The sequence below is a fragment of the Protomyctophum bolini genome (assembly GCF_963924005.1).
Source record: "Protomyctophum bolini genome assembly, chromosome: 18".
In the NCBI taxonomy this organism is placed as follows: domain Eukaryota; kingdom Metazoa; phylum Chordata; class Actinopteri; order Myctophiformes; family Myctophidae; genus Protomyctophum; species Protomyctophum bolini.
Window position 1 is genome coordinate 17,524,792 of NC_137879.1, and position 144,179 is coordinate 17,668,970.

A 144,179-nucleotide genomic window follows, 5' to 3' on the forward strand; every position below is an offset into this window, starting at 1 on the left:
ATGCAGCAGACATGGAGGTGAATATCACGTCTGCATGCAGCAGACATGGAGGTGAATATCACGTCTGCATGCAGCAGACATGGAGGTGATTATCACGTCTGCATGCAGCAGACATGGAGGTGATTATCACGTCTGCATGCAGCAGACATGGAGGTGAATATCACGTCTGCATGCAGCAGACATGGAGGTGAATACCACGTCTGCATGCAGCAGACATGGAGGTGAATACCACGTCTGCATGCAGCAGACATGGAGGTGAATATCCATGTCTGCATGCAGCAGACATGGAGGTGAATATCCACGTCTGCATGCAGCAGACATGGAGGTGAATATCACGTCTGCATGCAGCAGACATGGAGGTGAATATCACGTCTGCAGGCAGCAGACATGGAGGTGAATATCCACGTCTGCATGCAGCAGACATGGAGGTGAATATCACGTCTGCATGCAGCAGACATGGAGGTGAATACCACGTCTGCATGCAGCAGACATGGAGGTGAATATCCACGTCTGCATGCAGCAGACATGGAGGTGAATATCACGTCTGCATGCAGCAGACATGGAGGTGAATATCAATGGGTTTTTAAAGAGCTTTGATCATTCCCTGCACAGCCTTTATGTGAAGTCAATTAAAAATGTATGGCTTTGTTTAATGCCGCAGCATTTAAAGAGTTACAGGATGAGGTCAAATTAAATGTGAATGTGTATAAGTAACTAAGTACATGCACTCAAGTATGGTACTTGAATTAGTATTTGCAATTACAATACTGCCTGCCTACTCGACTACATCCCAGGGACAAATATTGCACTTTTTTACTCAGTTATTTGAATGCTTTTAGTTACTTTGTAGATTGATATCATTATTACAAAACATGCATAACCATGTCAGCCTGTACTTTGGCTATTTTCAAAATATTTTTACACATCCAAAACCTATGTATAATTATGATGCCATCACGTTTGTTCTTTTAGTCAATTTGGAATACCAGATATTACTTGTAACAGAATATTTCTACATTGAGTACATTGATACTTTTACTTAAGTAAAAGAATTGTGAGTATACTTTGCCCACATGAACATGGCCTGCACGCTTTAAAAGGCATAACAAAAGTATCTGATGGTGACGCAAACATGCCGTTAATCTGCATTTGGTAATGACTTTGGTCTGATGATTAGAGACCGTGGACTAATTAACATTGTAAAAGATTAGACTCTAATCTTTTAAGACGTTAATTAATTGTCAATTAAGCAACATATGAGCCAATCAAAGTTTCCCCAAGGTAACATTTTGCGCTCAGTTTATGATTCAAATAGTCGATGAACAAGCTCAAAAGATGTTGCATTGCAACGCTGTCTGAGATCGTAGATCTGCTATTGTTGTATTTCTACAATAAAATCTTTCTTTCGGGTTTGTTTTGCAATGCGTGTCAGCTTTGCAATGCGTGTCAGTTTTGCAATGAGTGTCAGTTTTGCAATGCGTGTCAGCTTTGCAATGCGTGTCAGTTTTGCAATGAGTGTCAGTTTTGCAATGCGTGTCAGCTTTGCAATGCGTGTCAGTTTTGCAATGAGTGTCAGTTTTGTCCGCGAACACATCCTATTAAAATTGGCTACTGGGAGGGCCGGACGGACCACGGTCACATCACTCTGACTCAGACATATAAGCATAAACAAACCTGATACGCCCATGCATAGGCAGGACCAAAACATGTCCAACACTTTAAAGATGTTCAAGAAAAACGCGTAAATAGTTAACCTATAAAAGCTGTAAATGGTGCTGTAAATGGCTATTGACGAATTAAAATCATGAATAACTGGTGTGACCCTCACATTCTCATGTCAAAAACCTTCCTATCAAATACATATGAGTAATTGTAACAAATTTCACAGTAAAGTATGAATGACGTCTGCTTTTTTATTATTATTCTCCAGTCAGCACACCATATGACAATAACCATATGACTCAAATGAGACACGGAGAGAGAGACAGAGAGAGACAGAGAGAGAGCTATAGGCACAACAGTGCACATAACAGTCAGGTATAAGGGACATGGGGGTTGGGCCCCTCATACGTAGCTTCACATCAGTACCACGCGTGCCCGTATTTTTGTTTCCTTTGTAAAAAGCGCTCAATAAATACATTATGTCTATTTACATAAACATGTTTAATATAAACAAATTCACCTTCGTACAATTTGCACTTGGTCATGTGGCTACGACACTATAGCCCAGCATTAGACACATTGTAGACAGTAACGCCGACAGAATACCTTTCCAATGTTCAAAACAAATGTGTTTGTAAGTGATACAATGAACACTATTATGGAAAATAATAAACGCCTTAATGGAGAACTTCAACCTTGTCTCCATTTTCAACCATGTCTCCATAAAATTGGTCCTATAAGATGCCACCATTTCTGTCTAGTCTACTCAGTCTGTCTCAGAGGAAGTTAAAAAACCGCTGAGGAAGGCCATACAGGCCGAAACGTTTTTCACTCCCGTCAGAGGTAAATAAAATCATGCAAAAGGACATACAATGAGTGCTGGCATTTTCTTCACCTCAACTTATATCTTCGAACCTTGCATCTAGAAGGACTTTGTTTTAACCTGGAGTGCTGCGGGTTGTCTGCTACGGCAGTACTTTTTTCTGAGGTTAAAAAACCCACCTACCAGTGATCATTGGTATCATTGGTAGGCGCATTTGGACATTTTAAACTTTATTATTGTTATTTTAGGGTTGCGTGCACGCATCAGCCTGGGTGACAGCAGACTGCTGGGCGAGTGCTGGCGCTTTGGCATGGGTGGTCAGATCAACTTATAGAATGAATTATGTACTGGCCATATGGAGTGTGTCTTGAGTGTACAGGGTTTAATGAGGTCAGATCAACATATGGAATGTCAGAACAGGTCAGCTCCATATATGGAGATCTAAGGATGGCAGCGTCTTGAGTGTACAGGGTTTGATGAGGGCCCAGCTAGGGCAGGGCCTTAATTTTTGGGCCTGTTGAGAACTCTAGTTTTCTAGTGATGGCACCCTGGGGGTGACTGACTGACTGACTGACTGACTAACTGACTGGAAATTTCACGATTTCATAGTAAATGCGACCTGTGGTCGCAATTATTATTATTATTATTTTAACAATGGAAGTTCTTGGCTTCTATTTCAGCAAGCTAACTTTCCAGGGAGAGAAAGGCTGTAGTTTCTATTAGCTTGGATGCATTCCCCATCGATGATGTCACTGGTAGGCAGGTTTCTGAACTGTCCACCAGTGAGACCCAGAGTGAGCAGACGGAAATGGTGCCATATTATAATGAGCATTAGGTGAGGACCAATTATGTGAAGATACGGTTGAGAATGGGTCACAGGCTCTTTAAAGCAGAGAGACTGTGTTGCCCACTGTGTAAATCTTAGGCTCTATGCACAGCATCCATATTGGAAAGCCATATTGGGGTTCCTGGACCACACTTTGAGACCCACTGGTGTAGCAGAGTGTTTCCCACAATTCCCAGTGAGCCAATGGCACATTGGCTTCATTAGTATCATTGGTAACACCTAGAAAGTGGAGGAAGGAAGAGGCCCACTTTCTTTCCAATAATGCCTGTGGTGCAAGCAGGCTATTTAAACACCTACAGTAATTGTACAATACTGAATCTGTGCTACTTTGCACTGCCTTAATTAGCAACTGCATCAATATTTTTAAACAAAAAACGCCGGAAAGAGTAAGGAGTGAAACGGAGTAACTTAACGTATTCAAAGTACGTGTTAAACCACGTAAAAGTGTCATATGTGAGTCTGGACCACGGCCGGGACTCCAAACCAAGCCATGGTTCATTTGCAATAATCTCAGGACCCGTTTACACATCAACGCTCCTGTATAAACTTTTTTCCAAGCGTTTTTTGGGGGGTTGAAAATGCCAAAAAGGTTAATCTCCCACGAAAGTGGAAATCTTTGAAAACGTTCTGCCTTGCGTCTCCTTGTAAATAAGCAAAACTGGGCAAAACGTAAAATGTGTGGCAACGCAGCTCACATTGTGTTCGCTATTACACATTTCCAATGACAGGCTCTTCAATCAATGGCAAACAGAGGGCTTTTTTTTCTCAACATACAGTCGTGCTATTGAGTATTGACGCCTGGTGCAACCTATAAGTTGTTCTACCGTTGATGCCGGCGCGCTCTCTGTGTCTCATCAGCTATTGCTATACATGTAGCAACTAGCAACATGACTATTTAAAAAAAAGAATTAATCCGAATTTGAAGGTTTTCAGAAACCTATAGGTCAGGCCCCTGAAGACGTTCCCAGATTCAGGCTCAGGCATCAATGGGTTAGGAAGTATGCAGGTGCGTTGTCTATCTGTGTTGTTGCATGGCAGCGTCACACTGTCACCTAGCTACCTGGCATGCACACGAAGGCGTTTTCAATCACTTTTTCACTCAGAAGTTTCAGGGTTGGTCCTTAAACGTTTAAGAGTGGGGCTTGAGCCAATTCATCTCAAAGTGGCAATCCAGCATCCTTCGGGGTTCCTCGAGGGGGTTCCAAATGGACCCCTAAGTCTGTAACTCTGAGAGTGTACAAATGGAACCAAATGGACCCTTTGCACACGCTCAGTTACACGAGGTCCTTGAAATAAAAAAGAGCCACTGCAACAATACAATAAGTCTTAAGCCCATACCACAACGGCAGGGACTCCTTGGGACAAAACCGTTTGAAGGTCAACCACACCAATGCAACTCATTGCAGCTCAATGAATTGCATTGGTGTGGTTGACCTTAAAAACCATCTTGTCCCGTCTCGACCCTTTGGTGTGGTTTGGGCGTTTACAGGTGTGACTCGGACGGTGACAGCTTTCTGTTCAGGCTGCAGTCGCTGCTGTGGTGCAGCCCTTCGCAGTCCGACCACGTCCCCCCGCCTCCTCCTCCGGGCTCCTCCAGGCCCAGGGAGGTGCAGGTGTCGGTCCGGGCGAAAGCCCTGCCGCCACTTCCCCTGCCGGCACCAGGGCAGCGCGTCAGGTCGCAGGTGCTGACCACCACGTGCAGCCGGTAGTCTGCCTGCCCGGACCCGCAGCACAGCAGCCGCTGGAAGGCCCTGCGGAAGTCCGGGCTGCGGCAGTAGATGATGGGGTTGAAGGCCGAGTTGACGTAGCCCAGCCAGTTGAGGGCCACGAACAGGTTCTTGTCCACCTGCTCTGCGCGGAAGACGCGCACCACGTTGACGATGAAGAAGGGCAGCCAGCAGAGCGTGAAAGTGCCCATGATGATACCCAGCGTCTTCAGCGCCTTCTGCTCCTTCATGAAGAGGATCTTGGAGGGCCGCTTCTTGCATTTGGAGGCCACGCCGTTCGGGCTGGGGTGGTGGAACCTGCACGGCAACATGAAAGGTGTTGTGTTTAAATCATGTGTTCTGGACTTCACTTCACTTCATTTTTTGGACTTTCCACTTCGTTTCAAAGTCAAATATTGTTCAGAATCTTTGACTCCACTATATTGCTAGGAGGGGAACAAGTACATTATATATTGCCCACTTAAGCCCTATTTCAGATCTGCTAATGCCATTATTATTGATGAAAGAATTTAATTGTTAATCACAATTATTTCAGTGACAGTTAACCACTCAAATCCCATATGGTTGACGGGACTCAGGGCTCTACAGAGCGTCGCAGTCCCGCGCGGCGCCCCTGACGAGAGGCCCGGAAAATAATTCCCTGTTCATTTTCGCCATAGGGGTCCCCAGGGGTCCCTCTACTGTACTGTACTGTACCACCCCAAATCATTATATATGCAGTTAGTGTGCGTGTGCGTGTGTGTGTGTGTGCGTGTGTGTGTGTGTGTGTGTGTGTGTGTGTGTGTGTGCAACAGTGACACTTGGTTGTGAAAACCAACCAACGCTATTTTCGTGCTCGGACAGACAGACCCATGCAGGGACCCACTGACCCAGGGACACACATAGTCTATAGACGAATTCAGAAACGGGTCTCATGGTCGCAGCTTACGTATTTCCTGTAGGTGGAGCCGACATAACTGCTGGGTAAACCTGCCTCTTAAAAAACCTCTTCTACTAAGGTGACTGGTAGAGTGACTGATGTACAGTCTGCCTCAAACGTTACTCTTTTACCTGCTTTTTACTAACACTAACACTGCTGTACTTTATACCTCATACTAAGCATTTAAAGTATGAGGTATAAAGTACAGTAGTATTGTGTTCATAACTTCATAAAACAGAAAGATTGGGTATTGGGTAAGACTGACGTTATGTATCTTTCAGGACCTTACACTGCTTCGTCTCAACCATTACTCTATGGCTCTGCTCTCAGCCACCACGGTGAATATTTTGACATTCCGTTTTTTTTTTTTTTTTTTTTATGTTGCCACTACTGTTGGAGCAGCCATAAACTACACAGGTTCATCCCGATGTTCTGGGCATCTTTGTAATGTTAGTGTTAGTAAAAAGCAGGTAAAAGAGTAACGTTTGAGGCAGACTGTACATCAGTCACTCTACCATTCACTTTAGTAGAAGAGGTTTTTGAAGAGGCAGGTTAACCCCGCAGTTATGTTGGCCCCCGCCTACAGGAAATATGTAAGCTGTGACCATGAGAACCGTTTCTGAATTCGTCTATAGGAGTGGTTGCACCACTCAAAAAGGCAGGGTACTTTTTGTTTTGTTTTTCTTCTTACTATTTATTTGATCAGCCCAAAACATTGTGTTTATTGTCATGATTTGTCACGAGCCAAATTGGCTTTGTCCGCGTCTTTAAATAAATACTTTTTGAAAAGTCTATGGGGAAAATAAACAGGGAATTCTCTTCCGGGGCTCTCGTCGTCATGAAAGGGGGCGGGACTGTGACGCTCTATACTAGTGACTTTTCTGTTCTGTTATTGTGGGGAATAGCTGGGAGGGTATTCATAAAGATTGTGCACTAGTTTTCGATTTTTGGCATGGTTTTAGTTAGTAGTTTAGTAATAGGTATGGCATAAGCAGTTTTCAAAAACCATCACAAACGAGTTGGTCAGTTTACAATGAATCCAATAGTAGATAGGTCAGACTCAGTACATGGTTAATCTCAGTTCCCAGACGTTTTCACCCCCGTCGCCCCTCCTGTCGGACATGGTTGGCACCCCAAATAATTGAAGAATTTTTTTCGATGGATTCTGTTATGATTGGGTATGCCTATCTATAAATAACGTACTAAAAATGTAATAAAAAACTTCTGGAAAGGCATGATTTTCCAAGATGGCGTCCATGATCGTCAATTAAAGTTCCATAACTGTTATGCAACACTGACCTGCCCTCGCACTTGTCGATCTTCATCATCTGCTTCTTGGCCTCGCAGTAGACGCGCGCGTACACGAATATCATGATGACAAGCGGGATGTAGAAGGAGATGACGGAGGAGGAGATGGCGTACGCGCGGTTGGCAACGAAGTCGCAGCAGTGCGGGTCCCTGTAGCAGGCGGTGTCCTCGGGGTCCCGGGACCAGTGCATGAGGATGGGGAGGAAGGACACCAGGGCGCTGATGGCCCACACGCCACACACCACCGCACGGGCCCGAAGCTTGGTCAGCAGGCTCTGGTAACTGCAAACAATGGGGTGTGTGGAAGAAAGAAGAACTTTGATTGTTTTTATACGTAGCCCATTAAGACCTGATGAGGCCGATTCTAACCCTCAAAATGAGAGCCTGCTGTCTATGTATTTACTAATAGAGCCTGCCTGCTTGCTCAGTGGATGAATTGAATCTTGACCATCTTGATATTAGTGTCAGATCCTGTTTCTAGGTGAGACATGACCTGTCGGGCACCATATGGTGAAGGTATGATGTGTGTCGGCCTGTCGGGCACCATATGGTGAAGGTACGATGTGTGTCAGCCTGTCGGGCACCATATGGTGAAGGTACGATGTGTGTCGGCCTGTCGGGCACCATATGGTGAAGGTACGATGTGTGTCGGCCTGTCGGGCACCATATGGTGAAGGTATGATGTGTGTCGGCCTGTCAGGCACCATATGGTGAAGGTATGATGTGTGTCGGCCTGTCAGGCACCATATGGTGAAGGTATGATGTGTGTCGGCCTGTCAGGCACCATATGGTGAAGGTACGATGTGTGTCGGCCTGTCGGGCACCATATGGTGAAGGTACGATGTGTGTCGGCCTGTCAGGCACCATATGGTGAAGGTATGATGTGTGTCGGCCTGTCGGGCACCATATGGTGAAGGTACGATGTGTGTCGGCCTGTCGGGCACCATATGGTGAAGGTATGATGTGTGTCGGCCTGTCGGGCACCATATGGCATCATGTGACATCATCAGGCCCAGAGATTGAGATGTGGATACCCTGATGTCAAAGTAAAGCGACCTGCTGTCGCAGTTAAGCCCCTGATGCCATCAATATTGGCCAGCAACGCTACATCTGACCTCAAACCTCAAACCCATAGATCTCCATGGATATGTGTCAGAACCTTCATGACATTCCATATGTTGATCCTTCCCCATCCATCCTTCCTCTTCCATGTCTGCCGTTAACGAGGCGCATGAGTGCACGCGACCTCACCCTTTAGGTCGCTTCTCGCCCTCAGGCGTCTTACTGGTACAGTATAAGTATACTTTGATGCCAATACTTTTGTACTCAAGTATCCTACATTTTATAGCCTACAGGACTTCTACTTGTAACAGAGTAGGCCTATATCTACATAATTGAAATATTGATGCCAAAACGGATGTATACAGGTCAAGTGGACAATTGGCTATTTTGTAGCAATTGTAGAAATATTCGACCTTGGTTATCGAATGTTTATGTAATGATCATGTGCAGCCTACTTTATTTTACTTGAGACCATATTTCTAATATTTTACTTCTAACATTTTGGACAAAATAGCCAATTTTACATCTGCCCACTTGACCCGTTAGCCCTACTGCTAAAACATGTGAGTAGCCTACTTCTTCCATATAAGTTCCATCAATGTTAATTGCTTCTAGCATAGGCTAATTAGGTCTAATGATGTAGGCCAGTGGCAGTGACTCCCAAACGTTTTAGCTCAAGACCCAAAAGGGATGTTATTAGACGTTTGCATTGCGCAGGACCAAACAGTGAAAACACAGATCTAGGCCTACAAGCTCACAACTGTATAGGTCCACACGCTTCGTGAGCTTGTATAGATCGGATATTTTCACTACTACTTTGGTTCGTGATCGTGACCCCATGTGATGTGTACCTGGACTGCTGACCGAGTGTTTGGGAAGCAATATAGGGCAGGCTATCTTTAAATGTCTCGATGAATTGGGTTTTTTATGATATCCTCTTCAGACCTCTTAGGTATGGTACCGTTATAGGAGGAATTTAATCAACCAACCAACCAACCAATCAATCAATCAATCAATCAATCAATCAATCAATCAATCAATCAATCACCTCACCACGCACTATGACTGCTGACCTGAAGGGCGAAGTGATGGCCACGTAGCGGTCTATGGCGATCACGCACAGCGTCTCGATGCTGGCGGTCACGCACAGCACGTCCACGGAGATCCAGAACTCACAGAAGAAGTCTCCGTAGAGCCAGGCGCCGCGCACCTCCAGCGCGGCGCCAAACGGCACCACCAGCACGCCCATGATCAGGTCGGCGCACGCCAGCGACATGATGAACACGTTGGTGAGCGTCTGGAGCCGCTGGGTGCGCGCGATCGCCGCGATCACCAGGATGTTCCCGAGGACGATGGTGGCGACGATCAGCGCCATCACCACGCTCATCCCCGCCGCCCACTGGTGCCCGAGCGCCGGCGCGGAGCCCGCCGTATCCCCGCCGCTGTCCGTGTCGTTCACCCCCGGCAGGCTGGATGCTGACGCGCCGCTGCTGTCGCCGATCATGTCCCCATCCATGCTTCTATTATGAGGAACAGCAGCAGCAGCAGCCGGCGACGTCCCGGTTTGTCCCCCGGGAGTGTCCCCGTTCCAAGCTGTCTGTCCTCCCGCCGCCGAGTCCTCCCGACGAATGTCTGTGAAACATTTAAAAAAATAAATGTCCCGATTTTCAACCGACCACTGCCAAAAGACTGTCCCGCTGTTCTTCTCACCACAGTTAAAATATAGCCAAATTCATGTCACCATATGTGACTGTCTATAGGCCTATAAAGCACTTCATGTCGGCAGGAGTCCCTCATCCTGTTCAATGCTCCGGAACAGTCCGGAATCCGGATGGAAAGCCACACAAAAAAAAGTCGAACATAGCAGATCTAGGTCAACTATTTTCGAATGTCCAAAGTAGGAAATATCCTATTGTCTAAAATGGTAAAAAGAGAGAGGAGGAAAATGTGGTTTAATAAGTCCAGTTATTGCTGGTCCACAGAACTCCTATAATATATGGACCAGTGCTATGCAAGCAGAGTGCTGCTATAACCTACTTCCATCTGCTCTCTGCTTCTTGGCACGCTGGCAGCGCACTGTGTGTGCCCAACAACACTGATGAAGCGTGCGTAATGCTCGGGCTGAGGGGGGCACGTTGACATCACTGCCCTGCCTCAGCCAATGGTTGGAAGATGTATAGGACTCTTTTTTTTAATTGTATTTATGTATTTGTTTTGCTTTTACTTAGCTTTACTTGCTTTAAGTTTATCATATATATTTTTGAATAGGCTACTACAGCCTATACTTACTTACAGTAGACTATAGTATAGGTCTACTACTCAAGTAGGTCTACTACTCAATAGGCCTACTGCGGTTGAGTTCTTTGTCCCACTGACCAGAGCCAAAATGTCTCCCATTGCTCAAAACAAGGCAACATTCATTCAGCTCATTCGTGGTACACGTGACTATACTCAAGTAAGAAATCTGAGTTTTTACAACATGAAAAAGTTTAATCTGCAACACAATTTGCATTTCATGCGTTATGTACCAGTGTATTACAAAAATCACACCCTTGTGAAGTGAGTGGTCCGTGTGGGGGTCCCCGGAAGTTCCAGACCCGCTCGAACGCGGCCAGGGTGCCGGCCCGGTTCCGGCGAGCCGCCCAGCATCTGAAAGGGTGGAGAAATGACAGTTACCGTGTGGGGGTCTCCGGTTGTGAAAACCAACCAAACGCTATTTTCGTGCTCGGACAGACCCAGCCAGACAGGGACCCATGCAGGCAGAGACCCAGGCACCAGGGACACATAGCTGTCTATAGGTTGCACCACTCAAAAATAGCAGTACCTATAAGGCCTGTCACAATTATTACATAATTGCCAATCGTTTTAGTTTTAAAAAGTGGTTAAATGTCTGAGAGTATATACATTAAGATGAATCCAAAATATTAAAAGAGAATTTCAGAGTAGAAGGCTTTCTTATACCTTTATTTGTAGTAAACCAAAGAGGTCCAGGTGTTATTTTGTGCAAAAGCGCATTATTGGCTATTTCCCCTACCATAAGCCCTCAATTAATTGAATTGGGTTGTTGTGCTAATTTGCTTATTTCCATCGCTCAAAAATCATTTTTTTTGTATCCTCTCTTCATAATGTAAATAGTATCCCAAGCGGCACACTTTACTACTTATTTCCATGGAAATAAGCGAATTTGCACAAAAACCCAACCTCCATTGAGGGCTTATATTAGGGGAAATAGCCAATAATGCACTTTTGCACAAAATAACACCTGGACCACTTGGGGGGACGTAACAACTCAGCTTGGTGGGGGTCCCTGCTTCACCTCTTTCTCAGCTTGGTGGGGGTCCCTGCTTCACCTCTTTCTCAGCTTGGTGGGGGTCCCTGCTTCACCTCTTTCTCAGCTTGGTGGGGGTCCCTGCTTCACCTCTTTCTCAGCTAGGGGCCTGAAAAGCATTTAAGACCACTAGGAACTAAACTAAAGTTAAAAAAAGGAGAATTACATATGCTGTCCACTTTGCACACCCACAGACCTCATCCTCAGAGTTTGTTTTTAGAACATCTTGTTGCCTGGACATGTTCTTCTGAACATACAAACAAACAAACAAAAACACATTATCAGTGGAGGGAGGGGCGTGGCACCGTGTGAAACCGGCAACCCAGACATGGTGTCCCGTGGCCGTGGGGGCCTTTTGAGAGCTGTGAGCAGTGGTGTAAAGTGAAGAGAGGAGAGTCCGCACACAGGTTTGCTCCAAGGTGTTTGCTTTTTATTCAATACACCATAAATATGACACAACGTTTCGGCCGTGAACGGCCTTCATCAGGTGATCACCTGATGAAGTTGTGTCATTTATGGTGTATTGAATAAAAAGCAAACACCTTGGAGCAAACCTGTGTGCGGACTCTCCTCTCTTCACTGTATGTACCTTAGGAACATGAACAGGAACTGGATGTGCGCTAGCCACCTACCTTTTTATACCAGTGGTGTAAAGTAACATGTAAGTAAAGTAGGAACTTTGACATAGGCCTATTTCAACTTTACCAAAAAGTACCAAAAATTTCCAATTTTTGGTACTTTTACTTCAACTACTCCGCTACAATTATTTGAGCACTTTAGTTACTATAGTTACTTTGTAGATTTTGATTATGATCATACAAAATATACATTTGCACTTCAGCCCTACTGTATATACATTTCGGCCATTTGAAAATAGCCGATCTACAAGCAATGTGTCGCAAAATAACCTACCGGTAGATAATAATCTACAAGCTCATAACACGTTGCGTTGCAACACATTGTGAGCTTAGATCTGTTTTATATTGAATATTTTCAAAATATTTGTATGCATTTGAAAACGTGTGCTAATGGGACAATCTGAATAAGTACTTTCTACTTAAAGTACATTTGACGCCAACACATTTGTACATTCTGGAGTTTTACTCGTAACAGAGTATAAGTAAAAAAAAATGGGAGTACTTTTGTCACCACTGGCTGCGAGTTGAGCTCATAGGAGCGCTACAGTGTTTCCATTGACCTGGCAGGGAGGCTAAATAAAGAATACGTGTTCTTTATGTAAGAACACGGGCCTGCTCAGCAAGAATGAGACATAGACACAGACAGACACAGACAGACAGACACACACACACACACACACACACACACACACACACACACACACACACACACACACACACACACACACACAACTTGTGAGCACGTCAACATCAACAACAAGAACGATGATTTTATGGGTCCAACCCTCTTTAACATAATACATCAATGAATTGGCAAAAACACTATAGGACAAGTCAACAAGACCAGGCACCCCGCTGGCAGACACAGACTGTCAAATGCCTAGTGTTTGCAGATGATCTGTCTCCTACTTGATTGATTGATTATTAAATATTAACAGTTTGCAGAATAATTACAGAAAAGAGGATTTAAAAACCCAAGAAACCACTAAGGATTGTTTCCATTGGGGTCATCCATTTTCAATTCATCAGAACATCTAATGGAAAACAATTATACAGTACTATGCAAAACATTCAAATCATATAAACGGTTAGAAATCAAAAGTACAAATATTATGTACAGTAAGTGTACAGTAAGGGGCTTTGACTTTATTCTTATACTGTAAGTTGCTGTACTCTGTCGTCTACCCTAAGCCATCCCAACCTATCAAATTAGTAGGGGTAAGGTGCATGAGTTGTAGGAGTCAGGCCAAGTAGCCTGACCAGTTTGTTTCATGGGGCCTTGTTTTTAGGGCCTTTGAGGTGCTGTGGTACCATGAGGTGCATGCACAGTCGAAGAAACCTTGAATGAGGCCTACTGTTAGAGTATTCTTACTGACCAGTGAGGAGATTCTGTACAAAAATCCTGTTCTTTGATTGACGTTTTTGATACATTAGTTATTTAGTTGCCATTTTATCACTAGAAAGATTTGTCTCTTAAGATGGAACCCACGTAGGTAATTTCATATTTTCTTGTGACCCACTTTAAAGCAGTCAGATTTTTATTTGACCTTCAGTTTTACCCAGGTGTAATGATAGTGTGTTATCAGTGAGCCAGTTCACTGAGTTCTACTACTGAGTTCAGAGCTTTGGGATTTTTTCAACCTGCACTGTCCGAGAACAGCAGAGCCAAGTCATTCGCAAACAAGAACAAATTGCAGTCACAAGTTGATGTCATGTCGTTATATATATTATGAACAGTAAAGTCCCTAGTATGCTTATTTGCGGAACGTCACTAAAACACCAAGCTGATACTCTGCACGCAGAACTCTGCAAATCCATCCTTCGCACCCAACGGAAAACAACAAACAATGCTTGCAGGGCAGAATTAGGATGATACCCACTCATAATCAAAGTAAAGAAGACCACCTAAAAGAAAGTAACCCAAAGACACGCTCCATAACATGTAGGCCTCATAGAGAAAACCTATAAGGATGTCCTTAGCTGGTCCAGGGACACTGCATGTGCATAAACGCAAGCACAACTACCAGACGGAAAACCCATTGGATATAACCAGATTATAAGTAAACAAAAAGAAAGCTACGTGACAACTGGAAAGAGACAACCAAAAACCAAAGCAAAATGGAATGCTATCTATCACTAATTAATATGAGAATATACATTGGCTGAATAGATGAGCATGTTAAACGATCCAAAATGGAATGCCGTTGTTAAGGGCCAAGGCCAAAAGAGAAATAAAAAGATTGCCGATCTACAGTGCATGACACCAGCATGCAAGTAATTTTAAATCATGGTATAACTCTAATCCGAACTCCTAAAACGTACCGCAACCAGGAACTAGTCCTAATTGTAAGCGTAAGTCTTCAGATCTGGTTTAACAATTACAAACAAGCATTTCTCTTAGGAAAGTAGGAAAACATTCCTCATAAATTGTCTATTTTTCAAAACATACTACATAGGCCATACTGTCTGTATCTCTCTCACACACTCTCTCTCTCTCTCTCTCTCTCACACACACACACACACACACACACACACACACACACACACACACACACACACACACACACACACACACACACACACACACACACACGCACACAAATTGTATTACAGAGAACACATCACACCACTGTTGTTCAGTAATGTAATGTACAGCTGGGTATGACCCTGATTTTGACGACTTTAGTTTTAGTCATATTTTAGTATGTATCAAAAGTTTTAGTCTAGTTTAAGCCGACTAAATATCGTAAGATTATAGTCAACTAAATCCAGTTGATTTTGTCGACAAAAATGTATTTCGGTGGGCCTTGATGGCGTCGTAATGCCAGATTATACACTTGGTTGCATGCTGAAAATAGCCGATCTATTTGTATAGTCACTTTGTGACTGTGATTTTCTGTGAAAGCTACAAATAAACTTTCACAGAAATCTCTAATTAAATGTGTAACAGAAATATGTTGGGAGCTCAAATCGAATGGCCCCATCAGAGTTATTTAGAGTGTCCGGGACAGTCCTGTAAATATTGTGCTGAATTCCTCACCCTCCAATTTATATATTGGAAGATGTCAAATCAGTGAAAATGCAGGACCACAATGGAAACAAGCCTCAGTGCTTTCTTGGGGTTTTTCATAATCCTCTTAGCAGACCTTGTATTGAACTGTGCTTTCCTGTGCTTATTCTACAAACTGTTAATACAGTTTTCAATCAATCAAACAAACAAATTGACCCAGGAGTGCAGTATTGTATTAAATACATTCCACAGTCACAGCATTCCTCTGTGGTATAGTTTATTGTGCTTTTGATCGATTGATGGAATGCTTAACCCCTTTTGGCACGTTATGCTTTAGTTTAGCTATTGAAAAATAGCAGATCTATAAGCTCATAGCGCTACGAGCTTGTAGGTCTGCTATTTTGGAAAAATAGCAAGCAAAAAAACGACTGACATACAAACATAGCTTTTTCAGAAAACTGTCAGGATGTAGAAGACATTTTTAGAATCTGATCTCAGGTCAAAATGGGTTAACACATGCCAATACAATACATGGTAAGGCGGGTCTAACCTAGAACATTGGTGGGATTCATAATCACACGTCAGGCCATTCCAGTAGAATGTGAGGTTTCCCATGTTTGTTCTAGATTTGGGGAGAACAACCAGGTCATGGCCACTCCCTCTGGTGTTGTGGCTTTGGGACGGTGACAATCACTTTTTTGAAGTAATAGTAGACAGATATGAGGGCGCTGTCTCTTAAGTTTGAGCATCTGGGAAAAAAACAGACCCATTGATACAGCCCACTGGTCTATGCTGTGCACACGCTGCAAAGCCAATCCATTCACAACGCCATTTTAAAGGAGCGATTACTTCAAAGGACTCAGGGTCATTTGCGTGCCCTTTTGTCCACGCTGCTGCTAAACGGATGACACACTTCTGGCTCGATGTCCTGCGTGCGTATTGCGTAATGGCCATGGGCAGTGGCTGACCCTAAAGGTCACAGCTGAGTCTGAACTCTCAACCAGGCTGAAAAGAGACAGGTGCATGTTTTTCTCTGATGATCTCTTTTGGAGAAATGTGAATCCTTAGGCTATGTTACAATTTAGGCATTTAGTAGACAATCTTATCGAGTGCGACTTACAATAAGCAAGGTAAAAACGTACATCGAATGCAGAGAGACGGTGTAGTGCCTCAAGAAACTATGATCGTTGTAGCCTACTGTAAACCAAGAATCAATCAATTTCCCTTCAAGGATAATTAATAAAGTATGTCTCATCTCATCAAACCTTTGATCAGACTAAACCAGTGGTTCCCAAACATTTCAGGGCGAGAGATTAGATGTTTAACCCAAACCAGGGAAAATAGCAGATCAAGAACACATTGCGTTGTGTTGCGAGATTGTAGATCAGCAATTTTCATTCCAATTCAAAAATTGGTTTAAAATTATGGAAAATATATTTCCTAGTGGGAATGTTTTTTGAAAATGTTTTGAAATAATAATTAAAAACTAAATGTAGGAAACAAAACATAAAGGGACCCATGGAAATGTGTCTGTGACCTACAAATGGGTCCCGAGTCCAGACCCACTGTTTGGGAACCACTGAACTGTAAAAGATATACGGTACTAACCTAGCCTACATTCTACAATTTACAATTACAATTCAATGAAAGTACCGTCTGTCATTTAAACAAGTGGCCCAAATCAGAATTGTGGCATATCTAGAAATAGTTTTTTCATCAACAGCAAATAAAAATTGATTTGTTTTTACATCCAGATACCCCGTCCAGGACAGGCTTCAGACGCGCCTCCTCAGGAGACTTGGCTCAGATCTGAACCTCCTCAGGAGACTTGGCTCAGATCTGAACCTACTCAGGAGACTTGGCTCAGATCTGATCCCATTTGAATTGGCGTTAGGAACCCGTAGCGAGCGCATTGCCCTTGCTGACATCGACCCCAGGCAGAGTTCAAACCCACAACATTCCGCATGAAAGGCATATGCTCTAACCACTAACTACACTATAGCCCCCAACAGCAAATAATAAAATACATATATGTAAACTGATTGATACAAATCAGACTTGTAATGTACCACATTCCTAGGCTGAAATGTGATCCAATAATTTGTCATAATCAGACAAATGTTTCTCCAGGAGTGTGCAAATGGAACCAAATGGACCCTATACAGTATATGTCATATTAGGGGTCCTTGGCTTGAAATAAAAAATAAAGTCTGAAAACCTAGCCTGGGTTATGTCCCGCAGTACCCTGCAAAGGAACCGAACCGTGGACTGTCACTATCTAGTATCTACAGGCACACAGTACACACTGGACTTATTTGCATTTGTTTTATGGGCTTTGGCAAGCAGACGAAAATACATTGTGATTTATTGTTTATGTTGACCGGCTGAGGGGGGCGATACAGTAAATCGCCTTTCATTTCAAGTCGAGCTGACGTTCATGCCGCCATTGTTGTGACACATGTCATTATTATAAGTAAATTAGAAGTATTTCATTGGATATATCTATTAGACACAGAGCACATAGGGTAATGAGAGCATGACATGTACTTGGGTCATGAGCGCGCGTGTGTGTGTGTGTGTGGGGGGAGGGGGGAATGAGAGAGATATAGTACAGTGTGTGCTTTCTTTGTTAGGTTTTGTGTATTGGAGCTGTGTGTGTGCATGGGGCTGGGAGCTGATGGGTGTAGATTTACTGTGTGTGTGTGTGTGTGTGTGTCAACTTGCCTTGCGATGCAGTCTCTGAATAACGGCCCTCATTCATCATTCTGTCCTTATTGCCTTGCCTCAAGCACGCACACACTCGTTTGCCATACTTGAGCTTTTGAACCGTAAAGCTGAAAAATAGATGAGGGGTACCATCTCTGGCGGTAAAAAACTATATGTGACTCTTTTTGATACAGAGACAGTCATGGCGGCAAGACATAAGGTCCCTGCACACAGAGCGCGTTTTTCAGAAAACAGAATGAAAAACTCAGTTGGTTTTCCGAAAAACGCGCCCAGTGTGCCTTAACTTTTCAGAAAAAAACGTTTTTTTAATCCAAAATGAGTCAATAGCACAAGCAGTCTCTTCACATAGTAGAGCATGTCTGAAATAAATGTCAGAGGTGAAATTGACAAATATGAAATAAATGCTTAAACATGTAGGTGTAATGTTACTGTTAGAGTCCACAGAAGTGAACATTTCAAGCCTGTTTTCTCAACTCACTGTTTTCTGCAAGACATTACTCTATAAGCCATATCTCCATAACTGGTGGGTCAAACTGAACAACCAATGTCAATTTGAAGATTTGTCTGAGAGGCTAAATCTCATCAAATGGTGGTCGATCCGTGCATGGCTCAAATGCCAAATAAACAATGGGCCTTGATATGGAAAAGGTTGAAAACTGCTGGCGTAGATCGCCAATTTGTGGAACAGTTTAACAATGTCCTTGACATCAAAATATTTGAGAACCACTGGTACGGAGCTTAAACAGTTCAGCTCTACTAGTCTGGCATCATGGACAGAGTAAGACACAAACCTGAATTATTTCGCTCTGGCTTCCTGAATTCCTGTGGTGAGTGGTTTCAAGGTCCATTATTTATTTGGCATTTAGCCTCTCAGACCCAAAACGAAAGAATATTTTGTTGTCGTTGGATAAACTTTTGTCCACAATTCCATGCTGTATTGATGTGGTACTCTAGGAGAGATAGCAGGTGTAGTGATGTGCAGGAGTGGGGATTGAACCCCAGTCTCCTACTCGCCAGACCGACACAAAACCTATCGTGCCAATAGGGCTGAGCCCGATTGGCAGGGCTGTTGTGGGCTTGGCTGGGTGCTACAAAGGCAAATGTTAATCGACATAATTGTTTTACATTCTCTAATTTCGTAGACTTCTTGTAAATTAAGTAATGCAGATGTTTAATAATTGAACTCCAAATAATTTAACCAAATGGACTTGCTTTCATTGTACGCTCTCAAGAGTTAAATATCTACTGTATAAGGGTTTGATTACAAACGCCATCATTTAGCTGGGGACCACCTGGAACGCCCTCAAGGACCCCTGGTGGTCCCCGGACCACTGGTTGAGAACCACTGCTATACCCTGTTGTGATGAATAGCCAATATACAAGCAGATTTACAAGCTCACAATGCCTCGCATAGTTATGCTTTGTGAGCTTGTAGACTTGCTATTTTCGGCACGGATTGGAGCAACGGTGCACCCAGGGGGTCGACCAACCCTCTAGACCATTTTAATATAGGATAATGACATTCTCAAAATAGGAGTGCTATAAATGTGGCTTATAGAACCCGGAGTTTGGGGTTGTTAAAAAGTCATTGCCTGCCGAGGACGAAGTAAACAAGTTTTTAGTTTATATTGAATGAAGTTTGTTCGCTCTCCTCATCAGCGTCCGAATAGGTCTCTGTTGCTATAGGCAATCGAAACAAAGGAATTGAAACTGGAATTGAAAATGTCAGGCTCCGCCTGCTTCAATAACTGGATTTTGAAAACACTTTATCTCTGATTCTTTTCCCAGGTTGCGTTTTTGATCAAAACGAGGATAAGTAAAGGCTCGCTGGTCACGGTTACATAATTCATGCCTTCATAGCAGATCCACAAGCTCAGAATGCATCGCACTGTGAGCTTGTAGATCTGCTATTTTCAAGAATTGTTGAGTGGTGCAACCACTCCAAGAACAGCTTTGTCCCTATGTGACTATGTTACTATTATTTTTTACAGCAACTGCTTAGAATTGGATGGAATGATTTAGATCAAGAGTTATTGATGTTTTAAGATTTTCGGTCTCATCCGCTAAAATGGGGGGGGGGACATTTTCAATGACGTCCCAACTGGAAATGACATTGAATGTTGCGCAACAGACGCTCCAAGCCTGTGAAGCGATGCAATCGCTTTTGATATCAATAAATCTCCGTCCTTTTATTAAGCTCCGTCCTGAGCGCTGGGAGTTACTATTTGATAGGACGGAGAACTCCGTTTATGCCGCTCGGGGTGTTAATGTATAGGTTTTGGTTTTGTAATAATGAAAATCAGCAAATTTACTAGTAACTAAAGTTGTCAAATAATTGTAGTGGAGTAAAAACATGTGCCTCTGAGATGTAGTGGAATAGAAGTATTGAAAATTGGTACTTTGTACTGGTAAATTGTACTTGAGTAAATGTAATTAGTTACTTTCCACCACTGCTTCTACTGTAAGTCACTCTGGATAAGAGCATCTGCTAAATGCCTAAATTGTAAACTGCAATGCGTTGCATTGTGAGCTTTTAGCTCTGCTATTTGGTGCTGCGTGGTATACAAGCACCCCTACTGTCGTCCAACATGCAGAAGCATGTGAAGAAAACGCTGACATGATCAATCAATGAGATTGGCCATTCAATCACCATTTATCAGAAACACACCACTACGAGGTCAAATGAAACTCACCATTCCAGGGAAATAAATGAGGAAATATTGATACATTTTCCATCGTACAGTACACAACATTGTTTATTGCTCAGGAGGATACTATTAACGCGTCACCGTTTTCCACCATCAAACAGAAGCTTACGAAAAGATTATAATGTGAATATTAGGCATTTATTTCTCTCCCCAGAACACCTCAGCCATTTACCAAGTAAACAAAAAAAACACAACAGGGTCTCAATCCAATTTGAGAGCTATATTAATGCAATATCCATTATCCAACAAAATACACAGCTCATTACAGGACCCCTGCATCTAGTATAAGTCTTTCCCTTTGGGACGTAAAAATGCCTGATACATAAACATACAATAAAGCAGTTTAAGCTTTCATTTAACAGTTTGGTTACACCTCGAAAATAAATCTATTGTCTCAAGCTTATGGCAACAACTGCATTTTGTAAAGCGTCTTTTGTGAAAGGCGCTATAAGAATTCAAGCTATTATCATAATTATTATTATACAGTTTGTTTTTAAAGCTCTGGTTTTCCCAGGCAGTTTTAGCACATTGGTTGAATGTGGATATCAACAGATCATCAGGCTATGTGAGACTATGGCAGAGGTGACACTGCAGTGATGTGCATATCATTCACACCTCACACGGTGCAGACTGCATGCTACGGTGCACACAACGGATGCTGGGGGACAGCTTCCGTCATCAATTGTTTTCTCCATCTGTTCGTGTAAATGGCTTTTGCACATAGACAAAAAGAAGCCGTAGTTCTAATGGATCCAATGCAGTTATTATTTAGTCACAAGCTCTTATTAATACCATTCTCTGACACATAATTTTGTGCACAATCCTTTGTGAAAGCCGATGCTTGTGCTGTTCTGACTTAATGTAAACATTATCATGAACCCACACGAGGGCTGGGCAAAGATATTTAATGGAAACCAACTTAATGAACACGGAGGTTAATCTTATAACATTTCTTACCAACAAATCGACGTTGATTTGTTGGTAATGCAACAGAAATTTGTATAATCCACTAAATCTATTTAAATATTTATTATACTTTGCTGTGCAATGGTGGCGTAAAAACATAGCCGATTTCATTTTTTATAATCGAGGCAAAACGTTAACATAATGACATAAAGACAATACGATTAATATTAGAAAATATAAATAGTCTCTATTGGGTGGAAACCTCATATGTGCAAAACTGTTACTTTTCAAAAATTGCATAAATAGCAGATCGACAAGCTCAAAACGAACTTGGGGACCTGCTACTTTTGACGCTTTTGTGTGACGCTGTAGTATCAAGTAGGGTGATAATACAGTATATAAAAAAATAGTTCAAATATAGAGATAAGAGGTTTCTGCCTGACAGCAATGTGTGTGCATAGATAAAACACCACTATCCAGTATAGTAGGGATACTCAAATAGATTCACCTAAATAGATAGCTATAAGTGAAGAGCAATTTCCGCAATTTCCATTTCCGCAATTTCCATTTCAACAATTTCCTCAATTTCCATTTCCGCAATTTCCACTATTTTCGCAATTACCATTTCCGCAATTTCCATTTCCGCATTTCCGCAATTTCCGCAATTTCCATTTCCACCATTTCCGCAATTTCCGCAATTACAATTTCCGCAATTTTAATTGCAGCTGGGTTTCATCATTCAAATAAAATAGAATTCTGTCCGTTTAGCTATAAAATTATGTCAGGGAATAGGGATACACAGTATATGTCTTTCATTTGCATTGCATCTCCCCCCCCCCCCCCAAGCTTTTATTTTCGTTCGAGTAATAGTACAACTCTAATAGTATTACTTATAATAATGTAATTAAAGATAACTTCATTCAGATTTATTTATTTTTATTTCATTTTCCAGATTTTTTTTTTTACCAAAAATTTGCAGAACTACAAGCTCACGAAGAGTCGCAACACGACACCTTGTGAGCTTTTAGATCTGCTATTTAGAGCGAGAAAATGTACAGTTGTTGTAACTCTGTTTTGCAAGGAATAGTAAGGGAAGCATCTGTGTCATTTTTAGATTTTTGCATTGGCTAGTCAAAAATAGCAGATGTACAAGTTCACACAGCGTGACACTTTGCGCTGCAAGCTTGTACATCTGCTACAAGTTACAAAATAGTTTCAGTACTACTGATTTATAAGGCATTTGTAGAATAGGTCTTAAATGGTTAAATGTTAGGCCACTCCAATCCACATGATTACGATTTACATTTTGGACCGGCTTCGCTTGGGACACCAATTGGTAACAGGTACCCCTTTTCCATCTCACCCCACTACTCAGCTGTAAATAACAAACATAATTTATGTTTGTGATTATATAAAAAGGTATTATCATATTCATTTGTCATTGTTAAGTTCACTCTGTATATCCATGGGCATAATAGCATGATGATGCCATTACAAAACATGGGCTACATGGAGGAAATGTGTTTAATACAACGAAATGAACTGCTAGAAGGTCCTAAATTAACTAAAATTAAGCAGTCACCGTCTCAAATAAATCTGTATAAAAGATTATTTCCGATTTCAGAGAGGGCGGGAAATACAAAATTAACTGCATTAACACTTTTCATGGGGGCGGGTTGGTAAATGGTCGAGTCGTTTGGTATTCCACCAATTCAGCCTCGAGTAGGGATGGGAATCATTGACCGTTATCGATGATCACCTTATCAATCCTGCTTATCAATACCATTATTATACTCTGTCACTTTCATTTCATTTCTGCAGACTATTAAAAGCAAAGTTCTTCCACTGATACGCAACATTGAAGCAATATGCGCATGCAAGCCATTCAATTCATGTTCCATAACTTCCTTAATTAGAATGAAATGTTCTACGTGACGTCATATCAGGTCCAGCTAGAATTGTTACGTTGATTTATTATTCTCAAAAACTTCGTAATCGATTCTGTGATCAATTCTCGATCCCCATCCCTAACCTTGAGAGATTCTTTTTTTTTTAGTTGGCGACTCTTTGAGAAATGGCAAGGACGTCTTTTTCAGGTGATTCGCCCGGGGTTGGTGTGTGGTTTTGAGGTCAGGTTTAGGCATAGTTTCTGTGAAGCTTAGGTTAGGCTTAGCGACAGGCATATACAACCACGCCCACATGGGCAAAAACACCAAAGAAAGAGTGAGAAATGTCTGGTGATGTACTTTCAGGGGTCGCGACATGGCAGGCTTCAGAAGGCGTGGGCCATCTCCACGGTAACCTCGGCTTCCTGCGCGGCCCCAGGGTTGCCGAAGCGGAGCGGCTGGGAGAAGGAGGCGGCTTTCATCATGCAGGTCCCGCCCCCGGCCAGGCAGCAGTACACCCACACGCTGAGCGTCAGCGACGGGGCGGGGTCTGAGGAGGCAGCCTCGAGGACCAACGGTAGTTTGGTCGAGACGGAGAGGGGCTCCGATAGGCTTGCGATGTCCCCGGTGACCACACCCCCGCTCTCCAGCAGCCAACTGTTGCCTGGGGTGAAATGTTTTACAAAGAGCACGGAATCATTGGTATCACGCAATCTGATCTTAACGGGTTAAAGCCGTTGTGAAATGGAAAGTAAGAGCGGTGGTTTTTATGTCAAGGACCCCCAATTTGATATATATTTGGCCACGGACCCCCATCTGCAAATATCGTGCCAGTGACCATAAAAGGATGAAGTCCAGAAGGTGCATTACTCCAGATAAATAAATATTTATCTGAAAACATAATGAGGTGAGAAATAGGCAAGGCGGTAACATAAACGCGCCTCAGTCAGCAGCACTGGCTCCCTCTCTCTCTGCCACACTGCATGACGAGACACACAAAGAATAACAGCTGCGCTACTGAGCTGCGGGAGTAGATGCCATCAATCCCAGAGGAAAAGTGAAAGCAAGGAAAAAGCCCATTTCATGATGTCTCTAAAGACCTGGTGAAATGGCTTTTTTTGCTCATTTTATTTTGAAGTTTCAATCTGAAACCAGTCAGATGGTTTTGTTCCCTCAAGCTATGGAAACGCTGGAGTCTCACTCCACTGCAGCTGTGCAAAAGTAGGCTAGCGTTTGTGTAGCCTGTCACTCACGCAGCACAAGAGAGAGAGTTGCCGGAGACATTTTCAGGCATTACATTTTTCACTGAAAGTCTCTTAAAGCAGAGGCTCTCAAAGTGGGTTTCCGGGGAGGCGGGGACACCCAGGGGCCCTCGGGGGAGGGGGGGTTCAATGGGGTCCGTAGCAAAGGTTGCTGATACAGCATCACAATCATTTTAACCACATTGACTATTAAAAAATAGCAGTTCTACAAGCTTGCGGTGCTGCACAAAGTGACGGGCTGTGAGCTTTTCTCCTCTTCTGGGGGTCCCTGGCACATATTTTCAGATGAGGGTCTGTGGCCAAATACATATACATTTGGGCACAAAAGGTTAGCGAACCACTCTCTTAAAGGGAGGTATTTAAGCTGAGCGATTACAAATTTAAAAAGAGAAAACGGCATCAGCAGCGGTTTAGGCCCGTCATGCTCCACCAGCCTGATCCATTAACATTCCTGCCTGCGATGGCGATCAGAGCACAATGTCAATGTAAGCCACTGCAGTGCAGAGGCTAATTACATAAGTCCATCTCCTCTTATCAAAATGTTTCTAAAATTAGACCTGCAGCGATTAACCCCCTCCCCAGACCTGGAAACATTTGCGTGCAAAACAAGGCAGCACAAACTCCTCCTGGACATCAATCACAGCTGCAAAGCTGTGATTTCCATCTTCGGCTCTATCAGACAAATGCTACTCGATTCAATTTAATCTTACGGCACATTCAGAACGTACAGCAGGTGTACCCTGTACACTACAGATGATTTTCACAACTATTGTAGGGCTGCCAAATATTGATTATTTTCTATTATTCTATTAAAAAATCATTAAAATTATGAAGTACATCTTTGTGATGTACTTCATAATTCTAGGCTACACAGTATGTATGGGGGGACTTTTTATTATTTCCACACAACTCCTAAGGTATATTAATGACATAGTAAAATGTTGAAAATGAGTGGTATTCCCCTTTAAGTTTCTTTGTTTGTTTTAAAATGTACAACATTTATTTATTTATATATTATATACAGTATATAGATGTACCATGTTCATTCATCCAGACACTATATAGATGAACCATGTTCATTTATTCAGACACTATATACAGTAGATGTACCATGTTCATTCATCCAGACACCATTTAGGTACTAGTGGAGAAGAGATCCATGCTTGGCTGCGTGTGGGTGTTGTGCAAAACCACAGAATCAGGCATCGTGTGTACAGGTCGAGCGATTACGACGCCATGGCCTCGCGTAGCCAGACAACTATTCTACAATATAGAGTCTGGAACTACAGCTCCCAAAACAAATCAATTTGGGGGTCCCTGACAGGAAAAGCCCTTCTCCTCTTACCTTCAGCGGACAGGGCCCAGAAGCTGGGAGCCTCGGAGGTGAGCTTGGTGTCCGGAGGAAGGGTCAGCTTCAGGGTCATGGTGACCTTTTGACCCGGTGTCACGCACAGCGGGGACATCTCCACCCTGGCAGCCGACCTGGGCAGAGTGGGAAGTCTGGCGTTGGCCCTGCGCTGGGTCTGGCTGGGCGGCCCGTCCATGCAATCAGCGGCAATGACTGGAAACTGGACAGAATGAATACAATATATATCTCAATTAACCCACTACCCACTAGGATCAATTAATACCGGTACATTCACCTTGTACTGCCAGGATTTTCCCCTGTTCAACCCTTATTTTGAAGAAAATAATCTGCGACAGGATGTTATGTTGTCTAACTAGTGTGTGTGTGTTGTTGCATATCACTTCCGGTATAGCCATCAGGGCAGAGAAACCATCATCGCGAAGATCCCAGCATCGGCTATGGGCCATGGAATAAACCTTGTTTTTTTCTATATCTTTCACAGAGGGACAGATAGTAGGCCGACATGGGGGAGAGATGGCGTGTTGTTGACGTCATCACCTAGCAACCCCACGCTAACGTGAGTAGCATTACGACTTGATCGACCCAGTATGCATGCACGCACACGCACACACACACACACACACACGCACCTTGGAGACGGTGTGTGTATCCAGGTCGAGGACTTTGATGTGGTGGTTGTTGGTGTCGGCGACATAGAGCAGCCGTCCCCCGGGGGCCACAGAGAGACCCCCAGGCTCACTGAAGCAGGACTCTGAGAAGCCGGGCCCCGGGGCGTCGTCACCCGCCTGGCCTGTCCCCGCTAGCGTCCTGCACTGCTTGCTCTTTGGGTCGACCACCTTGATCTGAACACACAATACATACCGTATATATACAGCGTCAAACATCATGCATGATTTCTAGGGATTGAACGATTATTGGCTTGGCCGATAATGTTATTAAAAAATAAAAGAAAACACACACACTATGTAATATTTTGATGATATTGTGGAGATGACTACTGGTGCGTACACAAAGTATTTACACAATTATTTTAATTGTATTTCTTATTACCAGTAATATAATAACAAAGTGAGTAAAGGCAAATAATAGAACACCTAGAATGCTCAGGTAAGGTCACAAAAGTACACACGTTTCTTATCATATCGTATCACAATAATATGATGTCCAAAATCCCAGACGTTGAGCCCTAAATCCAAATAACTGTCACTGATGAGTGTAAGGGTGTGTGTACCTTGTGGTTGTAGGAGTCAGCCACATACAACAGGTTGTGTTCAGGAGACCAGGCCACGCCCAGTGGATGCTGGAGCTTAGCGTCCACCCCCTTCCCATCCACGTCCCCGAACGCAAACAGATTCTGATCAAAAATAAAAATAACATCAATACATCACTGAAAATAATACTACGGAAATATACAAAACATCACCAATAAAAGAATACTACAGAAATATACAGAGGATCATCCATCTTTTTACAGTAATATTACAGAAATATACAAAAGAATACATCAATTAAAATAATACTACAGTATGAACGCACTACGGTTTAACCGCTTTCAACCTGGTATCCCAATTTCTGGAGTATCATCAACATTGCTTTAGAAACATATTCAAAAATAGTGCAAACACTTGATCTAACTACAAGCTCACAACGTGTGAGCTAACTAAATAGTGTTGTGAGCTTTATAGATTGTCTATTTTGGTGAACAGATTTGGTGTAGGGGAAAAATAAAACGGACCAGGTACAGAAACAACCCTGGTCAACTAAATATTAGTTCACTACAGTAAAGTTTAAGTGGTCAAGATATGTACAGTACAGTATTAAAATATGACCACGCAAAACTTAATACAGCCAGAGTATGCACTGAAAAGATTGTGGCAGTGACTAAATAATGAATGAATGAATAGGCTACCTGGCAGTCAATGAGTTGTTAAGATGTAGCATGGCCAACTCACCAGGGGGTCTCTCTCCCCTCCCACCAGCATCTTAACGGCCCCGTCCTTCAGGGCCAGGGTCCGGATGGTGCTGCTCTCGCTGTCGGCCACAAACAGGCAGCCCCAGGGCTCCTCGGGGGCCCAGGCCAGTCCAGAGGGCTGCGCAAAGCCTGCCTTGTGAGGGTAGGAGTTGTTGCGGTTCTCCTCGCTGCCGCTGCCCGCCCAGCGCACGCACATACCTGCTCTGCACTCACTGCAAGGAGAGAGGTGAGAGGATGGATGATTGATGATTTTCATGTATCTAAACATGCTAGTTTGACCACTGCAAATGTTCCAATTTTAACCGAAACGTAACCAAAAATAGCCAATCTACTAGATCTCACCAGATCCAGTGTGACTGCAGCTGTTGTAAACAACAATATCGCTTGTGTCTGACACTTGCAGTGTGTCATAAGGCTTTATACTAGTACAACCAAGGTGCTTATGGTTAATAGATTGTACAATATGGTAATATGGTTAGGGTAACATCTCACCTTCCTTTAGGCAGCTTCCCATCCGCTAGGAACAGAGCCCAGATCTGATGGGTCCCAGCCATGGCTATCCACAGAACATTATCCTCATCACCACCTGCATGCATGCACGCACACATACACACACACACACACACACACACACACACACACACACAGTCCACACACACACACACACACATATTGACGTCCACTTAAAGGACAGCGTACAAGGACACAAATATTATATATGTGCAGTAAGGTTACATTCACAAACTGTCTTCATACAATAAGCATGTCACTCAGTACTCTATGGGTATAAGGAGGAGCAGTGTGTCCGCCATATGTGGTGGCTGGCAATTATGGCAGAGACGGCACAATACTTTGCCAGCCTTTTTGGGAATCCCACGTTGAGCCTGTGGGCTGCCAACCACCCACACCCACACCCACACACACACACACACACACACACACACGCGCACAAAGCCTATAAAATGGCTCTAATTTAGTTATTTAGTCACAAGCTCATGTTAATACTTTTCATTGGCTCAATTTGAATAAAGAATGCCATTCATTTATGAAAAAAATGTAACGAAAAAAGTTGCAAACATGATTGAGTGTACACTAATGACACTCACCTGCAGAACCGAGACAAACATCCCAAGGGGAGCTGATTGGCTGCTGGGGTCCCAGTGCCCCGCCCTCTTTGTCTGTTCCTTGAACTCCGACCCCAGCTAGAGTACTGACCTGCCCAGACGACAGGTCAATCTAACACACACACACACACACACACACACACACACACACACACACACACACACACAATACAATAGCCATTTGTATTTGTTGATGACATTAATATTAATATAACATTAATATTCCAATACTCTTTTGATGAATTGAATGCATAGGACCACAATGGAAAACAAGTCCCCAAGATGTTGTTTGTGTTAACCTTGTAACTCTGTACCTTTACTGTAACTTTGCGCTGTCTAATTTATTTTGACTAATACAGTATTAAATCAATCAATAGTAATAAAACATATATACATCATCTCTGTTATGAAACCTCATTATGTCCAAAACTGTTACTTTACAGGATTTAATTAAAGAAATTGCATAAGCAACAGATTGACGCTTTTCAATGTTGTGGTTCTGCTAATTTACAAAAACACAAGAGGTTTGTGCCCGACAGCGACGACATATTAAGTTGAATTATTCACGTACCTTTCGGATGAGATGGTTCTCCGTGTCGGCCACGTACACAACGTCGTCTTTTATGGCTACGCCCTGCGGCGAGAAAAATGAGGCTTGTGATAGGTCGCCGTCTCGCCTGCCGCTCTCAGGCCCTGTGACATCATGGAGAACGCCATGATGAGCTCATCATGAGATAAAAATTATAATAATAATAATTTGTGTGTAAATATTTGCAATTTGTCCTGTTCTTTCCAAGAAATAGCAGAAACAGTTGATCTAGTAGCTATTTCTTGTTTTAATAAATGTTTAAAATGTTGTCCAATTTGTATGGTAGAGTACTGTACTGTATGTTAATACTTTTCTTTTTCTCGATTGTGTCAAAGGTCATGTCTCACCTAGACACAGGATTTGACACGAATCTTGACCATGAATCATGAAGCAGTTCTTCTAAACTGGATTCACTCCATGATGGATCGCACCTTTAATAAGCTACTCAATCGTTTTCTTATGTTGCGATGCTAAAAAGGTCATCTCATTCTGTGTGGGTGAAATGCTGACTCGGCAGACTGCGGTTGCTTCAGTGGCTGGAATGCTTAGCTGGCTCCCTGTCATGTTCATGTCAAATTAATTACTTTTAACGTGTGATTCTGAGTTCTATTTAATCCTACCGTAGTCGAGGCCCTGATGAAGGCTACAGCTGCCAAACGGCCTTCTTTGTAAACCTCAATGAACCCAGTCGAATATTTGGTGAGATCTATAAGCTCATAATGCATGGCAATGTTTTTTTAATCAACTTTTGTTTTGTATTGTTACCCCGGACTACCTCATAAGAAAACTTAAACTAACACTAAAACTAATAGAAGGGGGCACGGTGGCACAGTTGGTAGTGCTGTCGCCTCACAGCTAGAAGGCCCTGGGTTCGATTCCCGCTGGGGACGCTGTGGGCACTGGCGGCGTGTTCCCTCCTCCGCGTCATCAGTGCCCATACCCGAGTTTGCATGTTCTCCCCGTGTCCCCTAGGGTAGATACCCTCACAAAAACATGCCGTAATCCTGGTCTCTAAAACTACCTCCCCCTGTCCAGCCGGGGCGCCTGATGGAGGGGAAAGGAACTGGTCGGAATAACGTGTCCCTTCCACGCGCTACGTCCGGCTGGGACCCCTCTGTCAGGTGAAAAGAAGCAGCTTGGACTCCTCATGCATAGAAGGAGGCATGAGGTCAGTCCGCTGCCCCCCCAGGTTGGCAGAGGAAGTGTAGCGCCCAGGATTACATTAGATAATTGGCACTGGGTGAAAAGAAACTGGGTTACAAAATCGTGGGATAAAAAAAATAGAAAAAAAATGAAAATAAACTAAAACTAAGCCATTTAAAAAATATGATCTAAAATGAATCAAATCAAATCAAATCAAATAAAACGAAAAATAGCAGATCTACAAGCACACACATACTGTATCAAATTGGGGGTCCTTGACACGAACACGTTTGAGAACCACTGGGTTAAAATGTTTAACTTAAAACATATTGTATTCTCCATCTGTAACTTATCTTATGCTTTTTCTCCATGTCATTTCTGTATATGGAAGTTAACTGTTGAGGAAGATTAGTTTATTATACCCAGTCCTTAGACTGTCAATTCTAAATAACAATTTATAGGGACATTTTGATAAATGCTGTGGTCTTATCTGTCAAGTGTGGCTTGTTCCCTTTCAAACATTTATATTCATTACTCTCTTTTACATCCTACCTCGACTCAATTAATCAACGCTGCATTTAATTAAAGTGACTGTTCAGTTGCAATACCAGGGAGTTTTTTTTCAAGGGCTTTAGGGGGAAAATGAAACTAACTCCAGTTGGCCACTTCCTGGTTAGATCATTTTTTGCAACGCTCATATTTCTCTTCCTGTATCGTTCCACTTTTGGCGCAACCACCATTACATTTTCAATGCGTTTCTTTTTTTCTTTCATGCGCTCGCGCAGGGAATGGCTGCGTTGCCATTCGGTCCTGGGTGCCATCATAGTTCGTTTTTGGTTGATTGATTGATCGATTGATTGATCGATCTTACCTCCTATGATGTGCAGTATGTGTCCGGTGGACGTCACCACCAGAACACGGTGATGTCCCGTGTCGGCGATGGCCAGCCTCTTGGAGGCTCCCCGGTCCACAGCCACCTTCCCGGGGAAAGAGAGCAGGGTGGGCGGCAGAGAGTCTCTGTACAGCTTGGTTTCCACGCCATGCGCCTTCAGGAGACCTCGTTCCTCCTGCCCGTAGAAGCGTAGGGCCTCGGCAGTGAACAGCGCCAGCCGCTCGCGGTGGCCCTCGCCGACCTAATGTGGGGTTGGGGGAGGGGAATCAGTGTTAGTTTCGTCGACTTGTCTTTTTTAATTTCTGGTCTAGATGGGCGGATTCAAATTTCCCAGCGAAAACAGCAGGTTGATTCTATTGGTTCACCGGTCTGTGTGCCGCTAAATAAAAATTAGCTGTCAAAATGAATTAACAATCAATTATGTTAAATTAACACTCATCATAATGAATAATGAATTGCATTTTTTTTGTGCTTTTCCAAGTGCTCAAAGCGCTTTACAATGGTTCATTCATTCATACATTGGGAGGTGAAGCGGCGAACAGTCGACGCCAGCGTCCTCACTTCCCACATTCACACACCAATGGTGGCAAGCTCACACCGACCAACTCATTGGAGGCAATGTAGGGTTTAGTGTCTTGCCCAAGGACACTTCGACATAATATGGCCAGGAGGAGCCAGGATTCTCACATCCATGGACCATGTCGTGTGCGCTGGTGTAGCTGTCGAGAATTAGACAATTTGTTTTATATGGCTATGCACACGCCACGCATTATCCACAGTTTATCTGTAGGTCCGCAATTAACCTATTATTCAAGCTCCGCCCTCCGCACTAATACGAACATCTGGTGGCCACCGTGGACTGGACTAGTAGGCTGATTATTATTGGATGCAGCATACAGAGCATGCTTGCTGCTGACGTGGTGCAGTTGATGCAACAATGATAAGTTATTAACACAGTGATATAAAAACATGAACAATCGGATAGATATCAGGTTGTGTTAATAATACAACCTGGATTATCGATCGTTTATCAATAATCGATAACAAAAACATCTATATGTTTGATGGGTTTGTTGCAGCCCTAACGGGAATGGATAAAATCCTAATGACAGGTGATAGATAGATATACCCACCAGAGAGAAGAGCAGGTTGCCGCGCGGGCCCAGCAGTACCATCGTTGGCCAGCAGGACACCTCTAGAGCATGCCAGAGGCGTGCCTCGCCGTCGTTCACCACTGGGTGGCGTATGTCGTAGCGGAGCACAGCGCTGCGCACGTGATCCACTACCTGCAAAACATGTGGATATCTATATCTATAATTCTATATGTGGACTTCTTCCTTTATCATTTATATATACTACCAACAATACTAATGAAGGCTTGTTAGTCCAGTTAGTGTAGAAGTAGAAGTGAAGTGTTTCAGGGACGCCCAACTAGAACCATTCGTACAATCTTAGGGCCATTTGGACCACCCTCAAGGAACCATGAGGGTCCCTGGACCATACATTGAGACCCACTGGTGTAGCAGAGTGTTTCCAATTAGCCCACATGCACAACATCACTCTGACTCTGTTTGGACAGAATGGAACAGAGCCTTCATTAGTATCATCCATTGGTAACACCTGTGAAGGAACTACCAAATTGTCAATTGTTGCTATTTTTGCACATAATGTACAAAAATGTAATATTTTTCTATATTGACGACATGCCCAAAATAAAACCACCAGGTTGAAAGTCATGTTTATTATTTGTTTCTAAAAACATCATATTTGTAAAACATGAATGGCTGAAAACACATCAAAAGTAATGATTTTTTTCATAACTTTGAAACATATATATATATACTTTTTGTTTTATATGTTTTATAATCGCTGGACTGGTTATAACATTATATAACACAATAATATTATTGTGTTGTGGTGTGACAAACTGAGAATACTGCTTGTAGTACACTGGCCTCCCCCATGCGCACACAAATTTTATTTTCTTCACTGGTTCAACATGACCTACAGTAGGTTTTGAATTAACAACAACATTCATCAGAACTTCTGATGACTGTAGCTGTTGTCAAGCCTTCTATCAATCTTAAAACATGAATATGGACAAAGAAAAGACACTGACCTTTTCATTGGGGAACTTGGCAGAGTGTACACCCACTATAACTAACCCATCTGAGAAGAAGAAACGGCAGAAAGAGAGGGTAAAAAGGGAAAAACATAATTGTCATACATTCAGCAGGGTTGAATATCTTGTGAAAATGAGTAACTGTGAAGGAAAATGGTAAATGGTGCATTTATCAAATGACAATACCAGAACCAAGGACATGTGTTTTCGCTCTAACACGGTTAAAATGGAGTTTGAAGTTGAAATATAGGTTTGTATAGGAAGGTCAGAAGCACTGTCTGGGGGACAAAAGCCTGAGTAGACGTGAAAATTAGGCCAAACATGTTTTGAGACGTTTTGAAACATCCCTTTGAGACACTCGACAAAGAGAGCACTTGTTGTGACAGGAAAAAACATTGACTAGAGTGACGCGTGCCTTCCTAAACAGTCCTTGGTCGGAGTTTATGCAACATAGGTTGCATAAGACTGTGGTAACACAATTACACACAGAGCTCTACTGTATGATGATAAATGGAGGCTTCATCATAACACAAGAGAGATGGTGAAACTGAAAAAGGACGGAGAGTTAGGGGTGAAACGGTTGATCGATTAATCAATTCTAAAAAATAATCAATTTTAAAATAATCGATTTTAAAAATAGCAAAAGAAAAAGCATGACTACAAGTCGTTTGTCACAGTGCGGCACATTGTGAGCTTGGAGATCTGCTATTTTGTGTGGTACGCCAATCGTGTATTAAAATTGTCCATGCCACTCTGACTCAGACATAACCATAAACAAACCTGATACGCCCATACTGTATATAGGTAAGACCATGACCACGTCACTACGACTCAGACATCACCATGTACAAACTTGATACGCCCATATATAGGCAGGACCACAGGGACAGTACAATGACTAAGACGTAACCATAAACAAACCCGATAAATAAACCCATATATAGGCATGGCACTATGACTCGGACATAAACTGTGTAGATGGTATGCGTGTGACTGTGACATCATCATCGTACCCAGTGTAGGCGGGAATGCCTACTGAGTAGGGTACTAGGGACGGAGCTCGATAACCTACTGTATACCCCATGATGTCATGTTTAAACGTAATCAAATAATGAATGTAATCATCCATTCTGGCACAAACATGTCGGTCTAAGTCAGTATCAAGTGTATCGATACCCTATTACCCGCCAACCATCATTGCCAGCGTAAACAAAATTACGCTTTTAACCCATTTTGGACTGAGGCCGATTCTAAAAAGCCCTCTGAATCCTGGCCTTAAGCTTTCTGAAAAACTTCAAATATTTATAGCATTTTTTTAAATACTGTACAAAACCCCAAGAGGGGTTCCCATCCAGAAGGGTTAGAACAATAAAAGGCGTTCCCGCCCAGAATGGGTTAAAGTGACGGTGCACGCACACACACACAAATATTAGAAATGGGGTAAAATAAATTAAATCCTGTCTCCTTCATAAATAAACATCATACTTGCTTAACATAGGTTGAGAGAAATGAACCAGACAGCCAATCAACTGTTACTTTTCAGGAAAGGGAATTTAGTCAAAAGTTGTTATTGTTATTAATACTAATAAAAAATTAAAAGAAAACATAATTTAAAAAAAACACCCAAATACCAGATCTGCACACTCACAATGCAGCTTGCAGATAGTCTATTGTTGCTACTTCTGTTACGGAGGAAACGTGAAATGTTGAAATATGGAGATACACAGGCTTCTGAAGTTGGGAGACAACACAGCAGTGCATTGTTATCAGCTGTCTGTCTGTGTGTGTGTGTGTGTGTGTGTGTGTGTGTGTGTGTGTGTGTGTGTGTGTGTGTGTGTGTGCGTGCGTGTGTGCGTGCATGTGCGTGTGCGTATGTGTGTGTGTGGCGCCTTCACCCTGGACCGCTGCCAAGTACAGTAGACCAGGCTGCAGCCAGGGTGGGGGTCCGACCGCAGGGGACGACTTGGCTCACACACGTGCACACGTGAGCGAGCGCACAACGCTGGCATGCGGTATGTACCCGCCAGAGATAGGAACAGTGAGATAATAGTGTGTGTGTGTGTGTGTGTATATATTACTATACCGGTAATTACTACCCTCGTCCTCACAAGAAAATAACAGATTTTTAGAGATGGGTTTACAATTAGAGAAAAAGACCCAGGTTGTGGTTAGGATTAGGATTAATCATTTAGAGGTTAGGTTTAGGGTTTGGCTGCATTGTGCATAGCAGTGTCATGCACCATAAACAAATAATTATACTGTAAGATCACAACGTGTCACACTGCAACACGCTATGAGCTTGTAGATCTGCTACTTTTCGTCTTACGGTTAAAAATGGCAAGATTGATTAAAAATGGCATCCATCATAATGCCATGTTCTAAAATGTTGACATCCTCACAAGTATAGAAATTAAAAACTGCGTGTTTGTTTTGTGTGTGTGTGTGTGTGTCTCCTCGGTATGCAGTGGAAGGTGTGACTATGCATTTCCTGTACAGTAACAGTGATAACACCCAGGCAGACAGATTAGCATCACACCTCACAATGTAGCACAGGCTTAAAATAAGCACCCCCGGAGCGCAGCGCAGCAGGGCAAAATACTGGGCCCTCAGTCTTCACTCATTTGACAACGGAGCATTTAACAGCTCTGACCATTTTCCAGAGCAGGGCTCCCCAGCAAAAATAGATAAAAATCAATGAAACCACTTAAAAACAGCATTATGCAGTTTGGGGTATCAGTGGCCACTTTGGACACAAATGGCAGCCAACGTCTACGACTTCATTACCCAAGAGTCTCTGCAAGCATGTCCGGCGGCGAGGACTCGCTGTGATTGGCCAGTCTTTGCTTTGACTGGCAGTTCTGCCTTGGTGAATTAGCAAATGCCAGGATGAAACTCATTATCTCCCCTATATATGTAGTAATACCATAGATATAAAAACCTAGATATCTCATTCACCACTGCAGTTAATTTGACCGACCTGTATCGCAGGGACGGCGGAAGTCGCGCTGCCACTCAAAGTCACTGGCCAATCACGGCCTGTCTTTTCCGGGACTTCTCACTTCAATTCAAAGGAGCTTTATTGGTATGAGAAAATAAATGTTTACATTGCCAAAGCAAGTGTCTCCGATTGGCCTACTGAGGGTCCCCTTCTGTGACGCACATGGAAGCTTGACTCCCCTCATGGCACCCAAGATACAGATGCCTCAGAGCCGGAGGAGGCATCTACTGTAATGGTGACAAGGGCTGTCACCATTACAAATTTACATTGCTACATGTATACAGTAGCTAACAACTAATGAGACACAGAAGTATAGCATCCGGATTGAAAGGTATTGAAAGGTAACAACATACAGTATAGGTTGTAACAGGTCTAAATGGGTTAAAACCGGGAAAGCATTTTAGCGTGCACTATTCAAAACATATTTAATTAAAAATGTTGAACAGTTTTGAATTAAGAAAAAGTGTGAGAACTACAGATTCAGAAGGCATTTGTAGAGTGAGCCTCAGGTGGTCTTAAATTAAACTGTAGATGTGTTTTCACCTTTGACAGAGTGTGTGTTCCCCAGCCGGTGCAGGTCAGGCAGGATGTGCATGCAGTTGATGCAGCAGTAGGTGAAGAAGTCCAGGAGAACCACCTTACCACTCAGCTCTGCTCCCAGAGACAGAGGAGCCTCCACGTTCAGCCATTCCAAGTCTGAGAAAAACAGATCACATCATTTACCCCTTAGGGCGGAGGTCTCGAAAAGGGAGCCCAGGACCACTAAGCCGGGGACTCCCTAGTGACTAGGGGGTTCTCAGAATAACAACAGGGTGGGGGGCTAGAAATCTTTGTGCTCTTTTTGTCTAGACATAGTAAAGGAATAACTGTCTAACTAACAATGATTTTATTGTTGAATACCGTTTCCTGTTTAGCTGAGATGGCCACTCAGCCAACGAGTTCCACCTGGGGAAATGCTTGGTGATTAACAAACATGAGGGGCAAGTGCAATGTGGGTTATAGATTCAATATGTTTGGGAAGTGCAATAATGTGGAGTTCTATTGTTGAGGTTTGATTGAATTTGAATGCCTAACAATTGCCTGTGATATGTTTCAGTAAGGGTTGGGCTGGACCATATCAGGATAGCAGGGGGGGTTATGTGCTGTTGGGATTGCTTATTTACCGGTATGTTGTAGTGTGAAGGATTTATAACTTGTATAGTTCATGTAGTTCACAGAAACTTGGGTTTAAGGTTATTTATTTATATGTATTTATTGTATGTTCTCATTTGAAGACACCCCTGTAAATGGTATAGTCCAGTATCATTATCTCCAGCTGGGTATAAAAGGCTGCCATTTTGCCAGTGAACTGAAGTCTGGGCTCAGTGGGCTGGGAGTAGAGCTTCCTGTATTTATGCTAGTTGGTATAGCCATGATTCATGACTCTCGTATTCATACGAGAGTCATGACGTAACTGCACCCTGTTTTTTGCGCTTGCTACATTTACAATCAAAACGTATATATAAACATTCGGAATTCAAATATAAAGTACTCACAATTTGTCCCACGGGTGTTAGTTAGTGGCTGCTCCAGCGATTAGAATTGCTGCATCCCGCGTTGTTTAATAAAAATCATTTTTATCCGAGCTGTTATTTTGCCATTGGCTTTCAACTACGTGCCCCTATCGGTCAGGAGGAGGGTGACACTCGGTGTGTTTGATACAGGTAAGATATAGGTGCCAATACAGACTAATAGGCGAGTGCGCTCCCGGTGTGCAACTGTGGATTTCCCAAACGAACCCCGTTTGAAAAAAGTAGCCGGGGTGCTCGGATAAAAATGCATTTTATTAAACAACGCAGGATGCAGCAATTCTAATCGCTGGAGCAGCCACTAACTAACACCCGTGGGACAAATTGTGAGTACTTTATATTTGAATTCCGAATGTTTATATATACGTTTTGATTGTAAATGTAGCAAGCGCAAAAAAAAGGGTGCAGTTACGTCATGACTGTCATGATAATCATCATGGCAGTCATGTTTCAGGGCTACTAGTTGGTAGTGCTCTTTTGGTGAATAAACATACCATTGGTTAACCTTTACCAATTGATTGATTGAAATATTTATTAACAAGCACAAACTCAATACAAAGACTGTTAACTGTGAGTGGAAGACCCAATTAAGCATTACACTTGTTTACAACAGGGTCCACATTGTTCAATTCATCAATGCCTCTGTACTGTTTCTCCAGCCACTAACAGTCATTCCTACAAAGTACAAGCTCACAATGGGTCCCATTAAAAACATCTTGGGATTCATTTTTAAACATTTCAACAATATAAATACAAAACTGTTTGTAGCCATATATCCTCTGGACATGGCAGGGTGCCAAGAGCCCCAGCACTCTTCCAGGCCGAGCTGGGCCTGTTCAAATGACAAGCACTTTGAATTGCAGTTGTTGAAGCATTACATTTTGACTCAGTTCCACAGTTATTGTCTCACACAAACACTATTTTCACAATTCTTTCCTCTTTCTTATATTTGATAATTTGGTCAATGTTTGACCAGTTTCCGTAGTTTGTTGATTACTTTTGATGCAGTAATGGTCTCTTTGAGGAATTAATATATTGTCACTTCGCTGTCATCTGGACTCTAGAAGTCTACCCCCGTATCGCCCTTCCTACCACCAAAACCATGGATATAGGAGTGAACCTAGCTCTTCCTGTTACCTCTCTCACTGGCAATGTGTGATGTTCAGTTGCCTTTACAACATTGTATGAACCTATGGTGGTCCCTGGCACAGAATCATTATCATAGAGCTCCGCGGATAATACATACACATTCATTAGGTGGGTGACAAACATGAAAAAGTATTATACAACCACAGAACAGATTATGAGACAGCACTGGGCTACATGGTCTTGACTGTTTTGAAAATTTGATCTTTTTTTTACCTGCGTCAAAGTCAGGTATTACCAGGTCTTTCTCGTCTAGTGTCTTCAGATAGTCAATCACTAGCTGTTGTTTTTCATCCTGGGTGTTGGCTTCTTCCAGGGCGACGTCCAGAGCACTTTGAAGAGGAAATAATGTGGACAGACTACACGCAGACGCCATGTTTACTACAACAACACACAGGGTACTCTGTTTTGCCATAGGGTGTTTTGCCCTGTGTGTCAAAGGGAGGCAGCCTTTCCCCCCTGTTTCTGCATGTCACTGCTGGTCCTAGGGGAAGTGTTTTATTGTTAATGTTGATTGTTTAAACACATTTATGTATTATACCTTTGTTCGTGAGTCATCAAATTTAAGAAAAATATTTAACTAAAGTGTAAAAAGCTTGAAATTATATCATGTTAATTTTAATTGACAACCACATACCTTCTTAAAACAGGGGAATAAACCATCTTAAGCCAGCCGGCAGTGTAAGGAAATGGGCGGAGATTCACATCAGCACTTTCGACAGTACTGCATATTTGTAATCAATCACAGCAAATCACGCTCTCAGAGTATCTAGATTTTTACTACATGATAAAGTCATAACGTTGATATTGTCTTTATTGTGAGTAATTTTGATTTTATTGTTATAGTTAATAACGTTGTTGTGAAACGTGTGGAAAGTGTTGCTGGGCGTCCTGGCTTGTCTTTACTGTGTTCTTCTACTGGCGGTAAGTGTGTACGATCATGTCAATAGAATACACATTAATAGTTTGTTTATTATCTATTTGTTTATTATATATTCATGTATCATTTATATCCGTGGTACGATGCTGTCGCTTGCCGAAAAGAGACAGCTGTCACTGTCACGTTACATCGATTAGGCTGCTTAAAACAGATATGTAATAACGTTAAGGGTAAATGTCAATTACAAATTACAGTTACCATGCGTTAAAAGCAATGCAACAGATACCATATATTTTTTTTAAAGCATGCTGTATCGGTAACATAATTTGATTGATTAATTGATTGATTGATTGAATACTGTATTGCAGTTTGCAAAACAATTAAAGCACAGAGGAATAGGCTACAGTTTAATACAAATGCAATGCTAAAATGATTGAACCCAAGAAAGCACTATGGCTTTCAAAAACATCATAAAAACCAGTACTAATCGAAAAAGAACAGTAGCCTACAGTACAGTTCAGGCTTGTTTTTTGTTTTGTTTTTTACAGGGACCATGCAGTTCCGTATTGCAGCCACATGTGCTCTTTTAGAGTGGGTTTGAAGGAGAGTAGGATTCACTCTTTTTCATGACTGTTGTGGTTTGGCATTCCACATTTTGGTGGCATAGCAGTAGAAGTAGTATTCTTAATAACATATCTTTTGTAGCAGTAGTCTGAAAACTCACCTCTTCAGACTCCACTTGCAATCTTGCAGGGTATGCAAAGGCTGTATTACCGTGTTGTTAATTGCTTACTGTAAATTGCTGTGGATTAAGAGCATCTGCTAAATGCCTAAATTGTAAATTGTAATTCTAACATGCTTGACACAATGACACTAGGTCTCAGAGGCACTTGCCCGTCGGTCAAGGACAATGTTGGGTACAAATTGTGTTAGAAGTTAGAACATATTAATGTAACGTTAAATACAATCGATAACTGCCAAGTGGTGACAGTCACTTTGAAAAACAAATTGAGTGCAACTGCTAGTTAAGGTAGCATTGTTCTAATGAGTAGTAGCCAATAATATTGAATGAAGACATGAATGCACTTGCCCGTCGGTCAACCTGAAAGTAAACTCCACTTGCCCGAACCTTTTATTTACTGGGGCATTTATTTACCCGGGCAACCGTTTGTGTCAACCCTTTATGGAATGCTAACTTTAGATATGTTACAATGTAATATAATGCTGTCATATATTATTTATATACACTGTAACAGGTGCAATGATACAACGTAACAGACAATAAATGAAAAATGTTATATTTGCAGTCCGGGGAGAAAGTGTGTTCTGTATGTCTGATTCTCAAGGCAACATGTAAGGAAATAGATTTTTGGCCAAGGACCCCCATCTGAAAATATGTGACGCCAGGGAGCCCAATTAGAGAAGATTAGTGTTAACCTATTCAAAAGATATTTAGAAAAATAGCTGATCTACAAGCTACTCGTAGATCAGCTATGTTTGATATAGCCGAAGTGTGAAATAGGGTTAGGGTCGGTAAGAATCGGATCCTCTTTCATTTATTTTTGCTGGGGGGGACCACTGTATAATGGAAGCCCAGATGAAAGTGATCCATTCCAACATGCTTTTGTTTTGAACAGGCTGTATACAGGCATCTGCATCCATGTTTTGTTCCTCCCCCAAATGTCACAGCAAGACGAAAGTGAGGATGACATTTGGGACTACAAACCTCTGAGGAAAAAGAGGAAAGCCGGGACCGGAGAGGGACCGGCGACAACCGGAGACGGACCCTCTACGTCCAAGAAAGGAAAAAACGTCAACAATGACTTTAAGAAAAGAAAAAGTGTGAAAAACAATGACTCTAACTCCTCTGGGAAGCCCTCTGCTGTGAAGAGAAGCAAAGCAGTTCAGGTTGACAGAGACCTGACGAGTGGACGTGTGAATATTAGTAATATATGTGCAGGTAAGCAGGGGAGGAAAGTAACTAAGTACATCTAATGTACTTAATAGTTGTACTCAAAGGACCACTGCACCCATTTTCATCCTGAAATTATTTAGTACTACAAGCGTGTTGCTGTTGCATATAGTGACGTGTTGTGACTCTGAGCTAGTAGATCTGCTATTTTCAAGGAAATGTTTTGCAGTATTGATACATTTATTTGTTTTCCCACCACTACAGGTGAGGTCAGCGCGGGCGGCTCGCAGCCTGATGGAGGTGACAGGTGGTGTCCCATCTGTCAGATGCCCTTCTCCATCTTGGTGGTCCAGACGCAACGGTGGCACGTCACCGAGTGCCTGGACGCCCCCAGAGAGGACCACGACAAAGGCAGTGTTCTCAATTCGTTTTATATCGTTGCTGTCGGGCAGAAACCTCTCATAACCATATTCTAACTTTTTGTGTTTATTCGTAAATTAATTATTAATTTTAAATCATCAAAAGTAGCAGATTCATAGGCGCCTGCTGGCCAAGTGGTTCAGGCGCATGCCACATATAGACATTGGCCTGACAGCGCGTTGCGTGTGGTTAATGATACATACTGGCCTAAAGCAGTGGTTCTCAAACCAAGGACCCTGAAAATGAGCACTTGTGCTCAGTAACTACCCTGGGTAAATAATGTACAACAAAGAGCCTTTTTAGTAGTAGTTAATAATTGTACATAATCCGTCCATACAGAGTGCCCTGACGGCTTCCAGTGCACGTCTACCATTCCAAGCCACTACAGGAGGTACAGTCACACGCTGCTGGCACACAGCCGGGCATCTGGGGACCCCATCTGTCTCCTGGAAAGACAGACCCCTGCTGAGTCCAGCCTCGGTGGTCTCGCCGGACCACCGGCCTCTGGGTCCATTTTAGACAGCTCACAGGTAGGGATGGGACCATAATTGTTATTATCCTGATAATAAAAAAGAAAATCACAATTATCTAAAGATTTTCATTTATCGTGAAATTGTCCTCCGTCATACACTAGGATGTATAGCTGCAAATTCAGTACCACTATGCTTTATAAAACGGACCTGTAAAGATCGTTCTTATTTCACTCTTCACAAAAATAGCAAATCTGCTATTTTTGGAGAACATTCCCCTCCAGAATAGGGATGCTGGGGGTTCAAGTGGTTAACAAAAGCAAAACTTGTAACTTTTGAGCATATTTTGAACATTGCGATAAATAAGTTCAATTGCAATTATTGTTATGTAATTTTCATATCGTCCCGTCACTACTCACAGGACAGCGTTGTCAGCCTCTCCTCTCAGTCCAACCTCAGCGACTTTCCGACGCCGCCAAGGACGCCAAGGACGCCACCGCCGAAGGTCGCAAACGGCCTCCTGTTGCTGCGCTCGCCCGGCCCGGCGGATTTCAAGAAGAGGAAAGGCTGGTCGTCGACCTCCTCCAGAGGAAGCAACAAGTCCACAGGCTCTTCCCAGGGGAGTAAAACCGAAGTGTCGTCGACACCAAAGCCTCCCAACTCAGGCGGGGGAAGCCAGGCCTCTCAAGATGCTTTCATAAAAACTGATGTTTCTCCTGAAGATGCTGTCGTAAAAACTGACATTTCTCCTCAAGGAGTTGTCGTAAAAACAGACTTTTCTCCTCAAAGAGGTTTCATAAAAGCTGACTTTTCTCCCGACGGTGACGACGATGAAATCTCCTATTCGCCTTTGTCGAAGTTCCCAGAAGAAGAGGAGGAGGAGATCGTTGGGGGCTCGCTCCCTCATAGTGTGACTGAATGCGAGTCAGACAACGACTCCTTGATGCTGTTCAGCGACGATGAGCTTTTCGGCACTTTCGCCGATGACCTGGAAGCCGGGACCGGAGAGCAGGGTGTCTCGCCTTTCCCAGACAACTCCCAGGTATGTCACAATGACAAAATATTATGCGTTATTAAAGTCACAGTTATTTAATACATGAGCGGCTAATTGCAAATATTTCAGATAGTCATCAGAATCCTTGACAATATTTCATACATTTACATACATCCCAACACAACAATTGCAGAAATAGCAGATCTACTAGCTGAGCTTGTAGATTGGCTATTTCAACTGTTTTCTTCTTTTTTTTTAAGTCTAAAATTATTAATAATATGGCATTGTTTGGGCCATAATACATGATTTCTTTTAATTATTAGTACATTGGTCATATCTGCCCTGTGCAGTTTTTCTTTGCAAAGCCTAAAATGCAAAAGAAATGTATCTCTTTTTAATTATTATGTTCCAATGTTGAATGCCAAAAACACAATTAAACTGTTACTCACAATAATTAGTTTGACAATTAACCGTCAAGTAAAATGTTATTATTGTGTTACCCAGGTGGACCCGGGCACCTCGTCAGGGCCTGGTAATCAGGGGCCTGACTCTGCAGCTGCTCTACACACCCCCAGCTCCAGCAGAGAGGAAAGCCAAAACCAGGGGAAAGCGCACAGCTCCAGCTGCCTCCGGTCCCCACAGAGCAAGGTTTTAGACCGACTGCGACAGACGCTCTCTGGTTCAATAGAAGTGCCTCGTGGAGTTTTAGACGAACCTGCCTTGTTTCCTCATCAAGACCTTTCCTCGTCTCAAAGCTCACTGTCTCAAGCATCTCAGTCCGTCATCAGGGCGCCTCAATTGGGACAGAGCAAGAAGCAGACAGACATTGGGGTCTTTTTCGGGCTCAAGCCCCTCAAGGAGAAGGAGGTAGGCCTGCTATCAATTATGCAGGCTATTATTGGAATGATAATGTTTTAATTCAAATAATTGAGAAGCTATGTTTTTCTTTGTTTAATCCTTTATACATAGCAACAATGTTACACGTGTGACTTTGTCGCAAAATGGTGTCATGCAAAGACTGAAAAAAGTAGATTTAAAAGCTCTGTAGATCGAAGATTTTCCACTATTTTTGAAAACAATTTAAATTGATTAACTATTTGCACCCCTAGGAGGAGGAGAAGGGGGAGAGTGCTGCTCACAGCTCGCCGGCGGTGGAGAGCTCCGTGCAAAGGCGAGGCGAGAGGAGAGGCAGGCGGGTCAGGAGCAGGGCTGTCACCTCCTCCGGTGTTCCACACAGCCACATTGCAGGAGGTGACACGGGGACCTTGGGTGACAGCCAGGCAGCGGGAGCCGAAGGAGGTGTAGGAAGAGGTGGCAGGCCAGCGGGGAGGAGAAGAGCTGAAGGAGGTGCAGGGAGAGGTGGCAGGCCAGCGGGGAGGAGAAGAGCTGAAGGAGGTGCAGGGAGAGGTGGCAGGCCAGCGGGGAGGAGAACGTGGAGTAGGTGGAGCAGGGATGGAGAGCCAGGGGAGCCCAGACAATGTCCCTTCTACAAGAAGATCCCAGGTGACTGAAGACTGCTACTAGGATAATGAAAAAATATATGCTTCTAAATCTATGTCAGTGGTTCTAAACTTTTGTACTATATGTATTTGGCCGTTCCAGGGACCCCCAGAAACAAAGATTTTAGTTTAAAAAAGAAATGCACACATTTTGTGCAATTTGCACAAATTTTTATCTGCTATTTTTGAATAGACAAAGTATACTATAATGTTTAAAGTACGGTGTATATATAATGTTAAATATAAAATGACACAGAAGCTTTCCCGGTCTTAATTGATTAATTGTGTGTGTGTGTGTGTGTGTGTGTGTGTGTGTGTGTGTGTGTGTGTGTGTGTGTGTGTGTGTGTGTGTGTGTGTGTGTGTGTTTGTGTCTGTGTCTTGTGTTTTTATGAGGTGAAATTACAGTGTGGCAATATAATTATGTTAAATGCTTGAAAATGGCAAGATTTACCAACCTTGTACATCTGCTATGTACACAAATGCCCCTGGCACAAATTATTTTCAGATGAGGGTCCACAACCAAATACATATTAATTTGGGGGTCCTTGACATGATAATGTTTGAGAACCTCTGCCCACTACAGTACAGTAGACTAGACATACTGTATCTATCCATGTATCAATTTGTTTTGTATTCTACAATACATTAATCTAATAATCATGTTCTTTGTGTTCAGGCACCAAGTTTGCTATTGACGCCTTCAATTATGGCGAGATTGAGGGCATCTCGGCGTACTTCCTCACCCACTTCCACTCAGACCACTATGGAGGCCTGAAGAAGAAATCCACAGTCCCCATCTACTGCAACAGAGTGAGTGTGTTGACCCTGTGCAGTAGCGGACCCCCACTTCATACAATTATTTTATGTGGGACCCCCAATCTACACTGTAAAATAGGCCTGTCACAATTATTACACAATCGCAATTATTTGAGATAATCGCAATTATTTTTGCATAATCGTCAATCGTTTCCATGTTAAAAAATGTCCATACTTTTCAAAAATACCAGAAATAGCAGGTCAGTTCTTGACGTGTGGTAAGCTTATAGATCATCAACTATTGGCAATTATGACAAATAATTGCGAGACAACCCTATACCCTATACTATATCTTTTTTAATGATTATTATTTTATATGATGATTTGAATTTTGTTGTTATTTTTCATGTCATGATTATGAATTGAATACCCAGGAGCTGAATGGAAACAAGACCCATATTTTATTCCATCATCATCTGAGTTCTGAGTCCTCAACTGCGAACAAACATATCCCAGAAAAGTTATTAAGTTATAAAGAAAAAAGATTAAAAGCTCTTCAAATTGCCAACTTTGAAGTATTGTGGTCCAAAAGAGATTACTTTCACAGGTGGTTTATTTTCCTTTTTTTAAAAGCTAAATCACCCCGTCAGCTGTGCTTACCCACTGTGCAGGGAGGAAAATGCTTGATTCGTTTATCCGCTACACCGCCTTAATCAACTTTTCCTCGGTGTTGCCATGAATGTCAATCCCCCCGCGGTTTGTCAATTCTCAGCAACAATGTACTTTTTTATGCCTCTGCCAACCAGTTGCCGTTTATATCTGTTCCCTGTCCAGTGACTCCAGTCTCTTATAGCAGTGACTCCCAAACCTTTCAGCTCAAGACCCATCTACAAGCTCACAACATATCTGCGACACATTGGGAGCTTGTAGATCGGCAATCTTTGGCACGCAGCGAAGTATATATCAGGCATTACAACGCCATCACGACCCGCCAAAAATACATATTATTTTGTAATTTTTGACTAAATCAACTGTAGATTTAGTCAACTACAATCTTTGGATAGTCAACTAAAACTACAAAAGTAAAACATTTCAGATGCAATATAGGGCTGACGCAAAAAATATATATTCAAAGCTGCGTTAGATGGCACGAAATGCGAACATGAAAAATATTTATTTATTTATTTTAAATCAAAATAGCTGATCTACAAGCCCACAATGCTTTGCAGCATGACATGTTGGGAGCTTGTAGATCTGCTACACTTCAAATTCAAAGCCATGTGCTTGTGTGTGTGTGTGTGTGTGTGTGTGTGTGTGTGTGTGTGCAGTGGCGGAAACTCCGTGGGTTCAGAGGCGCGATTGAACCCCCTGGCATTTTGGCAAAGGCGCGACTGAACCCACTGCATTTTGGCAAAATATATCTATATGCACTGCAGTAAATTATGCACCCACTGACTGTCCACTGAAATGTCCCCTCCCCAGTGGTCATGTTGTCATACACGTAGTCACAAGTGACATACCTTTACGAGGGGTTACAAGATAGGTGTTGGGCCGCCGCGCATGCCGCATTCAAATGCTAATAAGGTGGCTTTTGTTCGAAAAAACAAAACTCGTTTTTTTTCCACCGCTGGGGGGGGGGGGGGGGGGGGGGGAGGTGCTTGAACCCCCTGCCGTTATAAGAACTTTCCGCCTCTGTGTGTGTGTGTGTGTGCATTCACACACATGCATGTTTCAGATCACAGGTAACCTGGTGATGAGCAAGCTGAGGGTGTCAGAGCAGTATGTCCATATCCTGCCCATGAACGTCCAGATGACAGTGGACGGTGTCAGAGTCACCCTGTTGGACGCCAACCAGTGAGTCACACACTGAGGAGCCGCTGCTCCGCCCCTTGACCACGCCACTAAACACGCCTAATCACAATCATTTGAGATAATCTAAATAATTTTTTGCATGGACGTCAATAGTTTCCACATCGACAAATGTCCATACATTTTTCAAAAATATAGATATTATCTAAGCTTACAAGCTTGCAGATCAACTGTTTCCACTATTTTGTACATTATTTGGAAAGAAAACATTGTAAAAAATCAGGGATTTATTTGTATATTTAAATAATTTGTCATATCTGTGCAATTTATGATTACAAAGACCAAAAACTAAATTCCACTAATTCAAGACTTCATGGGAATAGCAGATGTATCATGTACGAGCTTGCAGCCTGGCATGAAGTCACGCACTGTGAGCTTGTATCTGTTATTTTTGAGAAGCACTTTTCTGAATCCTAAAGAGGTTTTTGAAAAATGTGCATGTGTGCATGCGCGTGCCTGTGTCTGCCTGTGTCTGCCTGTGTGTGTGTGTGTGTGTGTGTGTGTTGTATTCCACAGTTGTCCAGGATCGGCCATGCTGCTGTTCATGCTGCCTGACGGACAGACGGTGCTTCACACAGGAGACTTCAGAGCTGACCCCTCCATGGAGACGTACCCCGAGATACTCAGCTGTAAAGTCCAGACCCTGTACCTGGACACCACGTGGGTGACCCTGTGACCCCTAACCTATAGCCCTGTAGCTGGAACCCATGTTATTGACCCCAACCCTAACCTATAGCCCTGTAGCTGGAACCCATGTTATTGACCCCAACCCTAACCTATAGCCCTGTAGCTGGAACCCATGTTATTGACCCCAACCCTAACCTATAGCCCTGTAGCTGGAACCCATGTTATTGACCCCAACCCTAACCTATAGCCCTGTAGCTGGAACCCATGTTATTGACCCCAACCCTAACCTATAGCCCTGTAGCTGTCTATTGATCCCTTTCTCCTCTGTAGTTACTGCAGTCCAGAGTACACATTCCCCGCGCAGGACAAGGTGATCAGCTTCGCGGCCAACACGGCCTTCGAGGCAGTGACGCTCGCCCCTCGCACCCTGGTGGTGTGTGGCTCCTACTCTGTGGGCAAAGAGAAGGTGTTTCTGGGTGAGTGCTCCCAACAGCGGAACCACTTCGTCTATCGACGCTGTCTGTCAAAACCACCTAACTCCTTCGGCTTGCCATTAACTTAATGGCAAGATGACCTCCCCTTGTGATCTCCCATTTGTTTTTGTTTTTGTCAGGCCAGTTTTGAAAGAAGAAGATTCAAATATTATTTTAATGCATGATGATAATGTATTCCACATTCTAGTACATTTGGTGGCAGAGCCCCTCAAACCCCCATCAAGGACCCCCCCTTGAGAAACAGTGAGCTACCGGCTATGCTTGGGTGAATAGTGAATGGAAACATGCGTTTGTTTTCAGCGCTGGCGGACGTGTTGGGGTCCAGGGTGTGTCTGTCCCGGGACAAATACAACACCATGTGTTGTCTGGAGTCGGACCACATCAGAGAGCTCATCACCACGGACGGGAAGGCAGCACAGGTCCATGTCCTGCCCATGATGAAGATCAGCTTCAAGGTAGCTTCGGGCATGCAGACGTGACGCTTTTTGGGGCGGAAATTGCCGTTTGGAATCAAAAATAGGTCTAGATACTGTAGATGGACAAAGAACTAAACATATAGTTTAAACCAGTCGTTTTTAAACCCCTGCCTTTTCCCCCCCAACTCTCTCCGGGAAGAAGGGAGGGGATGAGCAGCGTCGGTCTATCACCCTGCACGAGTGCAGCCGCTGTTTTCAATCACCGGGCAATGACATACTTTTATAAATGAAATAATAACCATTATCAGGAATAAATGGGTTTCAATTCACATTGTGACAGACCAACCCACAATTACCCACCTCTCCCAACCCGAGGACAGTTGAAGCACACAGCCCACTGATCAGTGCACAACCCCCTGCCTGGTTTGTTGAAACCTTTTGGTGAAGAAGTCACGGCTAATGCGAGTAGCAAAGAAAAAGACCCGGCCATCACCCGTTCTGCCACAGTGATAATGGTTATTTTATTAATTACTTAAAGGGACATTCCACTAATGTGATTCATTCAAGTATTTTCCAAAAAATCATTAACATGGTGAATAACATCTTGATGATGTCATCAAGATGTGATTCACCATGTTAATGAACAGCTCTAAGGTATATTAAGGTATATTAATGACATAGTAAAATGTTGAAAATGAATGGAATGCCCCTTTAATGAAAGTATGCCTTGTCCACGTTTCACATCATCTGAAGCAAACATTAAATTCGCAGATGCTGTGAGAGAGGGAGGGGTGGCCTCCTACTCCCCCGAGATAGGAATACATCAGTGGGCAGCCGGGGGTCGAGGGTCAGTGACAGACCGACAGCGTGTCCCTTCCCCGGGAGACATGTAAACACAAGTTGTTTTAATTGCTTCCACGTCGTGCTGGCTAATACAATTTATTTCCATAAATATGGTTGGCTCTTGCCAAATCAACGTTAACATTATATACACAGCCACTATTTAAAATATATAATTTTTAATTGGATCTTGGTGCAGTGGTGAGGGAGAGGACAGCGGAGAGGAGCAGAGGCTGTCTTCCCCCCAAGATGAGCACATGAGCAGGGGTACGAGGGAGGAGACCGGTCCGTCGGCTCGTTCGGTTATTTACCAAAGTATGTTTACCAAGAATATATTATTTATTTCTCCATAAATAGGTTATTTTACATTTTAGACTTTAAAATGCGCGCCTGTTCAAACGGTCTATTTTCTGATCGCTCCAGCCTCGACTTGAGTGACAGGTCGCTTGGGCACGCCCACTTTCTGAAAGCAAGGCAGCTTCAAAATCATTTTAGCTTGCTGTATTTTTCTAGCTTCTGGCGGTGTGAACGCGGCTTAATTGTAATACTATACGGTGAAACTAATCTTTGTGAAATTGCTTCAGGAAGTCTGAAGTTACTAACAGTCTACCATGACGTGGTTGGGGAAGAGGTTTGAATGAAAATAGCCGATCTACAAGCTTACGACGCATCATCTTGCGATGACTTGAGTTAATAATAGTACTGCTTATAGATCTGCTCTGAAAAAAGTTTGGGACCTTCTGGGTGTCTGAAACTCCTTCCTTCCTATAACAAAAACTGCAGCCTGAGCACTTTCTAAAGTGTGGGTTGTCAATTATTTAGAGATTTTGATTAATTACACATACCCCTAATGTGTAAATTAAAATGTTTGTCTAGAGGAGGCTCATCAAAGGCATGGGAACATTAAAGAACATTAAAGTGTAGCTAATTAATTACATCCTTATCTCCCCACAGGCAGTTTGACTCAATGTAATTATGTACGCTGTATTTAATAATTATAAACATGCATATCCTACTATATGCAAATGTAATCTATACAGTGACTACTATGGAAGTTTAATTTTGGTTGATCACTTTATTCCTGGCATCGCTGTATTAGGCATTATGTCATTGTTGGGGAAGATATTTGAATCTACAAGCTTCTACACGTGACAAGTGATCTACACGAGAGTTTGTAGATTGGATAATTTCAAGCAGATTTTGTGTAGATGCAACAAAGCCAAGTGCAGTTGTAAAGTCAGGTTTGTTTTACTAAGTACAGTACAGTATTAGAGCAGGGGTTTTCAATTGGGGGTCCGGGACTCCTCAGAGTTACTACAGGGGCAGTGCCAAGTTGTGTGATAGGAACTTTTGTTCTTTTTCATCACCCAAAAACCCTCCCATCCCTGATAATACAAAAAGAGATCCAATACACTGTGCTACAGTCAAGTAAAAAAGCCTTTATTGAAGCGGCATCTCTGCAAAGAGCATTAAAAAAGAAAGACCTACACGTTTCGGCTGTAAAAGCCTTCGTCAGGGTCCCGTGAACCCTCCCATCCCTATTCTGAGTGGAACATTAGCCGAAAATATAATGTGGTCAAATGGGGTCCTTGGCCTGAAAAACCTTTCGGTTGTTGTGTCTCCTCTCATCAGCATCTGCCGGAGTACCTGAGCAGGTTCTCGGCTCAGTACGACCAGCTGCTGGCCTTCAAGCCCACGGGATGGACCTTCAGTCAGAAGGCGGACAACGTGGAGGACATCCAGCCTCAGCGCCGCGGAAACATCACCATCTACGGTACACACAACATACGCACGCACACGCACGCACACACACACACACGCACGCACACACACACACACACACACACACACACATGATGCTAGGGTTCAAGTGGTTCATGCAAAAGAATAACATTTGAAACAGTTCCTATCACACAAAGATTTGGCGGACCTGTAAGGACAAAATGCATGTACTGTACTGCACATGGCTCGCCGATAACCGACTGTCATTACACCTAGGCCAAACGGAACCCATTATTTTAACAGTAAAGCGAAAGACTTTACGATCAGAGTGGATGTTATCACAAGGAAAGAACAGATTATCTATCCGTGTTTTATTTTAGATAACAACCTTTCCGCTGAAAAAATGGCAAACAAAGGTAATCAGGAAAGTCAACCAAAGAATATGATTGCACCTCATGGTACTTTAGCACCTCAAAGGCACTCAAATCAAACTACAGACCTCTCAAAACAAACTAGATTAGTACTAAACCACACCTAGGAGGACTCACCTAACCTGAATTAGGACAGCAACTTGCAATGGGCCTTTTCAAGATACTCAAGGTACCAGTGTGCCCATGTACCTTTCAAACTACTAGTGAGAAACACCCACGGACACAACACCAGAAGAAGCTCCACTGATCTAATTTCCCCCAGATTTGGTACAAATGAATTCATTACGACATTGGGTACTTAGAAAAGCGCTAGCCTACATAAATCTGAGATATTATTATTATTAGTACAGCCATCAAAACGTGTGACTCCTGGCCTAGCTAGACCACCTGACCACAGGACCTAGACAAGTTTTCTAGCTTCTAGCTTTTTTAGTTTTATTATCTTTGTTTTTTTCAATGTGCGTGCCATGTGGCATGTACACATTGTGCAGTGGTTGGAGAGTTTTTCTCTGCTCTTCCATTGAGACATTTAGATGCTGTGGTCAGGTAGGACACCTACTGGTTTACAAGAGGTATTGCATACAATTTAAACGAAAACAACCAGTCTTCCCAAACATTCTCTCCATTATAACTCAACAGTAAACATTTAATTCTCTCCATTATAACTCAACAGTAAAAATGTAATTCTCTCCATTATAACTCAACAGTACACATTTAATTCTGAACATTATAACTCAACTGTAAACATTTCATTCTAAACATGATAACTCAACCCGACAGAGGATTATGTGACGTGAGAATGTGCTGTATTTCAGCCTGATGGAGGCAACACTCTGACTCCATTCTACATACGTTCTGTCTCAACAGGCGTCCCCTACAGTGAGCACAGCAGCTTTGTGGAGATGAAGAGGTTTGTCCAGTGGCTGCAGCCCATCAAGGTCATTGCCACCGTCAACGTGGGCAGCTACGATAGCAGGAGAGCCATGGAGAAGTGCTTCAGTGAGTGGCTGAGGGAAGCCAAGACAAGACCACACTCTAGTCTAAACCTTAGGAATCCAGGAGTGACCAGAACTCCGTGTGGCGGTGGTTCTCAAAGTGGGGGACAGCAGGGAGGCCTAAAGGCCTCACCGAGGTTTGTTGGGCCAGGACACAGGCTGGGGCGCTAACCCATACTGCTCATCCGGGTGCCATCAACATTCCGGCTGTCACCGGTCTCTCCGGTGGTCACCAGACTATACCCGGTTGTCACATAGTCTATTCCTATGAGTCACTATAAATAGAATAACTATAACTAAAAATACATTGCATGGATGCACCTAGGACGTATCCTCAGTGATGTATCCTGAGGTCGGGTAAGTACTGTATGTACAGTATGTTAGCCTAGCAGGCTAACATATGCTTTCATGTGTACTGATTATGCACATTTTATTACTTTTACCATCGAATGAAGAGAACCATTTCTTTTTTGGTCTTTCAGTAAGTCTGAAACTCAAAATAATTTGTACAATCTCAGAGTTAAAACATTTGAACCCTAATGCAATAAGTGTACAACTACCGTTCACAAAGGACAGATATGTTTCAGTGTGTTGCCATTAGTCCACAAATTCTGGATTGAAGTCTGCGTATGTTATTATACGGATATTTCACTTTCAAACATGTTTGGGGTCATTTTATTGTGTATGAAACAGACCTTTGGTCTTTGGCAACCATTTGTAATTCACTCCACTATTCTGAAATCATTCTGTTCTTTGTTTCACAATGAATGTATTTATTCTGTGTTTTTCTTCAATGTTTTATACAAATTTTACATTTAATTAAATGCTTTTTGCAAAACCCTGGTAATTTTGCCTATTATTGTTGGTGAAATGGAAGATGACTTAATCATGATGAATTATGATGAAGTAATGCTTAATTAATGTATTAGTTAAGCATTATCTCATGAACTTTATCAGTAAGTGTTCTGTTCCCATTATTTACTACAGTCCTACTAGACCCCAGTAAATTGCATCTGGCCACAAAAGATCACGGGATGTATTGAATGTGAAGGAGGTGACAAACTGAGATATTGAGCCTATAGTACACACACAGACAGTAGGCATCCCCCTACTAGTATCACCCTTCACATTCAATAGATCCTGTGATATTTTGTGGCCAGCTGTAATGTCCTGGAGTCTATAGTAGGACTATAGTAAATAACTAGAAATTCACTGTTGAGGTGCCAACTTGCGCCTTGCACACAAGTAGGCCATACATGGCCTACTTGAGTGCGCAAGTACTGCTACTATAACTAATGTCTATTACAACTGCTGTTCTAAATCCTTTAGACCCGTTATTGACCTTGTAACCAACCTTGAAATGTACCTTAGTTGCCTTAAGTTCCTCACTCTCTTCTTCAAGATTGTCATTTGGGATCCCGCCACCAGGTGGCGCAAATTCACAGGACCCCTCATGTACTCAACCATTTCATTGGATGTGAAAGCGTCAGTCCAGACCCCAACCCCACCCACTCGGTATAAAACCGGGAGTTGGGCCCGTGAGCGTCATTCCTATCAGGCTATCAATCTACCTTTCTACTGCTGACAAAGCAGAAGGGCGTCTTAATGACTCTCTTCTTCGAGTAAAACAACTGAGATTACTGAAGTAACCCGAAGTTATGTCACCATCAACAGCCAATAAGGGACCACCATTCTTACCCCGACATACATACATACATTCCCAGCTGATCACCAAACGTACCTTAGTGGACAACACTGACATACATACCCAGCCGATCACAGTACTTGCGTGCTGTGCTTGCGCAAGTAACAAGTAATAATAATAAGGAAATCGCTGTAGAATTGTGTTACATATTTGAATAGCCACTTGCTAGAATTCCCCCGCTCCCTGTCCAAAAGATTATACCGTTAAGCCACATATAAACATTATTGCTGATAATAGGCCTATGGTTTGAAAGGCTTCTGAAATTTCCAGTTTCACATGAGTAATAAAGCATGCTACTTTGCATTAATTTCAGTCCTATACACACAATTCTCGTATAAAGTTAGAGATTTATTTTCAATACCTCAAATGAAAGTGTTTTTTTCCTAAAGTTCTGTTTTTCTATTTTATTTAGAAGGAAAATAAACGGGAGCAGGATGGGTTGGCGCCACAGCCTGTGTCTCTGTGAGGAAGAAGCCCAACAACCCACGGTGAGGCCTTTAGGAGGGCCATTCAAGCCGCAAGCGGAGCCTGTGGCACCACCATGGGCTAGGGGGTATCTGCAGAACCATTACGGCTCGAGAATCCACCACATCCACCACACCAGTGCCTAGTGCTGGGAGTCATGGTGCTGGACCTGGTGAGAGCAGGAGTGGACCTGGTGAGGCGTAGGAGGGGCCCGGACAGGAGTCAACCCATGCACAGAGCCTAGTCCTTCCAGGAGGTACAGAATAGTAAATAATAATACAGAATAGTACCTCCCGGCTCCCAGTCCCGGCAGAGGAGTTGAGGAGGAACGGATTGTGTGGCCCTGGTTTTTCCCTAATGGGACTGATCGAGGGTAGCTACTGGGAAGTATGTCGGGGCTTGATCAACCCCAGCTGGGTCACCTGAGAGAGGGGTATGATGTTGGAAGACCCGAAACCCCAATGGCCTTGGGATACATCACTGAGGAATCCATCGGATACGTCCCAGGTGCATCCATGAGGTGTATTTTTGTTTTAGAAATGTGTATGGTTATTAAATGTATATTTATTGTATATGGCCTAGTGTATAGATACAATACAACCCTCAACCACATTTTTTGATTGATTGATTGATTGATTGATTGATAACAGTACAGATACACTTTATCAAAGGTTATAGAGTTGTAAGACATGGGTTACCTAACTAACAGCCAGAAGGGTTGTCTACACACCCTGACACACCTGACACACCCTGTCAACAAACAGCTGATGAAGAACTGCTTAATAGGCTATAGGCTATCATAACCTAATCTGCTGTAGGCTATAGCTACCCAAATTCAGTGGTGGAAAACGTACTCGAATGTTTTTCTTAAGTAAAAGTATCAATAGGCTACTGCAATGCACACTCTGTGCAACTAAAAGTCTGGTAAATAAAAAATGTGTAAAAGTACAAAAGCATTGGTATGAAAATGTAGCCTACTTAAAGCATAAAAAGTGGAAAGTACTCACTGTGCAGAATGTCCCATTCCACAAGTTTTCAAAAATGTATTATCTTTTGAAAATAGCAGATGGGCTATTTTCAAATGTCCGAAATTAGGATAAGTGGTTAATACATACATTTGTAATAATTATTATTATTTAAAATCGTAAAAATATAATATTTCCCTCTGAGATGTAGCCTATAGGCTTATAGGTTATAGGCCTAGTGGATAGAAGTAAAAGTACAGTACTGAACATTGGAAATACTCCAGTAAAGTAAAAGAATACCTCAAAAGTGTACTTAAGTAATGCACTTGAGTAAATGTAGGCTACTGCACAAATTGTAGTCTAGTATAGTCACAGTGTATAACCTGTAAAAATTAAAGCTTAATAATGTCATGTGTGAAGCAGCAGTCAGCCTAGCAGCGACTAGAGGGCAGCGACCTGCCTCAATAGTAAGCCTATCAAATCCCGCTAGAGGGAGACGTTGGACAGGTGAACGTTGGTGGGTTTGGTGCTTGCATATTGCCGTCTCCTCGGGTGGGCGAATACAAGAGCGACTCCCTCCCTCCCGCTTACTACGGAGTAGCCTACGGACGTCGGACAGAGACTGACAGACCATGTCCCGAGTCCCGGGCTCCAGCGCTGCTGCTGCTGCTGCTGAGGACAGCTGTTGAAGAGAGGCTATGACCGCCATAAAGAGACGTTTCATGGAACGTTGTCTGGATTTTGCCACATAGGGAGGAAGTGGACGCCTCCTGCCTGGAGTGCCTGCATCCTGGGCATATTCTCTCGGGATATACTATTACCGGTGTAACGGTGTTGCATAGGTGTATGTTATGATGAAGTGACCGATATATTTTACTCACAGTCTCACACATTGCTCGTTCCTGCTGCGTGCCGCCCGGTGTGTCGGCTGCAAAGAAGGCGCGGAGAACCCTTCGGATATTCATCCCATTTAAAGGTAAGGCATCATGGATTATATTAGCTACTAAACTCGAGCATTTCTCGTTATTAATTTTAATAGGCTACAATTTTGGAAAACAGCATCGAATTGCACTTCTTATTCTTAAATCATCTCCTCCGTCAGGCTCCGTCCTTGGTGGAAAGCCTGGTGAGGCGAGGTTACTCCGTCCTCCTTCGGTTCTAAGGGCAGGTCTGTGCAGCCTGTGCTGACAATACGGTGACAAGCACGTGTGACAGCACTCTCGCCGTCACGCTCGCTATTTGGGTGCGGTCTCCCGAGGCAGGTTGATAGCCCCAGTCAATTAAATTATGTACATGTACAGTACAGTACTACAGGCTATCTACTAGATATTATTATAACACTATTGCCTCTGTCTCCACTCTCCAGACTCCAGTCAGTTCATAAGATTGGGGCTATGTTGGAGCTAAAAAAAAGCCCAGGTGGTGGTGATTTAGGAACCAAAACTAATTGGCGAAAGTGAGAGGAACAGGTGGTTTTATTCCTCCCTGCTCGCTCTCTTTCTCTTTTCATTCCTTAATTCATTCCCTCACAGTCCTCACTCCCTCACTCTGTCACTCACACACACACACACTCTCTCTCTCTCTCTCTCTCTCTCTCTCTCTCTCTCTCTCTCTCTCTCTCACACACACACACACACACACACACACACACACACACACACACACACAGAGAGAGACATTTTAACAATTTATTTATGTCCACACAGAGGAAATTGCATAAGAGGACATAATAGTTCAGGTGCAGCAAAGTTAATCCACAAAATCAAGGCATATGTCCTCAGTCACGATACAACAAGAATGTCATGTCACCCAGCAATGCATTCCATGGGCAGTGTAGGCATCATCCATCCTAAATTCGAAACCCCCTGTGTGTGTGTGTGTGTGTGTGTGTGTGTGTGTGTGTGTGTGTGTGTGCACACACGTGTATGTGTGTGCACGTGTATGTGTGTGCAGCTGGTAAAATATGACTATGACATTTTGGGCTTGTTAATTTCTTTATCAGTTCTCTCTCTCTCTCTCTCTTTCTGGATCAGTTTGCTGTGCTAAGCACGTTTGGACATGTTGGTTAATAAACCACTTGTGACAATATGGAAGCAGATTTAATTCTGTTCCTGTGCTGCCACAACATGAAATGAAATGTAGTGTTAGGTGCATATAGACACTCCCACAGCACAGATTTCCTTGGAGGTAGCATACCCCTCAGAGTTTTCATGTTATACCATGTTCATGATTGAATCCACTTTGTTGACAAGCTGTAATCTGTTCACCATCTGCTGGCATGTTTCATGCTGCAGTGTACAGTGGCGGAATGTCCTCAGTTAATTTAAATGGGTCCACAAGGGACATGCAAGGTTTTGTTTAAACTATGGTAAACTCAGGGTTGTAATTCATTGTAGTATTGTATTATTGGAATGCTTACATTTATGCATAGTTGTGTGGCTGCGTGCCGGTATAAATATCAGATTGTGAGATTGTTGATTGGCTACTTTTTGCATTCAGCTACAGGTATAAGTCAAGCTTGAGACACACAATGAATGGTAAAGCAAAGCAAAGGTTTACAAAATAAATAAATAAACTGTGAAATGTCTAAATAGCAAAGGATGCCCAATTCATATCTTAATTTTAATATTATAACAACATTAACAATATCACAACATAGTTTTGTAACATATACAGCCCTGGTGCTCAGGAGTTTTTCTTTGTTCAAAATCTGTAATAGGCCTAATCTGGCATCGTTCTGGCTCTAATCATGGGATGGGGAATCACTAGTCTACAGAGACAGGACAGGTGTTTACCACCTTTCGGGAGATGCTGTGACATTTAGTGTGATTGATGTCTGTCATGGGATCTGTCACCTCCCATGTGAGTTAGGGTGTAACCCGCCAGAAGACAAAATTATTAAGATTTTTTAGCTCATCTCCAGTAATCTAGGATGGGATTTTTATATTATCATCTATAACCAGCCTGAGGGCGAGAAACGACCACACCCTAAAGGGCGAGGTTGCGTGCACGCATCCGCCTGGGTGACAGCAGACTGCTTGGCATGGGGGGTCAGAACAACATTATGGAATGAATTCTGTACTGGCCATATATGTAGCGTATCTTGAGTGTACAGGGTTTGATGAGGTCAGATCAACATATGGAATGTCAGAACAGGTCAGCTCCATATATGGAGATCTAAGGGTGGCAGCGGCGGCAGTGTCTTGAGTGTACAGGGTTTGATGAGGGCCCATGTAGGGCCGGGCCTTAATGTTCGGGCCTGTTGAGAACTCTAGTTTTCGCCGGCTGCCGGGCGCAGCTGCACTAATGGGGTGGCCCGTCTAGAGTTTAAATGGACAGGTATCAGTCAAAAGAGGAAGGATGGATGGGGAAGGACCAACATATGAATGTGGAGATCTAAGGGTTTGAAGTTTGAGGTGAGATGTAGATTTGCTGGCCAATATTGATGACATCATGGATCTCCATATATGGGCTTAGTATTGATAACATCACGTGATGTCATGAGGCATGACCATATATGGGGCGCTTGTGTTAATATTCATGATAGTTTAGTGAATTTGTCTGTCACGTTTAAGCCATTGGCGCTTGGGTACTGTAAGAATTGAATGTGGCAAACTGCAAACAGAATGACCTAAAAGAACATTTGAACCTATCCATTATGTGGAGTCAAATATTCCCTGAAACTCTTCCTCAATGTCCCATTCATCACAATGCTGTCACTCAGCCAAAGTTTCTCTGTGGACAATCCAGAGTTCTCTATGGAGATACTGAATCACTCCCTCTCTATTTCAAAGAGACCACAATTATGACCTCCCCCCTTTAAATATTCTTTTCAGAGTCCCCTCTCTCTCTCTCTACAGCCCACCATCCTCCCCCTTGATGCTGCATCTGTGGGCAATTACTATTAGCTCTCCATACATGTCCAGCCAACAGAGGAAACTCTTGTAGTGGCACTCACAGCACGGGGGCTGCTGGTCAGGATACAGGGATGGAGACACAGAAGAACAGAGGGATGGCTGGTGAGGAGGTCTATTCATGACTGTAGGACGGGGGCCGCGGCTGAGGGGACGTTTTATTGTGACCACGACGACCCACTTCTGTCACCAGACGGCTGACACAAAACGGTTGACTTTGTGACTCTGGTTGACTCTGTCTCTTGCTCAGTGTTGCACCAGACCCGGCGAGTGCATTGCCCCCTTAACCAGACCTCCTTGCACCCCCATGTGAAATGTGTGTGTGTGTGTGTGTGTGTGTTTTCCAGAACGGCCACTTTTGTATTTCATTACTGGAGAAATTGAGGCCATCACTGGAAATCACTGGAAACATTGAGGCAGACTTTTGTAAACACATGTTTTGATATTACTCCTCCAGATTCTGTCCAACAATCTGTCCGCAAATCGTTCACAGTATCTCTACAGTCATGTGTTCAATACGGATCTGTCCAATATTTCATATTCCATCATAATTGGCTAACATTGCCTTTCAAAGATTGCAGGATTGGCCCGTTTTGAACAAAAAGCCTCAAATCATGTTTTGTACTCCGTCCGTGTGTGTCCTTTAACTGTGCCGGAGATTAGCTGGTAACAGACGGACGGACAAACGCACACACAGTCACTCACACACGGACGGAGTGCAACACATACTCTCTCCCCATGCCTTCGGCCTGGTGGAGACAATAATAAGCATGTGCTGTTCAGCTGCTCACTTGATTATTTTGTCATTGGGCGGAGGGGTTTTAAGCATATAACCGCTAATCTCAGTCATGTCTGAACCAGCGGACAGCCAATCACACCTCAGTATTGTCATATCAGACAACCAATCGTCACTCTGTAGTGAAGACAAATCCAATGTAAAGAATGCTGAGCTATAAAGGACTATATTGGGATGGCTTTGGTACGTCATTCAGTCAGCTAGGCAGAGGCATGGTGCCTTAAGCTCAATTTTTATCGGTTTATCAGTTCTGATGTAGTTATTAAAGTAAAGCTGCAATTCATACATTTCCTACCCTGGATTCGAACCTGTGTACCATCGCTGACATTTTATAGGTGTAATGGACAGCAATAATGGACATATATACTGTACAGTATGGGAAGGCCATTTGTTTCATGTAATACTAATACCTCAGTGTCAACCAGTAATGTTCTAAATCAATGTCTCTGTACTAGAGCAGAGAGACACTTTATTATGTCATGATTTGCAGATTTAAGATGCTTCCCCATGGAACTATTCGCACTCCTGCTGCATGGTCTAAGATAAATCCCTAGAGCCATTTATTTTCTTACACTTAGCTGACTTGATATTTAATCTAAAATCTAAAAAAAGACAGTCTCCACATTTTTAAGCGGATTGATTTCCTTTGCCCATGACCATGACCATGAGTGATGTGATGTTTATGATTTGGCTACGCCAGTGGTTCCCAAACTTTTCAGGTCGAGACCCAAAAGAGAGATTAGACAAGCGTGTTGCTTCGTGCCGCGTTGTGAGCTTGTATGTAGATCAGCTATTTTCACTAGTTTTATGGATTTTCTTAGATTTGCTTGTTTGTTTTTTTGCCAATCCTCACAATATTTCACAAATAATGCGCACTTTGACAAGCATTCACGAGTGATTTTGCTAACCACCACTGAGCCAGTCCTCGCATTGCCAAAGAGCTTGTAGTATTCCACTGTGTGCAACACTATTGAATTTGTCATATTTTTCATATCATTCAGTATCTTAGGCCGGGTACAATAGGATACATTGCCTGGTGCAGATTTCCTTTGGATTTGAGGGTCACATGTTACCCTCAAATCCACACATGCATCCACACACATACCCTGCGTGTGTGTGTGTGTGTGTGTGTGTGTGTGTGTGTGTGTGTGTGTGTGGACAGAGAGAGAGAGAGAGAGAGAGGCTGTTTGTCTGAGGAAGACAATTTGGCAGAGAGAAGGAAAGGCTTGGCCAGTTTTATTTCAAATCATACGTAAATTATACGGATTAGATATAGTCTAGTCACAGAGTCAGACTCACAGGGGTAACTCAATGGCAATGGCAAGAAAATAACTAATTTATACATTTGACCGTGTCGCTGATTTTCAACTGTTTCACTTTTGATAATGTGTTATTTTGGACGCTAGCCAACCCCCTGACACTCTTCACTAGCTATCTGCTCTTTACTGTCTGCGTTTCCCTCTCCTTGCTTGGCTTGCTCTGTCTTTGACACACTTTCTCACCGTGTCTCCACCCGATGCCCCTTTCTCATCATTTCCCCATCATCTCTCATCCTCTGTCCCTCAGGGCATTCTGACACCTGCTACCACTTTATAACCTTTATAATCGACATTGGCCAAGTCTGCTTAGATGAACTCTGCCCAGTCCTGTACCTGGCCAAGGGGAAACTAAATCGTTATACCCTTGCCGGAGGGACTCCAGCTGAATGTGCCACAGAATTATCCTAATGGACCTTTTCCACTCCTATGGTGTAATAACATCCCCATATGGTGTAATGTTGAGTAAGACTTTTAATAAGAAGAGGAAAAATAAGTTGTTAAGGGACTTTTCTCGTTGTTAGTATAGTGGAGAAGAGAGGATGACGACATGTACCACAGATCATTGGTCAGATTGGAGCATACAATGAAGTCTGCTGTATGTACTCTGTGTGGTTAAAGTAACAGGGCACCCACACAATAAAACCATTTAATGAGTTGAAATACAACATTGGCTGTTCTATGTTGGTTAAGATCCCCTACGCCTGAAAGCCAACCAAGTAAATATCAATAATTCCAAACTGTATAATGTACAATATGTACAGATATATGTTCAGAATGACACATTCATTGTCTTTGTAAAAACATAGGAAGTGTTGTGGGCATTTATTTCAAACACATTTATCATTCATAACATACGTTGATAAATTCCATTCAGTCATAGATAACTGTGCATCATGGCCCTGAAGTTACATGAAACATAAAGAATAGTCTGAATGGTCCACATTCACGTCACTACCCCTCTCTGGAGGTCCACGCACTGAAAACCTTTTAACCCATTTTGTTTTAAACATTATGTTATAATTTAGCTATTGAAAAATATCAAATCTACAAGCTCATAGCGTGCCACCGAGTGGCGCGCTACGAGCTTGTAGATCTGCTATTTTTTTTTTTATTGTGAAAATGTGGCACAAATCCTGACAGAAAACTGCCAGGAAGACATTTTATAATTTTCGACGTCAGGCCTAAATGGGTTAAAGAGGTAAGAGGCCATGCAGTCACGGACACCACCTTGCTCGGTGGAGCAGAGTCTTGCTCAAGGACACTTCAGAATCAACTTTATTGCAGGTTTACATTAGTGTGTGAAATTAGTTTTAGTGCTTCGACATGATAACAGGAGAAGCCGGGGATTGAACTAGGAACCTTCAAATTGTCAGACAACCAGTCTACCCCCAGAACCACTGCAGCCCCATGTGAATGTACAGAGGAATGAGGAGAAATTGAATCTGGGTTGCTTGAAAAATCAGGCCCAAAGTGAGTAAATGTTCCTCTATTTGCATTAGTCATTATTAGGGCGCTGATGTACAGATTATGTACATAGCAGCAGTGACTGTGGTTTCATAAGAAAGTAATCTAATGTGTACTGCCAGTACAGAAGGTAAACAAAATGTTTGCAACAGCCAAATATGATTGATTGATTGATTGATTGATACTGTAGGTATGTTTATACAGAAAATACATTACATTAAAATACAGTATTTATACACCACATAGCTAAAAGCTTATTTCCATATGCATTACACATTACGGATTGCACACATACTCTAATAAACTCACACTTTGGACAGTATGCTGTTCAAACACATGCGTGCACAGCTTGCACGCACACACGCACACACGCACAGTCGCACACACACACACACACACACACACACACACACACACACACACACACACACACACACACACACACACACGCAGGTAGTACTGCTCTTGGCACAGCACAGCAAGCCACTCTGTAAATACTGTAGGCCAAACTATGTAAATAGGTATCACATGTTGTTTAGATGTGGATGGGATGTGTTCTGTTCAATGGAAGTAAACTGGAAAATCAAGATCTGACTTTTAGTAAGAGGGCTGAGGGCTCTGGGCAATACTGTCAAGTTCTTTAGTAGAAGTACTGTCGATGTTTCAATCTGCTGTTTGTAGTGTATATTGTTGTTGATACTTTTAAGTGATTCTTATAATCTCAGATTAACCTTTATAATTAGTTGTTTCACAGGAAGGCAATGTCATGGATGGTAATGGATTTGTTTTGTTTTCAGGTTAGGGTTTGCCTGTACGTCTTGTCTGCACGGGGGGGGGCTTAAATGTCATCCCTTTCTCACTTCACACAGTGTCACGTTGTCTTCTTCTCTCTCTCTCTCTCTCTCTCTCTCTCTCTCGGCGGCCCCCCCATGTCACGCAATGCTATTAATTCTTCTCCCTTTCCCACTTCTCCTCATCCTCTCACCCCTTTCCCCTAGTGTCTTCTCTTTTCATTCAGGCAGATGACCACAGATGTTGTGTCACGTGTGTCATATTGAAACTCTCGAGTTTCAATATGGCGTCCCTGGTTTTATCGGTATCCTAGCAACCTAGGCTAGAGCCATTCTTACTTTGGCGAAGAGCACGAAATGACGAGATATCTCGTCATCTGAAATCCAACAGTTCACTGCTATTGATCTCTGATCACATATCTCGCCAATGGCAGTGAATGTGTTGTAACAAGCTCGGCTCCAGGATGAAATGACTGAGGGGCAGTTTAAAATGGCGAGGGGGCACACATAACTTTTATATAGTGAAACAATATGTGCATAAAACTTAAACTGAGGGGGCAGAACATGCAACTGAGGGTGCCAAGCCCCCTTTGGCAGCCCCGTGGCGCTGAGACTGTATTGTAACACGGCAGGCTAGCAACTGCAGCTATTCAAATTAATGGGTGTCACTGTGTGTTAGATTTAGGTGTGCCCAGAGCCATGGGTGTGCCAATGTGCAAGCATAGACAGTAGTCAGCAGCATTGTCAATGCAGAATTACCCACATCCAGTGTTGTAGTGAATGAATGAATGAATGAATGAATAGTTTATTTCAGTACTGACATTTTCATGTTTAAAAGACAATTGTGTTACATGATCAGGTTTAGCACCGAAAAGGTGTAGGCTGAAGCCAAAGCTTATTATGCCTACCCTTTTTTAAGAGTAATAATTTATTAGTTACTGACAAAACAAAAGTGCTACTTTTAGAAGTGGGGGGACTCCCCATAAAACACGTGCGCGCACACATGCATGCGCATTTGCGTGCACGTGCGCAACGCGCACAGACACACTATTAAAACATGCAGACGTGTATAGCCTATTTAGAAACAGGGTTTACAATGCTTGATCGTTTCCATAAAAGTCAAAACAAAATTAATTTGACTTGAGAAAAATGGGGGGATGGCGTAGTTTGTTTGACTTTAAAGCCCAAACCACACCAATGGGTCACCAAATGCATGGCGACCGATTGGTGTGATTTAGGCCATTGAATTGAACCAGTTGAATCACTTGGGTCGAAGTGCAACAGGACATATCACACTGCTGGGACGGAACGCTAAAACCGTCTCGTCCCCTTCGACCCTTTGGGGTGGTTTGGGCTTTACATTGGAGTGATTGGTTGAACTTGGTTCACTGAAAGAACACTGCAAGCAAAATGCATGCCAAGTGGGGTCAATCACAGTGCTTATTTCCTATTGGTTGACACCCAGTCTGTTCACCAATGCTTCAGATGTGTTGAAAGCGTAACTCCGCAACTGTGAACTCTACCCGCTTGCTCCCATAGAATGGAGACTTCTGAAGCTATAGTGTACTGTAATCGACAGTGCCCTTATGCAGCCTGCCATCTTTACCGTGTTCTAGGTTTTAAGGACTACAACATCAGCCTTATACTTTTAAAGAGAGGCATGGCCTATTGAGCTCGTGAAACCCTACACCCCAGCTAGAGCTCTGAGATCTGCTGATCACTGCTGGTCGACCTAACTACTAGTAAAAGTACAAGCACGGGGCAAAGGCAACAGCTCCCAGGCTCTGAAGAAGCCTGCCCTTCTATATTAGATCTGCCCAGTCTATAAATGTCTTTAAGAATCAGTTTAAGACTCATTTATTTCCTCTGGCTTTTAATCCCATTTGAGTCCATATAATGTTCCTTTTAACTTTCTTTGTTTTTGAGGAGCGCTAGTCCCTCCTATATACAGCTTTTGTCCCACAAGTCTCATAGTTTCCATTGACAATGAAAGGAGACATTAGCCTCAAATATCACTTAAATTTGTGGCAACACAAACATTAAATGCCTTTGACAATGAAGGGAACCAATCACGTACATTCAGTTGTTCATGAGATGATGTATGATGCTGTATAATGATAAGAGCGCCCCTCACTTCACACGGGTGTGATTTTAATCTTTCATGCTTATATCTGCTTCCTGTGATCATGTCAACATTTCTCATATTGTGTTTCTAGCTTGTTCTGTGTTGCCTCTGATCTGCACAGCACTTTGGTCAATCTTGGTTGTTTTAAACTTATAAATAAAGTTATAAATGAAATTTCATTTGATTTGATTTGGACGGTGCTAGAAAACTATATAAGATGCTTGAAATTATGCTTAAATTTACTTTAGTGAATGTGCACTTCCAGAGTAAGCAAGTAGCCAAGTACATACTGTATGTCTGTATGCTTTCTCTAATGCTTGCATGACTTGTCTGGGGAGGGAGACACAGACAGGTCAGAGGAGGACTAAGTTGGGGTTTGAATAGATGCCAGTCTGCGTGACTTGTGGTGTTCCAACTTCCAAGCCACTTCCCCAACAAAGCACATGTACAGTATGTATGTATTACAGGTTAGTGGTCCTCAACTGTGAACCGAGAGACTCATACTATTGCTGGCTTTCATTCTAGATAAACAATATAGACTAATAACAATCAGATTCTACATTTAGCTGACGATATGATGGTGGGAGTTCCCTTATGCCTTGACAACTAGATGATCCATCCTCATGGGTTCGTCCTAATTTGTTTTTTGAGCGGTGCTAGCTGCTCCAACACTGAGTAATGTGTGTAGCAGTCTGTGTCTATTAGTCTATTTCAGTACGAAATAGGTCCTTACTGTATACTAAATGGCATACCTGCACCACTTACTTCAACACCTGGGTAGGCACCGCTCACTTCACACTGGGTGCGATTGTTTTAAAATAAATATGGGATAGAGGAATAGAGAAGTCCTGTGACTGGTGATCCAATAATATTATATAATATTATTATCACTAATATATATTAGGGTATGGCACAAATTCTGATTGAATAGATTGTACCCTGTTCTTTACTCACTCAATAAACAAAAAGATAAAAAAGAAAAGAAGAAGTCCTGTGACCGGACAGCCAGGGTGTCTTGTGGTCAAACCTGTGACTGTGAATGGAATTTGCTACGTTGTGGAATAAAGAACAGAAGCAGTGTTTCTCCTGGACAGTTGGGGACCAATTAGCTACAGTACCAAGAGTGGAACACACACATTAATGTAACTCTGTGAGCGTTTAAATTAACTCTCAGAGTTGAATGGGAAATTCTCAGGGAAATATTTGTCATGCCGAGTACAAAGTAAAATCCTCAGGGTCCGTTTGCACAGACATTTTACTGTCTAGTTACTAGTGTAGACTCTAGTATATAATCTAATTCTTGATCATGAAAACAGGTTTATCTAATGGATTTGAACCGTTTTCACGTTTAGTTTTAAATTTTTAATGCAGCAAAAATTGAGCTGTGAGACATAAAGCTTCTATATCTTGCAACTCTGCTGTTTATCTTGGCTCTTGTTGTTCTTTTTGTTGTATATGTAGTTCAGTGGCTGTTGTATGCCAGCTGTTCTCTTTATCAAGGCATGCCTAAGGAGCAAAGTTTCCACTGTTGTTAGGACTGGTTGTTTCTGCTTTCCCTCATTGAGTTCAGTTAGTAATGCGCGTAGATCAGCGGTTCCCAAACCTTTTTGGCCATGCACCCCCTGTTACCTCCCGACCTATCTGACGCACCCCCCACATGGAAATATAAATTGCATAAGCTATATAGAGACATATATTTCCTATGTATCCACATATATGCACATATATTATGAACCTGAATATGCCATACTTGCCATATATTGGCATACCGTAATATGTTAATATATTTAAAATAAAACCATAGCACCACCATTAGCCTTTTCATGTCGCGCACCCCCTAGAAGGCGCTTGCGCACCACAAGGGGTGCACGCACCACAGTTGGGGAACCACTGGCGTAGATGAACTAAATAGACTTGCTGAATTATGGATTGGCCTGACTCTAAGGGCCGATTCATACTCCTATTTTAGAGAGCGGTTCGGCTCTGTAGTGCCTACAATGTGACGTCATTTGAGGTTCGGGGGGGCGGGTACCGTTCTAAAGTCGCCTCTTCGGTGCTACTGACGAGCAGAAATCATTTCGGCACTACAGCGCCGAAACAGCGGTAAAATAGGAGTATGAATTGGCCCTTACCCAGCCATTATGCTTGCAAATGTGTAAGCACCCACATTTTGGCATGTTAATTTTAGTTGTCGTCATGTAGCGAAAATGTCATAATATTTTCATTATTCATTACCAAACGCACAGGGGACCCATATGTTACTCTTGTATATGTTATGCTACAAGTTTTTTTTCAAACATGTACAGGTAGGCTATTTTAATTAAGACATTTCTTATTGTTTTATTGGGGGGTGGCGACGTGTAAAGGTCTTCATGGACCAAAATATATTGTAGTGTATTGTTTGGTAAGGTGATGTTCCAATGGAGGATTGTGTTTTGATGGGTTGAGACCCAGGGACTTCACGGTGTGTGGCACCATCCCGGCTTGGAGCCTTCAGGCTACAGACTGTAATAACAGGAAGGAAAAGGGTCTGGTGGGTTTATATATAGGTTGGTGCTACTGTAGTACTAATGACATGGTCATAGTTAAATTGACATTCAGATTTTTACTGTATGTATGTACTCAAACACGCTTAACTTTACCACAAACTCAACAACAGAGTCTGGGGCCAGTCAGACAAAACCAAAACTCTCCCGTTTCACTTTTAACATCCATCCAAATCAACTGGAACCACATCCCCTGCTATGCAGAACAAATAACATGTTGTTCTTCTGCACCAGGCCAGTGCCAGGTGTGGTGCACGGGTGCGTGGGTGAAGATATTACCAGCAGCCTGTCCCTGACTCCCTGCCCAGTCATGGCTCTCACCTCTATCATGCCACAGCAGGCAGATCTGAATGGGGGTGAAATGGGGCAGAACACCTCAGGCTCTCCAGAGGAATGCAAGGTATTTCCTACTGTAGAGACCGTACAATAAGACTGACCCAACAAACAGAGGTGTGATGTTCTGGTGAAAAGCAGGGCATGGATTCATTCCACTGACATTCAGAGATACATCCCCATCCACCAGGAGCCAGCAGAGGGGTTCAATCTTAAGTTTCCAACACATGCTCTTTTGTTAGATAAAATCTCTGTTTGAACAACAACAAGTAGCTGATTTACATCTTCTCTGTTGCAAGAAAGCGTAATCTATCATTGCTCCAGATGTGGCTCAAACTGTACAACTTCTGCATCCCTCCTTGTGTGTAGTGCATGCTGGCCAGTTGCAACACTGGAAAATTCCTTGCTAAATGATATTCAACACGCACACACACAAGAACGCACACACACACACACACACACACACACACACACACACACACACAGTCACACAACCCCTAACTGCTCCCTCCCGATGAACAGGTTGGTGCCTTGCATAGTTAACTCTGCTGTATAGTGTGAATGTAAAGTGCTTTATAGAAAGACGTACTACTGTTTCAATAGCAAGGAGAGATTTGCAGTTTAGCAAAATGGAAAAGGCTAAATTATGGTAGAGCATTATTTTGGCGATTAGACTCCAATTGCATTTATTGAATAAGATTAGCTTTTAATAGGGAGAACCCCATTGGAGCATTGGAGTCTAGACGCTGGTGGTGACAGCTGAGCAGATGAACCTCCTTCCTTCTCAACACTAGATGGAAAGGTGGAGTTGGGAATGGAGGTGGGTTGCTTGTTGCAGACTGAAAGGAGAATGGAGAAGTGTCAGAGGCAGAGATATTTAAAGGCGGAGTCAAATCACCTGATTGGCTGCTGCAAATCGCTAGGATTTGAGAACAGATAATGATGAGCCACGATAGTGCTGAAAGGCCGAATGAACGCGTTGGTTAAGATCTTCCTTATTGAACCTACGCTAAAAGCTACATATATAGTATATATAATATAGTATGCAACTATGTACAGGTGCTGTACATGTAGGCCTACTATACTGTGTACAGTAGGACCTATAGTCCAATATACACATGCCTGGTTAATTATGGATGCTAATCTATCCTGTTGATGTACTGTAATAGTTATTTTGTGGCTCACCCTTGGAACCATACATAGTCTGCTGGTCAGTGATGAAATCTTGCCAGAGTGTTGCCTCCTCTTCCTCTTGTATATCGCAATAAAAGGATAATAGGATTCACTGAGGCCTCTTTTAGACGTCGACCATCTCCAGATAAAACGGCAAAGTCCTGTTGCATTCTCATTTTGTATTGACTTGATGATACTTCCAGACCACGACGGGGTTGTGGCTGTCACTCGCTGCCTGCTTTCTACTAACACATCGAGGTGACAGACAGGCTGACAGGCAGCCCAGAGCATGCAGGCAGAGCGCGCCACGGGATGTTTATATATTTTATAATACATTAGGGCAGGCTACATAAATGCTTCTGCCTGCCACCTATCACTTAAGGCATTTAATTTACAATACATCATGGTTTTACATTCACCATCGCTGATGAGTGGCGCTTGTTAGGAGGGAGGCTTGTTATTGTAGGAACTAATAAACATATGCGTTGTGAGCCAACGTGAGCCATGATGACATAAGTTTCATGGATTTGCCGTTTTGCCTGTTTATATGGAGACCATAGGAAACAGCATTCTCAAAGATTTCCACTCTGGGAGGTGGTTTCACTTTGTTGCGTTTTCACCTCCTGAAAACGCTGTTCTTGTCTAAAGGGACACCAACAAACGATACTTTATTTTGCCGTTTCCTATGAACACCGTTCTTGTGTAAAGACCACCTGAATCTCCACCCCCCCTCCTACACCTGCATGGAGTCTAGCACTTAGCCCTCCATCTAACATTTAGCCAACATTTTCACCTGCACACAAAATATCTCAAAATCCAATGGCAGATTGCCATGGTTGGGCCATAGTGTGCAGACCTTTATTGTTTCCTTGGTCCTCCACGCTGCACCTACCCTCCAGTGGATGTGCCAGTTCTGTTTTCTTTTACAGACTGCTATGATACACATCGAGTGAGCACAATGCTTCCTGGAGGTCGGACCCTACTGATTTTGGCTAGGAAAATGTCCAGTTTCACATATTATATCTCAAAATCTAATGAGCAGAATTGGCCTATGAAAAGTAGGAAGTAGGAAGCGAGGAAAGGTTGAACACAGTAAAGTAAAGATCCATGCTCCAGGTGAGGCTTGAACTCACAACCTCTGCATTTCCCGGCTGGTTACTGTCTTATAAGTACCACGCGCTAACCGATTGCACCACTGGAGCACTGGTTAGTTAGTAATGTTGTAGTATCGGTGTAGGATCTTAATGAGAAGATTATGTTGGTGACCCCATGGTCTTTTCTCTATATTGCCACCCATATAATCTAAAGGGTAATGAAACAATGGCAGCCTCGGTATATTGGATATATTAATTTAAAGCCCTCAAAGAGCATAATGACATTTTAAAGTTTCCCTTATAGGTTGTTAATGGTATGGTATGGTGCTCATATAACTCCCTGTAAAATAAATTGCTCAGCGCTAACAGCTCGTCAGGAGGTGGATTCATGTATGTATATAAATAGACAATATTGTTTTAGGCCAATAACAAAACGATATGCCAAATGTCACATTTTTAACAAAAAAGCCTGTTGGTTGCCGGACTAATTAATATGCTAAATCGAATGGACGGATTGCCATGAAACTTGAAGTGCATGTTCAGTGCATGTATTCTTCCTGAAAGATGAACTCTTTGGGCTGATTACATACTACTGGCACACTTCGATTGATTTCCTGTGTCATGTGGGTTTCGGAGCCCAGAAGTCAACACAGTCTTCAGTCTTCATCAGAGATCTGGCAACACTGATCATAAGATGTTCACAAGATCTGGCGTTCACATGGACTGAGGCGTTAGTGTATAATCTTGCACTAGAGGTGAGGCGTTGGTTCTTTATCTTGGAAATACATCATGGAGGCATCAATCTTCCCTGTCCCTCCGTTGTGCACACCTCAATTAAATATAAATTATCCAGGTCTCCATTTCTCGGCTGGTTACTGTAAGTACCGCACGGCGCACACTAACTAGTTCCTCCCTGTCCCCAGTTAACCCCTGGGGGTCAAAAAACCCTAGGTTTCGTTTTTGGTGGCCCAGCCTTCATCCAATCAGGATAGAGAGGGGCCTTCTGCCAATCATGATCGAGGGCCTTGGTGTGTGTGCTGTTGGCCTGTTGTGTGTGTCCCCACTGTAGTGCGTGTGCACATCTTGTTACCGGGGCGGACTGGGTTTTATTTTTTCAAATCACTGAATGCTCCTTTAAGCAATGTGATTTTCAGCATTATCAACTAGGACCCAATTTAAGTGGGTCAACTGTGGACTATAGTATTCCACTATATTGTGTGTATTGTATATTGTGTTTTATGTTAATTTGATGTTATAGTGGTTACTCAGCACATGGTCAAGGCGAAGTTGGCCTTCCATTATAGAATAATAATAGTATGTGACATAATAAGGTGGAGTGTTTGATGGCATCGTGGTCCAGGTGGCGATGCATTCACTACAGGACATGTACAGTCTTTCTTGGCCCTCCATTGTACAGGGTTAAACACTTCAACAAGAGGTTAAGTGCCCCAAACAAAACTCACAACCTTGGCATCGCTCTGCTGGTCACTGTCTTATAAGTACCATCATGCACTAACCAATTGCACCACTGGAGCACAGGCTGTGCACATGTTGACATGCATCAGTCAGCCATTTACTTTAGCACGGTCATATCATAGTACTTAATTATCATTACAAAACAATTCCCTGTTTAACGTCACTGTTACTGTGTTTATCAGTGGGACAGTCGTCAGAATGTTGATCAAAATTAACCACAGGCAATCCATGAACATTTATTGTAGAATATAATTTTCCTACAGTATGCCTCTCAGCTTCCCAATGTCAATAAAGAATAATGTCACTCAGGACAGCAGCACATTGGTGGAGTGAACAATGATTAGCTTACTATCACACAGGCTGTGGTAACGACATGGAAGACAGACCCCACAAGCTACTGCAATTAAACCAGCGGTTTCGTCTCGTAAAAACCACCAGGAATGAACATAATCAAATCAACTTTGTCGGCAATCAATCTGTATTGTACAATGTACAGTCAGGGGCAGCTTTGTTTAATTCATATTTGAGGGTATCTGGATTCTGGCAAACCAGAAGAACCTCTGTTGCGGATGATGTTTTGGCATCATTTGCCCGACATGATCTATGATGTAATAAAGTTTGCAGCGGTGGTTGTACATTGGTCATCAAAACTTTTAAGAACTGTTTCATAACTACATAGGCTACTTGTACAGCAATTACACAGACATTTATCTCGTCCTTATGATTAAACATTTAGTTTAATCATAAGGACGAGATAATGGTAATCAAAGACAAGCCCTTTTTGTTTCATCGACATCCAGTGATAATCAAGTGGCCTTGGTATCAAAAGGCTACCAAGTTACTTTCTCCCGATTATGTAGCATGAGTCACATAGATGCACAAGTACAACCCCTAAGCATGACACATGTGTGTCACAGGGACCAAAACAACACGTGATGCTGAGGGAGGCATTGGGAGATTGAACCCCCGACCTCATAATCTCAGGGCAGACACTGTAACCACAAGGCCAGTGAGCTGGCATAGTTAGACAGAAATCTTTTTTAACATAATATTAAGTTTAAGGGCGAGATAATGGTCATCAAAGACAAGTAAGTGTCTGTCCCCTTTTTGTTTCCTCCCGTGATGCCAGTGGTCTGCAGTTAGGGTTTGTCTGCATTGTTGTGTGCGCGTGCGTGCGTGCGTTGCTTGCTGCCTATTTTGACACCCACTCAGGCTTTTCATGAAGTACTTTGTGCTCTTCAACGACAACGAGATGATTAACTTCTCAACGGAGACCATGTTGGTCTGGAAGAGTCCGAAGGACCACAGCACTGCTCAAAGGGTGACCATGTTGGTCTGGTATAGTCCGAAGGACCCCACAGCACTGCTCAAAGGGTGACCATGTTGGTCTGGTATAGTCCGAAGGACCCCACAGCACTGCTCAAAGGGTGACCATGTTGGTCTGGTATAGTCCGAAGGACCCCACAGCACTGCTCAAAGGGTGACCATGTTGGTCTGGTATAGTCCGAAGGACCCCACAGCACTGCTCAAAGGGTGAAAGACCATTGTCTAGCTATGTGAAAGACAGCTGCAAAAAAACGGATAAAATCGACCCCAGTCCGAAAACGTTTTATACGGACGCAATATTCGGCGGTAGTGTGCAAACGTGATTGACATTACGTGAGGTCGATTCTTTTTTTATGTGTTCCGACATTCACTCCGATATCCGGCCCGGGAACATTTCTGTTCTGAAACACCTGTTGACAGGAATGACATCATTTCTTGTTTCCTTTTATCTCCCTGTTGTTGTGGCAGATGTTTAGTCACTTAATATGTTGTGATGCAGCCAAATACACACGCACGCACACACTCACACACAGAGAGAGAGAGGATCAAAATCTGCTGACAGGAAGGAAGCGACCTCCGCCGATATGACTGTAACATCTGTCGTTGCAGCAGTGGCAGGGCGAGCGAGATGTGCTAGCTTGTAGCATCACTCTGTTTATAATCTGTTTGACATGATGACGTTCACAGATCTGAGGACTGAGGAGAGTTCTGTACACTTACCGGTAGATGGATAAAAGGCCCATACTCCTCTGGTTAGACAGTGTGGTTGCCCTGTGGCCAACCACACTAAAATGTATAATGTAGGCATCTAGGGCTCCATTTTCGTCACCGCTAAACCCCTTGTTCCTAAACTTCTTTGCCTTTTTTTTAACTATTTTGCAAAACATTTTTGAATAGTTAAAATGGCCAGTCTACAATACAATCTCACAACGTGTCAATGTAGATTGGCTAGTTGAACTATTCAAAAATGTTTTTCAAAATAGTAAAAAAAAAAAAAAAAGGCAAAGAAGTTTAGGGATAAGGGGTTTAGCAGTGATGAAAATGGAGCCCCTAGTATAAACACTTATTTCAAACACAACCATGTGGCTCAAGGATATAATGTGCTGCACATAAAACCATACATGAACATCCTGGGTTGTATTGCGTGTGATCCACACTCTCCGTTACCTCCTTCCTGTCGCTCTATTGTGCTCTCAATACAGTAATAATACCTACTGTACATGTACCAGATTATTGTCTGTAACCAGTGGCAGGCTGCAGCTGAGACATCACTTCCTGGAGGATGTTGCGTTGACACAGGTTGTCTGTCGTTGATGTCACTGTTCGATCAGGGTGTCAGGGTCAGTGTCCCCATGGAGGAGGGGGGAAGAGGTCGGGGAGGATGTCACTGTTGTGTAAAGCATAGAGATTATAGCCTCTAATCTCCTGTCATGAAAAAAAAACCTATGGTAGAGAAAGAGGGGGATAAAAGGGGTAAGAGACCTGATCAGGAGGATCATGGAATAATTAACGGAGGATGGAGAATGTTGTGTTTTGCTGGTTCAGTGCGATGTGTGTTTTTCTTTTATCACACAGCTTCTGGTTAGTGTGTTTTTCTCGCCATGTTATTTACTCAAAAAGGCGAAGCCTGTTTGGTTGTTGAGTGTTTGTGCGTACAAGCCGTGCATGTTTGCTATATGGTTGGTTTAAGGTTTGGGAATAACTGCAGTCAATGGAAATCATTTGATGCTCCTTATGAACCCCAGTGAAGGTCTGTGTCTGTGTGTGTGCATGTGTTTTTGTGTATAGCAATTTGTGTGCAGCTAACCTAGGGTGCTTTGCAAGCATGATATTCAATATTTGCACTCTGGTTGGCACAAATGCACACTAAGACAAACACACGCACGCACGCACATGCATCAACACCACAGTATAATCAAAGGATGTGGTGTAATTTGCTTTGATGGAGCTTCTATTTGCATGCAGGGACAGTTTCCTTGTTTTTCTCTGAACTTATGGGAGAACTAGGGACATTGAGCAGCTATCTACATTACATTATCTATTATCTGTTCTAATTGTGACAGAACAGTTGGAAAGCACAGATGGAGACAGCACAGCTCTGACAGGACTTGACCCTAAACCAGGAAGAGGTATAAACTAGCGTCAAAGTGTGTGTCAGTGTGTGTGTGTGTGTGTGTGTGTGTGTGTGTGTGTGTGTGTGTGTGGGGGGGGGGGGGGGGGGGGGTGTGCGTGCGTGCGTGCAACTGCAATATATAAAGACGTGACTCCTGTGCACCTAATTTTACATGCTAATGCGCAACAACCTACGCGTTAAGGCATAGCACACATATACGCATGAATAGGGCACACCTTACATAACATGAGAATTTAGTCACGCGTGTGGGTACTTATAGGCGGGTGTAGCCGCAATTGGTCAGAATGTATGCACCAACACCTGACACATAGAATCAGTCTAAATAAGATATCTAGCCAGGCAGACGTTCATGTGTTCAGGTGTGTGTGTTGCCGTTGACTTGCAGGCACCAGTACTACTGCAGTGTAGCATGCGTGTGAATGCATAGACTTCTGAGTGTGGAAGTGCAGCCTTCTGATTGAGCAGTTCTCTTGCTGCTGTATTGAATAGCATCTAGCTACAATATAGGAAGACTTGGCTTTAACCAGCAGGGCTCTGAATGTTGGCCTTCAGCAGCGCTTAGAGCGGAAGGCATTTGTGTTCATTCAATGGCTTTATGGCAAAACGGTGGTTGGACGTAGTGTGTGTCTGTGTGAGAGAGAGAGAGAGAGTGAGAGAGTGAGTGAGTGTGACTGTGTGTGTGTCCGTGGCCTATAATTTATCCATTGGATTGAAACACGGGCTGATTCATTGCTGCAGGGATGTACAGGGCCTCTTGGTCGGTGGTCGTTTTCTTTTTTTAATCCCACCAAAAAAAACCAGCAGATGTCCTTTTATGCCTTATGCCTCCCTCCAACTCCAATCACTCCAGGCACTTCCTCTTTTGGCTGCAGTACAATAGCGTAACCCTACAAAAAAAGGAGAGAGCAATGCATTGACTCCACAGGAACACACCAGTGGTGCGATCGGTCAGCATGTGGTACCAAACTCAGTAGAGTGATCTGGAGGCTGATGGAGTTTGAGCAGATCTACAACATGGCTGGTGCTTGCACAATTCAAAGACATTGATTGGTTTTAATTGAGATGGTACAGCAATTCGACTGGAGGCGCGGCCTTGCTCAGTCGTTATCTGTGTTTTAAGATGCCATAACAGAAAGAATTATGACTATATGGCATTTCCTTTATTTATTTTAGGACATTGTAGAGACCTGGAGTAAAGAGTAGAAAGAGGAAAGTACTGGCAGCTCTGGTTCTGAACAAGGAGTGCAAAATGAGTACTTCTGCCTGGCTGGAGCCTGTCCATGTTTTATTCATTGCACATTTCTGAAATCATAAAGTGTAATACACTCCATATATTTTGAGCTGATATACTGTACTTAGTAGTTGGCTCTGTACATTTTTATATAGTGCTTTTATCCAAAGCACTTTACATAGTGCATTACTTTCACCCTTTCATACACTGATGAGAGAGGAAACCATGTAAGGCACCAACCTGCACATCGGGAGCAATTAGGGGTTCTGAGTCTTGCTCAAGGACACTTTGACACTAACTGGGGGGGAGCCTGGGATTGAACTGGGAAACTCAAGGTTCCCATCCAGCTGCTCTACTGGCCACTCTACCCCTGAGCCACCCCAGCCACTCGGTCTCCTCTTGTTTCCTTCTACACCAAATCTCTTTGCCAGAAAGAGCAGCAACAATCTCACAACGTGTCGCAATGCGACTCATTGTGAGCTACTTGTAAGTACTTAAGAAGGCGTTTATCCCAGGAGTATGTTAATCACTTTAACCTTGGTGTCCTAATTCTGGGGGGAAAATCTTTGGGTGGAACACAATTGGTGACAAGTGGTATTGCCTGAAGCCCAAAGTGCAATATCTGGCCAAGTAGGCCACTGTTATAAATCCTGTCTGATATATCTGATATGAGTTTGAATCCTGTAGCATCAGTGTTGTTATGGTTATAAATCCTGTCTGATATGGGTTTGAATCCTGTAGCATCAGTGTTTTTATTATTGGGGAGTGAGTGGTTTTAGGTCCTATCTAATCTATTTTTATTTATAGAGTCCATTTAAAAACAACAGGGTTGAACCAAAGTGCTGTACATTCAGAACAACATACTGACTAGTACTCCTCCAGTACTCATAGCTGAGTTTGGTCAATCCATCCGGTCATCCTCTCTGAATTAAGATCTTCTTCCAGGGGGTCCCCAGCAAAAGTAGTTCATATAGCTTCACAATCAGTTCAAAAATAGCAGATCTACAAGCTCACAGCACGTCACTTTTGCCACGCTGCAAGCTTGTACAACTGCTATTTTTTATTAAAATATCGTGAAAGTATTTTTAACACAAAGCTTCTCTTCTGAGGGTCCCTGACACAAAACATTTTCAGATGGGGATCTGCAGCCAACTACATTCATTTAACCACTGCTCTAAAGTTAGGATAGAGGCCGTGTTCTGACCTTAGAGTCATTACCCATCAACCAACAGGATGAGATGAGGCTTTGGCCTCTGATTCTGTGGCTTTCCTACTGTATTTTGTGTAGATCAATATCAATCAACACACTTTTCCCCCACCCCTCTCTCTGCTGCCGTCTTTCTTGTATTCTCCCTGTGTGTTCCCTCATAGTAAGTACTAGCATGGAGGTCTCTATGTTTGAAGTCTGATTCAAAATATAAGATTTTGACAGACCGACAGACAGACCGACTTCAGCTGAGAGGGGGAAAGGTCAGTCAGTCAACATACTGTAGATTAGAAGATCATTTAGTCATGAGTACCATCTTGTGGTGGAGCACTGCAGCTACAGTGTCCCTGGTGATTGTCACATAGAACTCTGGTCAACAATGGCAAACGGGCTCCAGTGGCGCAATCGGTCAGCGCGCGGTACTTATAAGACAGTAGCCTGCAGAGTGATGCCGAGGTTGTGAGTTCGAGCCTCACCTGGAGCATGAGTTTTAAGCTCCCAGTGGAGGGAGCTTCAAAACAAACAGTGGTAATCAGCACTTATCTCTCCGATAGGGGTTCAGTGAAATTAGCGGTTGTTGTTTGCTTTGAATGAAATCCTGCGTACAATGAACAGTGGTGCGACACTACATTTGGCTTTATGTTGTCATGTTCAATGCAATGTGTAGAATAGTCTTAATATCATAACATAGCACTGAGAAAGGGTTCGTACATTTTCCCACCTGTCTGCCTAACGGTTCAGGGACAGTGTGGCCATGTCAGCATTCACTGTAACTGCTCCACAGAAGAACAGGAAGAGGAAACAAGAGAACACTACATTGCGGGATGGGCTGGAAGGATGGAATTGCATCATTCACAGAGACAATTACCTTTTACATACCTGGGAGCTCATGTAAATGTGCACAAGCACGTAACAACACTCAAAAATATGTGTATACCAGTTTATAGTGTAAGTATGTTCTGTATGATATGAATTACTTGCAACTGAACTGTGTTCAAGTGGTTTGGTGAGTCAAAATATGTCTCCTGCACCTAGCTTCATCGTTGTGAACAAGCAGTGTGTGTGTGTGTGTGTGTGTGTGTGTGTGTGTGTGTGTGTGTGTGTGATTGTATTGTTCCACTTTTTGCTTTGTTAATCAAACGTATGTTACTGTGACGTATTTGACGATCGACGCATAGACCGTAATGGAGCGGCTGCATGGTTACCACTGCGCTAACACCACTGCCCCGGTGTTGTGTGTTGTGGTTTCAGCTGGCAGGCGCAGGGGACGGTGGTGAGCAGCATGGCTGAGCAGACCCAGGGCGGGGAGGGCTGCAGAAACAGCAGTCTGCAGAGGAAGAAACCGCCATGGCTCAGAGTCGACATCCCTGCCATCCATCTCACCCCCGACGACACACCCACACTAACGGTCACACAGGTAAACACACTGTCTCACGCGCGCGCACACACACACACACACACACACACACACACACACACACACACACACACACACACACGCACACGCACACGCACACACACAGACAGATAAACACGATTTCCTGATGACACACCCACACTAATCATGTTCTACAGAGGAATGTACAACATGGTGTAGGTGTGTGTACATTTAAGTTGTAACATACTGTATGCTTACAAAAAACATGTCGAGTGTTCCATAATGAATTAGTGGATTTATGTGTTTGTGTGTGTGTGCGTGCGCCCCCTCAGCCTATGAAGTGTCCCCAGGGCTTCCTGCGGAGCGTCAGTATGCCAGGAGAGAACGCCCAGACGGCCATCTCTGCCCTGGACAACAACTACCTCAGACCTCCTCTACAGAGACTCCCATCCATCACACACTCCATCAAGAGGTACACACACACACACACACACACACACACACACACACACACATACTTCTCTGGGTGCTTTCTGCTTGCCTTTCTACATTATTTACTTTGACTAATACCTCCAGACTAACAAACTAAAAGTGGAATTTGACCTGATTTCAATGCTCAACCTTGCTTTCTTTTCTCCTTTCTTTCTCTCCCTCTCCCGTCCGTCTTCCACATGTGTACGGTTGGTCTTTCCCCATCGCTTCCCTGTGTACGCATGTGCATGTACATGTGCATGTGTGTCGGCATCCACGTGTGTGTGTGTGTGTGTGTGTGTGTGTGTGTGTGTGTGTGTGTGTGTGTGTGTTGTCTGTATTTGTATGTGTGTGTATCTCTGTGTGCATCTGTGCATGTATGTGTGCGTGCGTGTGTACTGTGTAGTGAGAAGAAAGTGCGTTTTGAGCGGGTCAACACCGTCCCCCCTAAGGGCCCCAGGAGGGAGTCAATACGCAGGCGCTCGTGTGTCCCCAAAATACTCAGCGGGCGACGTTCCTCCATCCCCAAACAAATCATCAGGTACATGCCTGGAGGAGAGAGATAGACATGGAGGCAGGGAGGTCAGGTACATGCCTGGAGGAGAGAGATAGACATGGAGGCAGGGAGGAGAGAGATAGACATGGAGGCAGGGAGGTCAGGTACATGCCTGGAGGAGAGAGATAGACATGGAGGCAGGGAGGTCAGGTACATGCCTGGAGGAGAGAGATAGACATGGAGGCAGGGAGGTCAGGTACATGCCTGGAGGAGAGAGATAGACATGGAGGCAGGGAGGGAGGGGCAATGGAGAGAAGGAGAAAGGAAGAGAGAGAGGCGATGAGGAGAGAAGAGAAGAGAGAAAAAAAGAGAGCAGAGAAGAAGGGAGAGATGGAAATAGGAGAATACGAGTGGAAAGAGGGAGGAGGGGTGATGATTGAAGGATGGAGGAGTGAAAGAAGGGCCCCAAATGATAAACATTATCAGTGACTTGTTGATTCCTTTGTTCAAGAGAGAAACCTTTCTCATTAGGAACATGTACATCCCAAGAAATGTCACTATAGTGGATTAAGTGATGAACGGGTAAAAAAACACTTTTAGGAGGTAGTTTTTAAAATGAGATACACACAGATATAAGTGTTGATTTCCAATCGGGCACTATTCAATGCTGAAGCTTATTATTTTGGCGAACTCATTCCACTGCGCATCGGGACATCGGCTAAAAATAACACATGCTCGCATGAAGGAAAATATATCTCTGAAAGATGATGAGTTGTCGCTCGTCGGGGCCAAAGGATCAGAGGCAGGAGGTGTGGGGGGGAGGGGGGGGGGGGTAGATAAAGGGAGACAAAGATGAAACGCCGTCAAGCGTGCACATGGGTGTGCTCTGTGGGTGGGTGCTGTAGAGGTCTCTGTGGGTGGGTGCTGTAGAGGTCAACACACAATAACTGAAGTCTAATCAAAGATCACACCTGCGGTCTTTCAAAGTACGCAGAATACTTCAAAAGACCACTGCTCCAGGAAAATGGATATGGCAGCACGCCGGCATTAACCCTGCAAAAAAAGATTTACGGCCGGGGACCCCCCCTGTAGCTTTTGTTGTACTTCACATTCACGCCCTAAATCCCTTTTATTCTAAAGCCCCTTTAGCTGCCGTGAAGGCATACATCATACAGATCAATTACAGACAAAGGACATGCACTTCAGGTGCAGGTCATACATAAGATAAGCATATCTAGTTGTTACTCACATTGTTTAATGCAAGATCGCAATTCGCAAGATCATTACCGCCGTGTGTTAAAGCTGTTCATTGTCTGTAGCCTTGTCAGAATATCCCACCACTTTTGAATTCTCGCCCACTTGAAACATGAAAATCCAGGTAGGAGGTCTGTTCAAGCTTGAATTTTAGAATTTCACAATTTAGCACGTAAATAATCTGGATAGTCTGGATTCTCTGTAGGGTCTGAAAAACTGTGATTTTGTTGTTTTGTATACACACAAACACAGTAAAACGCACACACTCAGACACACAAGCACATACACTATAAACACTATAAACATACACTCATGAACTTGGTTATCTTCATGTCTAATGCAGCATGTGAACCACAACTACACAACTACCTCTTTTTGTTTGGAGGTTAAATAAATGCATGATGAAGCTTGATGCATGATAAAACTGCACATGGACTTGTTATGCTTGATCAAGCCATTTGGAATCCTCAGCATTCTCTTCCTCCATTTATTTATTATTGTAGACATTTTGTTTGCGGTTCTGCTGCTTCATTGAGTCAGAGCGGTTGACATGAACCTCATGCCCCAGTTGTACGTGTTCAGGAATGAAAGTCAAGATGTTGTGTCTTTGTGGTCAGCAGTACATTACCTGGATAAACATTGCTCATGCAGATACATTACCATTTAAAAGTAGCTCAATAATTCTTATTCTGAAATAATGGTGATGTGTGTGTGTGTGTGTGTGTGTGTGTGTGTGTGTGTGTGTGTGTGTGTGTGTGTGTGTGTGTGTGTGTGTGTGTGTGTGTGCGTGTGTGTGTGTGTGTGCGTGTGTGTGTGTATGATACTATGTGCGCATGGGTGTGTGTCTATGCATGTGTATATATTTGAGTATGCGACGTGCGTCTGTGTCTATCCACTCACGCATCCCTGTTCCTGTGATTCATATGACATTGTCAAGCCTTGTTTGACCTTGTGACTATAGGGACAGTGCATCTGGAGGATAACAGGAAGGGGGGGGGGGGGGGCAACTTGCCACACTGCAAACTCTAATGGGGAAATGAAATGGACCTTCAGGGTTTTGTGAGTCAGAGACTTTTCATGTGGAGGATCATCCATTGAAGCTGACAGCTCAGGAAGGAGTCAGAAGGATAAAAGCTGTACCGCGATAACATTATGCTTCTAATGGTAGGTGTGTAGGCGTTTGTTACTGTTTGTTTTGTCTAAGATCATTGGAACAAACGTGCACACGTTGTGACTCTATGTTCTGTCATGACTGAGCTTGTTCCAAATGTACACTGTGATAATTAATGTACGGTAACCAAATGAACCTCATGGGTGTATTTGGTTCCAGTAGTACAATCTTAGTTAAATGAATACTGAGATTTTTACTGAGTGGTGTACAGTGATGTCATGTTCACTGTTTGTGTGTTTTTTAATGTGGGTCTTTGAGTAGCTGAATGGGTGCAAATGTGTCGTGTGTTTGCCTGTGTGTGGCTGTGATCACTCTTATGTATGTGTGTAAGTGTATGTGTGTGTATTCCTTCTATTTCCTAGAGTTTCATGTCCAGGCAAGTCCCATCGCCCTCTCTGCCTCCCTCTCTCTCTTTCTCTCTGTCCTCCTCGTGTGTACAATCCTTCCACTTTTCTTCTCCCTCTCTTTCTTGTTAATCTCTCTTCCTGTGACCGGCTGGTATGTTATTGGGGGAGCTGGTGTTTAGACACACACTAAACAGGAGAGAGGGGGATGGATTTGGGGGCTCAGTGATACAAAGAGACCAAAAGTGTGACAGCAAAAGGCAGTGAGGGAAAGCGAGAAAGTTGAAAGATACCTATGCGACAGAGAGACACAAAAACATGTGACCAAGGGATGCTCAGAAGAGAAAACAAAAGGAGGAAAAGCAGAGATGGTGAGACAGCAACAGAGAAAAGAGAAGACGTAAAAGAGAGACCGAAAAAAGAAAGACATTCCCCGCGCGAGACTGAGACAGTGATTTAGTCACCTGAAAGAGGATCAGAGCTGCTCCCTTCCTGTTGCCCAGTGGGTCACAGTCTCTTCATTCCACGAAGACAGGGGGCTGTTGAGAGGACACACACACACACGCACGCACACGCACGCACTCACACTCAAACTCACACACACACACACCGCCAAAGAGAACAAATCTCTGCTGAGATCTGAGACGACATCCCAGCATCACCTCCCCTGGGATTGTCTGTGTAGGGGTCAACCTACTGTCTGAGATGCTCCAGCTGCCACTGAGACTACTTATGTACCCGTGTGTCTCTAACCCCTTTTTAAATCAACGGTCAACCCTGCCTCTCTTAGTTATAACAAGACCACCACCCTGAGTGGATTGTTTTTCCCCTGACAACCCCAGAGCCACCACTAAGAGAGATCAACACTGTAACCAACGGTACTCATTATCAATGGACTCCATACGCCACTGGAGTCAGTGATCAGAAGATAGGACCTTTTGTGTCAGAGACCATCACCGGGATTCCCTTTTCTATCATGGGAGATCAACGGCAGGGATTAGCTGCTTGTCTCTGACCTTTGACCCCTGACGAGAGGATTGCTCCTTGTGCAATCGCCAGACGCCAGAACCTTAGTGCGAGGCAATCTCCAAGGCGTGCAGATACTGCCGTGAACAGTCCGGGATCTGCCCTCGCTGTTCCGTATCAATCACCGTATAAGCCGGAGCTGGCCTGAATATTGTAAAATCCCCATATGGAACCTTGTACAGTGTGACCCATTGTGGTCACATCCCGATGTGACCTGGCTGCGAGGAACAGCTTGAGGTTAGGGCTCAGATATGATGCACAGGTCACAGGGGTAAGTGAGGACGCTATGGTGTTGGTCTCTGCTACCCGACCGTGATGACCCTAACCCCCTCCTGGAGCTCTCTGGATAAGTGAGTGTGGTTCAATAATGTTAATAATGGTAATAATCTAATTCGAGATTTTTTTAATTATTATTGACATGCTCAAAGTGCTTTACATGCAGACAAATACCAATGTCAAGATGGATGTTTGCCTCTTACGTATTATGGCACTCTTAACTTGGCATCTGCACAGCTACTGTGGCATGCTGTAAGCATGATGAGTCTTAAAGTTTGCATAGCAGCCAATGTATTTCCACACCACTCACACATAGGGGTAAAAATCAGACCCGTCTGAACTGAGTGGTACTGTACTGTACTGTACTGTACTGTACTGTACTGTACTGTACTGTACTGTACTGTACTGTACTGTACTGTACTGTACTGTACAAGCTCTCCTCCCTGGCCTCCCTTTGTGTGTGTGTGTGTGTGTGTGTGTGTGGTGGTGGCTGCAGTGACAACAGTGACACTTGGTGGTCAACAAACGCTATCTATGAGTATGTCCGTACTCAGACATACAGACGGTACTCGGACGGACACAGGGACAGACACACATTGCTGTCTATAGGAGTGGCTAGCACCACTCAAAAATAGACTTGAAGCGTGCTGTATAAAGAATGGAACGGCTGAAAAGCACTCAGGAATAATGTCCGTCTCTCACATCAAAAAAGTTGCCTGTATAGATCTCCTGTAATGCTCGACTCAACCGAGTTCTTCGGTTGAGTCCATTTTATTTATAAAGCACATATAAAACAGCCAACAGCCGACCAAAGCACTGTACAGCATGAGAAAAAACCCGAAATATAAACACATTGCACAAGATATAAACACATTACACAAAGCATCACATATTGCACAACACATCAAGGTAAAAACACACAGAAAGAAAAGGTAACTAATACAATAAAAAATTAAAAAGGCATCGGGTAAATAAAAACAGGAGCTTGGAACTCAGACTGGTGGTAACTTATTATGTTATTAGTATTTTCAATAGTTCATTGTATATTGTTTTGGATTAGTTCTCCATCTATGTGGTCCTAACGCCAGGGCTCCAATGAGTGCGTTGCGTTGTGTTTGGACAGCGTCAAAAAATGAACCGGGGAAAATGGGTCCCCAGACGCCGTCCAAACGCAACCGTCTGCAGTGGAGCACCCTCCATTGATTAAAAAGGGAACATTCCCTGCGTTGACGATGATGCAACGCTGACAGACACCCGATGGCTGCAGTGGAGCCCCGGTGTAAGGGGCTCCACTGCGGAGCTCCACTGTGGAGACCCGGTGTAAGGGGCTCCACTGTGGAGCTCCACAGTGGAGACCCGGTGTAAGCCTGGTGTAAGGGGCTCCACTGTGGAGCTCCACTGTGGAGACCCGGTGTAAGGGGCTCCACTGTGGAGCTCCACAGTGGAGCCCCGGTGTAAGCCTGGTGTAAGGGGCTCCACTGTCTAACCAATGGTGGTGAGTGATGGTTCAGTTGAGTGAGGAGCGCAGAGAACAAGATGACACCAGGGCAGGCAGTATCACATCACAAGTTCTGAAATGTATTCCACACATGATAGAGAATATATAGTATTGGACATATCATGGTGTGACTAGATGAGACAAGGAAAATAACAGAATGAGTAGGAATAGAACAACAATCTTGTATCATTGTGCACAGTCTGTGCAAGTCTGACCATGGTCATGGTACAAGGTTATCAGTATGTGCTTACGCAGACGAGAGTGATTCAACACGTACACATGCGCTGATCAACACGTTTTCTATTGGACCCTAATGCAGTTCAGAACTTCAGATTATCACTGAAATCTCTCTGCAACACTTTAGCAACGTTATATTTGTCCGAGACCAGAGAGTGGTACCAGCGGGTGAAAGGGAGAAGGCACATTAACTTTCAAGGAACCCTGGATACCGTTATCCCTAGACCCTTTCGGAATTCCGAAAGGTCATTAGTGAAGCACCAAAACCGGCATCCTAATTGCATTTTAGTTCTTGATTGGCAATTGGTTAGATAGATAGATAGAATACTTTATTGGCAGTTTAAGAAAATTACAGAAAATGACATCATTTAAAAAAAACGCCAAATGGACTTAGACACAAAAAAGCCTTTGCTTGTTTCCATTGTGGTCCACATCATTGGAAGGTATTTGGAGTTGTAGTTTTTGTGGGTGAAGCCACTGTAAGCTTGTCAGTAATAATGACATGTACATATGTAGCTTGTTACAGTAGCCTGGAGGACAGAGGTGCTCACTGATGTGGCATTGTCAATTGCTTCCAACTGTTTTAGTGTGGTTGTGTTTGGGTGGTTTAATAGTTCTGCTTGCTGTAAGACAGTTGTGCATGTCCCCACAAGACAAGCAGCTCAATATTGACATACAGACTCACGCACACACACACCCAATATGCACATTCCATTTGTGTATGCATGCACTTCCTCCCCACTATTCTACAATTACTGGGTGTTCTAAAAAAAGAATTGGTGTGTAGTGTAGTACTGCAGAAGATAGCATGCAAGGTAGAAAATAACACGGTAAACACACAGTCCTCCAGTGAACCATGGAGGCTGAGCAAGAAGTTTGTTTGCAAACCCACCGAAAAAGACACATTTATATGTTCGCTGGTATAGGCATGCATATTTTATCTACATATTTCATATTTTTATATTTTTTCTTCTTCATAAATTATACTACAAGCGCACTGATAAAAATAAAGAAATGTTGCCTAGTGCTCCTTTGACATTTTACTAACCAAACCTTTGGAAATCTAGCCTACAAAGGCTAGGTGTTGATGGATGTTTGATATTTTCTTTCGTCCTAAGAATTCACCTCAGAATTGTGTGAATGAATATGTGACCACAAAATAGTGGTGAGATGTACGTGTGTGATGGAAAAATAAAATAAACATTCTCCCCTGTCTGTCTGTCTTTCTTCATTCTTCCCACTCTCTTTATGTTCCTCCTACCCTCTTTTTTTCTCTGCCTCCTGTTGAATACCTCCCTGTGCTTACAATTTCTTTCCCTCTATGTATTTTTCTCTCTCTCCCTCTGTCTCTCACTTCTGTGTCTTTCATACTCTCTCTGCTTGTCTCTGCAGCATCAAACTCCCTCTATCACCAGCCCTCTCTCCCCTGTCTACCTATACTGTAGGTAGACAGTATAGGTTTGTATTTACATCTGGATTTGTATTTACATCTGGATCTTCCCGGCGACCGTGAGAACTCATATATGAATCACTCTGATCTACTTTGTTTCACTCAATCTCACTCTAAGTGACTATAAGGGATGTCTCGTTAAAAACATTGCCCCTCTGGGAGAAAAACTAAATCAGAGTCGCAGGGTTCACCCCAGCCCATCATCTCTGCCTTCTTGTGCAGCCTTAAAAGGCTTCCGCAGCTGGTGTGTTTCTCAGTGATGAGGCCCCAAAGTGTTTATTACCACACGTTCTCTTGAAGTCTTCTCCAAACAGCTCCCCCCGTACTTGGCTCTGCTTCACTGAAATAACTCTTTCACCTCTCCTCTTCCTCCTCTTCTCTTCCTCTGACCATGTTTCACACTGCCTGGTACATTCACAAGTAAGGAACACACACACACACACACACACACACACACACACACACACACACACACAGAAATTATAAAATTACCCCTCAGGACCCTCAGGAGGGTCAGCAGCATTTGATTTACATGTAATGTGTAAAACTAGTTATCCACACATGCACACATACACACACACACACACACACACACACACACACACACACACACACACACACACATAAATTATAAAATTACCCCTCAGGACCCTCAGGAGGGTCAGCAGCATTTGATTTACATGTAATGTGTAAAACTAGTTATCCACACATGCACACACACACACACACACACACACACACACACACACACACACACACTGTGTAAGTGGGTCAGACGGCCCATCTGGCAGAGCACATCAGTCTCTTCATTTCCTGTCTTGGTGACACCATGACGTACAGTAAGAGGGGACTGACACAGACGCTGTGTAAGGACACAACGTCTCATTCACTCTGGATTTCCTCTGTTCCAGCTTCTATCATTATCAGAAATCATTTGCATGTAGATACCACTTAAATATTAGTTTGATGTTAGAACTGTGGCAGCCATATAGCTCATTGGGAAGACAGATGTGTCCAATAATGTCCCTGAACAAAACACTGACCCGGTGCTGTACGAATAGCACCCACTGCTCCTAAACGTTAGGACTGGTAAATGCAGAGGACAATTTACAGGCATGAGCCCCAATGTACCGGGTGAATATCCCAAGAGCAAATACAAGGGGACACCGTTAATATCGTGTGCAAGAGTGGGATGAGTGTGCATTACAGGGAGGGAAAGCTGGAATGCATCAGTACGTCTTAATCCTGCGTGTAGACATGTTGCACAAGGAGCTTTATCTAGCGGCTGGGCCATGTTCTGTTGCTTTGTTGTTTTCTGGAGTCATTTAAAGGTCACTTCAGGAGGAGGGTTTGGACGGATCAACCCACTTCATGGTAGTCAACTGCAAATGGCACAGCTGCTGCGTACAGCGATAACTTACTTTTTATTAAATGTTTTTGTATCAACAAATATGAGGCTGTTAAATTCTACTAAAAATGCAATCTTCTAACAACAGTTTTGACAGGAAAGGAGATACATATAGTCATTGTTCACTAGGTCAAGGAAGACGTGGCTAAATAGGGTAGGTGCAAATTGCTGCTGTTGGGTGGAAACCTCACATATCCAAAACTATAATTATAATTAAAAATAATTGAATAATACAAATGTTTGCTACTTTTGTCTGACACTGTAGTTATGACAAAATAGGGAATTGAGGTACGGGGGGACGGGGGACGTAAAAAGTTAAAATATGGAGTTTTCTGCCTGATGGCAACGAAATGTCACTCCTGGCCTCATGTCCAAAGGCATTACACTGCGTCCTCTAAACACTTTGGTCTATATAAATAAAGTTTATAGTGTGTGTGTTCCTCTGTTTAACCTTTGACCTCATTCCCTAACCGGGAAAAGGCTTGGCACAAAATGTTCTTTATTAGCAGAACCCTGCTTTACAGTCATACACTCTCATCCTTGCATCCATCCACCCATCCATCCATCCATCCATCCACCATGCACTACATCATCCATCCAAGCAAACCGATCCATCTCACCAAACGCTCTCCATCTCTCTGGTCCTCAGGGGTACGGCCGACTGGTTCGGGGTGAGTAAGGACAGCGACAGCACCCAGCGATGGAGACGGCGGAGCCTGCAGCACTGCAGCCAGCTGTACGGTGGCCTGAAGGCCCAGGTGATGAGGGAGATGGAACTGTCCAGCCAGGACAACCTGTCGCTGGCCAGCACCGAGACCCCGCCTCCCCTCTACCTGCCCCCGCACCACCCCAGTCACCTCCTCCACCAGCACTATGGCATGCAGAGGGTACGGCCGCTGCACCTGGGGTGGAGGGCGGGACACGCTGTGTGTAGAGGGATGTACAATGTACCAGCAAGAGGCAGAGAGGTTGATCATGCATCCTTATTGCATGGGGGGAGCCATTCTTATCTTATCTTATTTTTGTTTTGGGGCTTTTTATGCCTTTATTGATAGGGAGCAGTAGTCAGACAGGAAAGCCGTCGGACTCGCGGCACGCCGTCCGGCTGGCTTGGCAGCCTAGGTGTCCAAACGGTTGAGCTAACCATCCGGGCCATCTTATTTCTTTTTTAATTAAAATATATTCTCTTCTTTCTGTCTTTCTTTCTTACTTTCTCAAGAATCAAGAATATATTTATTTTTTTCTTACTCTTTTGCTTCCTTTTGAATTTATTTCCTTTTGTCTGTCTTTCTTTCTTTCTTTCTTTCTCTATCGTTCTTTCTTTCTTGTTATCATACACAGTCAAGGTGCATGCTTTACCTATTTGCATTGCCATGGACTGCTTGGACCCGTGTGACGTGTGTCAGCCGATGTCATAACGCGTGTTCTGTGTAATCCCCTGCTGTTTCTCCTGCTGTGCTCGACTGTGTTTCCACCAACGTTGCAGTTAATTTAACTCCAGCAGGCGACTGATTGTTGTCCAGTTTCACTACAAACATTCACCTGCAGCACCACACCTACCCCTGCTGGCATAGAATCCAACACTAACACAGCCTTCACCTGTGTTGTCCTCCCAACCCCCACCCTGACCCCACAAACAAACACACCAGTGGCGTGCACAGACATTTAGAGGGGCAGGTGCTCAAGAAAGAAAAAGGGCACCTTGTGCAGTGTGTGGAACCGGCCGGTTGCCTTAATAGTGTGAGATTTATAGATTTTGGGGCCTAAATAATATGTTAGAAGCTTTGTATCAAGAATTGATCAATGGTCCACATACTGTACACAGTGTACACTGTACCAAAAAGGAAAAAAAAACTGTATTATTTTTTTTCTCTCCAAAAGGGCACATTTGTCCAGAGGGAAAAGGCAGGGGGTGCTCTAGCACCCCCTAGTGTCTATCTGTGCACGCCACTGAAACAAACACACACACACACACACACACACACGCACCTACTGCATGTCTCAATGCCAGTAATATTGATAATTCACTGCCTGCCCTCAGGTTTGAAAACAGCACACATGCCAGGAAAATAAGTTTTCTTAATAGCATTTCCGTGTGTCTGCGTTTCGTTGCGTGTAGATCGTGGACCCGCTGGCCCGGGGCCGGGCCTTCCGCATGGTGGAGGAGGTGGACGGCTTCAGCGTTCCTCAGACTCCCATCACGCCCGGCGCTGCCTCTCTCTGCTCCTTCTCCAGCTCCCGCTCTGCCCTCAACCGGCTGCCGAGACGACGCAAGCGCGAGTCCGTCGCCCTCATGAGCCTGAAGGCCGCAGCAGCCCTGATGAAGGTGTGTGTGTGTGTGTGTGTGTGTGTGTGTGTGTGTGAGTGTGACTGTGTGTGTGCGGGCGTGCGTGCTTGTGTGTGTGTATCTGTCCGGTAACAAGAAGACTCGCCACTTTTACCCGGGGCGACTCTTCTTCACATTCTGGCGAGTTTTCTTCACTTCATTGAGAGAGTGTAGGCAAGCGCACCACAGCTCAGTGGACATTAAATATAGGCTACCATGTTTGCTAAGTCATATAAAAACATTACTTACACCCAAATGAAAATATATACTTCACAGATTATAGATCACTTGGAATTATAACAATCTGTTGAGTATTGCCTGAATAATGCCACTAGTGAAATCCCAACTTTTATCGATGCGCCATTGCGCTGAGAACCTTGTGGAGCCTGGCGGTGTACCTATACTTGTGAGGACCTGCTTGGATTCACATGGTGAGTGCGCGCACCGAAAATTCAAAGATCTGCAATGAAACTAGACCTATAGATTTATTTTGGCGATGCGGAGAACTGATTTTGCCGTTGCCAGCGATATCTTTATTTTTCTTGTCTGAAGACTGACCTGTTCCATCACTGTGAACTCCCATGCAGAGCAGCTCCTACAGACCCAGACCAAATCTCTACTGAAAACACACCTTTTCTCTTTGGCATTTAATTGCACCTGATCGTATTATTGTACTTATGTAGCCTATACTATTTGCCTGTGTTTTTTTTTTTATTATGTTCTTTTTGTGTGCCGATGGTGATGCTCCACTTGTAGGCCTACAGCACTTTGGTCAGCTTCTATTGTTTTAAATGTGCTATGTAAATAAAGTTTGATTTAAGCCTATATTGGAGCAGGTGCTGGCAAATAACTAATTACTGTAATGCCATGCAGTGAAGTTGCGCAAATGTCAACTCAATTAGCAAGCGGAGCTGCTCTCATGCACTCTGCACTGTCTGCAGCACAATGACTGCAGATCTTTTCTTAAAGTTTACTTATTATGGCTTACTTTCAACCATAAACCATAATATGATTGACAAACCTTAGATTATAATTCTTCATCGACCAACAGCGCATGACTATGAGGTAATTTAACTATGTGGGATTTCTCCATCGGCATCGAATCGCTCGGAATGGGGTCGTCTTCACTTTCGGGGGGAGAGATTTCTTCCCCTTTTGGCGAGTCTTTTTCACTTTCCGAGTCTTCCGGTATTCATCTGTCCTATCAGAGGATTCTAACCTGAGACAAACAGAAGACAGAGATAGACAGCATCCATATTAAATGGACCAGCTACAGTATTACTGTACGCAAGTCACCCTCACTTACACTGCTGAATATCTTCAGTGACAAAAGTATTCGTTTTTACATGCATTTCTTGTCAACAAAAACATCAATCAATCAAGCAAGCAATCAATCAATCATGCATGCACATATGCATTATGCCTCTGCAGTAGACCTGACATGCGTGCGTGCGCCGTGCGTGCATGCGTGTGTAAAGGTTATGTAAACTCTGATCTGGATTTGTCATATTGAGAATTAATCTCTTGCCCTGGTGACCAGACCACTGTGTGTAAATGGTAAATGGTAAATGGTGCATTTATATAGCGCCTTTATCCAAGGCGCTTTACATAGATTGTGCATTACATTCACCCATTCATACACCGATGGCAGCGGAAACCATGCAAGGCACCAACTAGCACATCGGGAGCAATTAGGGGTTCAGTGTCTTGCTCAAGGACACTTCGACAGTAACTCTGTGTGTGTGTCTCACACACATACACACACACACACACACACACACACACACACACACACACACACACACACACACACACACACACACTGATTCGCATACACATGTACACGTAATCATCACTGTCACTTGTCACTATCTTTCATCGATCAATAAGGTACATTTTAATTTACCGCCAGTGTGTGTGTGTGTGTGTGTGTGTGTGTGTGTGTGTGTGTGTGTGTGTGTTTCAGGGCCGGACCTTGCGTGAAAGCACTGGCGGGCGCTGTCGCAGGCGGAGTTTCATGCCTCCTAGTTTCTTTGAGGACGACACAGGTGACTTCCCTGATGAGCTGGACACTTCCTTCTTCGCCAGGGTAAAGTTGGCTTTACTTTAGCACAGCAAACTTCATCACGTAGCATGTCTTTTAATTGGCTATTTTGCTTTAGTTTTGATTATTTTAGATACACATTGTAATCTAAGATAATCTAAACTAAAATAAACTCATAAACAACTACTCCCACCTCCCCACCCCCCAATTGAATTGTTGCCAATTCCCCCCATGTTTATATTACAGTCACTTCCCAGTCACCGCTAAGTCTATCTATCTATTAAAAAGCTTGACAACTGCAGGCATGAGAGACCTTTTTCACTGAAAGTGCCTGTGAGGCCACTGACAATACCAATGTCACTCATATTTCAGAGCAGTGCAGTCCACAATTGATGTAACTGTGCTCTCTGGTGTAGGAGGGTCTACACGATGAGTGTTCCATCTACACTGATGAGGTATTTGAGACGCCGTCGGAAGCAGCCATTCACGAGGCGGAAGACTGCGACCTCACAGGAAGTGCCCTGGATAGGACTGAGCTGGAGAGGAGTCACCTCATGTTGTGGGTCACACACACAAACACACACACACACACACACACACACACAATCTAACAAATTTGCACCACAGCCAACGTGGGTGGCTGTGAGACAATAAGCCAAACAAGTTAGATCTGCTTGTAGATCTGCTATTTTTCAATAGCTAAAGTATAACCACTGGCGCCTTTCCGTGCTACCTTAAAGCACATGTGAGTTGTTGAAAACGGCTATATAAATGCAGTCCATTTGCACTTACTCAGGGTGAATTACAGAGAATGGAGTAGCATTGCCAGTAGCAGAATAAGCATTGATGCTTGCCATTTTCAGACCCATGAGTTAACAGAAAGGTCAAGTCAAGGTGTTTGACAGTTCAGTATAAAGAAGGCAGGGAAAAGCACTTATCTAATGAGTGTATCCCAAACTCAGAACAGCAGTCAAGCATGATGAAACCTAAAACCTACATGCTCCAGGTGAAGCTCGAATTCACAAACTCGGCATGAAATTCGTGATTTTGTCTCACTACTAGCTACTGTATATTATTCTTCTATATTAACTGTGCCAGGCCCGTATAACTATGAGTTGTATGTATGGAAGAGAGATTCAAGGGATTGAATCAAAAGTAAATCCTAATAACATTTTAAAACATTTTTGATAATGTTACATCTTACACATGAATGAAGGTGTTTAATCCCCCTGACTCTTCTACCCTCTCCCCCTATGCACTCCTTTTCTCCCTACCTCCCTCCCTCCTCCCCTCTTCCCATCCATCTTCCCAGGCCATTGGAGCGAGGCTGGCGCAAGTCCAAAGAAGGACCTTTAGTCCAGCCGAAGGTACGTCTGCGTCAGGAGGTGGTTAGCATCAACGGTAGCCAGCCACGTGGCCAGCGCATCGGCGTGCCGGTCAAGAAGCTGTTCGCCCGGGAGAAGAGACCGTATGGCCTGGGCATCGTCGGCCGGCTCACCAATCGCACATACCGCACACGCATTGACAGCTTTGTCCGACGGCAGATGGAGGACATGGACGACCATAGGTGCAGTATGCTATGGCAGCTGAAAAGGGGCCCAAAGCGTTATCTTGTGCTGGCCAGGATGATGATTAAAGACGGTTGCCTGATTGGATATGATGACATATTTAATCACGTCAAGGAGTTTGACTTTATTTTTCAAGTGATGATTTCAGCGTTTTTAGCACTTTTTAACACAGCTCTTATTGGATTCAGACGTTGTTAATGTTCCCAAGAAATGGATTTTTAAATTGTAGGTTAATTGTGTTCCCGATATAGGCACCTAAGAATCCACCTAGTCCCAAACCACTTGTTTTACTACACAGTACACACACCACTTCTATGAGAGCTGTCTATATATGAAATATATTTGACAGATCTGTCAAACTTGCCTTTATTTAAGGTTTGCTAGAGTGAACTGTCTTCATCCATTTCTCTTCACAGAGAAGATTGTGTGCACATCTCAATGCCAGGTGCTATATGTCAGGCATCAAGGCAAACATCAAGGAAGAGAAAGAACATCCGCACACTAGTTTCTAGATTTCCGAGACTTACTTTATTTAGAGGCAACAAATAGCAACGTTTCGACCTACATATTCATCCTATTCTCTGACTTCAGAAGAAGGGAAGGAGCTACATTATTGAAAAGTTTTGGCTCCTGGTGGCTTTAAACATCACAGGTCACCGTTTGCTAAGTACTGCTGCATATTGCACTACTGGAGCCTTTTGAGGCTTGACCCATTAAGACCCGAGGCCAATTCTACAGATGCCTTCTCAATCTGTACTTTTCACGCTTTCAAGATTTTAAATGCAGCTTAAAATGTTACGGTACTTGTGTGTTCTGTCCTAGGCCATTCTTTTCCTACTGGATCACATTTGTCCACTTGCTGATTACCATCCTGGCTGTCACTATCTATGGCATTGCTCCCATAGGGTTCTCACAGCACGAAACTGTGGACTCAGTAAGTACTGTACAATTCACTTGGGTTAGATTAGATTAGCTGTGTGTTTAATACCCTGGTAGTTCACCACATGAGGTTCATGAACTGTTCATCCCTGTTCTGGGCATGTCACAATAATTGGCCAACATTTGCCTAAAATTGGTAAACATTTGGCAGAAATAGCAGATCCATAAGGTCACAATTAATGTTGTGAGCTTGTAGACCGATATGATGATATGATATGATATGATATGATATGATATGATATGATATGGTACTTTATTGTCAGTTCACACTGAAATTTGTCTTGCGACCCAGCAAGCACAAAGCACAAAGAACAAAACAATATTACATACATGAAGACAAGAGCAATGTCCACCATGCAATACTACAATACCATACTGATACAAAATTGTCTGTGAATATATTTAGACTATTATTTTTTATAATGATCTTATTATCTTTTGCAGGTCTTAAGGAACAAGGGGGTTTATGAAAATGTCAAGTTTGTGCAACAAGAAAACTTCTGGGTCGGGCCAGATTCAGTGAGTTCCTGCTGCTGTCATGATTCATCATCAAAATTCAATTATCCGTTAAAATATAAATATATAAATAGTCTACTTCAAACAGTGATGTGGAGATCTGAGTGTGCATGCAGGGTTTCAGACACTTTCAGAAAAAAGGAATAAGATGTACATCCGTACAGTTTTTAGACACTACTACACCACCAGATAGTTTCACTAAGTATTGATGTGAGTCGTGTATCATTGTCTGGAATAGAAATCTGCATACGCTCAGTCCTCCACGATTCACGATTAGTCTCCATGTGCAAGGACGCGCAAAGAAGGGACTATATCAAATCTATAATAATAATAATGATTATTGATAATGATGACGAGTAATAATAATCAGTCCCGTGCTTCATACACCATTCATTCATTCTGCAGGAGGCACTGATCCACCTGGGGGCCAAGTTCTCCCCCTGCATGCGGCAGGACCAGGAGGTTCATGTGCTGATGCAGGAGAAGCGAGGCAGGGAGAAGGGCTCAGGCTGCTGTGTGAGGAACGACCGCTCCGGCTGCCTCCAGACCTCCCAAGAAGAGTGCTCGGTTAGTTTTAATAAGGCCCTACTAGGTCAAGACAACCTCTGGTTAATTTCAACTGAAGGAAATGTGATGTTTGTAATGGGAATATTACATGCATTTCTTTTGAACCGGTACGCACTCAAGCTGCGTCCATCAGGGATGGAGATATTGGCATTTTCATTCCCGCAAAGGCTTTTCCCTGGCCCCCAAAATGCTGTGCTCTATCTTATTCAAGTGATTAATGTGCTGTGTACAGATTAAAATCCTTAATGTTAATTTATTCATTCGCAATTTTGAGAGTGTAACAAATGTAACCAAATCCATTTGGTTACTAGTATACACTCAGAATTAAATGGGCAATGAGGGCTTTACTGTATATCAGCTCTGAGTTTGACTGTGTGTACCTTGTTGTACCTCTGACACAAGGGCTATCTGTCTGTGTTCCTACAGAGTACTCTGGCAGTGTGGGTTAAGTGGCCTCAACACCCCAGTGTTCCTTATCTCGATGGTAAACTACGCCAGCATGGTGCAGTGTGCCACCAGGACCCAAGGTAAGAACTTTAACAGCTGTACAATTAAATGGGTTGTAAGTCATAACTCATAATATGTTTTTGTTGGGTCTCTGATATGACCATCTTCTGGTACAGTTGGGGCTCTGATACGACCATGTACCGTTGCTTTTGCATCTCTGAGCAGCTTCTTAATGATCATCTCACTTGCCTTTTCTTCTCATAGGACTTGTCTGGAGCCTGCCTCAGTTTCACCTCACGAGTGGCCTGATGACATCACAAAGTGGCCTGTAGGTAGTAGGAACACAGTATTGATAGTGAAGTGAGGGACGGTTTATCGTTCTTTGTCTTTAAGTGAGACATTAGCAGTCCACTCCCTATTGCTGTCCATAAAGTTTAGTTTTAGAATATTTCAGATAAGGTTCTGCATTTTTGTAGTGCCTTTATCCAAAGCACATACTGTAAAAAAGAAAAAGCCTTATTTTAACCAGCGGATGGCACTTTACCTGTTAATCATCGCCCCTTTGGGTGCAATTGTGGCCAGAAAACCTTACAAAAAATAAGAAATATTACAAAAACATTTATTTAATGTCACCAGACCTTTAACTCACATGCTCCAGGTGAGGCTTGAACTCACAACCTCAGCATCACTCTACTAATTATAAGTACCGCACACTAACCGATTGCTCCACTGGAGTCTTATTGACATACAAATGGTTTCAAATTTAGCTCTGTTATCTTCTTAAACAAGAGGGCACTGAGTGTGTATCACGGTAACAGTGGAATATATGGTTCATTAGCTTGATAGGTTCAAATGAACACAGAGGGTCAGCATTTGACTTTGATCTAACATGTAAAACTGGTTACATGCATGCATGCATGCGCGCGCGCACACACACACACACACACACACACACACACACACACACACACACACACACACACACACACGATGCTGACAGCTGTTCCAATTGTATGAACTGTAGGTGTGTACGAGGTATAACTCTGGGAACCACACCAACCTTCCCCACATAGACTGTGCCATCACAGGAAGACCTTGCTGCATTGGAACCAAAGGACGGTAAGAGAGCCTGTCTTGATAGATTCCTCTGTTTTCCCATAGCAAATTTATGGTAGCAAATCTTGCTTGACAATGCTTGTCCTTGTCCCAAATGTTATATTGATATTCTTGTACTTCACCTAACCTGACTGGTGAGAAAGAAAACACATAGTGAATAATGCCATCAATAGAGGATAATGGATGACAAAGTTAGTTTTTCTTTTTGCCATAAACTAGTATTTGCTTATACTGTAGCTATGTCTTGCATGATGTTGTAGGTGTGAGATAACTTCCAGAGAGTACTGTGATTTCATGAAGGGGTACTTCCATGAGGAGGCCACTCTCTGCTCACAGGTAAGACGAGGAAATATACTCAACAAGTCTTGTTGAAGGTTGATTTATTGTTTCTGAATGTGCCTCCCAGGCAGAGTTTTGGACAGAGCTCCTACACATTATTTGAATTTGGTTGATATTTTACACATGTAGCTGATATGGGTGGCAGTTGCTCAGTCAGGAATAGCTGTGGCCATCTGGGAGCTGGAAGGTGCCCTTGAGTCTTCTCCCCACCCACTACTGGTTGCGTGTCGAAGTGTCCTTGAGCAAGACGCTGAAACCCTAACAGCTCTGGTGCCTTGCATGTTTGCCTCTGTCGTCGGTGTGTGAATGTGTACCGCATTAAACGTGTAAGGGTAACCATGTTGAAGATTTCTGTATAAATGCAGTCCATTTGCACTCACCCAGAGTAAATTCCACTGAATAGAGTAGCAGAAAAAGCATTGATGCTTATTCTGCTACGAGAATAACCATGTCAGGTTCAGAGCCTTGGATCAGCAGAGCGGTCAAGTCAAGGTGTTTGGCAGCTCTGTATAAAGAGGACAGGGAAAACTACTGAGTTACCTAATGTGTGTAAATAATTTAATACGTGGAATAGCAGTCAAGCTTGAGACTTATAGATCGCAGGCTCCAGGTGAGGCTTGAACTCACAACCTCGGCAGTACTTCGCTGGTTACTGTCTGATAAGTACCACGCACTGACCGATTGCACCACTGGAGCCTGATTTATTTAATAATAGAAAGAACACAATGGCAGTACAGCACAAAACAGTAGATGGCTGATACTGTCTGTCTTTCTGTCTCTCTTCTTGCCTCCCTCACACTCAATTCAATTTCAATCTGATGAGCTATAATGGTATGAAAGTTCAGAGACAATATTGCTAAATGGATGAAGCATACACAGTGTACAGTACATAATAACAGTGTACAGTACATGATATTTAAATCTATCTATACATTCCAGGAATCTCTCATCGTGTATGTATGTCTGTCTGTATGTCTTTCCTTCACATACCTCGATAACCGTTCATCCTATCGACTTCACAGAAACCTCACTATCAAAGAAGTAAAGTGAGTGTGAAATTGATGAGATGAGCAGTTCGGCAAAACTGGCGCGCACCGACCAGGCAATGCACCAACAGTAATAATAAGAACAAGAAGTCTCTCTCTCCATCAGGTTGCCTGTATGGATGATGTGTGTGGCCTTCTGCCTTTCCTGAACCCAGAGATCCCTGACCAGTTCTACCGCCTCTGGCTCTCTCTCTTCCTCCACGCTGGGTGACTATCTCTGCCTCTCTGTTCCATTTTGCTACATCTCAAACATCAAATACATCGCACGCAAGTAATGGTACATCAAATGCACCATTACTTCAAGTTCAAGGTTGACCTGCACCTATGGACAAGTGTAGATAATTGTTGTCCATGTTGACATTATTTGTCCTGGTAGGATCCTGCACTGCCTGGTGTCTGTGCTCTTCCAGATGACAGTGCTGAGGGACTTGGAGAAGCTAGCTGGCTGGCTGAGAATCTCCATCATTTACATCCTCAGCGGAATCACTGGGAACCTGGCGTCTGCCATTTTCCTGCCCTACAGAGCTGAGGTATAGTTTTACACTGCATGAACCACTGTTGTAAAGTACTATGCGATCATGAGTCTGTTTTTTCAACTAAGAGAACTTAGTGAAAGCAGTTGGTTCATTCTGATTCTCGTTTTCATGAACACAACCTGTAACCTAAGGTAATAGAACCAACCTGGACCTGATTGACCATAATAAAACATAGACCCGAACCTCTATGGGTCTCGGGCATTGTCTAACTGGTAATCACTTCTCAAAAATTCAAAAGATATTCATTTATAACATTTTAAAATGATTCCTTTGTTAGGTTCTGTTCGTTCCCTTATTAGGTTCTTATATAATTTGTCCTTCCTCTTCCAGGTGGGTCCAGCAGGCAGTCAGTTTGGCATCTTAGCCTGTCTGTTTGTGGAGCTGTTTCAGAGCTGGCAGATCTTGGAGCGACCCTGGAGGGCCTTCGCCAAACTGCTGGCCATCGCCCTCTTCCTCTTCTCCTTCGGCCTTCTGCCCTGGATCGACAACTTTGCCCACGTTTGTGGCTTTATTTCTGGGTTCTTCTTGTCCTTTGCGTTCCTGCCCTACATCAGGTCAGTGACAGAGAGTCGGTGGGGTCATCTTAGATGTCCTTCAGTGCATGTAAATGAGTCTCTGGTTAATGGTTATACAGTATATGGAGTAAAGTATGTTAGTAGTAGTAGTAGTCAAGTAGTGAAGATAAGTAGTGAAGTTGTAAAGTAAGTAGTAACAATGCACATTTATTGCAATCCTGGTCCTTGCCGTTCATTGGATAAAGATATCCACCAAATAGCTTGTTTAATGTGCCTGCTGCTTATATCATGATATATGAAATAAATTAATATTTTTTTATACAAAACAATTATTATGTCTCCTTCCCAGTTTTGGACGTTTGGACATGTACCGAAAGCGGGTCCAGATTTGCATCTTCCTGTTGGTGTTCTTGGGCCTGTTCTCTGCGCTGGCCGTGCTGTTTTATGTCTATCCCGTCAAGTGTGACTGGTGTGAGTATCTCACCTGTATCCCCATCACAGAAAAGTTCTGTGAGAAGTATGACCTCAACGCCCACCTCCACTGACCGTGGCCTTCAACATGGACAAGCTGGATTATTGCGGAATAGAAGCTCTGATCTAATTGAGTACTGTTTTGGGTTGGATTTGAATGTCAGTGCAATATCTATGGAACATTATCATTGGATGTGGGGAGATGCTAAGTGGAGGTACAATGTCACTATCAGCTGACTGAATGGAACAGCTGCTTCTGGAACCTACATTTAACATTGTGGGATGTTAAGATGGCACAAACTGGAACTGAATGTCAGACACATTGGAATAAGTGACCAGACCACTATATGAACATAACAAAAAATACTTGGTTAAACTAAAGAATGAGTTATGTATTTTCTCCAGCAGGCATACTGAGAGACCAGAATCACTTTGACAGTGAATAAGAAACTAGAGTATTGAGGACAGTTCTGTTACAAATTAATTTGTTGCCTCTGTTACAATCTGTCTCAACAGTAGCCTCCAGTGGTGAAAAGAGAATATATACAACCTCAGATGGATGCAGAATTTCCTTTTGTATTTTCTATTGACATAAATGTTTAAGTATTATGCAGTTAGTGGATGTCTTCACTATGACAGGGAAAAAAAAGAAAGTCCTAACTGTGCCTTGTTATTGCACGCATGCACGCACACACGCATGCACACACGCACGGACTCGCACACACACACACACACACACACACACACACACACACACACACACACACACACACGCGCACACACATGCGCATGAAGATGCCATATACCCCTTTGTATTTCCACTACCAGGAATAATATAAAAGGGGCTCTTAAAGCAAGCTGATAATACATTTCACAAGCATACATTTTGAAAATGTTACCCCAATTCCCCCAAGGAATGATAAAGTGGTATTCTAAAAATTCTATTGTATTTTATTGTATGTTATAAATCACACATGATTCTTTTCTGACTGAACTCCAGTTATGTTTACATTTTACAGGCATTTAGCTGACATTCTTATCCAGAGTGCAACCAAGAGTTTGTAATGTCATGTCATTGTCAGTAGGTGTACTGGTCAGACGCTCCTGTGATCCTACACTACAAAAAGTAGGATCCAGAGTATTATTAATTTAACTCTGAAAAGACGGGGGACATATATCTGTACAAGGGTCAATTTTTACACTCTCATAGTTAAAGTAATCCTCAGGATGTTATTATGTAGACCAAGAGCTTAGAGAGTAAGGAGAGGGAGCTTGTTTTCATGTTTAATTATTAAAACATGATTTAGCTGCGGAGAAAACAATACAGGAGAATGGCTAAACAAAGCCTGATTTCATGCTTTGTTGCACAACGGTATCACGCATGGAAAGTACAGCAACACTGTTGTAAATGAGGCTTTCGAAATAGTCTAAACATGCTGCAATGTCCCCAAACAAGGTCCTTACCCCAGCCTCAAATGCACACTGTTCACACTTCCTAAAAGCACTGGACATCCATCTAACCAAATAAATCTTCTCGTAGACTTCAGCTGGAGATGTGTCTTTAAATGGGCCTGCTCTACTCAAACAAGTTAGATAGGGGAGAATGGGGTAAGATTAACCACTTTTTGCTTAAGTTGTCATATTCCAGGATGTCCTCTATCAATTGAAATGATGAGTAAGCAGCTATGACAAAGGGCCATGAAAATATGACCTTTTTTTAAAAACTGGTCATGTGGCTCAATTTGCCCCAGGTAAGGGGTAAGTTGATCCAGAATTGAACCACATGATATTTTAATGTAACGAGCTTAAACTTGAACAGATAATGTATTCACTTATTGAAAATAATTTAATAACAGTTTTCCCTTTTGCAAATAGTCTTATTTATTTGTTTATTTATTATTTAAACAATATAAAGACAATTAAATAAAGTTTGTTATTCAGAACCTTATAATATTTGCAATATTGTTAATACAATATAGCAAATTTGCAAACATTTGCAAACATCCAAATTAAAGGTCATTCAGTATAATTTGAGTAGCAAATACTTAATACAAAAATATGAATGGTGATTCACATTAAGAAAATTGGCTCAATTTACCTCCGGACATTTGGTTCATCTTACCCACAGCCACCATTTAGGAAAACCATGACTAGAATAATACTTAAGACAATGTATTTGCTAAATTATTCATATGCTTCTATCCATTGGTAAACCACCAACATGTATGATATTACATTTTAGACCTGGGTACATTCTGCTTTGTATAACAGTCATTTTACATGATGTGTCGAAATTTTACTTTGATTGAAAAAAACAGTTTTTTGTGTTTTTTGTGTTTTCTACTTTCCCTATGTGCCCCCATGTGCTAACTAACTTTACAGCCAGGTGTACATGATGGATGCTTATTAGATTTAAGGTCACATGGCAATACAGATTTTTTGTTTTCTAGATAAAGGGGGTGGTTCAACTTGCCCGCTGGCTCATCTTACCCCATTCTCCCCTATCACTGAAGCGTTTGGAGAAAAACTTTTTTATTCTTTTATTTTAACTGTTTTGGTAGTGTAATACAAAGCCATGAATTTCAGAATGTGTTGTTGGCAGCATTTTGGCTAGCTTTAAATATCATTAAGATAAATGAAAGGATTAGACATGACTGGTGAGCTGTTTGTGCATTGAATAATAAATAAAAACATGCAACCTTCCTTTTTACATCATCAACTTGGTGCTCTTTTTGTTAATCAAAAACATGTTGGTGATAGTCTGTTTGTAATGAGACAAATAACGAATATTTGGAGTAGCCATATGCAAAGATGTATAGGCTAGTCGTTCTCAGAAGAATCTCTTTTTCTATAACTAAATGTATTCAATGTGACCATCAGCTGATTTTGGTAGAGCAATCACATTATAGCCTACTATACTTTGACTTTGACTTTGATTCTCTATATGGTGACGTTTTAGTTACCTAAAACTATAAACACTGAGACAAACTGAACATTTGTGTCTGATTTTTTCTCTCTCTTCTAAATTGTGTTCCCATCCCACATTAACCTACACATCAATCTGCTGGCATGTGCTGGTTTATCTGAATAATAAACGAATTTTACTACCGGTACCGCCCGGTATATCACATGATGTGCATAGAGTATTAAAAGGAGGGTGTGTGTGGCGCGCGTGCGCGTACCTGAGCGTTACCGTGTGGGAATATATTTCAAACACCTGTTCGTGACACTGTCTAGTCCAGGGCCTTTCATTTGTTTTCATAAATAAAAGGAAGAGATTAAGACGATTGGAGATTAAAACTGAAACTGCAGTAATATCCATGGATATCAAGACAACATGAAGGTAAGGAAATTGTATTTTGAAAAAAGCAATGTGGATCTTTTGTAGAAAATCAGGGTGGAAGTACCTGCAGCTGTTTCAAATAGGCTATTTCAAGTTAGTTGCTCTGGTGTTGTCACAGTGTGTCAGCTAAGGTATCTTTCTTTTCGTTTTCTTATACTCATTTATTTGGTTTAATCAGTCCAGAACCAGCTGTGTGGGCCGCGTGGGGCATTTCTCTGTCGATGAGGAGGGCTAAAAGAAGGCTGAAGGGCTTGTTCGGCTAAAGGGCTTTAGGCCTATAGTTGTTGTTGTTTTTGTTGTTGTTGTTGTTGTTAATTGTTATGGAGCGCGTCTGGGTCACTTCCCCTTTGGGTCGATTATAAAATGCAAATGCTCTCTCAGTCTCTCTTATAATTAGTGGTTGCTAAACGTCCTAATTCTGCTCTGCAGAACAACACTTTTGTCACTGTTTTGTTTCATGTCATGTTTACGTTATGTGTAGCCATGATTCATGACTCTCGTATTAATCATCATGGCAGTCATGTTTCAGGGCTACGTTATGTGTGGATCCCAGGAAGATAAAGATTGCATAATGCATCATCAGATAATGGAGATCCTAATGAACTCAAACTCGTGCATTGTTTGACGTTTTCCATTTGAGGAAATAAACAGTGTTCATTGTTTGACCACTAGGTGGCAGCCAAATGTAAAACACCAAATATCTCTCTCTCTCTCTCTCTCTCTCTCTCTCTCTCTCTCTCTCTTCAATTTAAATAAGCTTTATTGGCATGAGAACGTACGTTTACATTGCCAAAGTGGAACAAGACAATCAATTAAGCTGAAACAATGTATGTATAAATAAATAAATAGGAATAAAATAAAGGTGTAAACAGAGCTGTGTTACATTAACTATAAGAGATCCTTTTTCTGGCAGAGATAGTTATGCATCCATATAGGATCATTTGGCTTTATTAAGACTTTATATGAAGGTCGGTTATATAATGATTGAAACATGATCGGATTAAGGTTGGCGAACATTAACACTTGACTTATGCATAACAACCTGTAACAAGGATCATGAAGTATTATAACTTATAATATAATGTATAAGTGCTGGTACTAGTAATGCATTATAATCACATTTACAAAGCATTATAACTGAGCTTATAACGCATTATGAGCAACACTTAAACGTTATAAACCTTGTTGTTGTTATATAAGTTGTCGCACATGATTATAAACATTTTTGTTTATAAGTGTCTGTGCTGATGTCGTCACTCCTGTTGCTCTGGCTGGCATTATGTAGGAGTGTGCTCTTCACGTTGACATTGGATATCGCCCACGACCGATTGTCGTTGCCGGCCGTACTCACTTGCTCTGTCCACAAAGGAGAGATCACACCTCTGTGAGCTCATACTCACCTCCATCTTCCTGTCAAATCTCTTCCGGGTGAACAGAGCTGTTGGGCATGTTGATGCAAACATCTAAAGGGGTTGTGGTGGGCGGAGGTGTAGGCTGAAGGAGGGACTGGGGACAACTTGAAGATGGGGTGACCACGGGTGACGGAGACGCCCTGGATGGCATCCTGGATGCTAGAAGACCCTTCTGGTACTGGGCACGAGTGATCTTAACAAACTGCAGATCTGTGAGAGCACGCATGCAGAAATCGGTTGTGTATTGGAAGGGGGGGCCTGTGATTGGCGTTTTGCTACCATAGACGGAGCTGCTTTCTGGAGTATCAGGAGAATGGGATTCGACTGACACGTTAAGAGCCATTTCTCCATAGTAGGAGAATGGACCAGTTACAAACTTTTTGTTTTCTTTGCCTATCTCCACCTCCACTTGGCCCTGCAGAATTAGTATAAAGTAGTCCGCAGGTTTACCACGTTGGTAGATAACGTGCCGTGGTGGGGGATCTTTTCCATCAAATTTGATCTCCTGGATAACTTGCGGGTATTGCAGGATCTTCACCAATACCTTCTCAGTGATCTGGGAAGGGCTGAACAAGCTCACCGCATTGGCCAGGAACCATTGTGTTGCTTGCATCAGCTGTGGAGAAATGTTCACTTGGCTATCACTGTCTTGTTTGAAGGCAGAGATGTCACGCTTATGCCGATTGAGGTTCACCCTTTTCTTGTTGCTGTTGTCAGTGTAAAGGTCCGATTCATCCAAGATTTCTGACTTAATGATCTCCTCAATGATGTCCTCTAAAGTGACCAATCCCACCATTTCGTAAAAGGGATCCCCCTCCCGCTCATTGTTTACCTTCTGGACAACGGCCAAGTGGGATTTTCCTTTCTTGAACTCCTCCAGCATAGCATCCAGCTTTGTGTCATGTAAGACAAATTGTAGGGTATGCTCAAACGTATTTATGATTGTCTTCAAAGGGGCTTTGTCATCAGGGTCAGCAAACGCCAGATCCTTCACATACAGAATATTGACAATGTTGGTCCGTTCACCCTCAAACACTGGGATGCGTGTGTATCCACTCTCTGTGATCTCTGAGATGGTTTCAAAATCTAGTAGTGCATCTACTGAAATCATAAAGCAATCAGGCAAAGCCGTCATGACATCCTCTACAGTTTTGGTCCTGAACTCAAGGGCTCCAATCATCATGTTCATCTCCTCTTTGACAAGTCCATTATAGGGCGCATTCACTTTAAGCATTGCTACAATCTTCTCCCTAGTGTAGACTGTACCAATCTCTTGACCCAGTAAGACATCCAGGAGCTTGCCGACAGGGTACGACACAGGGAAAGTCAGAAACATAACAAATCTAGTTATTGGTAATGTTTTGGCTCCCACGGCCAGTCCGTGGCGAGAGCATATTGCTTGGGGTAAAATCTCACCAAGGACAACAATGCCAATGGTGGAGGCGACCACTGTACCCACCCCAGAGCCTATAACACTATCAAGCAGAAGGGTAAGTGTTGTGTTCACTAAGACGTTGCCTAAAAGGAGGGAACAGAGCAAATAGTTCCCCGTTTTGCGGATCGGCTCAATTTCTTCAGCATATTTCTTCTCTTCATCTGTTCCACATTTCTTGACAATTCTGAGTCCCATTGGATCCAATGCCATAAGCCCCAGGTTCAATCCACTAAAAATAGCGGACAGTACAAACAAGCAGGGAATGCTGATTATCAGCATCCACAAGGGAAGAAAAGAACTCTTCTCTTCGACCACCAGGATCCTGCCATGACTCTCTCCCATGAGCACCCACCTGCTCCCATCTACATTGGTGCACAGTGCATATTCCTTCTCAAACTCATTCTTGCGAAGCGGTTTAATCTGTATACTAACAACTCCTGTCGTTCCTGCACCACTGACCTCCATTAAGTCTCCGATGCTGATATCTTTAGTGAAATCGACACAAGTCCCATTCGCCGTGTCTACGTTATCACTAACCCCGTTCTCCATGAATTCCGTGAAGCGTATTCCCGTCCCCGTTAACGAGTTAAACTGCACTCCGTAGAACCGTAGCTGAACAGTACTCCCCTCAGTCACCTTGATGACTCCATCAGTGGTAGAGGCGGGTTTGTCGCTTCTCTCCAGCCGCATACCATGCACGTGGCTCGCACAAATGCAGTCACTCGATGTTGCTGTCTCGGCACGTCCTCCTCCAGCGACACCCAAAAGGAGAAGTAAAGCCAGCACACACCATCTGGTAGTGATCATCCTTTCATCATATCCGAATGTAACTTTTAAGTTATCTACTCCTTTATGACCAGTGAGGTCTGGTCTGATGTCACAAACGGGTAACAACACAAACCGTTGCCATGCATACATGCCTAAATGCCAACGTTGGACAAAGAACACAACCACACAGTCCTGGTCAAATATTACTCTGTGAAAGTTGCTGTGTCAAAGTACTGAAGTACATGTTACACATTGCAAAGTACATTCTAGTATTCTGGTATTTATATATCTAATATATAAAATTGGCTTAAGGGAAGACCACCATCAACGAGACAGTGATTGAAACGTGTGGGATATATTTCAAACACCTGTTACTGTCTCTAGGCCTAAGAGATTAAGACAATTGAAGATTAAAACTGGAACTGGAGATTAGGTATTTTGAACAAAGCAATGTGGAATTTTTGTCAAATCATGGTTGAACCTGACATCCGTTTCAAATAGGCTATTTCAAGGTAGTTGCACTGTCTGAATGTCACACTAACATGATAGAACAGCAGGATAAAAACGGATAGCCTGTCTATCCATCCATGAGCAACATATTATCTATCTAGCTCTGGTCCATAGCTCTAATGTGTTGCACGTATTAGAGGTATGGAACAGAGCTACTATCGATCTATCTACAAAGTATTATCATAAAACAAATTGATTATATAGATTATATGAAAACAAACATAACAATGATATCATGATGAATATCACTATTTTGTGATAATTGCTGAAAAGATAGTGATATAATATTTTGACATTATTTTCCACCCCTACCTCATATCACTTCACTAAAAAAAATCACACCCATGTGAAGTGAGGGGCGCTCTTGTCATCATACATCATCAGATATCATCTCATACTGGCCAATCAGAATGCCTGTGATTGGTTAGCTGATTTGCTCGTTTACATGACATACATTTTCCCTTCAATGTCAATGGCGTTTAATTTATGTCATATTTAGTAGAATTTTGACGTAATTTCTCTGTTGATTGTCAATGGCTCATTTTGAGATGTGTGGGGACAAAGGCTGTATATTGGAGGGGCTAGCGCCCCTTAAAATACATCATTTTTCATCGTGCTCCTAAAATAATTTGTGTGCTACTAGATTTTTCAACTTAGGCGCACACGTGCTACTTGGAAAAATGCTAAGCGTCGAGCCCTGGTTGCACAGTATGTCAACTAAGGTAGCTTTCTTTTCCTTTTCGTATACTAATTTATTTGGTTTAATTAGTCCTGTCACTGGGCTTTCTAGTTGTACAGAGGCCCAGAACCAGCTGTGTGGGCCGCCGTGGGGGCATTTCTCTGTCGATGAGGGCTAAATGCAGGCTGAAGGGCTTGTTTGGCTAAAGGGCTTGTTGTTATGGAGTGTGTCTAAGTCAATGCAAATGCTCTCTCTTATAATTAGTGGCTGCTAGACGTCCTAATTCTGCTCTGTAGAACAACACTTATGTCACTATTTTGTAATTGTCTTGTTTCATGTTATGTGTGGACCCCAGGAAGATAAAGATTGCATAATGCATCAGATAATCTATCCTAATAAACTCAAACTCATGCATTGTTTGATGTTTTCCATTTGAGGAAAACTTCATAAATGAATGACCACTGAATGACCACTAGATGGCAGCCCAATGTAAAACACCAAGCATATCTCTGCTCAATTAAATTCAAAGAAGCTTTATTGGCATGAGAAAACGTACATTTACATTGCCAAAGCAAAAGTGGAACAAGACAATTAAGAAAACAATGCATGTACAAATAAATATTGTATATACATAGGAATACAATAAAGGTGTAAACAGAGCTGTGTTACATTAACACTTTGAGTAATACTATCTCGTGAAACTATACGAAAATTGTGCATTTTCTGGCAGAGATAAACATCCATATAGGAGACGTTCGTTAAGCTTTATACTTTTGAAGTTTGACAGCAGTATTTCAATGTTTTTGCATATCTTTCTCAATTCAATTCAATTCAACAGGCTTTATTGGCATGACGTTTTACAAGTGTTGCCAAAGCACAATCACAGATATTACAAACAACAACATAACAACATAATATCAATGACATGAAAAAATAAATAAAAATAATATAAAATAAAGCAGGTGGTGCAGAAAATAAGACATGGCATACTGTATGTGTGTCTCTCTCTCTCTCTCTCTCTCTCTCTCTCTCTCTCTCTCTCTCTGTGTGTAGGTGCAACAATGATTGAAACTGAGTGGTTCATCATGATTTGAATCTCATTAATTCAAGCACAGGATTTATTACTGTGAAAAACTCTTAATGGTGTTCCTGCTGCTCTCTCTGTGTTGTTTAATCACCCCCCCCCCCCCCCCCCTCCTTAAGTTGTTCAGCCACCCACACCCAGACACATGCATGTGGACATACAGTGCATGCTTACAGCCCAAACACCCAGCGTTGATTCAACTAGTGTTCTATTTTGAACCATAACAAGACTGTTCTCTCATTAAAGTGTGAGGCTCTTGCAATGTAAAAATCCTGTTTTCATTCATCTCCGGCTCTGAAAGTATTACAGGACAATTTTGTACACTTTCTGTCTGAGAACAATTACTACTCGGTATGTAGGGCCTGTGTATAGGGCCTGAATACCTAACTTATGATTAAGTTGTTGACTTGGCACGTCACGTGCAAAATGACTCGTAATGCTATTAGATCAAGGCTATAATTAATCTTAAACGTTAACATTGAATACATAACAGTATTGGTCTATTAATGGCCATATGGCTCTTGGAGTGTAGGCCTGCTTGTTTTCTTTGTTCTGTTTCTTTTTGTCTCTGTCTTGATTTCCGTGCAGGCGTGCACGGCTGCACGTGGCAGAACGAAAGCACCATTAACCTGTGACCTGTGACCTTGCACAGTCATCATCGAGGGCTATTATTATGTACACCCTGTTGTGTTATCTACACTTTGTTTCTCGTTATGTCTCTTACACACTGTCTGTCTGTCTGTCCCTGTCTTTGTCTCTCTGTGATTCTCCCTCCCCCAACAGAGCGATGCTCTGTTGTTGTCATCATCATCACACCTGGGGTCACTTTGATACATATTATGTAGCTTTTTTGTTAGTTTTTCTTTATTTCTTTTAACCTGAGACCCATAGAAATGTGTACCTGACACACACATGGGTGGGAAACAGTGCTCTAGTCTACACTGATGCATGCACTTTGTTCTGTGTTTCTCCGTACGGAGGTTCTTCATCAGATGTACATGAAAAGACGCTTACACCTGTTTTGGATTAGATGCGGCAGAGAAATCACTAATCGGTGTGGAATTAGTGTGTGAACGTGCATGAATCCACTACCATATCTACCCGTAATGATCTGCACAATTAACACGTTAATATCCTATATTCTGTTAATGCGTATCTTTAACAGACTGAGACATTATAGTTATTACATTGAACTGAACTGAACAGAAATGTCTATTTCACTTAAATATAATGGGTAGAAAATTCTTATCTGAGCAGAATATGCCAATTTTAAACACACAAACGTTAATGGTGAATTAAAATGTATTGGACTCAGAACACAAACTATTATTCTGCAAATATAGTATCATCACGTATGATCTCTCCTTGCAACTCCTTGTTACCAGCATGCCATTTCCCCTGGAGATTTGTGTACATAACTTCTCATATCATTCCTTTTCACACATTTTTTGTGTAGAATTATGCTCAGCATAATTTTTCTGCGTACAACCCCTTGTAGCAGAAGCAGTGGTACAGCTGTAGTAGTACTAGTAGTACCCATAGGGACCATTTACCCATCCCCTGCTTGCAGCAGAGCCCCACATCACAATTAGCTCTCCTTCCTCTTCCGCACTTCTCCCTTCTCCTCCAATGTATCCCTCTGCCCCCGACCCACTAACTATATGTTATATCTATCTATCTCTCATTACTTCTCTCGCCCTCGATGGCCGTGGCTCAGGAGTTTGATCCATCCATTTGTCGACTCAACCACCTTTTGATCTATCAGATGATCAGATTTGGCTACTCAGGTCGGCAGGTTTGAGTTAATCTAAAACGACCATTATTGTTTGTGCATAATTCGAAAATTATAATGAGACAATAATTCAATATTTTGAATATAAAATGATTGTCTCATTATTTGTTAGGTTGAATCATTAAATAATTGCCTACTTCTTCTTTGCTTGTATTATTCCAATTAGCAGCCTATATATGACATGGCATTCACTCTCTGTTACTCTGTGATCCTTTAGTCCATTTCCTCATCTCTCCCCTTCTTCATATCTCTCCTCTCGGTGCCCTACATTTTCATCTCTCCCTACCATTATTTGGCGCCTCTCCCCGCCCCTCCCCTCCATCAGCACTCCTATAGAGATGGTAATGTGTCATGGAGTGAAGAGCGACAGTATCTACGACCCATTGATCTGCATCAAACGAGGAGCCGTGTATTCCATCTCCGCCCTCCCTCCACTCGCCCCTTTCCTCATTTCTCCTCTCCTAAATGGATGAATACATGGCTAGATGGATGGATAAGTGGCTGTCAGACAGACAGACAGACAGACAGACAGACAGACAGACAGACAGACAGACAGACAGACAGACAGACAGACAGATTCATAGATGGATGACTGACAGACAGACAGACAGACAGACAGACAGACAGACAGACAGACAGACAGACAGACAGACAGACAGACAGACAGACAGACAGATTCATAGATGGATGACAGACAGACGGACAGACACATTCATAGATGGATGGATGGTTAGATGGCTGGATAGATGGATGGATGGATATCCACCCACCATCACCCTGTCAGCTGAAACTGGACACTGACAGCTGGCCAACAGGTGCCTTCTGACAGACTCACTCTTCATTGTGCCTAGAGTGACCTGGAGGCGCGTGCGCACCCCCCCCCCCCCCCACACACACACACACACACACAAAACCACTGTAATACCTAGAGGCCATCAGATGAAGGAGGGGGAGGGGTGATTACGTGTTTGTGTGTATGTATTAAGGCCAGTGTTGGGGTCGTGTGTGTGTGTGTGTGTGTGTGTGTGTGTGTGTGTGTGTGTGTGTGTGAACATGGGGGAGGGGTGCTGCGAGCCTACTGAGCACCTGTCTGATCCCACCTTATGACAGCGCTGATGAGGAGTAATGTTATAGGGCTGCTTCAGACCACATGCTCCTATATGCCACCTGCTCCGTCACTGCAGCACCCCCGTGTGTGTGTGTGTGTGTGTGTGTGTGTGTGTGTGTGTGTGTGTGTGTGTGTGTGTGTGTGTGTGTGTGTGTGTGTGTGTGTGTGTGTGTGTGTGTGTGTGTGTGTGTGTGTGTGTGTGTGCAGCACAGAAAAGACAAACTAACCAGGGGGAGATGGCTTATAACTAACACGCTGCAGAGTATGCCCCCTCTACACACAGTGACACACACCGCCATCACAAATTCAAATAACCTGCACGGCAACACTTTTTGAGGGACCAAGACCGAAGGTGAGGTCCCTCTTGGTCCTCATTGTATTTGTATGTTTTTTGCTTGAAAAGCAGCCTGTACTATTTGCTGGTGTTGGTGTTCTAGGGTTAAGAGCACTGCAGACCCCGGACTCGTATAGAAGGATCACTGGCTAATAAGTCTTATGCCTTATTGCCCGCTATAACTAGAGCAATTTTATTGTTAATTTTAAAGATGGAGTGCCATGATTTCTTTTGCACCCTAAAACATGATCATCATGCATTATTATTAATTATTATTATATAAGAAGAAAGATTCTTTTCAAAAAAGTGTACAGTATTTGTTAAAATGTTATTTTTATGTGGACACGCCCACCAGTTCATTAAGTATGCCTGGATTGCCTGTTGGATGGTAATGGTGGTGATCCACCTGAACTAAAGCCACACCCAGACCTGTTGTTGTATGATAAAGGGGGAGGGGTCAGGAGGGGGTCTGTTTTTTTCATTGGCACGTTTGACTGTCAAGGTTTCAGCCTCCACCGACTAGCGACGGTCTAACACATCATCTTTTCTTAGTATTGAACGGAATGATTTAGATCAAGAGTTATTTTTTAAGATTTTCGACAACACAACCACACAGTCCTGGTCAAATATTACTCGGGTGAAAGTTGCTGTGTCAAAGAAGTACTGAAGTACATGTTACAAATTGCAAAGTACATTCTAGTATATTTTATATATCTAATATATAAAATTGGCTTAAGGGAAGACCGGCCGGAAGGAGGGCTGGCCGGTCGGCGGACCATGTCGTCACACTCATGTTACTCAGCCATAACCATAAAAGGAGTTCCCAATGCAGCTACACCTAAATATGTGAGACGAGTGTGTTGTCTAACCTCACTGTGTTATCATGGCATCAAGTGCAAACAAATCAGTCAGCTCTATATATGGGCACAGAAGGGGGAATGCCCATACTGTATATTGGCATACTGATGGCATCAGTGATATTCATATATGGGCATAAAAGGGACAAGACACATACAGAGATCCGGTTGTCCAGATCCAGAGACATCAGGGACCTCTACATATGGGCACAAAAGGGACAAAAACACTTTACATCCATATTTTGAACTTGAAGGAATTTACACAACTTCCCACGTTAGTATTCTGATTCCATCATTATTTTATTCTACAGGTAGATTAATTTAGCGGTAGATCCGTTCGTTCTCACTTACATGGGACCAAAGCTTGTATGTACAGTATGTCATTATTATTCATGCAAAAACAATTACATTAGTGCCAAACCTCAAAATATGTATGTGCCCAACATTTGTCAACATATAGAAAGAGAAAATATGTCAAACGATAAATTGCTTGTAGGCCTAGCCATTAGACACATTAGACAAGATGCAAATTCCACTGATTGTTGTAATCAGTTGCATCATCTTTATACCCTGGTACAGTTGAGCAATGTTCAAAGTCTGTCGGGATCTGGACTCGAACCCGTGACGTGGGGCTATATATTGTAGCCTAGGTTTATTTATTTGGCATAAATACAGAGATATGAAAATTTGTCCATATCGTGCAGCCCTAACACACACACACACACACACACACACACACACACACACACACACACACACAGCCGTCATCTCCAGAGGTCATGTGTCCCCCAGCCGTCCTGCTGCCCTCTGCTCTTATCCCCTACTTTACCCTGGCACTAATTACACACACACACACACACACACACACACACACACACAGGCAAAAAAGACCAAAACACATGCACACAGTCACCTGCGTCCAAACAGACAGATAGATGGACGCACTCACAGACAGGTGGTTGTGCATACGTGCAACTGCACGCTCACACATCCACGGTCTGTTGTGAGCAGTCTGGCAAGGCTCTGTTCATGAACGGCATCTTGGGGCCGATTTATACTCCTATTTTTCAGCCGAAGAAAACTCGGTTCGGTTCTGTAGAGACTACAATGTGACACCATTCAAGGTTCACAAAAACGCACACTCTCCCCAACCTGTCGTTGTGTGTGGTGGCCAATGGCCATGATCGGTACAGTAGAATGCAGATCACCCACATTTCTGTTTCTATCCAATAGGAAAGCTCCACCACCCTGCGTGAGTTGACTGAGTTCCACCCTGTTCTGATCATCTTTCTGATGGGTCAATAGCCACACATAGTTGTGAGTTAAGGTTCCATTGTGTTGGTGTGTAAAACGAGTGTGTCTAATCATTGTTCGGGGCAAGTCTAGGCCTGCCAGTACTAAAGGGGAGGTTCCCTGACTGTTAGCTGGTCCGATGGCTCAGGATGATTCAGCATAGACTGGGTGAGAGAGGACACACACACACACACACACACACACACACACACACACACACACACACACACACACCAGGTAAACGAATGGTGTATGCTCAGCGACACACCTGTAATTTAAGCAAGCAGTCCTGCGCATGTATGCATGTTCCATAATATTACACATAGACCAACGACACACACATGTTCAGGTTAAAGTACATGATGTTCTATACCTCCACCCTGTGTTTTTATTGGCTACATATTGCACAGCATAATACACAGTAGTGTTCCAGTCCCCCAAGCATGGCTGGAGGGCCATCTCCATCCGTCAATCATCTCCCCTGCAATCACCAACGAGAGCCACAAAGGCAGGACCAGTTTTCATCCAAGAAGGATGTAATATATATATTTATTGAATATAAGATGAGCAATACAGTATATTTATTATGGTTTGGCGATGTATCGGATCTGCTTTTTAGGTACTCAGATCAAGCGCATCAGTCCCGACCATAGGGACTCCGAATCCCCCGTACCTAAACAGTAGATCCAAAACGACAGGTGGTAGCTGGGGTGGAGGAGGGTGAGCAGCAGGTTGTATACAGCAGCGCGCAGGTATACAGTAGGCAGCAGCAAGCAAGCAGGGGCAGGAATGCAAACCTCTGGTTAAAGTAGCCGGTATGAAGATTGAGTGAGTGTGTGATTGGCTGAGTGAATCATGTGGATAAGAGCGTGATGCTGAGGCGGCCCAATTAACGGCCAGCAGCGACTGAACTGAGGTTCCCTGACTGAACTTGCTCTGCGCATGTCTAGGACAGGCACAAATGCTCATGTGTGCGTAAACAAGCCAGTTACGTTACCAGGTACTCCTATTTTGGGCATGTCATTAGAGGCAAACATCTTCAAAAAAGTTCAAAATGTATTCAAATATGTAAAAGATCTATAAGGTCACTGAAAGCGATGCGATGCATTGTGAGCTTTTGGATCGGCTATGCTTTTGCCACGACCGGTGTACACAATGAAGTATAAAATAGGGAATACAGTAAGTGGTTAAAAGTGAGATATCACCTTCCCCACCCAGCTTCCCTGGCCTGCACACAGCCCACTTGTGTTCATAGGCCCTCTGGGGTAGCTTTATTAGTTGCGGGCATGTAATTTGAAGGTAAAAATGACCAGGTCTGGGTTTCTCACCAAGTAGGCAGGCTCTATTAGCTCAGTGGTACTGGCACTGGCACTTGTGCAGGAGGCCTCGGTTCAAGGCCTCCGGCGTAGAACAGTAAAGTGACATAGTCCAGAAATAACCAACCCAGTGGCCTTGTGGTTAGTGTCCACCCTGAGATTGGGAGGTCGGGGTTCATTCCCCCGTTCGGGTCATAACAAAAATGGGACCTAATCCCTGATTGGCACTTGGTATGTCCATGCATCATACTGTACATACTGTACATACTGTACATCATACTACAACTAGCATCATGTCCAGGGGGGGGGGGGGGGGGGTGTACATCAAGACGGCACGCTACACAGAAACAGGAGATAGGTTTCTGCGCTATGGTCCATAAGAAAAACAATGTTTATTTTGGTAAGTACTTAACAAAGTAAAAGTACTCAAACATTTAAACATTTCACTTTTCTGAAAATAGCACATCTACAAGCTGACAACGCATTTGCGTTGTGTGATTTTTGCCGAATGTTCACCTATGCCTAGGAATGCTAGGGTTCATGTGGTTAACTTAAGCCTGAGTGTAGACTAAAAGGCTCTACAACATTGCACATTGAGTTACACAGACATGCAAGTCTGATTTTCCAGCATCACCTGCCAATCATTGTTTGATTGCCAAGGTTCAAGATAAATGTGACACTTCCATTATCATTATCTCTTTCCAGCAGACCAGAGACCAATCAATCCGCCATCTCACCAACTTCAGAACACTGAAAAGACGCTGTAGTATGTTTCACAATGATCCAGAAAATTGAAATAGCACTGTTGACAGCTTTTTGGACTCCAAAGATATTCATGAGATGTTGATTTCATCATCAGCCTGTTTGTATGATAGGGACTTGCTTTAATCTCTGGCGCAGGCAAAAGTGTGTTTTTCTTTTTTTGTGAGGGTAGGCTATAGAGTGTATTTCTGAGTGCGTGCGTGGATGCGAGCGAGCGTGCAATCCGTGCATGCTCAAGGCAAGACAGTAGAGAGGCAGTAGAGAGATGGGCTTTCCACTATGTGAATCACAACACATGACATACCCGAAGCAGCTCAGTGTTTGCCCCTCGTCTCTTGAAACTCAAAACAAGGGACGCATGCAGCAGCATGATGGCAACCAAGAATTATAGACAAGAGGCTTATTAATCACTTTCTTGCATGTGTGTGTTGGGTGGGTGCTTGTAGCAATAAAAGAGCAAATAGCAATATAGCAATACAAGAGCAAATAGCAATATAGCAATAAAAGAGCAAAGTGCAAGAAATACAACATGTAGTTGAGATAGAACGTGAAGATACTACTGAAAACAAAGATAGATCAAAAACAATAAAGGAACCCAAAGGGGTGTGTGGGTGTGGGTGTGGGTGTGGGAGAGAGAGAGATTGATTGAGAGAGGGAGATACACCTTAATGTAGTTCAATTAATTGGGGCAACATAACAAAAATATGAGCAGGACTACAGCTGAATCAACGTAGACTCCTTTCCTCTCAAACTGACATTGCATTTGGTTTGTTCTTATCATGTTAACTGATAGCTTTGCTGTCATTGTCTCTGTGTGTGGTATAGAGAAAGCATGCGCGCGCACACACACACACACACACACACACACACACACACACACACACACACACACACGCACACTGTGTCCTACAGTCTGTGTCATCAGTTTATCTGAACCTCTCCAGTGTGTTTACCTGCCGTCACCTGCGTCAATAACTGTTGGATACAACTCTTCCTTAAGATAAGCCTCCTCTGCACCCTTCACCCCCCCCCCCCCTCGCTCTCTCTCTCCCCCCATCTCTGTGCGCTGGAGTGATAAAGACCAGATTTTGTAACAGAAATTTGCCATTGTGTGTTGGCTCTTAGGTGTATCATATATCATACCCATAGCTGTGTGTGTGTGTGTGTGTGTGTGTGTGTGTGTGTGTGTGTGTGTGTGTGTGTGTGTGTGTGTGTGTGTGTGTGTGTGTGTGTGTGTGTGTGTGTGTGTGTGTGTGTGTGTGTGTGTGTGTGTGTGTGTGTGTGTGTGTGTGTGTGTGTGTGTGTGTGTCTTGGCTCTCCTCTGTCGTGATCATCCTTCACCCCTGACAAGCTTTGTGGCATCGCTGGGACAAGCTGGGACATGCACAGCAAGCCCTCCCAAGGTCTGAGGCATGCAAACGCGGACACGCACACACACACACACACACGTGCACACACACACAAATGCCCTGCCTCAATCACGTCCCCATGAATTCCCTGCTACTATTATAGCGCAAAAGCAGCGTGATGTTCGATGGCTCTTCAGACGAAGCCAATCATGTTTGGCCTTCTGTCAGGATGTCACTCTGACCTCCAACAACCAACAGGGAGGGGTGAGTCACTCTGTGGTTCCCTAGCCTTAAACATCATACAAATATATGAAGCGGGGACATCAGCCCATATATGTGTGGTGTTTGGATGGATTAAAAGACGGTAATACATGGCAAGCCTTGTTGACATTTAATAGCTAGACTGGATATGGGAGGGTGGTTCGATTAAATGTTGATACGGCTTGCCATATTACCCATGGTAAGCCATTTTAACATTGAATGGAACCACCCTCCTATCTGTAATATAATGTGTTCAATATCCAAAACCATGTTTCTCATATAGTCAGGCCTGCACCACAAGTTGTATGAGAGCATGCATTTTCTCAACCTAGCACCTGCAGTACTTCTCTAACGTTTTTCTCCCATATAGGGCCTGACTTAAAAATGAAGACAAATATAATGTCTCACAGCCACTTTCGGGGCATTTTCACACTTTATTCAGACAGGAATGAAGAGAGAGGCAGGAAATGTAGACAAATAAGAGCAGGGAATTCATACGCAGCAAATGGTCCGGCTGGCTGACAACAAGTCCCTGGTCAGATTACATAGGCTCTAACGATTAGACCCTGCCTACCGTATGTGGCATGTATGCGCCCTAACCACTTAGCTATGTCGGTTCTCCTGGTTTGATTCTCTCTTGACTGATTCTATTGACTTTTTTAAAGGTGTGTGTGTGTGTGTGTGTGTGTGTGTGTGTGTGTGTGTGTGTGTGTGTGTGTGTGTGTGTGTGTGTGTGTGCGTGCGTGGTGCGCAACACTATTACTGTTCCTGTCAAACTCGGGGGCTGAGAGAGAAAAAAACATTAAACCGTTGCTCAGTATTTGTGCGTATGTGTGTGGTTGTTTTAACGCCACGCATCCGTGATGTTTCTCCGTGAATATTGTGTGTCCAAGTGAGAAACACACACACAAAGCGTACATTTTGAACGAAGGCAGACAGCGATGTGTCTTTGGCCACTGACCGCGTTTTGTCCGCAAAGGAATGAAGTAGTTCACGGCCACAAAAGCAGATGCGTGAGCGGCACTACGCATACGTCGCAGTGTATGACTTGGCCAACTGAACCGGCACACAAAGTTGTGTGCTCCATGTGCGTTCAAATGGGGACAAATATATTCATTGTGGGCATGGAATTATCTCAAATGTAATAATAGAAGGGCCAAACATATAGACATTCACCCTTGCTAGTCCATTTGGTCAAATCGGCACACTCTCAGAGGAACATAGAGGATTTTACTGCGTAGGACTCACATTCAATAATTGTGGTGAGCTCCGACCCAGACTACACTTTGAGACAACGTGCATGCAGAGCAGAGACAAGCTTGAAACCTCGCTGGGGAAGCTGTCAGGTCAAACCACCTGTGTCCAGTCGCCGAAAAATCTGCTCGTCTTCCGCTTCCTTTATTCCGCCTTTCAAGTTGAATGCCACGCAATTAGACCTCGACAGCTTTCCTGTTCATACAATCTCAGCCACTCTCTCCAGTCAGGTCCATAAAACCAATAAAGCCTCTCTTTTTTACCTTCAACAAAAACCCAAGTACGTAAACCCGGTAGCCCCGCCCCCACCCTCTGGACCATCCTCCCCATTACTCTGTATTTCCAAGCAGACACAACAAGCACTGTGTTAGTACTAGCTATAGCTGTTTACTGGGGGAGCCCAGTCAGACCACCACCACCTCCATACAGGCTCTTTATGGCCCTGTGTGGCTTATGGCAGAGGTGAATGGGGGCCCTGCCAGTGGGCAACGGTGGTCAGGGCCATACATACTATAGGGGAGAGGGACCCATGCAGCAAGCAGCTCATTGTCATGCTAAACTGGGCTTTGAATGGGAGAAGAGGCTGGGCAGGGCAGGACACGCACATAAAACAAAAGAAGACACAAGGAGGCAGAGAGAGAGAGACGGACAGGGAAACAAAAATGCCCCCGACCACCTTGGAGATAAAACACTGGCAGGGAGACATGTATGTGTTCACAACGTGTGACGTGCATACAAAGGCAAGTGCAACATGCTTGTAAGCACATGCACGGCTGCGTGGCACATGGATAGACACAGTTGGATACCGTATATAAACACACATGTGCACATTCGTGGGCCACAATAAGAAGACATCACACGCTGCAAGATATTTCACAAGGATGTGATCCAGAGCCGATACATACATTAGATTTCTTTTTCCAGTTAATTTTAACCGACGTCTCACACAACACTATTGCTTGTCATTAAATAATTCTTCTCTGTATGTCTCTATCTCTCTCTCACATGACCTAAATGGAAACAAGCCCCGGGGGCTTATTTGAGTTATCCTTTTAGCAATCATTTTGTATAAATCTGTGCCATGCTATCTCCTCGAATAGTGATCGCACCCCATTCATACTGTATGATTTCCAGTCAGCAACTGCATGGAATGTCATACATCAAACGTGCTAGATATCTAGAAACACTCGGGAAGGCATCGCCGAGTGCTGACATTGCAGTCTCATCGTCTCACAGAGCCTTTCACACACAGCGAGCAAAACCTCTGCAAGATGTATATTCTGCACTGTCCTGCTGAACTACTGCATATCGTTAGTCAGGGGACATTAAAACAAATCTGTGAAAACATTCTCTACCTCTCTAAGAAATTTCTTCACCAATGTGTACTATAAGTTAGGGTACCATTAATAACCTTATCTAGGCAAATTGTGTGAGGGCTCAAACTATATAGGGTTTTTTCATGATTCTGAATCCATTGCAAGCATTTATTTTGCACGAAAAACACTCATTGGGCTAAAAACGGCCATTACATATAGCCACGTTTTACAGGTCATCACATTTGTGATCACCTGCAAAAGTATCTATGGCTGTTTTTAGTGTTATTCATTTTGAGCATTTTTCACTTGAAAAATATATGAGGTTTCCAACCGACAGAGACGATATGAGACCTTCCAGTAGTCAGTTCTCTAATGTACGGCAACCTTCCCCGTGTTTCTTCACTAGTCCGATACAGTATATCTTCCCTTCTCTGGAATCCTGCCTCTGAGCAGACCAGAGGTAGAAAACTGTCGTACCCTGATGTCATCACTAGGGACACATGCATCAGTAAGCAGGAACTGTGGATGGCAATGAAGGACCAGGAAGTCTAGCGTGGCATTGTGAAATCCATGATCTCGAGAAATGGTCGAAAAATCAGTCAGTGAGTATTTGCATAGATCTTTCAGCATTGAGTTACCGTTCGTTGCACCTCGATTCTTTTCACTGACCAAGTGTTCCTGACACTGATATTCTTTGGAGAACTGAGCCACAGTTTACACTCTGTCAGTCAGGGACAGCAGTTTGTGTCATTCTGGGATATATTTTTTTTAACAGACGGAGCCCTCAAACAAAACAAAGAAAGCCAATGGGGATCATTGGTCAGCTGCTTAGTGGGGATGGCGAGCGACGAAAGGGTTAAAAGTCTCCGTCTGATAATCCTTCCTGACCGTTAAAAGCACTCCACACTGAGGTAATCAGTAGAAGACTCAAGTGTGCCAGGGTGTGTACACTTGTCTCTCTCACACACACACACACACACACACACACACACACACACACACACACACACACACACGGCCTCTAGTAGACACACACAGAAACACAAACGGCAATGAAAGAGCAGAGAGAGAGGGAAAAAGAGGACGAGAGGAGGGAAGACCCCCCCCCCTCTCCCTACTGTGTCAACACAATGTGACAGTCATTTTCACTGCTATTCACTCAGTGTGGCAAAACACACACAGTCACACACACACACACACACACACACACACACACACACACATACACACACAGATACAGGGTCACTTACGCACACAAACACACCCCACTGATTGCGCACACACGCACTCGTGCGCACACACACACACACACACACACACACACACACACACAGTCAGATCCAAGGATGGTTGGCATGACCTTTCTGTTTTTTCATTGTTCTTGTCTGTAGTCTTGTATCATCTTGACTGTAGTCTTTTGTCCCGGCAGCCAGTCAGGGTCTTGTGGGGACCACCTTGTCAGTGTGACCCAGTGTGACTCTATCTCTCTCGCTCTCTCTCGCTCTCTCTCTCGCTCTCTCTCTCTCTCTCTGCATGTACAATTCTGTGTTCCCTGAAGCTACCCTTCAAAACTCTGCATGTTAATTCAACTCTCATGGATTTTGCAATGTATTCTTTCGGAACCTATTCTCCCATTCTTAATTAATTTAAGATTGTTAAATGTGCATTATCAATGTATAACTGTTAATGGCACATTTTCCAAGGCATTTCATGGTTTGTTTGATTTTTTAGGTAGTCATTGGATTTCCGTTCATTTACTGTAAGTAGACTAGATTAGATAGATCAGATTAATTTGAGATTAGAAATTGGTTTGAAGCACATGAGCTATAGCCTATCCTCCCCACCCACTCATTTCAATGAATGTTAGTGCATACAGGGATCCATTCCTTCTGGGTTTAGCCCCACTGGTTTGATGGCATCATGGGCCCATTTACATGCACTTTATTACTACCTCCATGCACAAGCCCATGAATCTAGTGCATTGGTCAAGTCCCTTTCACTCGTTCATGTTGTGGGCCGGTCCTGGGGACTTGATCAAGAGTCAAGCTGAAAATAGTCCCTGGAGAAAAGACTGATTCATGAACAAAATGTAAATGTCTATATGACTTATAACCATGTTGAAGTTTTGCCAATATTTCCTCAATTATTTGGGTAGACCTAAGTTCTGTTTGATTGATTCAAGTGAACAGAAAAAGGAAAGATTTATTATACAATGTGCTGTGTGGTGCAAGTATGGAGTATGGTTGTTAAAACACAGTGGCTGATTCCCATGTCTGTCTTCCAGAAATTAGCTTTCTCTCAGCATGTGCACTCCCGTTTGAATTATTCCTTCTACAAAGTGCCCTCTGCGTGTCGCGGTTTGATGCGTTCGACATTCGGCATTTCCGTGTTTAATTGACTGTCACTGATAATAGGATTGTGCTCGTTCAAGCAGCAGGGTTATCAGGGGCGGCATGCAGATTATGAAACGGAAAGACAGCATGGGGGGAAGGGAGAGGTGAAGGAACAGGGGCAGGTGGAGGAGGGAAGGAGAGAGGGAAGGAGAACAGGGGCAGGTGGAGGAGGGAAGGAGAGATGGAAGGAGAACAGGGGCAGGTGGAGGAGGGATGGAGAGATGGAAGGAGAACAGGGGCAGGTGGAGGAGGGAAGGAGAGATGGAAGGAGAACAGGGGCAGGTGGAGGAGGGATGGAGAGATGGAAGGAGAACAGGGGCAGGTGGAGGAGGGAAGGAGAGATGGAAGGAGAACAGGGGCAGGTGGAGGAGGGATGGAGAGATGGAAGGAGAACAGGGGCAGGGAGCGAAGGGCAGAACATAAGAGCACGGTGAGAGATGAGAGCATGAGAGGCAGGGACAGAGGCGGTGGCGGAAAAAGTATACTCAAATGTTTTACGTAAAAGTAAAAGCATGAATACTGAAATATAGAAATACCTTGTTACAAGTAAAGGTCCGGAATTCGAAATGTAGCCTACTTGAGCAAAAGTATTAGCTTCAAAATGTACTTAAAGTACCAAAAGTAAAAGTACTCATTGTGCAGAATGTCCCATTCCCAGCTCACAATGCGTCTCACTCTCATCGCAACGAATTGTGAGCTTGTATAGATCGACTATTTTCAAATGGTCGAAATGTAAAGCTCTGAAGTTACGGTTATTGTATGTTTTGTATTAGTAAAAGTACTATATTTGGATCTGAGATGTAGTGAGTAGAAGTAAAGAAAATGGAAATAGTCAAGTAAAGTACAAATACTTGTATACTGCTTAGTGCTTACTTAAGTAAATGTTCTTAGTTACTTTCCATCACTGGATAGAGAAAGTGAAGGAGAAGTATCATTTATTTTTCCATATTCTAGTCAGTCTCCGCACTGTCAGAATGGCACCTAATGGTGCATAATACCAGTCATTATGTGTTATAGCGGCATAATTGCTACAATTGAGTAGATGAATAAAGCTGAATCAATCACCCCTATTCTGAATGTGTCAGTGCCTGCTCAAATGCCCAGACCTTTAGTTCAATCACGGGTCCAAAACCATGTTGAGTGGTCTTAGAGGAGAGAGACTTTGTTCTGCATAGTGGGCAGTGGTTTTCAAACGTTTTTGTCTCTCACACACACACACACACACACACACACACACACACACACACACACACACACACACACACACACACACACACACACACACACACACACACACAGTAGTATAATTTGTATTATTATTTTAGCTTACTTTCACCTAACTAAAGAAGAAATCCATTTTCCTCCACTGTGCCAGTGTGCTGGCGCACACTGGCACTGACACGGCACAGTTCAACTACCCCCACCCAACCCGCTTATTTCACATCGGTGTAATCTGATCCTATAGGTCAGCTTAATCATCAGTAGTGATCACAGGTCTTCTCTTCTCGTGGTTAATAGAACGGAACCCGACACAGACCCAAATGACCATAATAAAAACGTAGATCCGAACCCTCATGAGTCTCGGATATAGGTTTCGAGCTTTCAGTTTGAGTGCCCGCGCACGCACGCACGCACGCACGCACGCACGCGCACACACACACACACACACACACACACACACACACACACACACACACACACACAAAACCGCCATTAACCTCATGCAGTTTGTGGGTGTTTGGCTTCTCGTCCCTAGGGAGTATGGATGTTAATTGGCATTGTGTGAAGGTTGGGGTGTTTTGTAATGATTACCGTGGAGAGGGGAAACCCATAATTACCCATGGTAATGAATTCACATGCCACACCAGAACAGAGAGAGAGGTCGCTGTTATGGAGGAATGGGGCTAAAAAACAACACCACTTTGCAACTGCAACTCGGCGGATCCTCACCCACCAACCCTTGGTTTAGATGGAGACTTCTAGAGACCTTATTAGAAGGTCAACCTAAATCACAACAAGAGACATGAAACATGAGGTTGATAGTCAAGCATCAGTCTGGCGTGCCCATATAGGCATATGCATAAACCTCAATATCACTATTTTGCTCTAATGACAAGGCCATGCAACATTCATGGACCTTACCCCAATACCCCAATGACATTGTTGAGGTCAATTTATCAGCATAATGTCGGTGACAGAAGTCTGCTCATCTTCATGGCTGGCTGCTAATGGAATATTGCAACAAATGTAGAGATAATGTGTCACTTTAAAAATGTGCTCTCTAGTCTACAACAAAGGCCCTGCAACCTGACTTTCGAAGGTTTGCCTTATCTTTCTGTCCTTGAGAGGATGTGCAGCTTCAAGGAGCATGCGCGCACACACACACACACACACACACACACACACACACACACACACACACACACACACACACACACACACACACACACACACACACACACACACACACACACACAGTGCGCCCACACTGTATCACATGTATGTATCAGGAGGCTCACACTGATGAACAATTGAGTCAAGTTAAGATTCAGTCCACACATCTCTCTAACCCAGACATGCTGACCATGCACGCACGCACACACACACACACACACACACACACACACACACACACACACACACACACACACACACACTATACTCAATGTCAGACAATAGTCAGACTACATGTTCTTAATGGAAGCAGGGAGCAACAGAGGAGTGCCAGGAAAGGGCACATGGCCGTGCCAACGTCTGCCCACATCAACTGAGCCTCAATAGAGGTTGGTCAGGAATGCGTAAAAACTGGCAGAATGGTTCTTCTCTTCAAGAAATGATGTGACTACAAAGTCTGGGAGAAGGGGGGGCCTCTGGTAGCCCCTAGACTAGCTAAAATCTTGGTGTTTGAAACCAAGTTCAAACTACAAGATAACTTCATCATCCTCTGTGTTATTTCTTTTTGCTTTTGCTCAACACGTTAACATCACGTTTGTACAAATTTATAGGCCTACATATTTTTAAGGTTATCTTAACTTTTGGTACTTTTTTTAATGTTCCCATTTTTTTCTATGGAAGCGGGCGGATTGACGTTGGAGTTGAGCAGGCAGGCGAGAGTTTTGATTGATTGATTGGTTTGATTGAAGTATTTATTAACAGTATGCAGAATAGGTACATTTCAAGCACACCTCAATACTAAAACTGTGGATGCACGACAACATAAAGCATTACACTTGTTTACAATATAGGGTCCACCATTTTCAATTCATCAGATCATTTGAACATTTAGAGACGTACAAATATACGTCTCTAAGGGATTCACATGTGTTAATGACCGTTCCACATTTTGGTGGCATATAGTGAAATTTATTGAATCCCTTGTTTGTGCCGAATCTGGGTTGTACATGGTTTGAACTCCCTCTGGTGTTGTGGGTGTGGACTTTGTTGACATTAAGGAAGTATTTAGACAGGTACATGGGTATCTTGGTGGTGTATCAAATCTTGCAAAATGCTGTACTCTGTCGTCAATCCTAAACTATTCCAGCCTGTCAAAATGGGCAGGGGTGAGGTGGGTTTGGGGAGTGAGGCCAAACTGATGTCATGTCGTTTACATATAGGAACAGTAAAGCACCCAGTGTGCTTCCTTGTGGAACATCACAGCTCACTGGGAGGGGGGGTAGTGTTCCGTTCACTGGAATGCATCCAGCTCATTGATGTGCTATCAAAACCAATTGCTCTTAGCTTATTAACCATGGAGTGGTTCACCTTTCGAGGTCCAGCATGACCATGCCGCAGTATTTGCCAGCATCCAGTTTGATGTGGTCGCTCAAATAGAGGAGGCATGTGTCAGTGGAGTGGGATGTTCTGGAGCCATATTGGAATTCATACATTCGTTTTTGGAGCTACAGTATATGATGGCTGAGTCTCTGAGAAATTTGGCCTTGTGGGGTTGCATGCAGGGCAATTAAGTACCTCCTCAGTTGTTACCATTGCCAGTTAAATCATCTTTATAAACGCCTAGGTTTTTGTAGAAGGCTTTGATGTACTCTACACCAAAACGCCCAGAGTGGGAGGGGTGTTGGCTGGGAGGAGGAGTAGGACTAAGGCCATATACGTCCTCTCTGGGTGTATTTTATATTCATCCTTAGGACCCCAAATCACACCTTGGAAAGCACGAGTGTCTATTTCAAACAAAATGTTTTTTGACTGGGGGGGTCATATTTTGACAGAAGGAATTGCCTGTCATAATTTGATCCCCAGTATTAGGATGTTGATATTCATTCATCAGCCAACACTCCCCACTGACAGGTAGTACCCCCCACCCAGAAAGGACGTATAGGGCCTTAGTCCTACTCCTCCTCCCAGCCAACACTCCCCACTGACAGGTAGTACCCCCCCCGCCCCCCCAGAAAGGACGTATAGGGCCTTAGTCCTACTCCTCCTCCCAGCCAACACTCCCCACTGACAGGTAGTACCCCCCCCGCCCCCCCAGAGAGGACGTATAGGGCCTTAGTCCTACTCCTCCTCCCAGCCAACACTCCCCACTGACAGGTAGTTACCCCCCCTTTTGCTTTACATCAAAATTGCCTGTCATAATTTGACCCCCCAGTATTAGGATGTATTAGGATGTTGATAGGTGGTTACCTCCTTTGGTTACCCCCCTTATAGAAAGCATGAGTGTTTATTTCAAACAAAGTGAGTTTTGACTGGGGGGTCATATTTTGACAGCAGGAATTGCCTGTCATAATTTGACGGAAACGGTTAAGTAGTTGGCTCCATCAAGCTTGGCAGTGATGCGTCTGTTAGTGCACACTGGGTGCTTTACTCTTCCTATATGTAAACAACATGACATCAGCTGACTATAGTGTTTATGCCCTCCATGTTAAAATATAGTTAACTTGAGATATGAATATTGCAGAATGGTGGCCAATAACATTGTTAAATGTAACAGGGTAGCAATCGCGAAGCAACCATCCTTCACTCTTCAGTGACACACAACACCACTTGAGAATGACATAAAGGAGATGAAGCTTATCATGGATATTATTCACAGATGGCTGAATGGCAGCTCAAGATAATAACATAATGTGCGTGTCGGTGTCGTTGATTTAAGTGTTTCTGTGTGCAAGCGTAAGAGCATGCGAGAATTACATATTCGCCTCCATAACTTCCAGTTTATGCAAGTGAATGAGCGAATAAATCACGAATGTGTCTTGGGTGAACCGGATGGTTGTAAGATGAAAAAATACTTATAATGTATTATAAATAATCGGTATATAACACTGTATAAATACTGCACCTTCAGGAATGTAATTACTTTTCTTAAATCACTGACCACCACAGTGACTTATAATCACACTATAATGCATTAGAACAGTGATTTTTACATAATACATAAAATGATTGCAATAATGTCAATTATAATACACTATGGTCCTTGTCAAAAACATCTGAATGTGTCTAGAATGGGCGTCAATCATGACTTTGGGGAGGGACGTGTGTCTGTCCCCCCCAACAAAAGTCACATGTGACCCCCTGTTACTGAGGCTTCCTATTGCATTATTGGTTTCCTATTTGGGGAAGTCCTGTGGCCTTATGGTACTGTATCTCTTATCTTCGGTGGCTGGGGGGAGGGAGCTGGTCAGTCTGAGATATAGTCACATACCTCCTTTCTTAGTTGCTTCCAATAGTAGTGATGTTAATGCTGAATACTCTCTTCTTCATTCTCTTCATGCCTTCTAAGGTGATGTGCATGCATGGCGTCATGCTGTGATGTCACTCAGTTTCCGTGACAGTGGTTTCAATGTTTGAAACCAGTATTTGGATTGGGCACGGCAACAATCATTTGGTTTGCATTCTTCTCTCTCTCTGCTGTCTTCTTGATCTCCCTGATGATAGTTCCGGTGCCTGTATCCGCATGCGTGCACGCCTGTATCCGTGCACGTGCATGTCCCCTGCTAGCCTTTAGGTGGATTTGCGCTGGTGTCCAGCAATTAGTAAGAAATGGGGCCACTGTCCCAAACAGTGGGTACTTAGGACAGGACCCATACTGTATGTTGGTCACGGACCAATTGTTATGGGTCGTGAGTAAATACCCCTTTCTTTCTTTCTTTCTTTCTTTCTTTCTTTCTTTCTTTCTTTCATAACATTTGTTTTTAATAATTATTTTAAAAGATTTATTTTTAAATCCCAAAGAATTCAAAGTTAAAAACAAATGCTTGTTCAAAAGAATTTCAAAATAATTCCTTTAGGAAGTATAGTGAAACTATCCGATCTGCAGGCTCACAACATGTCGCATTGCGACGTGTTTTGAGCTTGTAGATCGGCTACACTAGTTTGGGTCCCGGGGAGACATAAAATGTCTCTTTTGGGTCTCTCGGGCTACAAAGTTTGGGAACCACTGATGTAGGGGAGAAGTATATGCAGAGGTATATGCAGAGGTGGATGGGTAACAGCCTGGGACAAGAGGGGGGAGGAGAGGACAGGCGAGACAGAGAAGTTCAAACAAAATGCTAACGCCTGCAGTGTTCATAAAGCATGAAAAGAGTATGATCTGATCACGTGTGACAGAGGATGATCACAAATCCATAGAGTATGATCCATAGAGGATGATCTTGTACGACAGAGTGCCAGAGAAAGAACATTTCATGACATTTAGTGTGAGCTAAGGATGTTTCCATCCATTTTCATCTGAAACCTCTCCCGCCGGAGAATTCTGACATCGCTCCGTTTGTTCTCCTGTGGCTAATTTGAATGTTCTAGTTGCCAACCCCAGCAGTGGGAGTTGTGTACGTGTGTGTGTGTGTGTGTGTGTGTGTGTAGTACCTTCTCCCTTGCCAGCTGCTGTTATAGAACACTGCTTCCCTCTGCTACACACAAACACCTCACTTTTCAGTAAACACGTACTGCACACACACACACACACACACACACACACACACACACACACACACACACACACACACACACACACACACACGCACACACGCATGCATACATTTGCTGAAATTTGTGTACAGACTGTGGAAAGATGTGTTAGTTATTTCAATCAAAGCTCAAGATCGCAGAACCAAGTTAAAGTTTAAACCTGCAGTATCATAGCATGTGGCGTGGGTGCAGCATCTACCTGAGAACATTTTTTCAATATATATTTATTTATCACTTTTCAAGAGAACATTTCTACATATCTACAGTTTTTACAGTTGAATTGTCAGCAAACTCGAACAAAAGTATGACTAATAACTAATAAACAAGACTGACTCAGTCATAATTGCCAGCTGAAACAAGCTCTCGTTTATGAACATCATAATAGGCTGAGGCATGTGTGTGCCTCAGCCTCTGCCTCAGCTCACGGCTTCACGTTGCGCCGTTCAGAGTATTGGTTTTGTGCTGTTCAGACTGGGTTTTATGGGTAATTCTGCCATTGGCTTAGAGGCAGCCAATGATGAAAAAGTCTCTACTACGGTCGTTAGTAGAGCAGCTGGCAAAAACACTACTTATTAAGTACACCTCCCTAGAGTAAAGGTACACAGTTCTTCTGGCCAATGGCAGTCAATAGTAAGTCAATAGCAGATGTGCTATTGACTCTTGTTTTGAGCTTCCTCCCTGGTGGTATGTTATGGAGTTTCACTGGGCTCCATATCTCCCCATAGAATCCAACTTAAAGCCCAAACCACACCAGTTTTAAGGTCAACCACACCAATGCAACTGCTACTCATTGAGTTGCATTGGTGTGGTTGTTCTTAAAACGGGTTTGTCCCAAGGAGTTGCGACTGGTGTGGTTTGGGCTTAACAGACCTCCAGGCCAAGGCCTATGTGTAGATTGTAGAGGGGAACAGCCCAGGACCTGCAGGGCTCTGTGTCTCCCAATAGGATCCCACTCTAACAGCCCTCTCTGTTTAGAGTGGGATCCTATGGGGAGGCCAACGTTATCCTCAGAGATATTTTAGTCATTCGCCTTATTTTTTTTATTTTTTAAGGGCGCTAGAACCTCCTATGTCCAGCTTTGAGGGTGTGTGTAAACACAAACATTGTCCTAACACAAACATTAAATGCCATTGATAATGAATGGCCAGTTTTGATTCTTTGTGTAAACACAAACATTACGTAAACACAAACTTTTGAAGACAAAGTGATGACGCAAACTGTGATCGGCCGGAATGAGATGATGTATGATGATAAGAGCACCCCTCACTTCACAGTTCACACGGGCGTGATTTTTATATTGATTAGATATATAGATATATAGATATATAGATATATAGATAAATAAATAGATAAATAGATAGATAAATAGATAGAGCTACTTTGTGTTGTCCAGCCATTTAGCTTTTCTTGTTTGTGAGATAACCACTGTGGCTGACTCAGCACTGGCATTTACTTCTGATACTCTCTTCTTCCTCCTCTCTCTCTCTCTCTCTCTCTCTCTCTCTCTCTCTCTCTCTCTCTCTCTCTCTCACACACACACACCAAACCACCAGGGGTTAATTAAAACTGATTAGGTCCTCCGAGGCCACACCTGCCTCTGACAGGTGAGATAGCAGCCAGGCTCATATGTACACGCACACACACACACACACACACACACACTGTGTGTGAGCACACGCGTGTGTGCGTGCTAAGAACATCAGTCTCATGTTTGCACAGTGTGCTGTCCTGAAAGCTCTGTTGCTCTGCATTCAAAGCGAGTAGTGCTATTAGAACAGAGTGAAATAATACATATTCATGATGCGCTTATATGTCTTTCATTTGTGTGCATGTGTGATCATGTGTGTGTCTTTAAGTACGTATACTGCATTAACATATTTGTCTGTGTGTGTGTGTGTGTGTGTGTGCGTGCGTGCGTGCGTGCATGCGTGTGTGGTGTGTCCCAGAGAGAGAGCATGTGTGTCTACCTTTTAAGAGACACTTGAGTTGCTATTGAGTTGCTCCTGCACTCGATGCTTGATTAGCCCTGTTCTCTCTGGCCAATCGCTGTTCAGCGTTGGCCTGTTGGCCTGTCAGTCTAACAGACACACATTGAGGTGAGGGTTGAAAAACGTGATTGGGTTGTATTTATTAGATTGTTCATAATTTGATATCTATCCATTTATTTCTCACACACCACTAAAACACAGCAATCACACATACGAACCCTCCCAACACACACACACACACACACACACACACACACACACACACACACACACACACACGTTCCTCCAAACACGCTCACGCATTGAGCGCTCTATACATTATTAAGTGGTAGGCCTAGGTGTTTGAGCAGCGCCCAGGCTGGGGCCAGATAGAGTGTCACTCTACTAGTCATCATTATGTAATCAGAGGTGATTTCCCCAACAAACCCACGGCGGTGAGGTCATAGTCGGTTAATAGACCACAGACAGTTGCCTCACTAGAACCGCCATGGTGTGTGTGTGTGTGTGTGTGTGTGTGTGTGCGCGTGCGTGTGCGTGCGTACGTGTGTGTGTGTACCTGAGCAGTGTCCAGTCTCTGAGAAGGTGAGAGGACTTGTGTCATCTCTAGGTGGCAAAAATACACACTTAAAGGCAAACCTTGCCTATTTTGAACCTACTGTAAATGCCATTGTTCTTCTGACGTGAGGAGATCCTATTGTGGGGAACAATAACCTGTCTGCTGTCACTATTGTGGGGAACAATAACCTGTCTGCTGTCACTATTGTGGGGAACAATAACCTGTCTGCTGTGCATGTCTCCCGTGAAATGCGGAAGTGTGTGCCTGTGTATCTCATTGTTTTGCATCATCATGTGCACCCAACACATTTGATTTGGGTTTACACTTCTACATTTAGTGGGAGAAATCATCAGGAAAGAGAGGAAGGACATGCACTCTATAGCTGGCTGATGGAAACTGTGTGGCATAGTGTGCATTGTGCAGAATGCTTGACGTCAATTCTAATGTAATTGATCTATTTCTGCAGAGCCCTATGGTGACAAATAATTGTGCACCTGTCAAATTACCCATGTACCCATGTTCATATTAGCAGTGATTCATCTGACAGATTAATCACTGCTAATTGTAGTAATTGATTCGTAATTGATTCGCACAAATACACTGACGAAGGCCGGGTGGCCGAAAACATTGTTAGATTAATAGAAATTGAAAAAGAGAGACCTCCTTGGGAGCCCAATTCAATTAATTGACCATTGGAATGAGCACAAAAAAATGTATCAAACACAATACAACACAAAATAGTACAATACATAGCATAAACAGTACAGTGTACACAGAAATAATACACCTCACACAGACACTGTGCAACACATGCATACACACGCACACACACACACACACACACACACACACACACACACACACACACACACACACACACACACACACACACATTGCACACACACTGCGCACACACACTGCACACACACACACACACACACACACACACACACACACACACACACACACACACACACACACACACACACATAGGTGTGCAATGCAGTACCTATACCACACTGTGAAATCCTCCTGAATTCATCGATTTGTAACTCTGAAACTGTGCCAATTGAACCACATTTGGTTCCATTTGCACACTCCCAAGAGTCAAATGAACACCGTTCATTTCCCAGTGCACGCTCTGTGTTGCAGCGCTGTGTGCTTCACCGAGCAAATCATGGCTAATCAAATGAGAGCCACTCAGAAGCGTGCAGATGGAGGGAAGGAGAATAGAAAGGAGGCTGGGGGAGGGAGTGGAGGAGGTGAAGGAGGAAGAGGAGGACAAGGTGGAGGGGGAGGGGAAGGGGGGGGTCTAGTGGCTTTAAGAGGCCACCAGGATGTCCGTGTCATACGTGGATGCACATACTGTATACGCTACGGCTGCACACACACACTCACATTACCACGTCAGCGCACGTGCGGAAACAAACAACCCCTGTTCATATTTATTTTGCATGTGAACTATTTGTTTTATTTTTATGGCTATTTCTTGATGTTTTCAATTTTTACACAAAAAAGTCCTGAGATAAACAAAATATGCAAACACAATAAGCAGACAATCAAATTGACAAGACAACAAATGAAACAAAAAGAAAAGTAAGACAATGCCATAATATGGTCCTGGGTATTTGGTTACAGACATTACTGTATAGCAAACGAGGTCAAACAAATTGTAAAATGCTCCACCCAGCAGATGGCTCAGATGAGCGTAGCTAGGGAGGAAGCTGTTAGGAGTTAAGTGTCTTGGTCAAGGACACTTCAACATGTTGACTGGGCGAGGGTCCAACCCGGTGACCTTCCGATTCCCAGACATCCTCTCTACATACACAACTACGACCGCCATAAGAAACATCTTTGTAGCGCTCAATGTCCGATATAACATTGGCCATGCTCCGCTCACCCACCACTCCATTGGTTTGACACGTCTCCCTCTCCCACTTCCTGCCCAACACCCGTGGTCCTCTTCATTTTCACATGGTAATGAGACCGTATTGCTTATTTTACTGTCCAGTGACATGGGCCAAGTTATTTGTGGGCTTTAAGCCCTCAGTGCTCTCTGCACGGCCCTGGCAGGGTCTTCAGCTGGGAGCCTTCACCCTGGAAGTGACCCTGGACTCTGCATGGCAGGGGCATCTTCCTCCCTGAGCCAGGCTTCCACCTGGCCGCCTATACCTGATTGTGGAATATGGCAGGTTGGTGTTGGAAGGTGTCTGGGCACTTCTGTCAGCCAGTGGTATAAGTAGCAGCAAGGTCTTCAGCCAGGAGCCATCCTTCACTGATGTTTCGCCCCTTTATTCACCAGAATATCTCAGGATGACGGGCCATTGCTCACGGATGTCTCAATCTACCGCTCCCTGCAGTTGCAATTCAATGGTCAGGTTTTTGAGCGGTGCAGCCGTCTGTCTGTTTGTCTTTCTGTCTGTCTGACATCATCAGACGTCACCATTGTGATGAAAGGTACTGCTTACTTCACACGAGTGTGATTCTTTTTTACACTAGGTGGCATTTCGATTCTCCCATAACGCCTGTCTTTTCTTCACAGTCAGAGCCAGTGCTGTCTAATGTCTATAGCAGCGATTCCCCGTAAGGATATTGCAAGCGAGCACCCAAGAAATGAGTTCATTGTGATACCAAATAATAGGAACTTAAAGTACATTACGTTAGTTAGTTCCATTCATTCAAGCTGGAATAAAATCAATTGATTCATCATTAAAATAAACGTGCTCTGAAAATTAGAGAAAAGTAACATTTTCTGTTTTGCTTTGGTGTTTTAGTATCATGTCAATCTAAAGTAATTAATGTACCATAGAGGGTATGATATGACATCATCATCATACCCGCAAGTTATGCAGGAATGCCTACTGAGTGTCAAAAAACTACTTTCTGGCCTTTATAGCCCATACATCCAAACAGAAAAGTCCTATTTGATTGCATTAAATCGATGTCAATCGATCTTCCATACACTTTATGCATGCGCATACCCTCTATTAAGCTAAACCACACTAAAGTATACAGTGAAGGGAAACTTAAACAATGTTTAACATGAATCCTATTCCTATCTAAATGCGAGTCTTTTGTAGGCTGGAGGTGAACTCTCACCCCACAGAAACACCGGAGAGGTTCCCCTTCGATCTAACCTATGGTTCCAGGAGGTCCCCAGTTAATGTAGCATCAACATGTTTGAACCAATTTGACCCTTTTTATACTTTAGCTACTGGAGAATCTACAACCGCACAATGCAAAAATAAATTTGGGGTCTTTTCGGGGTCACTGGCACAAAATGATTACAGATGGGTGTCCACAGCCAGCCAGGTACACACATACCGTATCAGCCAGGTACACACATACCGTATCAACACACATACCGTATCAATAGATGGGTGTCCACAGCCAGCCAGGTACACACATACAGTATCAATTTGGACGTCCTTTGCCCTGAAAATGTTTGAGAACTACTGGCCTAACCAAGGGCTAAAAACAACATGAAATGTGATCAACGAAAGAAAGTTAAGTGAAACTAAAAACGAGTGGTTTTAAATTGCGGTTCCTGGCAGTGAAGTGAGCAGGCCGTCAGCTCAGACGTTTCTCGTCTTGTCCTCTTGTACTCTCCCTGTTGACACCGTGGCACCACTCCAGAGAAGGCCATCGCTGCTCTCCCCCCCGACACGGTGCCCTCTGGCTAGCCCTGTGTGTGTGTGTGTGTGTGTGTGTGTGTGTGTGTGTGTGTGTGTGTGTGTGTGTGTGTGCCAGCTGCGTGTCTGACTGTCAGATGTCCAGCAGCCACAGAAACCAGAGGCACGGGACAAGAATGTCTTTGAAAGGCCTAAAATGGTGATGCCAACACACACACGCGCGCACACACACACACACACAATCGCTGGGGGAGATTTAGGCATTTCAGCGGCTAATATGTCGATACAAGCAGCAATAGAACGTATAAGTCACACAAAAAAGCACAGAGAGAAAAGGATCTTGAACTCAGTCTGGCATTGATGCAGCCTGCAGTGTACAAAGCATTAAACACAGCATACCTAGTGCAAGCAGCACACAATGAAATCCCCAGTGTTAATTCCAACCAAAGAGCGTTAAAACGTACCCAAATGGACCCACAAGACTCAAGGTTACATCAACACTGAGGACTTTTCTGTGTAGGAACTGACAGTATAGGCACATGCAGAGATAATCACCATCATTTTCTCCTATATATCATGAGCTATGATAGACACCTGTTTGGTTCCCCATTTCATATATGTAAAGGAGCAAACGTACAGTATGGAAGTAGAGTGAACAAACAAGGCAAATCTGTCACCAAAAAATAAATAAAAAGCTTCAGCCAAAAAATAAATAAATCTTGGCCACATAATTTGCCTGTTCCTAGCAGCAGTGCACAGTAAAAAGCCTTAATTTCACTCTTGAGGGTACATGAATGGAAGAAAATGGAACCGTAAGGGTCCATTTGCAGCACACTCTCAAGAGTGTGCTGCTGTGCTGTCATTAGGTGTGTATGGGGTACGCTAAATTCACTGCTCAAGGTCTCTGACGGGAAGAGGCACTCTGAGCACTTAGACAAGCATGATGATGAGAGTCCATGGATTTATGAATTATGATGTTGTCATGTATTCCCGCACTGAAAGACATTTTGTCCTGATTCTTTCCAAGCCCATAAGGCCATTCATCTGTAGTATGAGGAATGAGAGATGAGGGGAGGGATGAAGAAAAGGGTGAGGCAACAAACCTAAAAGACAGAGGGACGGACGGACAGACAGGCGGGCGGGCGGGCGGGCGGGCAGGCAGGCAGGCAGGCAGGCAGGCAGGCAGGCAGGCAGAAATGCAGGCAGGCAGGGGCCAATGTTAGTTGGCACTACAATATCTTTTTGAGCACACAGATGCGTGTGTGGGGGTGTGCATGTGTGTTTTTGAAGTAGACTGGACACTGGGAATCTGTTAATCATTGCCACAATCCTAGAATGGTGTATTTGCAGGGATTATCTAACAATAACTCCATAAAAAAGGACTTGTTTTTTCCCGGACCATGATGCGAAGAAAAAGCTGGAGAACAGACACACTGGAGTCATACGTACACACAATTTCTCTCTCACATGCGCGCACACACACACACACACACACACACACACACACACACACACACACACACACACACACACACACACACACACACACACACACACACACAAAGATACAGATGTATAATGATGATGTAGCCATTAGAGACATATCTTAAACAGACAACATTTCAAAAATCTATATATCTGTACAATACCAAAGCAACATTATTTGATGGAATATATGCGGTCCAATGAACAAACCTTTTCATTTTATTGTAATGCACCTGCAGACAGTTCATTGTAATTCACCTGCCTTTCATTCTTTTTGTCCAAATGGCACATTCCGTCCAAATGGAAACCTAATTACCATGTCATGCATAATCAACAGAAAGCCTATTTAGGTATGGTTCCTGCCTAAGCCCCTCCCCCTTTTTAGACCAATCTGGAGGAGGGTATTATATTAATGGTGGGACAGGAGGCTGTGTTTTCTTTTTTCCCCTTATCAATATGTCATGAGGGCTTGGAAACCAGAGATGGGAGACAATTGGCAGACTCTTTTCCAGGAATGGATTAAGGTTGGACATAGTGTTTTTCTCTTAACGCTAGCCACTAGGGCCTCTTTGCCCTAGTAACTTAACTTAAGCTAGTGCTACCCATAAAAAGACAGCCATATTTAAAATGAATTATATACGGACTGCCTTTATATTGTGCCTTTCTAGTCTTTCCAACACTTCAAGGCACTTTTCAATGTATATTTCACATTCAGCATTCACTCACTTGACACACCGATGGCACAGGAAACCATGCAAAGCACCAACCAGCCTGCTCATCAGGTGCAGTTATAAGGGGTTGAGACACTTCAAGGACGCTTCAACATGCAGTCAGGGCTGGGGATCTTTCCCCTTCCAAGACGGCTGTTAACCGTATTGCCAAGTCTGCTTATTATAAGTGACTTTGGGATTGTTGTTCTGTATAGTTAATAAATATTGATAGTTGCGTGTTGCGGTTTTGTTGTTGTTTGTTTCTAAAGAGTAGTTGCGTTTGGGCTTGCTTCCTAACATTTAACCAGTGTCTATTTAACGTATTTACCTACAGACCTCCATCTGAAAATATTTGGGACAATTTACAATTTAGGTATTTAGCAGACGCTCTTAACCCAGAGCGATTTACAGTAAGAACAAAACATGGTAATATATCAAATACATAAAAATAGTCATCGAGGATCATACGTAAGCTAAGAACCTAGCAGTGGAATATCTAAGAAACTATAGAGTGCTACAGTATGTCTACAAAAATGCTATCTAAATTACTTGTTGAGCCCTTGCATATGCCAAGGTCGTCGAGGCTAGGGCAAGTGCCTGCACATAAGTGCTACGGGCTAATATGGAGTCTGAAGAGGTGGGTTTTAGCTATGGCGGATTGGGAGTGAATCTGAAGCAGTTCTGATTGCAATGGGATGCAATGCATTCCATCGTTTTGGAGCCAGAAGGGAGAAGAGTTTGGGACGTGTGGAGTGTTGTCCCAGCAGTTTTAATGAATGTATAGTACTTCCAGCTTCTCTGCGTTGGTTGATCTGAGTGTGTACTGTTTAGGAGGGTTTGTAGGGTCCGATCAGACTTGCGAGATGTGGGGGTGCCATACCTTTGGTTTCTTTGAAGGCTAGCATCAGGAGCGGAGAAAGGAGATCGAGACATCTGAGTGTGTAGGAGGATTTTTGGCCTAGGAAATGTGCATTCAACGTTTCACGCAGATCGGTGCAGTTATAGGTAAAAATTTGAAAATCTGCCTCATGGTTTGGCATCAACCGGGTAATGGTGACAGAGATTAGCTGGTAATGCACACACACACACACACACACACGGACGGACGGAGTGCAAAACATACTCTCTCCCCATGCCTTCGGCTCCATGGTGGAGAGAGACAATAACAAAACCATATTGAGAAAATAAATCTAAGCGAATCAGACCTGAGAGGGAATAAAACCACTTGCAGATTTTACGGCCCCATGCGTTGCCTTTAAATGCAATCAAAATCATCTAAAGGCTATCGGCTCTCGTAATCACTTGGGGGGCCTCTCAGGAGTCATAAAGCAGGCTTTTTGGGGGCCTTCCCACTGCCATGGTTTGCTTTGTGTCTCTATGAGACATCTAATTAGTAGGGGGAGCCCTCCATGTGTCTTCCCTCTGCAATCCCTCATGAAGAATAGCTCTGTGGCTGTTCCCAATAAAAAAGGAGAGGTGAACCCTCAGACGGACACTATGGCTGCAGGGGTACCGAGGCGGGGCTTGGTCCCCCTTATTGTGTCTGAGTCTAATCAGGGCCGATCCAGAGGCTGCTGTGAGTGTAATAAAACACTCCCTGTCATCAGCTCTACAGTGGTGGGAAAAGTACTCGCATTATACTTATAAGTCAACACTGCAATGTAGAAATACTCTGTTGTATAAAATGTATACAAATGTACTTGTATAAAGTACTAAAGTATATCTCTAAATGTTCCTCCTAAAGTACCAAATGTAAAAGTACTCATTCATTATGCAGAATGTCCCGTTTCAAGTTTTCAAATGTATAAAAGTCCTTTGAAAATAGCAGATGCATTGTGAGCTCGTAGATCAGCTATTTTCAAATTGCCAAGATGTATAGGGTTGAAGTGGTTAATGTATGTTTTCTAATAAAAATCTAATCTACAACGTAACTAGTAACTAAAGTTTTCAAGTAATTGTAGTGGAGTAAGTAAAAGTACAATATTGCCTCTGAGATGTAGTGGAATTGGAAATACTCCAGTAAGGTAAAAGTACCTCAAAATTGTGCTTAAGT

The 144,179-nt window shown here is 43.2% G+C and overlaps 5 protein-coding genes across 8 annotated transcripts; 2 read left to right on the forward strand and 3 right to left on the reverse strand.

Moving 5' to 3' along the window:
* Positions 1-4,815: 4,815 nt before the first annotated feature.
* Positions 4,816-9,787, reverse strand: adrb1 (adrenoceptor beta 1; the record flags this gene model as incomplete). The annotated part of the gene is made up of 3 exons (XM_080789443.1): positions 9,422-9,787; positions 7,278-7,568; positions 4,816-5,356 (listed from the first exon to the last, which is right to left on the reverse strand). The coding sequence occupies exons 1-3, from the start codon at positions 9,733-9,735 to the stop codon at positions 4,816-4,818; spliced, it is 1,146 nt and encodes a 381-aa protein (XP_080645569.1). The 5' UTR covers positions 9,736-9,787.
* An 11,100-nt stretch (positions 9,788-20,887) lies between these two features.
* On the reverse strand, positions 20,888-40,114 carry nhlrc2 (NHL repeat containing 2). Its single transcript, XM_080789435.1, has 13 exons — positions 39,953-40,114; positions 37,566-37,718; positions 34,022-34,071; positions 33,036-33,188; positions 31,882-32,143; positions 29,850-29,971; positions 29,261-29,390; positions 28,647-28,740; positions 28,135-28,366; positions 27,414-27,536; positions 26,812-27,024; positions 26,159-26,381; positions 20,888-24,215 (listed from the first exon to the last, which is right to left on the reverse strand). Exons 1-13 carry the CDS (start codon positions 40,110-40,112, stop codon positions 23,938-23,940), a joined length of 2,193 nt encoding a protein of 730 aa, XP_080645561.1. The 5' UTR covers positions 40,113-40,114; the 3' UTR covers positions 20,888-23,937.
* A 2,032-nt stretch (positions 40,115-42,146) lies between these two features.
* dclre1a (DNA cross-link repair 1A (PSO2 homolog, S. cerevisiae)) lies at positions 42,147-54,900 on the forward strand. Of its 2 annotated transcripts, none has more exons than XM_080789587.1 (13): positions 42,147-42,576; positions 42,793-42,939; positions 43,288-43,478; positions 43,840-44,460; positions 44,917-45,279; positions 45,522-45,915; positions 46,589-46,722; positions 48,404-48,522; positions 49,054-49,197; positions 49,495-49,640; positions 49,959-50,113; positions 52,547-52,688; positions 53,935-54,900. In XM_080789587.1, the coding sequence occupies exons 1-13, from the start codon at positions 42,297-42,299 to the stop codon at positions 54,231-54,233; spliced, it is 3,135 nt and encodes a 1,044-aa protein (XP_080645713.1). In that variant the 5' UTR covers positions 42,147-42,296; the 3' UTR covers positions 54,234-54,900. The 2 variants fall into 2 exon arrangements, with proteins under 2 accessions (XP_080645713.1, XP_080645714.1); XM_080789588.1 differs by having other exon boundaries at positions 43,867-44,460.
* A 2,915-nt stretch (positions 54,901-57,815) lies between these two features.
* Positions 57,816-106,548, forward strand: rhbdf1b (rhomboid 5 homolog 1b). Of its 3 annotated transcripts, XM_080789589.1 has the most exons (19): positions 57,816-58,173; positions 81,378-81,543; positions 81,837-81,976; positions 91,785-92,022; positions 93,255-93,461; positions 95,428-95,550; positions 95,922-96,064; positions 96,818-97,072; positions 97,896-98,007; positions 98,457-98,531; positions 98,934-99,095; positions 99,522-99,622; positions 99,807-99,870; positions 100,567-100,661; positions 100,919-100,994; positions 102,150-102,250; positions 102,420-102,573; positions 102,910-103,133; positions 103,444-106,548. In XM_080789589.1, the coding sequence occupies exons 2-19, from the start codon at positions 81,409-81,411 to the stop codon at positions 103,637-103,639; spliced, it is 2,601 nt and encodes an 866-aa protein (XP_080645715.1). In that variant the 5' UTR covers positions 57,816-58,173; positions 81,378-81,408; the 3' UTR covers positions 103,640-106,548. The 3 variants fall into 3 exon arrangements, with proteins under 3 accessions (XP_080645715.1, XP_080645717.1, XP_080645716.1); XM_080789591.1 differs by lacking the exons at positions 57,816-58,173; positions 81,378-81,543; positions 81,837-81,976 and adding an exon at positions 84,868-84,889; XM_080789590.1 differs by lacking the exons at positions 57,816-58,173; positions 81,378-81,543; positions 81,837-81,976 and adding an exon at positions 86,558-86,616.
* A 1,773-nt stretch (positions 106,549-108,321) lies between these two features.
* LOC308333558 (metal transporter CNNM4-like) lies at positions 108,322-110,562 on the reverse strand (the record flags this gene model as incomplete). Its single annotated transcript, XM_080790017.1, has 1 exon — positions 108,322-110,562. The coding sequence occupies one exon, from the start codon at positions 110,560-110,562 to the stop codon at positions 108,322-108,324; it is 2,241 nt and encodes a 746-aa protein (XP_080646143.1).
* Positions 110,563-144,179: the final 33,617 nt, after the last annotated feature.

Coding starts and splice junctions, on each gene's coding strand:
- nhlrc2 (XM_080789435.1), bottom strand. CDS start 40,112: ATGGCGTCTGCGTGTAGTCTGTCCACATTATTTCCTCTTCAAAGTGCT. Junction 34,072..37,565: donor GAACACACACTCTGTCAAAG/GTGAAAACACAT, acceptor TCTTCTTCTCAG/ATGGGTTAGTTATAGTGGGT. Junction 33,189..34,021: donor CCAAGTTCCCCAATGAAAAG/GTCAGTGTCTTT, acceptor CATGTTTTGCAG/GTAGTGGATCACGTGCGCAG.
- dclre1a (XM_080789587.1), top strand. CDS start 42,297: ATGTCACAGCAAGACGAAAGTGAGGATGACATTTGGGACTACAAACCT. Junction 44,461..44,916: donor CTTTCCCAGACAACTCCCAG/GTATGTCACAAT, acceptor TGTGTTACCCAG/GTGGACCCGGGCACCTCGTC. Junction 46,723..48,403: donor TCCCCATCTACTGCAACAGA/GTGAGTGTGTTG, acceptor TGCATGTTTCAG/ATCACAGGTAACCTGGTGAT.
- rhbdf1b (XM_080789589.1), top strand. CDS start 81,409: ATGGCTGAGCAGACCCAGGGCGGGGAGGGCTGCAGAAACAGCAGTCTG. Junction 99,871..100,566: donor ATGACATCACAAAGTGGCCT/GTAGGTAGTAGG, acceptor TATGAACTGTAG/GTGTGTACGAGGTATAACTC. Junction 102,574..102,909: donor TCCTGCCCTACAGAGCTGAG/GTATAGTTTTAC, acceptor TTCCTCTTCCAG/GTGGGTCCAGCAGGCAGTCA.